Source organism: Tamandua tetradactyla, chromosome 16, assembly GCF_023851605.1.
Source record: "Tamandua tetradactyla isolate mTamTet1 chromosome 16, mTamTet1.pri, whole genome shotgun sequence".
In the NCBI taxonomy this organism is placed as follows: Eukaryota; Metazoa; Chordata; class Mammalia; order Pilosa; family Myrmecophagidae; genus Tamandua; species Tamandua tetradactyla.
In genome coordinates this window covers 8576665-8708529 of record NC_135342.1, presented here as the reverse complement: position 1 = coordinate 8708529, position 131865 = coordinate 8576665, and the positions used below count along the sequence as shown (strand labels likewise).

At 38.5% G+C, this 131865-nt stretch overlaps 1 protein-coding gene and 1 long non-coding RNA gene across 6 annotated transcripts; one reads left to right on the top strand and one right to left on the bottom strand.

Annotated features, from left to right (window-relative positions):
• Window positions 1-23338: 23338 nt before the first annotated feature.
• On the bottom strand, window positions 23339-62493 carry LOC143658688 (uncharacterized). The gene is made up of 3 exons (XR_013163292.1): window positions 62164-62493; window positions 26283-27355; window positions 23339-24064 (listed from the first exon to the last, which is right to left on the bottom strand). It is a non-coding gene; the product is annotated as an uncharacterized LOC143658688 (long non-coding RNA).
• Window positions 62494-77469: 14976 nt separating this feature from the next.
• LOC143658685 (uncharacterized) lies at window positions 77470-95091 on the top strand. 5 transcript variants are annotated; one of them, XM_077130862.1, is made up of 4 exons: window positions 77470-77580; window positions 79735-79821; window positions 81572-81698; window positions 89786-95088. In XM_077130862.1, the coding sequence occupies exons 2-4, from the start codon at window positions 79807-79809 to the stop codon at window positions 91843-91845; spliced, it is 2202 nt and encodes a 733-aa protein (XP_076986977.1). In that variant the 5' UTR covers window positions 77470-77580; window positions 79735-79806; the 3' UTR covers window positions 91846-95088. The 5 variants fall into 5 exon arrangements, with proteins under 5 accessions (XP_076986977.1, XP_076986978.1, XP_076986979.1 ...); XM_077130863.1 differs by lacking the exon at window positions 79735-79821 and having other exon boundaries at window positions 77486-77580; window positions 89786-95089; XM_077130864.1 differs by lacking the exons at window positions 79735-79821; window positions 81572-81698 and having other exon boundaries at window positions 77492-77580; window positions 89786-95091.
• The last annotated feature ends 36774 nt before the right edge of the window (window positions 95092-131865 follow it).

The following is a 131865-nucleotide window of genomic DNA, read 5'->3' as shown; positions in this document are numbered from 1 at the left end:
TAAGCTTCACAAGAGTAAGCCTCATTGTCAAGGGCGCGGCCTATGGTTTGGGTATCCCTAAAGTTTGACACAGTTTCAGGGGATTCCCTGATGGTAAGGTTTAATAGTTCCATAGTCTTTCTCCCCTCCCTTGGGGGACTTTGCCAATACTTTTTGATTATCTGCTTAATATACTCTAGGATACTTCCAGGCCTTACATTAATCAATACAGGATTAAAGCACCTCTTTCTTCTTCTGTGCTTCCAATGTTTCAGTTGTTCAAATGAGCTATACAAATAGATTGAATTAGATTATGCACTACAGAAAATTTCAGTTCCAGATCAAATAAACCTTTCTTCCATTGGTCTCCAAGATTATGTGTGGTTCTAAAATATAGACACTGTCTTCCTTACCCCTTTGTTTTGAATTATTTTAACCCCAACCTGTTTGGCTTCATTCTTATCTCTAAATATCAGGTTATGTATATAAAACAGCCTCACAAGATCCAGACATAATAACCACCACTCGGACTTAATGTGTCTGCTCTAAAAGCTTACAATCTAGGCCCTTGTTTTCTTATAAGCATTTTCTGAAGGTGGCCATACCATTGTTGTTTTTTATTCTGGCTTATTTTGTCTCAGCAAATGTCCCACATGTTCATTCACATCGTTGCATGCCTCACGACATTGTTCCTTTTTGTAGCAGCCTTTTTTTTCTCTTATGATGTCTTTAAAGTCTATTTTGTCTGATATTAGTTATGGGTACTTCTGTTTTCTTTTGGTTACAACTTACGTGGAAAATCTTTTTCCATACTTTCACCTTAAATCTATTTGTATCCTTATGTCTAAGATGAGTCTTTTGTAAGCAGCATATAGTTGGATTATGTTTCTTAATCCATTCTGCCAATCTGTATCTTTTAATTGTTAAGTTAATAACATTCAAAGTTAATTCTGAAAAGGTATTTCTTGATTCCACCATCTTGTCTTTTTAATTTTGTCAGATCTATATATTCTTTTCCCTCATTCTCTTTGTATTATTTAAATTACCCTTAGTGGTACTCTTCAGTTCTGTAGTTCTGTGCCCTCCTCCAGACCTCCCTCTATTTTTTTTCAGCTGGCAAAACTCCTTTCAGTATTTCTTGTGGGGCCAGTCTCCACAAGAGACAAATTCTTTCAGGACTTCTTTCTCTGTGAAACCTTTAATCTCTCCCTCAATTTTAAAGGACAGTTTGGCTGGGTACAGAATTATTGGCTGGAAGTCTTTCTCTTTCAGAATCTTGAATATATCATGCCACTGCCTTCTCACCTCCAGGATGTTGTTTGAGTGATCTGAACTCAGTTTTATTTGATTTCCCTTATATGTAGTAGATTGCTTTTCTCTTGCCACTTTCAGGATTTTCTGCTTCTCTTCAGTGTTTGACAAACTGATTAGTATGTGCCTTGGGAAGGCCTATTTGGATTTATTCTGTTTGGAGTACTTTGGGCTTCTTTGATTTGTATATTTATGTCCTTTATGAGGGTTGGGAAGTTTTTCCCCATTATGTCCTTAACTGCTGTTCATACTCCTCTTTTCTCCTTCTGGGACACCATTGATTCTTATATTTGTGTGCTTTGTTTTGTCTATCACTTCCCTGAGTTCCCATTCAGCTTTTTCCATCTTTTTTGCCATTTGCTGTTTTTGAGTCTTCAAAGTCAATTATCCTGTCCTCTTTATCACTTATTCTTTTGTCTGTCTCTTCCTCTAATATGTTTTTTATTAGGTCAACAGTAATCTCTGTGATTTACCCTATTTTTCTGTTTATTCTTTCAAATTCCTCTTTGTGCTTTCCTACTATCTTCTTGATCTCATTTATATCATTTGCTGTCCTACTTATTTTATTAAGTAGAGTTGTATGAACATCTTTGATTAGTTCCAACTTCTGTGTCTGCTCTGGTATTTTAATTTGGTCATTAGGCAGGACTATATCTGTCTTCATTGTGATATGCTTAGTGATCTGCTGTCTTCATCACACATAAATATCTTGATTGATTTACTTTGGGAGTTGATTTCTTTCAGTAGTCTAAGGCATTGTGTTTGTGAGATGGTTGTACAGCAGGGAGCAGGGCATGGAGTGGAGCACTCAGTAAGGTGATTTGTTTCAGAGCAGATATGGGCACAGGTTGGGGATGTTATGCTGATGCTTGTGAACGTGGGCACCCAGTGGCCAGGGAGGATGTAGCTCTGTGGCTGCACCAGTCTGGGGGGTTTGGCATAATAACCCTGGTGTGCGCTGGTGTAAGCTATGGGGACCTTTGTCTGCATAGACCTGTGGCAGCAGCTTGGCATTACACCTTTGTGGACTAGGGGCAGATGTTATCCAGCTGCATAGGTTGGCACTTTCTTATGGCTGGGAAGTGAGGCTGAGGGCTCTGCGCATTTGCGGTTCTAGGACTGCTGTAATGTGTGGTTCCCAGAGCTGAATGATATGATTGGGGGCCTGCGTGCACGCGTGGGCCTGGGAATGCCATAAACGGATGTGCTGAGCTCAGGGAGGGTTGGGTGAGTCTACACAACAAGATGGGTGGGGAGCAGGGGCAACCAAGGTATGGAAGTTAGTGCCTGCAACCTTTATGTGCTGGCAATAGCCTGCGGGGAACAAGGAGGGGGAGGTAGTGCTCAGGAGCGGTGCAGGAGAGGTGGGTTGGGCCACACTTGGGGTGGGGATGTGGGACAGATATGTGCACTAGGGGCTGGTGGGGAGGGGGCACTTGGAGCCTGGAGAATGGAAGTGGTGGGTGATGGGGTTCAGGTGTGTGGGGTCTGGGGTGAGTTACTGGTCATGGGGCCATGCTGGTGAGGGTGATGTGCCCGAGGAATGAAGCCTGGCTTACTTCCTAGTCCCATGTTCCCGTCCATGCACTCCCATGGGCTCCATGCCTCCATGCCAGGCTCCAGCTTTGTGTCTCTCAGTTCCTTAGCCTCTGCAACCAGGGCTGCCGCTTGTGGTGCAGAAGGCTCTCCTAGGTCAGCCGCACTCCTGAATTGCCACCCTCCTCTCCCCTCTCTAACTTTTCCGTCAAGTAGAGCAAACCTCGAGCTTCTCTACTTGGCCGTCTTCCTGGAAGTCCTCTTCCTTTGTGTTTTGTGCAGAGTGTTGACTCTTATTTCCCAATTGGCTGCCATTGGATAGAATTTTCTCCTGTTCATACGTCCCTAATAAAAATTCATGGCTGCATCTTATCCATTCATTGGTTGATAGACACTTGGGTTGTTTCTACCTTTCGGCAATTATGTATAATGCTGCTATAAACACTTGTGCAAATTTGTATCCCTGCTTTCAGTTCTTCTGATTATACACCTATTGGCAGGATTGCTGGGCCCTATGACAGCTTGGGTCCTATGCAATTCTGTACTTTGCTTCCTGACAAACTGCCAAAATGTCTTCCACAGCAGCTCTTCCATTTTACATTCCTAGTGTATAAATGTTACTATTTCTCTACATCCTCTTCAACACCTGTAGTTTTCTGTTTAATAGTGGCCATTCCAGTAAGTGTGAGATGATACCTCATTGTGGTTTTGATTTGTATCTCCCTGATAGGTAGTGCCTTCAGGATCTTTTTGTGTGCTGTTCAGTGATTTTTATTTCCTCTTCTAGTCAGATCTTTTGCCTATTTTTAAAATGAGTTGTTCTCTTTGTTGTTGAGTTGTAGGATTTCTTTATATATGCTGGATGTTAAACCCTTATCAAATATGTGGTTTCCAAATATTTTCTCCTATTGAGGAGGCTACATTTTTACCTGCTTGATAAAGTTCTTTAATGCCCCCAAATATTCAGTTTTGAGGTGGTCCCATCTACATATTTTTTTCTTTCCTTTCTTGTGCTTTGATTATCAAATCAAAGAATCCTCTGCCTACCAGGAGATGTTGAAGATGTTTCCCTACATTTTCTTCTAGGAGGTTTATGGTCCAGGCTTTTATATAGTTAGATCTTTGATCCATTTTGAGTTAACTTTTGTATAAGGTGTGAGATTCTATCAGAAGATAGAATGAGGGTAGAGAATAGGGAACTGATGCTTAAAGTGTGCAGAATGCTTAAATAGATTGAATTAGAATGTTTGGAAATGGACAGAGGTGATGGTAGCACAGTATGGTACGTGTAATTAATTAACAGCCCTGAATTATGCATATAATTGCAGTTGAAAGAGGAAGTTTAGAGTCATGTATGTCACTAGAAGGAAAGCTAGAGGATGAAGCATGGGAGACAGTACCACACAGTGAATCTTGTGTTGGACAATGATTGTGATTTAAGAGTAAAAATATAAAAACATTTTTATGAACTAGAACAAATGTAACTTGCTATTATAAGGAGCTAATAATAGAGGGGTATATGAGAAAAAATACACCTACTATAAACTGTGGACTACAGTTACAGTAATATTTCAATGTTCTTTTATTAACAGTGACAAACATACCACACCATTGCTAAGGGTCAGTAATGTGTTCAGTTTTTTTTTCAAGTAAAGAAAATTGATTTGTGGTGATGAATGTATGACTATGTGATGATACTGTGAACCGCTCATTGTATACTTTGGATGGATTGTATGGTGTGTGAATATATCTCCATAAAACTTTTTAAGAAATGGGCAAATACCTTTCCATTAGAGAAATGCAAATCAAAACCACAATGAGATATCATCTCACACCCACTGGATTGGCCATTATCAATAAAACAGAAAATGACAAGTGCTGGAGAGGATGTGGAGAAAGAAGCACACTTATCCACTGTTGGTGGGAATGTCAAATGGTACAACCACTGTGGAAGGCAGTTTGGCAGTTCCTCAAAAAGCTAAATATAGAATTGCCATATGACCCAGCAATACCATTGCTAGGTATCTACACAAAGGACGTGAGGGCAAGGACACAAATGGACATTTGCACACCAATGTTTATAGCAGCATTATTTACAATTGCAAAGAGATGGAAACAGCCAAAATGTCCATCAACAGACGAGTGGCTAAACAAACTGTGGTATATACATACGATGATATATTATGCAGCTATAAGACAGAATAAAGTTATGAAGTATGTAACAACATGGATGGACCTTAAGGACATTATGCTGCATGAGATTAGCCAAAAACAAAAGGCCAAATACTATATGGTCTCACTGATATGAACTGCCATTAGTGAATAAAATTGAAATATTTCATTGGTAACAGAGATCATCAGGAGATAGAAGTAGGGTAAGATATTGGATAATTGGAGCTGAAGGGATACAGTTTGTGCAACAGGACTGAATGTAAAAACTCAGAAATGGACAGCACAATACTGCCTAACTGTAATACAATTATGTTAAAACAATGAATGAAGCTGCATGTGAGAATGATAGAGGGAGGAGGGCTGGGGGCATGAATGAAATCAGAAAGAAAGATAGATGATAAAGATTGAGGTGGTATAATCTAGGAATGCCTAGAGTGTATAATAATAGTGCCTGTTCTAGTTTGCTAGCTGCCAGAATGCAATATACCAGAAACGGAATGGCTTTTAAAAGGGGTGATTTAATGAGTTGCTAGTTTACAGTTCTGAGGCCGAGAAAATGTCCCCATTACAACAAGTCTATAGTAATGTCCAGTCAAAGGCATCCAGGGAAAGATACCTTGGTTCAAGAAGGCCGATGAAGTTCAGGGTTTCTCTCTCATCTGGAAAGGCACATGGTGAACACAGTCAGGGCTCCTCTCTCAGCTGGAAGGGCACATGGCAAATACAGCATCATCTGCTAGCTTTCTCTCCTGGCTTCCTATTTCATGAAGCTCCCCGGGAGGCACTTTCCTTCTTCAACTCCAAAGGTTGCTGGCTCGTGGACTCTGCATCGTGGTGCTGCAGCATTCTCTGCTGTCTCTGAGTCTCTCATTCTCCAAAATGTTTCCTCTTTTATAGGACTCCAGTAAACCAATCAATACCCACCCAAATGGGTGGAGACATGTCGTCCCTTAATCCAGTTTAACAACCATTCTTGACTAAACCACATCAACCAGGGAGATGATCTCATTACAGTTTCAAATATACAGTATTGAATAGGGATGATTCTACCTTTATGAAATGGGATTTGTATTAAAACATGGCTTTCTTAGGGGGCAAATATCCTTTCAAACCAGCACATTCCACCCTCTGACCCCTCAAAAAGACATGATTTTCCCATATACAAAATACATTAATTTCATAAAAATATCAGAAATCCTTAAACCGTCCAGTAGCAATACAGCGAAGTACAAAATTAGAGACGGTACAAAATCTCATCAAGTCAGTTACAGGCATGGTCTGTCCTAAGGCAAAATTCTCTCCATTTTCTCTGGACCTTTGAAAACTCATAACAAGTTATTTGCTGTCAACATACAAAGGAGGAACATTCGTAGGATACATATACACATTTCCATAGGGAGGAAGGAACACAGGGGTCACCGGACCCATACAGTTTCGAAAACCTGCAGGGCAAAGTCCATTAGATTTCAAAGTCTGAGAGTCATTTATCCTCAGGGCTTTAGAAAGCAGCAGTCCCACCCTATCCAAATGCCTACGCCTGCCTCTCTCTGAATGCAACCTTGGGGGATATTGGGGAGACCACCTTTTTCTCGGCTCCACCCTCTCCAAGCATTGGGGCTGCACCCGGGCTTTCTGCCATCTCCAGGGCATACGCTCAACCCCTCCATGTGGTGGCAGCCAGGCTCTCCCCAAACCCCAAGGAATGTGCTTCACCTTTTCCAAGACCTGAGGTGGCATGACTCTTCCACTGCAACGAGGTGGAAGGCCCATTCTCTGCCTTTGGGGCAAACTCACCCTCTCCACGTGCTTGGGTGGGTTCACTCTCCTGGCTCAAGGCTTCTTGACTTCAGACCTCAGCCTCCATGGTTTTTCCTCTGAAGTTATTTTTCCTCCAATGTGTCCCTTCTCTGGACTGGGAGAGTGCCTAAATGTACAAATTTTTAAAATGTGCATGAGGAAGAACAAAGGAATGTCATTACTGTAGGGTGCTGAAAATAGATGCTAATTAATATTTTAAAATCTCACCTTATGTGTGAGACTAAAGCAAAAAATGTTTATTTGGTACAAAATTTATATTTTGACTAGTGCATTTCCTAACACAACTTATGTGGATAGCTTGATTGAACACCATAAGTACTTGGAATCTCGAGGTAGGACATGAGATTTTGTTGGTTTGTCCAGAGTGGTGCCCCGATGAATCCCAGAGTGATTCGATCAGTGAGTGGAAAAGTATTTGCAAAGTCCCCTTCGGGGAATGGGGAGAATAGGGAGAAATTCAACTTTCTCAAGTTGAATTCTTGATATTCTTTCTCACAAGCAGTGTGGACAACCAAAGCTATAGGCTGAGCCCCCAGTCTTGGGGTTTGTTCATATGAAACTTAACCCCACAAAGGATAGGTCAAGTCTACTTAAAATTTAGGCCTAAGAGTCACCCCCAAGAGAGTCTCTTTTTGTTGCTCAGGTGTGGCCTCTCTCTCCAGCCAACACAACAAGCAAACTCACCACCCTCCCCATGTCTACATGGGACATGACTCCCAGGGGTGTGGACCTTCCTGGCAACATGGGCCAGAAATCATAGAATGAGCTGAGACTCAGCATCAAGGAATTGAGAAAACCTTCTTGACCAAAAGGGGGAAGAGGGAAATGAGACAAAGTGTCAATGGCTGAGAGATTCCAAACAGAGTTGAGAGGTTATCCTGGAGATTATTCTTACGCATTAAGTAGATATCACCTTGTTATTCAAGATGTAGTGGAGATTCTGGAGGGAACTGCTTGAAAATGTAGATTTTTTCCTTGTTACCTTGATTTTAAATTGGTTTATGAAACTTACTGTGCAAACACAGGCTTTACAATGATTGTATGGATACTTCATTTAAATACACCTATGGTTAAGCTAACTAAAGATATCTATTGTTGTTGGTTTTAAGTATATTGTTTGTTTTCTTAAATGAAAAATATGTAAAAATAAATAAAAGTGCACCTAGGTCAATGGCAGGTACAACATAGCTCTTCTATAAATATGAAGGAAGAATAACCCTTTAAATGTTTGGTTTAACAAAATAAAGCACAAGCTAATACAAGTTGGTGACTTGAAATGTCACGATGTTGAAGCAGGAGATATGTTGCTACCTTGTAAGTCTCATACTGGTATTTTGGGAAGATGATATGAGCAATATGTAAATTTTGTCTTACAATTGTTTCTCCAGTTCCTCCCCTTCTAATCAATGACATTGCCATTATCATCATCTCTTTCCTCTATTAATGTAATGGATACTGGGGCCCATATCTCTAAGGCCTTGTAGGCCAGTGTCAATAGATTAGAACTGTTCTGAGTTCAGTTTGAAGCTATTAAATGTTTTATTGAGATACACTCTGATACCATAAATTCACCCTTTCAAAGTGTACAGTTCAATGGTTTTTAGTGTATTTATCAAGTCATACCACATCAGCACCACCTATTCTAGTTTGCTAGGTTGGCAGAAGCAGGTACCATAAAATGAGTTAGCTTTTAACAGGGGAATCTATTAGCTTGCAAACATGAGTTTTGAGGCATTGAAAATGTCCAAATCAAGACATCCTCAAGATGCTACCTTCTTCCTGAGAACTGACTGCCAGCGATCCTAGACTCCTCTGTCTAATGGCATCTACTGGTCTCTTCCAGGTTTAATTGCATCCAGCTTCTTTCTCTATTGGCTTTCTCTCTGTCTGAATTCCATTTTCTTATAAAGGACTCCAGTAAGAGGACTAAGACCCACCTTGAATGAGGTGAATCACATCTTATGATCATAGACACCAAAAATTCCTACTTATGGGTTCATGCCCACAGTAATGGATTAACTTTAAGGATATGCTTCTGGGATACATAAAATTCCAAACCACCACAGTCAGCAATAGTTAAATTAAAAATAGCATGATGGGGTGCAAGGGTAATTCAGTGGTAGAATTTTCACCTGCCATGTGGGAGACCCAGGTTCGATTCCTGGCCCATGCACTTCCCCAAACAAAAAAGCAAACAAACAAACAAATTCAACAAATGGTGCTGCAGTAAGGTTATAATCACATGGAAAAAAATAAAATGTAACTCCTGCCATACAGCATACAAAGAAAAAATATGATAATAATACAATGAAATTGTTGGGGCAGTGACTTTGATTACCATCCAGGGGAGGAGTCCTATGGAATGGAGGGATAGCAAAAAGATGTCGACCACTCCAGTGCAGGTGTTAGGGTTGCCAAGAAAGACAGGACTCACAAGACACTGTAACATTTTTTATTCACATAGAGATAAGACAAAGCAAGGTTAGCTTCACTAGTGAGCATCAGTCCCCCATGGCCAGCAGTTCTTGCTCCACATCTGATGCGGAGAGATGGTTTACATACAACCCTCTCGTGTGCTATAGCTGAAGAACCCCTGCCGAGAACCTGTACAGCAGTGGGGATGTACTAGGTGCCATAGAGCACATGTACTCAGCCAACTGATTGAGTTATCTCATTTGTGGGAGATGTGCTCCTATTTGAATTTAGATGTAATCATCCACAGCTGCAATCAGTCGACTGCTGATTTATTAAAGCATACTTCTGATTTATCAATCAACCAAGAAATATCCTTGCTGAAATGGTTAGGCCAGTGAATGCCTGACCAGACAACTGGGCACCGTCACCTGACCAAGTTGACACCAGAACTGATCCATCACAGCCCATGCCTTGTCAACTTAGCAACTATACACATCACCTTAAAATATGCTTAATTTCTAAATAGACTAGAATAACAGATATATGTCTTGTGTAACAATACTCAACTGTTCTGTATACACACAGAGACACACTAAATCTGTTCAGAACACGTGCAAGTCCTTAGGTAACATTCACTCTTAAACTTGATATCCCTAACTTAAATACTATAATATGAACAAAACAACTTATATGATAAAAAGAAAACAAGATATTTGCTTTACATACAAATACAAACATAAAACAAGGAGGAAATATTCATACCATCACAGCCCTCATTTCTGTAACTGGTTACATGGCTGTAGCTCATATTTATAACTACCTTCTTCCACTACCCATTCCAAGTTCCATTTACCCTCAGCAAGCACCTAAACTGGCCATGGTTCTTTGCCTGGTGGGGTGACCTAAACCTTTATTCCTGATGTTTCTGAGCCATTGGTAGTCCTGCCTGGATTGGGTTTTTGCAGTTTTCCGTCGACTTTAATCACAGGGCATGGTAATACTAAAAGACACCCCAGGGGATCTCCTGCATTCGAAGAAAACTATTATGTACCTCCATTATGTATTTGCAGTCATATTTCCCCTTGATAGTCAGGAACAATCACCCTAGTCAGTACATAAATCCCCTTCCTTGCCTGTTGGTTCAAAGGCATGAGAAGCCCAAGCTGGCCATTAACTTCCTGTTAAACACGATCATTGTCACTCCTCCTTTTGGAACTAAGACCTGTAGACCAGCAGAGCTTAAGGTTGCAGGGATAGGAAGCAAAAATTTATCTAGTGGTGGGCCGGCCACGGTGGCTCAGCAGGCAAGGATGCTTGCCTGTCATGCCAGAGGACCTGGGTTCGATTCCCGGTGCCTGCCCATGTTAAAAAAAAAGAAAAAAAAAAAGTTGAAAAAAAGAAAAAAAAATTTATCTGGTGGATCAATAGGGGTGATAGTGAGTAGTGCCACTCCCATTTCTGTTCCTTGATTCTGGAGCTGTTAATCCTGGCCATAGGAGAAACAGCATCATAGATCAGGCATTGATTCAGAGCACACACTGCCTCCTGTAAAACAGTACCCCAGCCCTACAAGGTTTTGGCACATAGTTGGCACCATAATTGGGTCTTCAAAAGGCCAATCCACCGTTATTTCAACCCAGCTGCCTCTGGATATTGGGGAATATGGTAAGACCAGAAAATTCCTTAAGCATGTTCGCATTCCCACACTTCATTTGCTGTGAAGTATGCTCCTTCATCAGAAGCAATGCTGTGTGGAATACCATGATGGTGGATAAGGCATTCCATAATTCCATGTGTGGTAGTTTTGGCCAAAGCATTCCATGCAGGGAAGGCAAACTCAAATCTGGAGTATATATCTATACCAGTTAGAAAAAATTGCTGTGCCTTCCATGATAGAAGTGCTCCAATGTAATCAACCTGCCACCAGGTAGCGGGCTGATCACCTCGAGGAATGGTGCCATATAAGGACTGAGTATGGTTTTGTGCTCCTGGCAGATTGGGCACTTAGCAGTGGCTGTAGCTAGCTTGGCCTTGGTGACTGGAAGTTCATGTAGGTGACCCATAACATCCATCCCTACCACCATACTCACTTTGTTTATGAGCCCATTGGGGAATGGTAGAAGTGGCTGGGGAAGGAGGATGACTTGCATCCACAGAAGAGGTAATCTTATCCACTTTGTTATTAAAACCATCTCTACTGAAGTTACCCTCTGGTGAGCATTCACATGTGACACAAATATCTTCATGTTTTTTGCCCACTCAGAAAAGTCTATTCACGTACCTCATCCTCGGATCTCTTTGTCACAAATTTTCCAATCATGCTTCTTTTAAGTCCCTGAACATCTAGCCAAGCCATTAGCAACAGCCCATGAGTCACTATACAACCACACCTCTGGCCAGTTCTCCTTGCAAGCAAAATGAACAACCAGGTATGCTGCTTGAAGTTCAACCCACTGGGATGATTTGCCTTCACCACTGTCCTTCAAGGACATACCAGAAAGGGGCTGTATTGCTGCAGCTGTCCACTTTTGGGTCATACCTACATATCATGCAGAACCCCATGTAAGACCCAAGTCTTCTCTTTATCAGTCAACTGACTGTAAGGAATTCCCCCAGAGACCATAGATCTGGGTGGTGAAAGAGAAGGTAATGTAGCAGGAGTGGGGGCCATTGTCATTTGAGCCACATCGTCATGTAACTTACTGGTGCCTTCAGGATGTGCTCAACCCCTATTGACTATATGACATTTCCAATTTAAGATGGAGTTCTCCTGTGCATGCTCAAATTAACTGTTTGGTGGGTCAGACAGCATCTAGCTCATGATAGGCAACTCAGGTCTCATGGTAACTTGGTAGCCCATCAATAAGTGACCAATCTCTACTAAGGCCCAGTGACAGGCAAAAAGATATATCTCAAACTGAGAGAACTGCATTGGGTTGTAAGCTTTACTCCAAAGTCCTAAGGGTTTGCATTGTGATTCTCCTATTGGGGCCTGCCAAGGGCTCCAAACAACATCACTATTTGCCATTGGCACTTCCATCAACATTGGATCTGCTGGATCTTATGACTGAAGTGGCAGAGCATCTGGCACAACAGCCTGGACCATTTTCAGAGCCTCCTATTACTCTTGTCCCCACTCAAAACTAGCAGCTTTTCTGGTCACTTGATTAATGTGATATGAGTGGCACACCTAAATGAGAATTATGTTGTATTCAAAATCCAAAGAGGCCAACTAGGCATTGTGCCTCTTTTTTGGTAATAGGAGAGGCCAGATACAAGAGCTTGTCCTTCACTTTAGAAGGTATGTCTTAACAAGCCCAACACCACTTGCCACCTAGAAATTTCATGGATGTAGAAGGTCCTGTATTTTGTCAGATTTATCTCCCATCCCTTGACACCTTACTTAATAAGTCTAGAGTAGTTGCAACTTCTTGCTCGCTAGGTCTAATCAACATGATATCATCAATATAATGGAACAGTATGATGTCTTGTGGTAGGGAGAAATGATCAAGTTCGCTGTGGACAAGATTATGACATAGGGCTGGAGTGGTAATATACCCCTGGACTAGGTCAGTGAAGGTATACATCAGGCCTTGCCAGCTGAAAGCAAACTGTTTCTGGTGGTCCTCACTGATTTATATTGAGAAGAAAGCATTTGCCAGATCAGTAGCTTCATACCAAAACAGGGGAAGGTGCTGATTTGCTCAAGCAATAATACTACATCTGGAATAACAGCTGCAATTGGAGTCACCACCCACTTGAGTTTATGATAATACACTGTTATCCACTAATACCCATCTGTTTTCTGCACAGGCCAAATAGGATGAATGGGGTTGTGGTAGGAATCACCATCCCTGCATCCTTAAGAGTTATTAAGAGTTGCACTAATCTCTGCAATACTCCCAGGAATCTGTTACAGCTTCAGATGTACTATTTGCCTGGGTAGAGGCAGTTCTAGTGGCTTCTATTTGGTCTTTCCTACAATAATAGCCCTCATTGCATGAGTGAAGGAACCAGTGTGGGGATTCTGCCAGTTGTTGAGTATGTTGATTCCAATTATGCATTGTAGAACTGAGGAAATAACTAAAGAATGGGTTGGGGAACCAACTGGACCCACTATAAGATGGGCCTGAGCCAAAACTCCATCAATCACGTGACCTTCATAAGGCGCTACTCGTACTCGTGGACCTGAGTGATGTTTTTGATCTCCCTGAGCCCATATCTAATTATTCCCAAAATATCTGATCATTTCCTTCTCCCCACCTTGGTAAAAGGCTGTATGTCTCTTTGGGGAAGACTGTGAGGAAGATTAACTGTAAATTTTGCACAGTGTAAAAGGGTCCTTCCTCGGGTACTGGGCTCTCCCCTTGTTCAAAGTACTCTCAGAATGTAAACTATCTCGAGTCTAGGAATGGATTAAGAGGACATAACTCTGTTTTTGTAATTCAAGTTATGCTGTTGTTCACTTTAACTCGAACTCTTCTGCTTTTTCAGCTCAAGCAAGAATTTAGTAGACTGCTCATCTATTATACTTCTAGGTACCACATGATCTATTAGCCAATGCCTAAGTCTCTGCGTGTCAGATTATTTTGACTGCTGCTTTGAGTATGCTGTTCTTTATATTGGCCACATCTACCTTGTCTATGGTGATTAGCTGTTGCCACGTAGCTTCTGCCAACACAGGATCTGATCAATCCCATTGTGTTTAAGGGTTCCAGCTCAGTGACAGCAGTTTCCACAGTAATATCTGACCTACCAAGAAGGGTGAATACAGAGCTCTTCAGGGATGATGTAGCTAGTCTTACAAATATATTCCTCAAAGTTCTGGTAAAATTTGTGTCCCTGGACATTCCTGGGGTGTGTGAGGTCTTCCATGATAAATCCACCCTAACATTCCAATCTCTGTAAGCCTTTGGATCCCCTCATTTACATCACATCAGGGCACCACTGGCATTTTGACCTCAGGTAATGTCAGCCATCTTTTTATCCATGTGTCAGCCAACCATCCAAACAAGATGTTAATACCCTTTCTAACCAATCGCGCTAAAACGTTGAATATAGAATCTCTATTTAGTGGGACCATATCAATAAAGTCAGCTTGATCCAACTTTATATTCCTTCCACCTTTATCCCACACCTTTCCTATCCATTCCTTTACACATTCCTCTGATTTGTATCTATTTAAATTGGAGAACTCATGCAGTTCTTTTGGAGTAGAGCATACCTCCTCACAAGTCACACTTTGTATCTCATCTCTAAGAGCCTGTTGGAAATTTAATCTAGTTAAATGTCTTGAAGAAAAATAAGTGGTTGGGCAGTCCATTGCAGCTTCACCTGGTGAGACAGTATTAATCTCTGCAAACAGAGAAGTAAGGACTCTTTCCACAAGGGAGATTGTTTCAGGTTTAGCATACACTGGAGGGTTAATATTTTTAGGTGAATGTTGGATAACAGACTCCTCAGGGTGGACTGGAGGCTGAGAAGCTGTTTACTAAAGGCACACCGGAAGTCTGGAAGCTCTCTCTCAGGGCAGACCATAACAGGTCTATCTAGCAAAGTCTCAGCAGAATCCAGGGTTTCCATGTTCCCACTGCCATTATTATCAACCCAAATGTCCCCACCCCAAGTTTCCGGATCTCATTATTTTCCAATTTAAGCCCTTACTTTAACAGCAGACACCCTGAAAGGTTGAGAATTTAGTTTACATTGTAAATCTGCTATTCACACAATAAGACTCTAAATTTGGTTTTCAGAGATTCCAAGTCTGTGACCACAAGAAATAAGATTTTGTTTCAGGGTACACATGGAAACATTTACATATTTTATTTGGTGTTTAAGTTGAAAATTTGGGGCCTTCAACTCATCCCTTCTCCTCATAACTGTATTCAGCAAATCTAAGAACAACCATCCAACATCATTATGCCTCTTAACTCCACAAAATTCCATTAAGGTATCAAAACACCATCACCCAGAATCTTGCCTCATATAAGCAGAATGAAATGGTGATATTTTTCATATCTGTTTTGCCAACTCATGCTATGGACAGTCAGTGCCATGTTGATTATTGGAAACAGTCTTTAGTATCTTTGAGTCTAATCAGAGTAGAAAACCAGTTGAAAATGTCAATTTTTAAAGATTCTGTTTCCCATCCTAGTACCAAAATCTTTATTTGTTGGTTAAAGCTGCCAGAATATAATTTACCAGAAATGAAATGGCTTTTAAATAGTTTATTATGTTACAACTTTACAGTTCTAAGGCCATGAAAATGTTCCAAGTCAAGGCATCGACATGACGTACCTTCACTCAAGAAAGGCTGATGCCATCCACAAGACCTCTGCCAGCTGGAAGGCACCTGGCTGGCATCTACTGGTTTCTTGCTCCAAGGCTCCATTGGTTTCAGCCTCTGTTTTCTGTGGTGGTTCCTTTATTGGCTACTTCTCATGGGAAGGCACGTGGCAAAGTCTGATGGGCCCTGCATCTCCAAGCATCTGGTTCTCATGTTGGCTCTGTCAGCTCTGTTGCTTCTGTTTGCCAGTTGTCTGCATCTGAGGTTCCTCAAAATTTTTTCCCCTTTTAAAGGACTCCAGTACACAAACCAAGACCCACCTTGAATGGGTGAATTCACATCTCTATCTAACCAAAAGGACACACCCACACTGCGCATGCCACATCTCTGTGGACATAATATAACCAAGAGAGTTTACACCCTGCAATATTGAAATATCATTAAAGAACATGGTTTTTCCAGGGTACACAACAGTTTCAAACCACACAACCCCCATAACAAAAAAAACACAAAACAGTCTTTGCAAAAATACTTGAGAAATATCAATAAACAAATAAGAAATTTTCAGAATTTATCCCTGTGGAAGCTCATACTTTAAATCAGCTCTCTTAAATATACTCAAAATGCTAAGGAAAACCATGATCATACATCTCTCCATTTATCAACAGAACTAGAGATCATATCAGAAAGGATGAACTCCAGAAAGGCAAAAATCAGTTCCAAGGATATCTGATATAATATGACATTTAGGATCTTACTTTTTAGTACCAAAGGGAACATGTTGGCAAGCAGGTCACTCTTCCAGTGAGTGGGAAGGGGGCAAGGTGCTTAGTGGCTGAGAAGGGTTTGGAGATCCCAAGGTCCAAGGAGATTTAGAGACTGAGGTTGGGGCATATTTTCTCCTCCTTCCAGAGACTAGGGTGCAAAGGATGTGATGGAATGTGTTTATGAGAAGACTTGGAGGGATCTTGGTATGTGGGATTCTTGGGCCCCAGTAAGACTGGTCTCTCAACTACATGTTTTCTCTCAGTGGGCTCTCTTGGTGCTGAGCCCAGAGTAAAGTTGGGAAAGAAGTAAGGAAAGGGACTGGATTCTGGCAGAAGCAATGAGATGAAGACACCAAGGATTTCATAAGAGGGGACACAGAGGTTTGTGCATTGAGAGGCATCAATCCCTGTCACCAAGAGACAAGCATCACCACTCCAGCAAAGCCCTACATTCATTCTGTCCACTATATGTGAAGCCATTTCATGAAAAAATATTCCTAATGCAAGGCCCCCGCTTAAGGAGCAGTCACTCTGGTCTGGTAGCAAATTGAAAGAAACCACGAGTTGCCGATGGCAGACTGGTCATCTTTATTCATTCCCCTCCACTCTGATGCTTACAGAGCAATAGTCCCTTATATATTAAATTACACAGAAGTGGCATTTTACCAACAGGTGACATTAGTCATGGGATCCATGATTAGATACATGCATATTACATCATTGGTTCCAAGCTATACTGTATCATGTTCCCCCAGAACTTATGAAGGCCATCTTAGCAGGCTGCTTTTAATGAGCAATATTTCTGGGCCCCACACTCTGCCCCTTAAATGGCCTGCATTCTAGGGCATGCCTTATCCCACAGGACTGCTCCTTGGGCCCATAGGCCACAACAACAATAAAGTGAGCAACAAATTATTACTAGAAATCTGGATAGGCATGCTAAGGTTACTATTACTCAGGGCCAAGTCTCTGTCATGGAGTTCCACCAAGACCATAAAGGATCCTGTGAGAGGGAGTGAATGGCTTGTACTTGTAGGAGATAGGATTAACATAAGACCTGCGGAACTACTTGGGAGCAGATGGCATTAGGGTGGTGGCGGCAGCAAGCTGCTTTATGTTATCTGATTTATGTAAGACAGTCTAGGAGGAAGAGAATGCTGGTTTACCCCAAATGGTGATTTTAAGTATGAAGGAAGAACACTGAAAGATAAAAACTTTTTTCCTTCAGGAAATGCATGTACACCTATTGTCATCCTGCAGTATATAACCAGGATCTGGTTAAGAATAAAATTGTCTGATATCTGTTGTTTGTTAAAGTTAAGCTTCAGACCCCCTGAACCCATCTGTCTCCTTTCTTTCTTTCTTTTCTTTTCTTTTCCTCTTTCTCTCTCTCTCTCTCTCTCTCTCTCTCTCTCTCTCTCTCTCTCTCTCTCTCTCTCTCTCTCTCTCTCCCTCCCTCCCTCCCTCCCTCCCTCCCTCCCTCCCTCCCTCCCTCCTTCCTTTCTTTCTTTCCTTTCTTTTCTCTCTCTCTCTCTTTCTTTATTTCTCATCATTCCTTAATATCCTTTGAGCGCCATTTCATAGGAAGCAACAGGCTTGTACTTCCTCATCCATTTCATGCAAGTCACCTTCAACAGATTCCTGATTGTCAAGAACATACACACAACATTCTACATGTAACATTGCACAAGTTCCCCTTGAGCAGCCGTGAAAATATCTAAAACCATTCTGTTTTGCAAAACAACCCTTCTCACCTGGATAGTTTCATCCATTCCTACATATGGGTGGCCATCCCACCACGTTTTGGAAAGTGTAGACATTATGTTCTTACTACAAAAAGACTCAGAATTCCACCCTGCTACCCACTGGGGGAATCCCTGATGTTGGTCAGGGCACCATGGTGCTTTTCTTTTAAATCCACATGTTCAGCCATAAGCCATCCCCAACCATTTTGGATGGCATATCCACAAAAGGGGGTGGGAGGATTGTCCATGTACTGGATGAGCAAAGCATCAATTACTTGCTGTACTTCTTCCCAAGCTGGAGAACTGCAATTATCTTTTTCTAACCATGACCAGTTCTGTTCAGTGGCTGGTGCTATCTGCCATGGGAGCCCTTCAGCTGCATCTGCTGGAAGTTCAGTACACACCCAGCAATTGTGGACCTTAGCATAGGTATGTGCCCATTCCACCAGACTGTTAGCTGCAATCAGCCTGATCAGAAAGATAATAATGCTTTAGAAACCATTAGAGACAAATTTCATCCTTCAGTCCTAATGCAGACTATCTGCTTATCCTATGAAAGAATAGTGGCAGCCAGGGTTTTCTGCCTCAGGTGGGAGTACCAAACCAGGTCACCTCAGGCCATGCTAGCATGATCAGGATGCAAGGCACAAGTTCCACAAAGCAAATAACCTTCCCCATTATTAGGAAGGGACACATATACAAGAGCTGGTTACCCTTCAACCCAAGTTTGCATCTGCAAACCTCAGGTTATCATGTCATCCCAGGGCAAAAGACATACCACTCAAGAAGGGGCTTCTGCAAATATTTTCCATGGCCAGGTCCATTCATTCATTGTTCTTGATTGCAAAACATGGGGAGCTGATAATAGTAGACTTCCTTCCCACACACTGGTCTTTCCAACACATCACTTCCACTTGTATGTGCAAGAGCAAGACTCATTCCCTTATTTACCAAGCTTAAAGGGGAGTAGTCTGTATGCTGAGGCTATTCATTTAATAAGCCCTTCAATGTCCTTTCCTTTGGAGCTAAAGCCCGAAGCTCCTCTTTCAGGAGGCCATTGTACCTTTCAATTATTCCCACAGCAGGCACGGAACATGCTGTGTCCACTGTATATCCAGACCTTTGGCTCAATCCTGGCCAGATCTTTGGCCCAATCTTGGACCAGAAACCCACTGCCATCCAATGGGGGGTGTGGGTTGCCTTTATTATTTGCAATTTCTGCTGATCTTCCATTACAGGCCTGTAATAGACTCACTTGCATGCAGTGCAGCTAATTCTGCTCAATGTGGGAGCATCTCACCTCTGTTACCTTCCATAACTGGGGCCAAAATCCTATGGGGAGGGTGGGCCATGGTGGCTCAGCAGGCACAGTTCTCACCTGCCATGCCAGAGACCTGGGTTTGTTTCCTGGTGCCTGACAATGAAATAAAATCCTATGGGGAGGGTGGTGCAATGGTGGCTCAGTGGCAGAGTTCTTCCCTGCCATGCTGGAGACCCAGGCAGTCTCCAGTGGCACTCAATTCCCAGTGGCTGCCCATTCAAAAAAAAAAAGTCCTATGGGGATGTTGCATCTGCCCTGTACTACTAGAGTACCTAATCAAAGCCTGCTTCATGGGCTGTCATGTCCAGGTGAAAAGAAACTGCTTTATCTACCACCTGTAGTGCTTGAGCCTGTACTACTGCCTTTTTTGCTACCACAAAAGTGTGTTCTTGATCTCCTCTCCTACCCCATGGGGTACCTTTTTAAATTAAGGCATACAAAGGATACAAGATCCGAGCCAAATGGGAGACAAACACTCTCTAGTACTCTGAGAGGCCTATAAAAGCTTGTAACCTGTTTTACTGTGGTCTGTCTCTTTATGCTTGGTCCTTATGTATCATGGCTTCTGGGATCACCTTGGTCTTACCCAACCAGAGAACTCACAAAAACTTAACAGACAATCTAGGCCCTTGGACCTTGACCTCATTGATTGCCTATTTCCAGATATCTAATGCATGACACAGGCAGTCTGCAGCTTCTTATAGATCTGTAAGAGAATGAGAGGTTAGTGTAATATAATTTATATAATGATATAAAAGACACTGTATCCTTATATTGCAAAGTATCCAAGTTCTGAGCCACCAACCCATGGTACATAGTAGGACTATGTATATAACTGTTATTGCCTCACCTTAACAATTCTTTGGGGCACCAGGGAATGGTGAAGATGATCTCTAAGCACAGGTTTTACACTCACACCCATAACAGAAATTCTTCTTGGGTAGTTTTGAAAGTCAATCCTTGTAAAATATCCATGCCTTCTCCTAATATAACTTATATGGGCAGTTTAATTGAACATCATAAGTACAAGGAACCTTGAGTAGGGCATGAGATTTTGTAGGTTTGTCCAGAGTAATGCCCTGATAAATCCCAGAGTGATTTGAACAGTGAATAAATAAGTATTTGCAAAGTCCCCTTGGGGGAATGGTGAGAAAGAGGGAAAATTCAACTTCCCCATATGGAGAAGGCCTGATATTCTTGCAAGCAGTGAGGACAAAAAATCAATAGGCTGAACCCTCAATCTTGGGGGTTGTCCATGTGAAACATATCCCTGCAAAGGATAGGCTAAGCCTACTTAAAATTAGGCTTAAGAGTCACCCCCAGGGAATTCTTTTTTTGCTCAGATGTGGCCTCTCTCTCTCAGCCAATACTGGCAAGCAAATTTATTGCCCTCCCCTTCTCTGCATGGGACATTGCCTTCCCACTCTCTCCCAGAAGTGTAAACCTCCCTGGCAGCATGGGACAGAAATCCTATAATGAGCTGGGACTCAGCATCAAGGGATTGAGAAAACCTTCTTGACTGAAAAAGGGAAGAGAGAAATGAGACAAAGTGTCAGTGGCTGAGAGTTTCAAACAGAATTGAGAGGTTATCCTGGAGGTTATTCTTATGCATTATATAGATAACCCCTTTTTAGTTTAAGGTGTATTAGAGAGGCTAGAGGGAAGTGCCTGAAACTGTAGAGCTGTGTTCCAGTAGCCATGTTTCTTTAAGGTGATTGTATAATGATATAGCTTTCACAATGTGACTGTGTGATTGTGAAAACCTTGTTCAGATGCTCCTTTTATCTACAGTATGGACATATTAGGAAAAAATATGGATTAAAAATAAATAAATAATAGGGGGAGAAAATGTTAGAATAAATTGGGTAGAGGGAAATACTAGTGGTCAATGAGAGGGAGGGGTAAGGGGTATGGTACATATGATTTTTTCTTTTTTCTTTTTATTTCTCTTTCTGGAGTGATGTAAATGTTCTGAGAAATGGTCATGGTTATGAATTGTGCTGGTTTGAAAGGATTTATGTCCCCTAGAAAAGCCATGTTTTAATCTAAATCCCATTTCAAAAAGGTAGAATATATCCTATTCGATACTGTATGTTTGAAACTATAATCAGATCATCTTCCTGGAGATCTGATTCAATCAAGTGTGGTGGTGAGGTGATGACATGTCTCCACCCATTTGGGTGGGTCTTGATTAGTTTCTCAAGTCTTATATAAGAGGAAACATTTTGGGAGATTCAGAGAGAGCCAGAAAAGAACAACATAGCCATAAGAGCCCACAAGCCAGTGACTTTTGGAGCTGAAGAAGGAAAATGCCTCCCAGGGAGCTTCATAAAGCAGGAAGCCAGGAGAGAAACCTAGCAGATGATGCCTTGCTCACCATGTGCCCTTCCAGCTGAGAGAGAAACCATGACTGTGTTCATCATGTGCCTTCTCAGATGAGAGAGAGACCCTGAACTTCATCGGCCTTCTTGAACCAAGGTAGCTTTCCCCGAATATCTTTGATTGGACATTTCTATAGACTTGTTGTAATTGGGTCATTATCTTGGTCTTAGAACTGAAAACTAGCAACTTATTAAATTCTCCTTTTAAAAAGATTCCGTTTCTGGTATATTGCATTCCGGCAGCTAGCAAACTAGAACATGAATATACAATACATGTGATGATATTGTGAGTCACTGATTGCACACCAAGTATGGAATGTTCATAAATTGAGAATGTTCACATTGTATGTTGATGGATTATATTAATAAAAAATTAAAAAGAAAAAAAAACATGCCTAATATATATTCAGGAATAGCAGATATATGTACTATGTAGGCTAGGGGCAGCAAGCAACCAATGCCAGGCACTACCATGGCTTGTCTCACATGGACCCTGCGTCCTCCATATCCATCAGTGTGAGTCAGAGGGCCATCAAACTGGTCTGGGTTTCCATAGAACAATGTGCATTCTGCTCCCATATCCACTAGGGACAAGACACACTGTATATTGAAAGTTCTACATGTGGCCTTCAGTCCCCTGGCCCCCCAGCCACCTGGGATACGCAGCCAGCATGTCAGTTAATGAAGTCCATGTCACTCCCAATGCTCGAATGTAAAACATCATTTAAGCACAGGGAGCGGGGCTCAGCTTGCCTTTTCCCCTTTAGCTTAGTGAATCACTCTTCCTGGGCCAACTCCTTCCACAAAGCCAGTGCGCTGGGGAACCTGGATGTGAACTTTAAAGTCCTTTAAGGCCTTGGCACTCCCCTGTGGGGTGGGATTCATATGATCCCAAGCCTCTGGAGCAGAACACTGCAGCAAAAATAGCTGCTATGGAATGCCACAAGCTTGTGGATGCCCACATCCCATCCAGTCCAGCTTCCTTTGGGGCGGAGGGGCCACTCACCACTCATCCTGCTAACTCGCCCATTGTCAGGTCCCTGCTTAAGGAGCGGTCACTCCGGTTTCATAGCAAATTGAAAGAAAGCTCGAGGAGCCGCTGGTAGAGTGGTCATCTTTAATCATTTCCCTCAGCTCTGATTCTTACAAAGCAGTAGTCCTTTATCTATTAAATTACACAAAAGTGGCATTTTACCAATGGGTGTCATCATTCATGGGATACATGATTAGAGATATGTATATTAATTACATCATTGGTTACACAAGCTATGCTGTATCATGTTCTGCTGGAACTTATGAAGGCCATCTTAGCAGGCTGTTTATAATGAGTAGTTTTTTCCGGGCCCCACACTTAAATATTTAATGAAATTTAAATAAGAAAAGTTGTATATATTGACATATAGTTTTATATATTTCTTCCAACTTCTTATTTGCATTTTCACCTACTCATGGAATCTCTTTATCAACATATACACACAATATTTAAATATATAATACTGTATGAAATAAAATGAAAGTACTTGGTTCTTGACTTCAGTCATTTGACCTTTGCTTAATTTAACAAGTAATAATTATAATGAAACAAATTTTAATGTTTTTTAGTATTTTGTATCTTAAATACATATTTCATCTATATGAAATTGTTTTTATTGTACGTTTGAGGTAGAGGGCAGCTTTCTCCTCAATCCTGTTTCATCTCTACGCTGCCCTCCGTGGACCCCCACAACTCTTCCTATAGGTAGAGGATAATGATTTAATATTCCAGTGAATGGATTACTATGGTGAATTATATTGATTTTCAAATGTTAACCTAATCTTATATTCCTAAATTACTCTCAGTTTTATTTCCCTTACAAATAAAATATTACATTTCATTTGGAAATTTTTTTGTAATGCTTTGCCGAGTTTTATCACGTAATTCCGGCCTCAGTTAAGATGTCGGGAAATTTCCTCTGTATTTTCTGAAAGGGCTTTGTAAGATTGGTATCTTTGCTAGAATTCTCTAGTGAAGGAATTTGAGTCTTCAGTTTTCTTGTGGGCAGGTTTAAGTATGGCTAGCACAGGTGCTACAAGTTGAGCTTGGTCCAGACAGAACTGGAAACGGTAAATCCACAAGCCCAGGTTTGGTCGAAAGCCCAGATTCCAGGGATGCTCCTGCAGCGCAGGCGCCGTGGGGAGCGAGTTCGCTGGAAGAAGCCAGTTGCCGAGGTGCGCAGCCGCGCTGGTGTTCAGCGGGCATGCGCGGCTGTGGTGGCAGGGTCGTTGTCTCTGGTTTCCTTTCGCTGAGTCTCCCGGGCTTGACAGCCCCGATGTGACACTGGAAGGTTTGGAATCTACGAACCAAAGGAGACCCATCTGGATGTCAGAGCGCTGTGGGGTAAAACCTCCCTTCCTCTAGGGGACCCGTCCTGGCCACGAGGGACCCACCTGGGTCACCCTCGCTGAGGACAGTTGGCCTCGCGGTAAGAGGGCTTACAGAATGGCAGTTCCACCGGCGGCTCCCTGAGGAACTGAGGGAATTTTAAGCAAGTTTGCCTTTAGTAAGAAATTAAAACAGGCAGTTTGTTTAAAAATATTAAAAATAAATTATTTACAGTAGCGCTTTGGCTCTTTGCATTGGCTTATAAAAATATTTACATATGAAACAATTGCTGTTGCGGGTAGGAACGCAGACAGTATCTTTAAAACACCAGATGACTCAGATGTGCAGACAAATGAAGAAAAATCGATTTTTCATAATTATCACACGTTCGTATGCATATGAAACACCTAGAATTAAAGGATAGTTACCGATTCAGTGGGGCTGGCTTATACCTAAGAGTCTGTATTTCTTACAAACTCCAGGTTCATGCAGCACACACTGTATATACCAAAGTCCTCTTTACTGTCAGGTAAATAAATTTTCGTGAATTAAAATTTTTTTTGGAAGTTTTAAAATTGCGTGAAGTGAGAGGAAAGTACCCAAACTACTATAAAACATGTCATACATATTGCAGATAATTTCATTAATATAGAAAAATTAAGCCAATGCAATTTTACAATGATTTTTAATAACAGAATATATAAGAACTAGAGAATATTCCCCATTAAGATATCCTCTAAATTATCCTCTGAATAAAAAATTCTAGCCTCAGGAGACCGAACTGTTTAAAACATGCAGGCCCTTTACACACCCATAGTTGGGTCCCTTTTATGGAGTTAAGCAAATTTCAGTCATTTGCACACAAATATTGATAAGCTTCATAGCTTTCTATTGACATTATAGTCTAATATTTCTTTTTTTAAAAGTTTATTTATTATTTAAAAAATAAAGAAACAAAACATCAACGTACATAATCAGTAATTCACAATATCATCACTTAGTTGCATATTCATCATTTCTTAGAACATTTGCATTAATTCAGAAAAAGAAATAAAAAGACAATAGAAAAAGAAATAAACACAGGAAAGAGAAAAAAAAAGATTATACCTACCATACCCCTTACCCCTCACTTTCATTGATCACTAGCATTTCAAACTAAATTTATTTTAGTATTTGTTCCCCCTATTATTTATTTTTATTCCATATGCTCTACTCCTTTGTTGACATGGTAGATAAAAGAAGCATCAGACACAAGGTTTTCACAATCACACAGTCACATTGTGACAGCTGTATCATTATTCAATCATCCTCAAGAAACATGCCTACTGGAACACAGCTCTACATTTTCAGGCAGTTCCCTCCAGCCTCTCCATTACATCTTGAATAACAAGATGATATCTACTTGATGCATAAAAATAACCTCCAGGATAACCTCTCAACTCTGTTTGGAATCTCTCAGCCATTGACACTTTGTCTCATTTCCCTCTTTTGAGAAAAGAAGGTTTTCTCAATCCCTTGATGCTAAGTCTCAGCTCATTCTAGGGTTTTTCTCAATCCCTTGATGCTGAGTCTCAGCTCATTCCAAGATCTCTGTCCCACATTGCCAGGAAGGTCCACACCCCTGGGAGTCATGTCCCACATAGAGAGGGGGAGGGTGGTGAGACTGCTCATTGTGCTGGCTGGAGGGAGAGGCCACATCTGAGCAACAAAAGAGGCTCTCTTGGGGGTGACTCTTAGGCTTAAATTTTAAGTAGACTTGACTTATCCTTTGTGGGGTTAAGTTTCATATGAACAAACCCCAAGACTGGGGGTTCAGCCCATAGCTTTGATTGTCCACACTGCTTGTGAGAATATCAAGAATTCAACTTGGGGAAGTGGAATTTCTCCCCATTCTCAACCATTCCCTGAAGGGGGCTTTGCAGATACTTTTCCACTCACTGATTGAATCACTCTGGGATTCATTGGGGCATCACTCTGGACAAGCCAGCAAAATCTCATGTCCTACCTGAGATTCCAAGTATATAGTCTAATATTTCTAACTCTTATTGACTCAGTTCCTTATACAATTGTCTAATTTACAAAATGACATATGACTGTTTTATCAGCTCCATATAAAATATGACTTATATTTATGAAGTTTAATAAGCAGTGTCTATCCATTCATCCATCAATATTGTTTGGCATCTCACCATTTGAACACACACCACAGCGTTGGTTGATCAGATGCTCTCTGCTCCTTTCATCTTTTCATGTTACAGTCCTTAAGTTGTCTCCAAGTCATGTGAAGCTGGTGGCTCAGTCTTCTTTGTCCTGAGGAAATGTCACTCCCAGTCACTTTCCTCAATAGAGGAATCCAGAATTATAGTCCAAGAGAAGAAGAGATCATAGACAGCATGTACTGGGACATGGGTAGAGTGTCCCTCAGATACCGCTAAGATATTAAGGCTCTGAGCAGGAGATGTAGGCTTCTCAGGAAGGAGAGCAGTAGCAGCTCTTTTGAATCCAGAGATCCTCAATCTTTTTTTCCAGCTCATGAAGGCCATTTTGTGTGGCTGGCCCAGAACATGGCTGAATGGTGAGTGATTGGGTGTGCTGGAGGCCTGGTAATGAGTGTTGAATGGAGGCTGAAAATTAATACCTGGCACCAGGACAAATGTCTTCATTGTCACTTGGTGTACCTCATTGGCTCCATGTATAGTTGTACTGGTGGAGGCTGGAGAGTCTGGAAAAACCCCAGATGATGTATATGAATACTATGCTGGGATGTCAGGAAGGGGATGATTCTTGATTTAAATAGAGGATTCTGGCATGTCTGGATGGAGACTTCAAAAGAATGCTGACCTGGTTCTTTTATATTGAACTCATAGTTCAGGAATATTTGAGTGACAGGCTGTAACCTAGGCTTTGAATCCACATCAAAAAACTTGACTCATACTGGGAGATTGATGACATGTCCTGGGCATGTGATTTCTTGGAAGACTGGGGAACATCCTCAGATAAAACATCAAGCCAATTGAATGTCTGCTTGGTTCTTGGCAAAAGTTCTTGAGAACAGGATGAGAAGAGCTAGCCAAGTCCATCACATCTTTTAGCTGGTCAATGATGTGAGGGTAAGGTGCTCAGGTTAGGTTCTTTTGATGACCAATTGTACTAGGCTGAATGCTCTTATGTCAGGTGTCTTAACAGGTGGTCAGTCTGTGAGAACAGCAGCCACTGAAGATCTCTTCTTAGTTGTTTGGAATGATATAGGCCTGGAAGGATTCTGTGAGGGAAGAAACCTCACATTAGACACTTCAGGGTTCAGGATCATCAAATTGTCTAAAGTGAAAATTGACCATAATAAATGGTAAAAACATGTAAAAACAATAAGAACATTAGGACAAAAGGAAACTGGCAGACTAATGTCAATAATAGGGGGGAAATAAAAAATACATTAGGATTTCCTCTAACACAGAAGGAAAAAGGACAAACCTTGGAAAAAATGTTAAAATAAATTTAGTAGATTGAAATGCTAGTGATCAATGAAAGAGAGTGATAAGGGGTAAAGAAAAAATAGGGGAAACAAAGGCTAAAATATATTAGGTAGATGGAAATACTAGCAGTCAATGAGAGGGAGAGGTGAAGGGTATGGTATGTGTGAGTTTTTTTTTCTTTATATTTCTTTTTCTGAATTGATGCAAATATTCTAGAAATGATCATGGTACTGAATATACAACTGTGTGATGATATTTGTGAGTTATTGATTATTTACCAAGAATGGAATGATCATGTGGTAAGAATGTTTGTGTTTGTATGTTGTTATGTTTAAAAAAATTAAAACTTTTTTAAAAATGGAGACATTATTCAACTTCAAAGGTTCCCTTTGAGTTTATGTGTAAAAGTCCTATTTATTGAATGAAGAGTGGCACACACTTGGATGACCGATGTAGCAGGAACAAATTTGATCAACAGTCTCTTGGATATATAAGGTTGTGAACTTGGGCAATGTTCTCCCTAGGACAAATTCCTCCACTATGATTGCTGGCTCAAAGAGGATGACCATAGTATATTTGATCAACACGGAAATACTTCCCTTGAGATATATTGTGACACTCCACAAATACCAGAAGTACAACTAGACCCACTGATCTGCAGAATTTCCTGATATTTTCAATCTTAACATCCTGGGATATGCTGACCACTCTATTCAGTGGATTCAAGGGGGGGAGGATTCTGTATTTGGCAGTGTGTTAATTAGATTCAGTTGTCAACTTGGCCAGGTGAGCATACCTAGTTCTGTTGCTGCGGACACAAGCCAATGGTACCTGAACCTCATCTGTTGCTAATTACATCTGCAGTCGGCTAGGAGGTGTGTCTGCTGCAATGAGTGACGTTAGACATAATTGGCTGGTGCTTAAATAAGAGAACACAATGTAGCACAACCTAGCAGCTCGACATTCCTCATCTCAGCACTCGCAGCTCAGCCCAGGCCTTTGGAGATGCAGAAAGAAGTCACCCTGGGAAAGTTGTTGGAACCCAGGGGCCTGGAGAGAAGACCAGCAGAGACCATCTTGTGCCTTCCACGTAAGAAAGAACCTCAGTGGAAAGTTAGCTGCCTTTCCTCTGAAGAACTAACAAAATAAATCCTCTTTTATTAAAAGCCAGTCCGTCTCTGGTGTGTTGCATTCTGGCAGCTAGCAAACTAGAACAGGCAGGATGGTATTATAATATAGTAATCAAAAAGTTTTCCACTGAGAATTTTTGGTAAGTAGGAAGTTACCAAGGGAGTCCATCAGAGGTTGTCCCATTCCCTAAAACATGGGCAATCACAGCAGAAAAAGAGAATAAAATTTTAGACTGTAGAAATGTGTATATCAAAAGCAAGTTTCAGGGATAGAAGTCATATAATCTCAGGAGAATGTGAAATCACAGAGAGTCAAGGTGTTTCCACATCCTCAGACAAGGTAGAGAGAAAAATACAAATTAGGAGAGTAAAGTAAGGGGGTCAGATTTTTGTAGGGGTTATAAGAGGGTCCAGTGGGCTCTGCCCACAAAACCCAGACTGAGTTCCTGAGAGACTGACATAGGGTCCTGTGCAGGACTGAAGTTCAAAGGACGGCTCTGTCCACCATCTTTACGGCACCGCTGAGTAACAATTCCAGAAGATCCAACCCACTCCCATGTTGCACACATTTCTGAAGTGTAGCAGAAGCAGAACTGAAGAAATGACTGAGGAATCTGAATAGGGAGAGAACTAGAGACAGCCTCATTCAGTTCCCTGAGGCCCCAGAAGCAAAAGAAGAGAAGCCAGTGTCTTCTCATCTCCAGAGTCATCTCCCAAATATGTGAAATGGAAAAGTAACCTTCACGGGTACTGGGGTCAGGACAACAGAGGCCTCAGTTCTGATGTGGTGTGTAGATCAAGAACTGAGCAGATGATAGAATTTTGTCAGAGAAAGATCAAAGGGGAATAGGATACCTGTGAAACAGTCCTATCTGAGCCCCTCAGCCAAAGCTCCAAATGAAACTAGGGACCAGGTAAAGAGTGTTGTAGGGATTAAGAAAGACTTTGCCTTTCTCTGCTTGAGCTGGAGCACCAGTGGAGAGTGGGAGTATAAATTCATATGGAAGGTGGGTGTTCTAGTTTGCTAGCTGCTGGAATGTAACAGACCAGAAACAGAACAGTTTTTAAAAAGGGGAATTTAATAAGTTGCTAGTTTATGGTTCTAAGGTTGAGATAATGTCCCAATTAAAGCAAGTCTATAGAAGTGTCCAATCAAAGGCATCCATGGAAAGATACCTTGGTTCAAGAAGTCTGATGAAGTTCAGGTGTTCTCTTTCAAGTGAGAAGGTACATGGCAAACATAGTCAGGGCTTCTCTTTCTCTCAGCTGGAAGGGCACATGGAAAACACAGCATCATCTGTTAGCTTTCTCTCCTGGCTTCCTGTTTCATGAAGCTCCTTGGGGGGCATTTTCCTTCTTCATATCCAAAGGTCACTGGTTAATGGACTCTCTGCTTCTCATGGCTATGTTGTTCTTCTCTGCTCTCTCCGAATCTCTCACCTTCTCCAAAATGTCTCTTCTTTTATAGGATTCCAGTAAACTAATCAAGACCTACCCAAATGGGTGGAGACACACCTCCACTTAATCCAGCTTAACAACCACTCTTGATTAAGTTACATCTCCAGGGAGAAACATACAATGTTTAATAAGTTTCAAACATACAATGTTTAATAAGAATTAGAAGAAACAGCTGCCTTTACAAAATGGGATTAGGATTAAAACATGGCTTTTCTAGGGTATATATATCCTTTCAAACCAGCACAGTGGGTGAATTGAAAAATATCTTTTGTGAATGCATGAGAAAAGAAACTTTTGTTTTCACATAGACCTCTATCACTGGGGGACTTCCCAAACAGTCCTTAATAGCACAGCTTGCTCTCTCCTCATCTGAGCTCTTACCTATTTTTGCATCTTGTGACTTTTCTGACTACCTAGATTTTTCACTATCTTCATCTGGCTCTACACATTCCATGGCTCTTTGCTTTGCTTCAAAAGGAGATAATATTCAGTTCAGAAATAGATTCCTGCTTATTTAAAACATTTTTAAAAGGAATATATTGTGGTTTTTCCAGAATAACTCCAGCTCTTTGCTCAACTGAAAAGAGAAGATATTACAAATGGGTCTAGGAAAATATTTCACAATTTTGCCTGCTGTTGTAGCAAGCAGGCTTTAAAGAAGGCAGTCCTCTCCCCCACTTCTTCTGGTTCAGCTGCCTTCTCTGTGGAAAATCCCCAAACCCCCTCTCCTGACCTTCAGGAATGGGTAAAACTGCAGGAAAGCAAGATAAGACACATTCCTGGGATAGAAACCCCCTCTCCTAGCCTTCAGGACAGGGTAAAACTGCAGGCAAGTGAGATAAGACACCTGGAATGGAGACCCTCCCCTAACAGTTCATCTGCTTCTGTTACCTGCTTTGCTCCTTAAACTGACCAATTGTTTGTCCTCTAACACTGCCAGTCACCATATTAAATTTACCTTATCTCTATCAAGTAATACAGTCTATAAAAGCTAAGGTTGCCTTTTGTTCAGGGCTCAGACTTTCAGAGGCTACTTGGCTGAACCCTATGGCCATAGAAAATAAAACCTACTTCCTGAAACTTCAGAGCCTCAGCCTGGTTTATTCTATTTCTATATAATGTTCCAGGAGGCTTAAAGCCTTGTCCCTCTTTTCACATAACACTGTCAACTCCCTTCTGAATGCTTAGGGAAAAATTTAAATATACAGAAATCTAGCTCTCTTACAATACACAATGAATCAAAAGCACAGTTGTTAACCAAGAAAGTCTGTCATAAAGTTTTGTGCATACTCAATTTCCACAAGCTGCACTGATCCAGCATGAAGTGGGCCAATCATTTCACGACAGAGAATGTTAAGTCTGGATGTTGCTTTATGAAGCTTTTTGTTTCTGAACCAACTTCAACCTCTCCAATAAGAGCAATGATTTGGAACTCCATCAAGTAAGGTAGGGGCTCCCAAGGGACTTTCAAAGGAAAATGTGAAGAGCCACAAGAGCAGATGCTGATACCCAGGGAGACCAGGTTCTTGTAGTTCTCCAACCTCATGCTCCTGTTGAACATGAGAGTCTAGACATTCCCACTCCTTTCCAGACATTCCCACTCCTTTCCAGAGAGTTCTATGTCCACATACTGGAATGTCACAGTCTCTGTAATCAAAAAACACATCTCAACAAGTAAGGTTGGATTTGGTTGAAGTGACTATTCTGACAAATTTACCTAAGAATTTTTGAGAAAGTTCTTTTTCCTTAATTTTGTTTTATTATATTTTCCATCAGATAAACTCCACTAACTTGCTATGTATGTCACATGTTTGTGTAGAACAAAAGAAAATCAAGGTTGTTTATATAGTAACTTGACATATTGTGTGCTATATTACATGGGACATTCAAATTCTAAATGAGGTAGAGCAGACATGGTGTCTTCAGGGATTACAAAGTCCATAGTGTGGGGAGGATATGGTTAAAGCATTTGTAAGCCTGCTCTGTGTTAATATGCCCTCAAGTAGTGGAAAACTATTGAGCTTGTCTTCCTGTTTATTTGTTAAGCTGAAAACAGCTTAAGGTGTTTGTCTACTTTGCCTATCTGTGTCATTTGCATATCTGCCTGCTTTGCATACTTATCTGGAACATATCCTCCTACTCATGGGGAAATTCCTGCTTTGTTCTTAAAATTAAAGATACCTCCTATAGGCAAACAGGAACCCCCCCCTGGTGTTCAATGGATAGTTTAACTACAAATGGCCCCTTTACCTGCAAAATAGCTAGCAAAAAATAAACTCAGGGCTCTGGTTCTCTCTTGGGTCAGATACTTCCTTGCTTTCTGACTTTGTGTCATAGGTTTTCTCTTCCTGTGCTGATTCTTTGCTGAACAAAGAATAACTGCCATAGGTGGTGTCATCCACAAATGGTGCACGTGAGGAAAACATGGAGTAAGGCTTCAGCTATGGATGTAGCATCAGGTGTGGAAGGTCAGTACATGAAGTGGAGGAGAATCACAGCTGCAGAATAGAAACTGAGGCCATTCATCCTAAGGTAAGGGACAGCATTGCTCACTTGAGCTGCCCACCTACTTAGTTCAAGTGAGGAATTACCTTTTCACATCCCTTTCTTAGCAAGATGGAGATGGGGCTTCCCAAGGAACAAACTATATAAATTAAAAGACTTCAAAAGTTATTAAAAGCCGCAGAATGCTCAGCAAAGGAGAGATAGCTTTTATCATTGTTACAAATTAGTTTAAATTCACTGGCATGGTTCCCTGATATGGGGACCTTTGACTTGAAGCTCTGGGAACAAGTAGGCAGAGTATTATTTTTTGTTTAACTTATTTTGTATTATCAAACCAAACAACATACAAACATGAACATTCTTAATATACAAACATTTCATGCATAGTATACAATCAATGGCTCACAATATCATCACATAGTAGTATATTCATCACTGTGATCATTTTTTAGAATATCTGAATCACTCCAGAAAAAGAAATAAAAAGAGAAAAGAAAAAACTCATGCATACCATACCCCTTACCCCTCCCTCTCATTGACCATTAGTATTTCCATCTATTCAATAGATTTTAACCTTTGTTTCCCCTATTTTTTTCTATACTCCTTACCACTCCCTTTCATTGTTCACTAGTATTTCAATCTATTCAATTTATCTTAACATTTGCCCCCCCATTATTTATTTATTTTAATCCATATTTTTTACTTATCTGTCAATATTTTAGATAAAAGAATACCAGACACAAGGTTTTCACAATCACATAGTCACATTGCAAAAGCTATACCATTATACATTCATCTACAAGAACCATGTTTACTGGAACACAGTTCTACAGTTTCAGGCACTTCCCTCTATCCTCTCTAATCCACCTAAATCTAAAAAGGGGATATCTATAAAATGTGTAAGAATAACCTCTAGGAAAATCTCTCAACTCTGTTCCAAACTCTCAGCCAGTGACACTTTATTTTGTCTCATTTCACTCTTCCCCCTTTCAGTTGAGAAGGTTTTCTCAATCCCTTGATGCTGAGTCCTAGCTCATTCTAGGATTTCTGTCCCATGTTGCCATGGAGATTTACACCCCTGGAAGTCATGTCCCACATAGAGAGGGGGAAATTGGTGAGTTTGCTTGCCATGTTAGCTGAGAGAGATAGGCCACATCTGAGCAACAAAAAAGGTTTTCTGGGGGTGACTCTTAAGCCTAATTTTAAGTTGGCTTACTCTATCCTTTGTGGGTATAAATTTTATATGAATAAACCCCAAGATTGAGGGCTCACCTGTTGATTTGGTTGTCCCCACTAATTGTGAGAATACCAGGAATTCTCCAAATGGGGAAGTTAAATTTTTCCACTTTCTCACCATTCCTCCAAGGGGACTCTGCAAATACTGTTTTATTCACTGTTCAAATCACTCTGGGATTTATTGGGGCATCACTCTGGACAAACCTACAAAATCTCATGCCCTATTCAAGTTTCCATGTACTTATTGTGTTCAATTAAACTGTCCATATAAGTTTTATTATGAAATGCACTAGTCAAAATATAAATTTTGTACCATCTAAACATTTTTTGCTTTAATCTCACACAAAAGTTAAAATTTTAAAATATTAATCGCCATCTATTTTCAACACCTTGCAGTATTGACATTCCTTTGTTCTTCCTCAGGCAAAAACATTTTTAAATTTGTAACTTTAGTCACTATCATTGTACACTCTAGACATTCCTAGATTATATAATCTCAGTCTTTATTGTCTATCTTTCCTACTGGTTTCATTTGTGCCCCCCAGCCCTCCTCCCTCTATCATCCTCATATTCAGCTTCATTCAGTGTACTAACATTATTGTGCTACAACTAGGTAGTATTGTGCTACCCATTTCTGAATTTTTACAATCAGTCCTGTTGCACAATTTGTATACTTTTGGCTCCAATTACCCCAAATCTACCCTATTTCTATCTCTTGATGGCCTCTGTCCTTAATTGAAATTTTTCAAGTTCATTCATTAATGTTAGTTCATATTAGTGAGACCATACAGTATTTTTGTCCTTTTGTTTCTGGCTAATCCCACTTAGCATAATATCCTCAAGGTCCATCCATGTTGTCACATACTTCATGACTTTATTCTGTCTTACAGCTGCATAATAGTCCATCGTATATGTATACCACAGCTTGTTTAGCCACTCATCTGTTGATGGATATTTGAGCTGTTTCAATCTCTTGACAATTGTCAATAGTGCTGCTGTAAACATTGGTTTGTGTTCTTGCCCCCATGTCCTCTGAATAGATACCTAGCAATGGCATTGCTGGATCATATGGCAATTCTATACTTAGCTTCCTAAGGAACCACCAAACTGCCTTCCACAGCAGTTGTGCCATTTTACATACCCACCAACAGTGAATAAGTGTGCCTGTTTCTCCACATCTTCTCCAGCACTTGTTGTTTTCTGTTTTATTGATGATGGTCATTCTGGTGGTTATGAGATGATATCTCATTGTGGTTTTGATTTGCATTTCCCTAATAACCAGGGAAGTTGAACATCTTTTCATGTGTCTTTTAGCCATTTGTATTTCCTCTTCTGAGAATTGTCTGTTCATGTCTTTTGTCCATTTTATAACTGGGTTGTTTGTCTTTTTGTTGTGGAGTTGAACAATTGCTTTATATATTCTAGATTCTAGGCCCTCATCTGACTTATCATTTCCAAATATTGTCTCCTATAGTATAGGCTGTCTTCCTACTTTCTTGACAAAGTTCTTTGATGCACAAAAGTGTTTAATTCTGAGGAGGCCTCATTTATTTATTTCTTTCTTCAATGCTCATGCTTTGGGAGTAAGATCTAGGTAACCACCTCCTATTATAAGATTTATAAGATATTTCCTACATTTTCTTCTAAAAGTTTTATGGTCTTAGATCTAATGTTTAGGTCCTTGATCATTTTGAATTAATTTTTGTGTAGGGTGTGAGATATGGATTCTCTTTCATTCTTTTTTTCTTTTTTGCATGGGCAGGCACTGGGAAATTGAACCTGGGTCTCCAGCATGGCAGGTGAGAACTCTGCCAGCTGAACCAACATGGCCTGCCCCTACCATGGCCCACCCTCCTTCATTCTTTTGCATGTGGATATACAGTTCTCCAGGCACCATTTATTGAAGAGACTATTTTGTTCCAAGCGAGTTGGCTTTCCTGGCTGTGCTGGTTTGAAAGGATGTATGTACCTTAGAAAAGCCATGTTTTAATCCTAACCCCATTTTGTAAAGGCAGCTATTTCTTCTAATCCCTATATGTTTGAAACTTAAATTAGATTATCTCCCTGGAGATGTGACTCAATCAATAGTTGGTATTAAACTTGATTAGATAGAGATGTGGCTCCACCCATTTGGATGATTTTTTGATTAGTTTACTGGAATCCTATAAAAGAGGAAACATTTGGAGAATGCAGAAGATTCAGAGACTGAAGAGAAGAATGACACAAGAGAAAGCCACAACAGAGAACACTGCAGAACCAAGAAGCACAGAGTCCACCAGCCAGTGACTTTTGAAGATGAAGAAGGAAAATGCCTCCAGGGAGCTGGAAAGAAAACTAGAAGATGACCCTTGATTACCATGTGCACTTCCAACCAAGAGAGAAGCCCTGACTGTGTTCGCCATATGCCTTTCCACTTGAGAGAGAAACCTTGAACTTCACTGACCTTCTTGAATCAAGGTATCCTTCCCTGGATACCTTAGATTGGACATTTCTATAGACTTGCTTTAATTGGGACATTTTGTCAGCCTTAGAACAGTAAACTAGCAACTTTTTAGATTTCCCTTTTTAAAAGCCATTCCATATGCTGCTGGTATATTGTATTCCAGCAGCTAGCAAACTAGAACACTGCCTTATCAAAGATCAATTGTCCATAGATGAGAGAGTCTATATCTGAACACTCTATTCTATTCCATTGGTCAGTATATCTATTTTTATGCCAGTACCAGGCTGTTTTGACCACTGTAGCTTCATAATATGCCTTAAAGTCAAGTAGTGTGAGACTTCTGACTTCATTTTTCTTTCTCAAGATATTTGTAGCTCTTTAGGGCATATTGCCCTTCCAGATAAATTTGGTTATTGGTTTTTCTATTTCTGAAAAGTAAGTGTTTGGGATTTTATTTGGTATTGCATTGAATCTGTAAATCAATTTAAGTAGAATTGACATCTTAACTATATTCAGTCTTCCAATCCATGAACACGGTATGTCCTTCCATTTATTTAGGTCTTCTGTGATTTCTTTTGACAATTTCTTGTAGTTTTCTTTGTATAGGTCTTTCATATCGTTAGTTAAATTTATTCCTAAATATTTTATTCTTTTGGTTGCAATTAGAAACAGAATTTTTTTCTTCACTTCCCCCCAGATTGTTCATTACTAGTGTATAGGAACACTACAGATTTTTGAGTGTTGATCTTGTAACCTGCCACTTTGCTGTACTTGTTTATTACCTCTAGTAGTTTTGCTGTAAATTTTTCAGGGCTTTCAACATTTCATCTGCAAACAGTGAGAGTTTTACTTCTTCCTTTCCAATTTTGATGCCTTTATTCTTTTTCTTGTCTAATTGCTCTGGCTAGAACTTCCAACACAATGTTGAATAACAATGGTGACAGTGGGCATCCTTGTCCTGTTCCTGATATTAGGGGGAAAGCCTTCAGTCTTTCCCCGTTGAGGATGATATTAGCTGTGGGTTTTTCATATATACCCTTTATCATGTTGAGGAAGTTCCTTTCTATTCCTATACTTTGAAGTGTTTTCAACAAGAAAGGACATTGAATTTTGTCAGATGCCTTTTCTGCATCGATCAAGATGACTATGTGGCTTTTCTGCTTTGATTTGTTGATATGGCATATTACATTAATTGATTTTCTTATGTTGAACCATCCTTGTATACCTTAGATGAATTCTACTTGGTATGGTGTATAATACTTTTAATGTGCTGCTGGATTCAATTTGTAAGAATTTTGTTGAGGATTTTTGCATATATATTCATTAGAGAGATTGGTCTGAAATTTTCTTTTCTTATAGCATTTTTGTCTGGTTTTGGTATGAGGGTGATGTTGCCTTCATAGAAGGCGTTAAGTAGCCTTCTCTCCTCTTCAATGTTTTTGAAGAGTTTGAGCAAGATCTGTACTAATTCTTTCTTGAATGTTTAGTAGAATTCACATGTGAGGCCATCTGGTCTTGGACTTTTCTCTTCTGGGAGCTTCTTAGTGACTAATTCAATTTCTTTGCTTGTGATTGGTTTGTTGAGGTCATCTATTTCTTCTTGAGTCAATGTTGATTGTTTATGCCTTCCTAGGAAGTTGTCAATTTCATCTACATTGTCTAGTTTATTAACATAAAGTTGTTCATATTATCCTCTCATTACCTCCTTTATTTCTGCAGGGCTAGTGGTTATATCTCCTCTTCCATATTTTTTTACTTTATTTATTTGTATCCTCTCCTTCTTTTTGTCAGCCCTGTTAAGGGTCTCTCAATCTTATTGATTTTCTCTTAGAACCATCTTCTGGTTTTGTTGATTTTCTCAATTGTTTTCATGTTCTCAATTTCATTTATCTTTGCTCTAATGTTCATTAGTTCTTTCCTTTTGCTTGCTTTGGGTTAGTTTGCTGTTCTTTCTCTAGTTCTCAAGTGAACAGTTAATTCCTTGATTTTTGCTCTTTCTTCTTTTTTGATATAGGCATTTATGGTGATAAATTTCTCTCTTAGCACTGCCTTTGCTTCATCCAATAAATTTTGATATGTCGTATTTTCATTTTCATTTGCCACTAGATATTTACTGATTTCTCTTGTAATTTCTTCCTTGACCCACTGGTTGTTTAGGAGTGTGTTGTTGAGTCTCCATACTTATGTAAATTTCCTGGCTGTCTGCCTATTATTGATTTCCAACTTCATTCATTTATGATCTAAGAAAGTGTTTTGTATGATTCCAACCTTTTTAAATTTATTGAGTCTTTGTGAACAAACATATGGTCTATCCTTGAGATTGGTTCATGTACATTTGAGAAAAAGCTGTATCCTGCTGTTGTGGGGTGTAATGTTCTATAAATGTCTATTAAGTCTAGTTCATTTATCATATTTTTCAAATTTTCTGTTTCTTTATTGATCCTCTGTCTAGATGTTCTGTTCATTGATGAGAGCAGGGAATTGAAGTCTCCCAGCTATTATGGTGATGTGTCTATTTCTCTTTTTGGTGTTTTCAGTGTTTGCCTCATGTATTTTGGAGCACTCTGGCTTGGTGCATAAATATTTATGATTGTTATGTCTTCTTGTTGAATTGCTCCTTTTGTCAATATATAGTGTCCTTCTTTGTCTCTTCTAATTGTTTTACATTTGAAGTCTAATTTGTTGGATATTTGTATAGTTAGCCCTGCTCTTTTCTGATTGCTGCTTGCATGCAATATCTTTTCCCAAACTTTCACTTTCTACCTATGTTTATCCTTGGGTTTAAAATATGTCTCCTGTAGACAGCATATATATGAGTCCTGTTTTTTTACTCTATTCTGCCATTCTATGTCTTTCGATTGGGAAGTTTAATCCATTAACATTTAGCATTACTACTATAAGGGCAGTACTTTCTTCTAACATTTTGCCTTTTGGATTTTATATGTCATATATAATTTTCTTTCTTTTTATCTTTACTAATAGTCTTCATTTCTACACTCTTCTGTCTCTAGTCTCCCTTTAGTATTTCTTGCAGAGCCAATCTCTTGGTCACAAATTCCTTCAGTGACTTTTTTGCTGAAAATGTTCTAATTTCCCCCTCATTTTTGAAGGACAATTTTGATGGATATAGAATTCTTGGTTGGTAGTTCCTCTCTTTTAGTATCTTAAATATATCCTACCACTGTCTTCTTGCCTCCATGGTTTCTGCTGAGAAATCTATACATAGTCTTATTGGGCTTCCCTTGATTGTGATGGATTGCTTTTCTCTTACTGCTTTCTTTTCACTTTCTCTTTGCCATCTGACATTCTGATTAGTAAGTGTCTTGAAGTATGTCTATTTGAATCTATTCTGTTCGGGGTATGCTGTACTTCTCAGATCTGTAATTTTAAGTCTTTCATAAGAGTTGGGAAATTTTCAATGATAATTTCCTCCATTCATTTTTCTCCTCCTTTTCCCTTCTCTTCTCCTTCTGGGACACCCACAACATGTATAGTCACATGCTTAATATTTTCATTCAATTTCCTGTGTCCCTGCTCATATTTTTCCATTTTTCCCCTATATTTTCTTTTGCTTGTCAGATTTCACACATCCCATCCTCCAGTTCACTAATCCCATCTTCTGCCTCTTGAAATCTAACATTGTAGGTTTCTATTGTATTTTTGATCTCTTCTATTGTGCTTTTTATTTCTGTAAGTTCTGTGATTTGATTTTTCAGAATTTTGATTTCTTCTTTTTGTTCATCCCTTGACATCTTTATATCCTCTCTCAATTCATTGATTTGATTTTTTATGAAGTTTTCCATGTTTGTTCAAACATCCTGAATTAATTATTTCAATTCCTGTATCTCATATGAATTGTTGGTTTGTTCCTTTGACTGGGCCATTTCTTCAATTTTTCTAGTATGATTTTCTATTTTTTGCTGGTGTCTAGACATTTAATTTCCTTACTTAGCTTATTCTGGAGATTGTTTTCACTTTTTTTACCTAGGATTTTCTTTCTGGATGAGTTTGTTGTCCTTCTGTTCTTTGACATCCAGTTCAGCTTATTCTAGACCTCTAACTTAGGTTTTGTTTAACAGATCAGAATGGTTCACTTCTTATTTTCTTATTTCCTGCCCTGCCTATATATGGTGCCCTTTTTTCCCCTTAGGAGGGTCTACTTAGGTATTATAGACCCCAGTCAGATTTTCCCAGACCAGACTGGCCTCCTCTCAGGAGGAAAGAGTCACCTGCATCAGTTTTCCCTAGGTTATGAGACCCAGCTGGTTGACAGACTTTCCTATGAAGCCTCTTGACTCTGTGTTTTTTCTATCCTGACCAGTATTTGGTGCTTGTCTGCCTGTGAGTCCCACCAGCATAAATTTTTGTGGTACCTTTAACTTCAGCAGACTCTTCTTGCTGGGCCATGGTCAAGATGGAGGAAAGATTGTAGCCTGGCTTTAATTGCTTCAGTTTTCCAGACCCTGGGGTCTGAAATACTTGAGGGAGGGATTTGAGCTGGGCCCCACTCCTCTCCTGGGGAAGGCATAGCCTCCAGGGAATTAATTCCTTTCACCTGACCATCCTCTTTTTCCCTCTCAGATAAACTTAATTCCCCCCTTTCCTGGGGCAGCTGGAGCCTGAGAAACCTTGAAGTTGTATGCAGAGAACAGTTTTAAAAGAAAAATATGAGCAGGGTGAGAAAATCACAGTATTGGTTCTTGTGACATGGAAACTTGTAAAAACTACTTTATCTACATATTCCATCCCATCCCATAGCTCCTTCTGAGGATCCAGAGTCAAAGCCACCCCCTGTTCCACCTCCTATTGGGAAAAATTCAATATTCCCTTACCTTTCCTGGCTTTCCTATAAAATCTAGAACAGGCATGACCAGCCATGGAAAAATGTCTAAAGGAATCCATGGCTTCAGGGAATAATCAAACTTTCCTTATAATTATTCAATATGGGCAACTTCAGAATGAATCCTTTCCTTATATGATATTTTAAAAGACCTAAGAAGGAGTGTTACTAACCATGGGCTCCAAAACTCCTCTACAAAAAGAATCATAGAATCTATGCTTGCAATTATGAAATGTGCCCTGAAATTGAAAACTCTTGTTAAAACAAGTGTAACTCCTGCTTAATGTAGTATTTAATGATTAGAATTTTAAGAAGGCTGTACCCAACAAACCACTCAAAATTTTCAAAAATTTTCAAACCATTGACAAATTCCCATTGAAGCAAATGTGCTCCTGGATACTCCACTGTGTGAACTTGGTAAAAAAGGTTGACATGTGCACTCCAGCTGAGAGGACTGGATATCCTCCCAGAAGGAGCATACTTTAATAAAGTTATCTAGGTCCCAGGAAGCAACTCTTGGTCCCTAGCCAGTTCCCAGAGGACCACCTTAGGCCAGGTCATTTAAGCTAATTGAAATTCAGCCACTACTGTGTAAAAATAATGTAGCCCTAATCTGTGTCTTGTCTGCTGTAGTATTTTCTTGAATCCCTCAGCTCCAAGCCTAGCAACTGCCTGGGGATTTCTCTGGAGGACTGGGGCTGGAGGTTCTTGGCAAGGCTTCTGCTGTGGGCAGGCACTAGGCACATTTATGTGATGATGATTTTAAAATTCAAACTTTTCTTGAGCTAAATAAATATATAATATCATCTCTTCTAATTTGCTTTCACCTTGTCAGTCCATTTGTGCTATGTTCACAATCTGCTTGAAAAAAAAAGGAAAAAGAAAAAAACTATTAAATTGGCCTCAGCTCATTAATGTGAACTTGAAGAGTTTAAATCCCATTATCTGTGACTCCAAATTTGTGGCTCTCCTTTGGTTTTGTATTTTCTATTTTTGAAGTAGGAAAGGAATTTAAAAGTAAAAAAAAAATTAACTTTCCCTTATAACACTGCCTGACCATTGTATAAATTGGACATCAATAAAAAAAAAAAGCCCAAAAATGAAGCTTTAAATTTCTATAGCATCTTATAATTAAATTCATTTTGTAAAAAGTCACAAATGAAATGAAGTGCCTTATATTCCAGCTTTTTAAAATATATATATAGTAATCATAAAACTTTAAAGAAATATAAATTAAAAAAACAAATATAATATCTATATGTGCCATCAATTCTTATTTAAAAACATATATTCATGTTTCAAATGTGCATTGACTAAAGCATTTTAAGTATTTAAAATTATTCTGACAAGTTTAATTTTAATGGTAACTGTATGTGGTGAAATGTTTGTAAATCATTTTGGTATGAAGGATATAAAGGATATGTTTTTATTAAAAGGAAAAGGAAGGGAGGGTCACAATGGATCAGCAGGTAGAGTTCTCTGCTGCCAAGTCAGAGACCTGGGTTTTATTCCCGGAGCCTGCCCATGCCAAAAAAAAGAAAAAAAGTATAAAAAAAAAAAAAGAAAAAGGAAAGTAGAAAGTAGTTTTGTTCTAAAATAAAATGAATGACTGTTACAGAGTGAGGACTGTGTAGGGCAAAGCATGAATAGATATAATATAGTAAGTTGCTGAAGTTTTGTGGAAAGGAAATTATGGTCAAAGTCAGCAAATATTTAATAAGTCTATTTACAAAATTTTTAAAAGCTTTAATATCAAATAATATACTGATGCAAGACTAAAATTTAGTTTTCTCTCTGTTAAAATGACAAAGTTTTCTTGGATTGTTAGTCTATTCTAATGAAAAGTTACAAAAATCTTTTATAAATAATCAGCAGAGAAAGCAGAAAATCTGTTTTATCAAAATAACTTCTTGTGCTTTATGATAACTTTATCATGTCCTTGGCTATATATAAATATATAAATATAAATAAGTCATCTCACTGTTTAAAAAGCTAAGTTGCAAAGATCCCCAAATTCCCATTTAATCATTTTTATTTCGCATACTTCAACCCATACAGGATTATTGGGCCAATTGCTCTATCATTTGGGTTATTTAAAATAAGTCTTTTTACCACAAACTCCCATGCAAAGCTTAAAAATATTACAGTGCCAAGGATCTGATAGGCAAATTGGATGTATTCAACCGTATATTTTGCCAACACCCCTAAACCTATGCAGAAGAAATTTATTAACTCTGGAATTTAACCATCCAGATGACACTTTTTGTCTAGTGGTCACTGCTCATATTCCTCCTCTACCCTTAAAGTGGTTAACAAGTCTCATTTGGTAGAGCAGTGGCTGTTAAAAGAGGAGTTAATTCAAGATCAACTGCTTGTTAAACAGCAACTCAAAGCAGGGCATATAGAACCATCTCCAACCCCTGGAATACTCCTATTTTTGTAATTCCAAAGAAATCTGGAAAACAGAGATTATTACATAATTTATGACAAATCAGTGTTTTATTACACTATGGGTTCCCTTCAATGGGGACTCCCTAATCCAACTATGATAACAAAAGAGTGGCCTTTAATCATCAAGTTTAAAAGATTGCTTTTTTTTTTTTTTATACCTCAGATGCAGCTTCATTCAGTGTTTTAACAGGATTACATTAGAGTGAGGTGTTATTGTGCTGTCCATTTCTGAGTTTTTGCACCCAGTCCTGTTGCACGGTCTGCATTCCTTCAGCTCCAATGACTGAGTTCACCTGCTGGGTCGGCCCAGAGAGGGGAGGCCCCTGGGCGCCACCAAAGACAAAGACGATGACTGGCAGAGCTCACTGGAGAGGCTGGAGGGAAATGCCTGAGAATGTAGAGCTGTGTTCCAGTGGCCACACTTCAGGAAGATGATTGTATGATGATAGAGTTTTCACCATGTGACTGTGTGATTGTGACCACCTTGTGTCTGATGCTCCTTTTTTTTTTTACTAATTAAAAAAGAATTAACAAAACAATTAGAAATCATTCCAATCTACATGTACAATCAGTAATTCTTAATAACATCACATAGTTGCATATTCATCATTTCTTAGTACATTTGCATCGATTTAGAAAAAGAAATAAAAAGACAACAGAATAAGAATTAAAACAATAATAGAAAGAAAAAAAACAAAAAAACAAAAAACCTATACCTCACATGCAGCTTCATTCAGTGTTTTAACATAATTGCATTACAATTGGGTAGTATTGTGCTGTCCATTTCTGAGTTTTTATATCCAGTCCCGTTGTACAGTCTGTATCCCTTCAGCTCCAATTATCCCTTCTCTCTTTTTTTTTAATTAACGGAAAAAAAGAAATTAACCCAACATTTAGAGATCATACCATTCTACATATGCAATCAGTAATTCTTAACATCATCACATAGATGCATGATCATCATTTCTTAGTACATATGCATTGGTTTAGAAGAACTAGCAACATAACCGAAAAAGATATAGAATGTTACTATAGAGAAAAAAATAAAAGTAATAATAGTAAAATCAAAACCAAACCAAACCAAACCAAACAAAAACCTATAGCTCAGATGCAGCTTCATTCAGTGTTTTAACATGATTACTTTACAATTAGGTATTATTGTGCTGTCCATTTTTGAGTTTTTGTATCTAGTCCTGTTACACCGTCTGTATCCCTTCAACTCCAATTGGCCATTATCTTACCCTGTTTCTACCTCCTGCTGGACTCTGTTATCAAGGACATATTCCAAATTTATTCTCGAATGTCTGTTCACATCAGTGGGACCATACAGTATTTGTCCTTTAGTTTTTGGCTAGACTCACTCAGCATAATGTTCTCTAGGTCCATCCATGTTATTACATGCTTCATAAGTTTATCCTGTCTTAAAGCTGCATAGTATTCCATTGTATGTATATACCACAGTTTGTTTAGCCACTCTTCTGTTGATGGAGATTTCGGCTGTTTCCATCTCTTTGCAATTGTAAATAACGCTGCTATAAACATTGGTGTGCAAATGTCCGTTTGTGTCTTTGCCCTTAAGTCCTTTGAGTAGATACCTAGCAATGGTATTGCTGGGTCGTATGGCAATTCTATATTCAGCTTTTTGAGGAACCGCCAAACTGCCTTCCACAGTGGTTGCACCATTTGACATTCCCACCAACAGTGGATAAGTGTGCCTCTTTCTCTGCATCCTCTCCAGCACTTGTCATTTTCTGTTTTGTTGATAATGGCCATTCTGGTGGGTGTGAGATGATATCTCATTGTGGTTTTGATTTGCATTTCTCTAATGGCCAGGGACATTGAGCATCTCTTCATGTGCCTTTTGGCCATTTGTATTTCCTCCTCTGAGAGGTGTCTGTTCAAGTCTTTTTCCCATTTTGTAATTGGGTTGGCTGTCTTTTTGTTGTTGAGATGAACAATCTCTTTATAAATTCTGGATACTAGACCTTTATCTGATATATCATTTCCAAATATTGTCTCCCATTGTGAAGGCTGTCTTTCTACTTTCTTGATGAAGTTCTTTGATGCACAAAAGTGTTTAATTTTGAGGAGTTCCCATTTATTTATTTCCTTCTTCAGTGCTCTTGCTTTAGGTGTAAGGTCCATAAAACCGCCTCCAGTTGTAAGATCCATAAGATATCTCCCAACATTTTCCTCTAACTGTTTTATGGTCTTAGACCTAATGTTTAGATCTTTGATCCATTTTGAGTTAACTTTTGTATAGGATGTGAGATATGGGTCTTCTTTCATTCTTTTGCATATGGATATCCAGTTCTCTAGGCACCATTTATTGAAGAGACTGCTCTGTCCCAGGTGAGTTGGCTTGACTGCCTTATCAAAGATCAAATGTCCATAGATGAGAGGGTCTATATCTGAGCACTCTATTCAATTCCATTGGTCGATATATCTATCTTTATGCCAATACCATGCTGTTTTGACCACTGTGGCTTCATAATATGCCTTAAAGTCAGGCAGCGTGAGACCTCCAGCTTCGTTTTTTTTCCTCAAGATGTTTTTAGCAATTCGGGGCACCCTGCCCTTCCAGATAAATTTGCTTATTGGTTTTTCTATTTCTGAAAAATAAGTTGTTGGGATTTTGATTGGTATTGCATTGAATCTGTAAATCAATTTAGGTAGGATTGACATCTTAACTATCTTTAGTCTTCCAATCCATGAACACGGTATGCCCTTCCATCTATTTAGGTCTTCTGTGATTTCTTTAAGCAGTTTTTTGTAGTTTTCTTTATATAGGTTTTTTGTCTCTTTAGTTAAATTTATTCCTAGGTATTTTATTCTTTTAGTTGCAATTGTAAATGGGATTCGTTTCTTGATTTCCCCCTCAGCTTGTTCATTACTAGTGTATAGAAATGCTACAGATTTTTGAATGTTGATCTTGTAACCTGCTACTTTGCTGTACTCATTTATTAGCTCTAGTAGTTTTGTTGTGGATTTTTCCGGGTTTTTGACGTATAGTATCATATCGTCTGCAAACAGTGATAGTTTTACTTCTTCCTTTCCAATTTTGATGCCTTGTATTTCTTTTTCTTGTCTAATTGCTCTGGCTAGAACCTCCAACACAATGTTGAATAATAGTGGTGATAGTGGACATCCTTGTCTTGTTCCTGATCTTAGGGGGAAAGTTTTCAATTTTTCCCCATTGAGGATGATATTAGCTGTGGGTTTTTCATATATTCCCTCTATCATTTTAAGGAAGTTCCCTTGTATTCCTATCTTTTGAAGTGTTTTCAACAGGAAAGGATGTTGAATCTTGTCGAATGCCTTCTCTGCATCAATTGAGATGATCATGTGATTTTTCTGCTTTGATTTGTTGATATGGTGTATTACATTAATTGATTTTCTTATGTTGAACCATCCTTGCATACCTGGGATGAATCCTACTTGGTCATGATGTATAATTCTTTTAATGTGTTGTTGGATACGATTTGCTAGAATTTTATTGAGGATTTTTGCATCTGTATTCATTAGAGAGATTGGTCTGTAGTTTTCTTTTTTTGTAATATCTTTGCCTGGTTTTGGTATGAGGGTGATGTTGGCTTCATAGAATGAATTAGGCAGTTTTCCCTCCACTTCGATTTTTTTGAAGAGTTTGAGGAGAATTGGTACTAATTCTTTCTGGAACGTTTGGTAGAATTCACATGTGAAGCCATCTGGTCCTGGACTTTTCTTTTTAGGAAGCTTTTGAATGACTAATTCAGTTTCTTTACTTGTGATTGGTTTGTTGAGGTCATCTATGTCTTCTTGAGTCAAAGTTGGTTGTTCATGTCTTTCCAGGAACCCGTCCATTTCATCTAAATTGTTGTATTTATTAGCGTAAAGTTGTTCATAGTATCCTGTTATTACCTCCTTTATTTCTGTGAGGTCAGTAGTTATGTCTCCTCTTCCATTTCTGATCTTATTTATTTGCATCCTCTCTCTTCTTCTTTTTGTCAGTCTTGCTAAGGGCCCATCAATCTTATTGATTTTCTCATAGAACCAACTTCTGGTCTTATTGATTTTCTCTATTGTTTTCATATTTTCAATTTCATTTATTTGTGCTCTAATCTTTGTTATTTCTTTCCTTTTGCTTGCTTTGGGATTAGTTTGCTGTTCTTTCTCCAGTTCTTCCAAGTGAACAGTTAATTCCTGCATTTTTGCCTTTTCTTCTTTTCTGATATAGGCATTTAGGGCAATAAATTTCCCTCTTAGCACTGCCTTTGCTGCATCCCATAAGTTTTGATATGTTGTGTTTTCATTTTCATTTGCCTCGAGGTATTTACTAATTCCTCTTGCAATTTCTTCTTTGACCCACTCGTTGTTTAAGAGTGTGTTGTTGAGCCTCCAGGTATTTGTGAATTTTCTGGCATTCCGCCTATTATTGATTTCCAACTTCATTCCTTTATGATCCGAGAAAGTGTTGTGTATGATTTCAATCTTTTTAAATTTGTTAAGACTTGCTTTGTGACCCAGCATATGGTCTATCTTTGAGAATGATCCATGAGCACTTGAGAAAAAGGTGTATCCTGCTGTTGTGGGATGTAATGTCCTATAAATGTCTGTTAAGTCTAGCTCCTTTATAGTAATATTCAGATTCTCTATTTCTTTATTGATCCTCTGTCTAGATGTTCTGTCCATTGATGAGAGTGGGGAATTGAAGTCTCCAACTATTATGGTATTTGTGTCTATTTCCCTTTTCAGTGTTTGCAGTGTATTCCTCACATATTTTTGGGCATTCTGGTTCGGTGCATAAATATTTATGATTGTTATGTCTTCTTGTTTAATTGTTCCTTTTATTAGTAGATAGTGTCCTTCTTTGTCTCTTTTAACTGTTTTACATTTGAAGTCTAACTTGTTGGATATTAGTATAGCCACTCCTGCTATTTTCTGGTTGTTATTTGCATGAAATATCTTTTCCCAACCTTTCACTTTCAGCCTATGTTTATCTTTGGGTCTAAGATGTGTTTCCTGTAGACAGCATATAGAAGGATCCTGTTTTTTAATCCATTCTGCCAATCTATGTCTTTGATTGGGGAATTCAGTCCATTAATATTTAGTGTTATTACTGTTTGGATAATATTTTCCTCTGCCATTTTGCCTTTTGTATTATATATATCATATCTGACTTTCCTTCTTTCTACACTCTTCTCCATACCTCTCTCTTCTGTCTTTTCGGTTCTGACTCTAGTGCTCCCTTTAGTATTTCTTGCAGAGCTGGTCTCTTGGTCACAAATTCTCTCAGTGACTTTTTGTCTGAGAATGTTTTAATTTCTCCCTCATTTTTGAAGGACAATTTTGCTGGATATAGGAGTCTTGGCTGGCAGTTTTTCTCTCTTAGTAATTTAAATATATCATCCCACTGTCTTCTAGCCTCCATGGTTTCTGCTGAGAAATCTACACATAGTCTTATTGGGTTTCCCTTGTATGTGATGGATTGTTTTTCTCTTGCTGCTTTCAAGATCATCTCTTTCTCTTTGACCTCTGACATTCTAACTAGTAAGTGTCTTGGAGAACGCCTATTTGGGTCTAATATCTTTGGGGTGCGCTGCACTTCTTGGATCTGTAATTTTAGGTCTTTCATAAGAGTTGGGAAATTTTCAGTGAAAATTTCTCCCATTAGTTTTTCTCCTCCTTTTCCCTTCTCTTCTCCTTCTGGGACACCCACAACACATATATTTGAGTGATATATATTGTCCTTGAGTTCCCTGATACCCTGTTCAAATTTTTCCATTCTTTTCCCGATAGTTTCTGTTTGTTTTTGGAATTCAGATGTTCCATCCTCCAAATCACTTATTCTATCTTCTTTCTCTTTGAATCTATCATTGTAGGTATCCATTGTTTTTTCTATCTTTTCTACTTTGTCCTTCACTTCCATAAGTTCTGTGATTTGTTTTTTCAGTTTTTCTATTTCTTCTTTATGTTCAGCCCATGTCTTCTTCATGTCCTCCCTCAATTTATCAATTTCGTTTTTGAAGAGGTTTTCCATTTCTGTTCGTATATTTAGCATTAGTTGTCTCAGCTCCTGTATCTCATTTAAACTATTGGTTTGTTCCTTTGACTGGGCCATATTTTCAATTATTTGAGCGTGATCCGTTATCTTCTGTTGGCGTCTGCGCATTTAGACAGATTTCCCTGGGTATTGAATCCAAAAGTTTGGAAGATTTTTCTGTGAAATCTCTGGGTTCTGTTTTTCTTATCCTGCCCAGCAGGTGGCGCTCGTGGCACACGTTGTCTGCGGGTCCCACCAGTAGAAGGTGCTGTGGGACCTTAAACTTTGGAAAACTCTCGCCGTCTGGGGGGTTCGCTAGCCGAAGCGGCTTGAGCCAGCCCGGGGCCCGAACGCAGGGAGGGTTGCTGGTCGCCACAGCCCGGGAAAGAGCCCGTCCGAATTTCCTAGTCGGCCCTGGGTGACAAGCGTGGCAGGAGGGCACCAGCGGCAGCGGCCCGCCCGAGAGAGTGCATGTTCCCCGGGAGTCACGGGTTTGGAAGGGGCCTCCCCCACCCATCACCGTTCTCCGCAGCCTGGGGATTTCCGATCCAATTCTCTCAGTTGGTCCGGGGGGGCTGCGCATGGTGTGGGCGCCAGCCGCCTTGGTTTCAGGGGACCGCCTCTCCAATTCTCCCAGCCAGCCCGGGTAGGGGGAAGGGAGTTACTCCGGCCCGGGAAGGGGGAAGGGAGCGCCACCCGCGCGCCTTGGCGATCTCACCCGAGCTGCTTCTCTCAGCCAGCCAGCCGTTCCAGGATGGGGTACGCTGTCTTTTTTATCTCTGTTGTGGCTTTGGGCGCTTTCTGTATCGTTTCTACTCCCCTAGTAGCTGTCCTGGAGAAGAAACTAAGATCCGCGCGTCTTACTAAGTCGCCATCTTCCAGGAAGTCAAAAGATTGCTTTTTTACTATTCTCTTGAATCCATCTGACAAAGAATGATTTGCTTTCTCTGCTCCAGTACTAAATAACCATAAGTCTGTAAAAAAAAAAGGAAAATATTACGACTGGGAATGTTAAAAAGTCCCACAATATGCCAATATTTTGTACATCAGACTTTATAGCCTAGTTAAAATAAGTTTCCAAGTTATCTTTATCATTATATAAATAATATCTTGATATCACAAACTGAAAATGAATTATCTGTTTTATTTTATGATCATGTTATTTTATGATCTCTAACTACTGCAGGGCTACAAGTAGCTCAGAAAGAAAAATTCAGTGATCTCAGCCATGGAAATATTTGGGTCATATCATATCTAATTGTACAGTGAGGCCTTAAACAATAACTATAATGCTTCCATTAAAACCAACTTTAAATAATATGTGAAAACTATTAGTTACAACCCAATCTAAGCATTCCCACCTACCAACTAATCAGTTTATTCAATATCTTAAAAGGGAATGTTAGTTCATTTAAACAACTATTAAAAAAACAAAAACAGCAAAAAAGGGGGAGTATGACATCCTGTCCTAAAGAATATTTCATTAGCCTTATATATCTTAACTTTTCTAAATTGTGACAAAAACAGCTTAACACCAGCAGAAACACTTTTTTTTTTGACAATTTTTAAAAATTTATTTATTAATTTAAAAAATAAGAAACAAAATAAAACATACATAATCAGTAATTCACAATATCATCACCTAGTTGCATATTCATCATTTCTTAGAACATTTGCATTAATTCAGAAAAAGAAACAGAAAGACAATAGAAAAAGAAATGAAACGAATTCAGGAAAGAAAAAAACATTATACCTATCATACCCCTTACCCCTTGCCTTCATTGATCACTAGCATTTCAAACTAAATTTATTTTAACATTTCTTCCCCCTATTATTTATTTTTATTCCATATGTTCTACTCGTCTGTTGACAAGGTAGATAAAAGGAGCATCAGACACAAGGTTTTCACAATCACACAAAATGACATAATTTGGGGGGGGAAGTTGAGGTTGAAACCATTTAAGAAAATTCCTTAACAGATAAAGGAAACAAATCTTCAACAGTGATCTCAGTGCAAAGAACCTCCAATTCCTCTTCTCAAGGGTACTCCTTCATTGTAAAACCTTAAGCATCTGTCCTAGTTCTCCTTCTCTCCAAAGCCTTCTCTTAGTATTTCAAACCACAGATCATCATCCTGACTGCTGGCGCTCCCAACCTAGATCACTTACTCGCCTCTAAACCATTGTCTTGCATTCCTTCTGGCTGGACAAGCAGCCCTCGTGCCCGTCCATCAAATTGCTGTCAAAGGACTTCAAATGTCTGTCCTTTCCTAAGGTCTATGGCCAGTAACTACATTCCAACATGACATCCCTCTCTGCTAAGGTATATGAAATCCCCTTAACTGATACTTCAGGTTCCTTGTGTAATGAGTTATGGAGATGAGTCCTACCCATTCCCAGTTCCCTTTTGCCTCTAGCTAGCTATGTCTATATCTCTTTTCAAACTATGGAGCCTTGTGTTTTTTTTTTTTTACTTTATATATTTTATTCTTTTTTTTTATTAATTAAAAAAAATTAACTAACACAATATTAGAAATCAATCCATTCTACATATGCAATCAGTAATTCTTAATATCATCACATAGGTGTATGGTCATCATTTCTCAGTACATATGCATCGATTTAGAGAAAGAAATAGCACGACAACAGAAAAAGAAATAAAGTGATAACACAGAGAAAACACAAATAAAAATAAAAAGTACAAAAATATATGAGAGAAAGAAAAAAAAAACAAAAAAAAACTATAGATCAGATGCAGCTTCATTCAGCATTCCAACATAATTACATTACAATTAGGTAGTATTGTGCTGACCATTTTTTTTTTTTTTAGACATCATACCATTCTACATATGCAATCAGTAATTCTTAACATCATCATATAGATGCATGATCATCGTTTCTTAGTACATTTGCATCGGTTTAGAAGAACTAGCAGTATAACAGAAAAAAATATAGAATGTTAATATAGAGAAAAAAAAATAAAAGTAATAATAATAAGAACAAAACAAACAAAACAAAACAAAACAAGAACCTATCGCTCGGATGCAGCTTCGTTCAGTATTTTAACATGATTACTTTACAATTAGGTATTATTGTGCTGTCCATTTTTGAGTTTTTGTATCTAGTCCTATTGCACAGTCTGTATTCCATCAGCTCCAATTACCCATTATCTTACCCTGTTTCTAACTCCTGCTGAACTCTGTTACCAATGACATATTCCAAGTTTATTCTCGAGTGTCGATTCACATCATTGGGACCATACAGTATTTGTCTTTTAGTTTTTGGCTAGACTCACTCAGCATAATGTTCTCTAGGTCCATCCATGTTATTACATGCTTCATAAGTTTATCCTGCCTTAAAGCTGCATAATATTCCATCGTATGTATATACCACAGTTTGTTTAGCCACTCGTCTGTTGATGGACATTTTGGCTGTTTCCATCTCTTTGCAATTGTAAATAACGCTGCTATAAACATTGGTGTGCAAATGTCTGTTTGAGTTTTTGCCCTTAATTCCTTTGAGTAGATTCCCAGCAATGGTATTGCTGGGTCGTATGGCAATTCTATATTCAGCTTTTTGAGGAACCGCCAAACTGCCTTCCACAGTGGTTGCACCATTTGACATTCCCACCAACAGTGGATAAGTGTGCCTCTTTCACCGCATCCTCTCCAGCACTTGTCATTTTCTGTTTTGTTGATAATGGCCATTCTGGTGGGTGTGAGATGATATCTCATTGTGGTTTTGAGTTGCATTTCTCTAATGGCCAGGGACATTGAGCATCTCTTCATGTGTCTTTTGGCCATTTGTATTTCCTCCTCTGAGAGGTGTCTATTCAAATCTTTTTCCCATGTTGTAATTGGGTTGGCTATCTTTTTGTTGTTGAGTTGAACAATCTCATTATAAATTCTGGATACTAGACCTTTATCTGATATGTCGTTTCCAAATATTGATTCCCATTGTGTAGGCTGTCTTTCTACTTTCTTGATGAAGTTCTTTGATGCACAAAAGTGTTTAATTTTGAGGAGTTCCCATTTATTTATTTCCTTCTTCAGTGCTCTTGCTTTAGGTGTAAGGTCCATAAAACCGCCTCCAATTGTAAGATTCATAAGATATCTCCCGACATTTTCCTCTAACTGTTCTATGGTCTTAGACCTAATGTTTAGATCTTTGATCCATTTTGAGTTAACTTTTGTGTAGGGTGTGAGATATGGGTCTTCTTTCATTCTTTTGCATATGGATATCCATTTCTCTAGGCACCATTTATTGAAGAGACTGCTCTGTCCCAGGTGAGTTGGCTTGACTGCCTTATCAAAGATCAAATGTCCATAGATGAGAGGGTCTATATCTGAGCACTCTATTCGATTCCATTGGTCGATATATCTATCTTTATGCCAATACCATGCTGTTTTGACCACTGTGGCTTCATAATATGCCTTAAAGTCAGGCAGTGCAAGACCTCCAGCTTCGTTTTTTTTCCTCAAGATGTTTTTAGCAATTCGGGGCACCCTGCCCTTCCAGATAAATTTGCTTATTGGTTTTTCTATTTCTGAAAAATAAGTTGTTGGGATTTTGATTGGTATTGCATTGAATCTGTAAATCAATTTAGGTAGGATTGACATCTTAACTATCTTTAGTCTTCCAATCCATGAACACGGTATGCCCTTCCATCTGTTTAGGTCTTCTGTGATTTCTTTTAGCAGTTTTTTGTAGTTTTCTTTATATAGGTTTTTTGTCTCTTTAGTTAAATTTATTCCTAGGTATTTTATTCTTTTAGTTGCAATTGTAAATGGGATTCATTTCTTGATTTCCCCCTCCGCTTGTTCATTGCTAGTGTATAGAAATGCTACAGATTTTTGAATGTTGATCTTGTAACCTGCTACTTTGCTGTACTCATTTATTAGCTCTAGTAGTTTTGTTGTGGATTTTCCGGGTTTTTGACGTATAGTATCATATCATCTGCAAACAGTGATAGTTTTACTTCTTCCTTTCCAATTTTGATGCCTTGTATTTCTTTTTCTTGTCTAATTGCTCTGGCTAGAACCTCCAACACAATGTTGAATAATAGTGGTGATAGTGGACATCCTTGTCTTGTTCCTGATCTTAGGGGGAAAGTTTTCAATTTTCCCCATTGAGGATGATATTAGCTGTGGGTTTTTCATATATTCCCTCTATCATTTTAAGGAAGTTCCCTTGTATTCCTATCCTTTGAAGTGTTTTCAACAGGAAAGGATGTTGAATCTTGTCAAATGCCTTCTCTGCATCAATTGAGATGATCATGTGATTTTTCTGCTTTGATTTGTTGATATGGTGTATTACATTAATTGATTTTCTTATGTTGAACCATCCTTGCATACCTGGGATGAATCCTACTTGGTCATGATGAATAATTCTTTTAATGTGTTGTTGGATACGATTTGCTAGAATTTTATTGAGGATTTTTGCATCTATATTCATTAGAGAGATCGGCCTGTAGTTTTCTTTTCTTGTAATATCTTTGCCTGGTTTTGGTATGAGGGTAATGTTGGCGTCATAGAATGAATTAGGTAGTTTTCCCTCCACTTCGATTTTTTTGAAGAGTTTGAGGAGAGTTGGTACTAATTCTTTCTGGAATGTTTGATAGAATTCAGATGTGAAGCCGTCTGGTCCTGGACTTTTCTTTTTAGGAAGCTTTTGAATGACTGCTTCAATTTCTTTACTTGTGATTGGTTTGTTGAGGTCATCTATGTCTTCTTGAGTCAAAGTTGGTTGTTCACGTCTTTCCAGGAACCCGTCCATTTCATCTAAATTGTTGTATTTATTAGCGTAAAGTTGTTCATAGTATCCTGTTATTACCTCCTTTATTTCTGTGAGGTCAGTAGTTATGTCTCCTCTTCCATTTCTGATCTTATTTATTTGCATCCTCTCTCTTCTTCTTTTTGTCAATCTTGCTAAGGGCCGATCAATCTTATTGATTTTCTCATAGAACCAACTTCTGGCCTTATTGATTTTCTCTATTGTTTTCATGTTTTCAATTTCATTTATTTGTGCTCTAATCTTTGTTATTTCTTTCCTTTTGCTTGCTTTGGGGTTAGCTTGCTGTTCTTTCTCCAGTTCTTCAAATGGATAGTTAATTCCTGAATTTTTGCCTTTTCTTCTTTTCTGATATAGGCATTTAGAGCAATAAATTTCCCTCTTAGCACTGCCTTTGCTGTGTCCCATAAGTTTTGATATGTTGTGTTTTCATTTTCATTCGCCTCGAGGTATTTGCTAATTTCTCTAGCAATTTCTTCTTTGACCCAGTCGTTGTTTAGGAGTGTGTTGTTGAGCCTCCACGTATTTGTGAATTTTCTGGCACTCTGCCTATTATTGATTTCCAACATCATTCCTTTATGGTCCGAGAAAGTGTTGTGTAAGATTTCAATCTTTTCAAATTTGTTAAGACTTGCTTTGTGACCCAGCATATGGTCTATCTTTGAGAATGATCCATGAGCACTTGAGAAAAAGGTGTATCCTGCTGTTGTGGGATGTAATGTCCTATAAATGTCTATTAAGTCTAGTTTATTTATAGTAATATTCAGATTCTCTATTTCTTTGTTTATCCTCTGTCTAGATGTTCTGTCCATTGATGAGAGTGGTGAGTTGAAGTCTCCAACTATTATGGTATATGAGTCTATTTCCCTTTTCAGTGTTTGCAGTGTATTCCTCACGTATTTTGGGGCATTCTGGTTCGGTGCGTAAATATTTATGATTGTTATGTCTTCTTGTTTAATTGTTCCTTTTATTAGTATATAGTGTCCTTCTTTGTCTCTTTTAACTGTTTTACATTTGAAGTCTAATTTGTTGGATATTAGTATAGCCACTCCTGCTCTTTTCTGGTTGTTATTTGCATGAAATATCTTTTCCCAACCTTTCACTTTCAACCTATGTTTATCTTTGGGTCTAAGATGTGTTTCCTGTAGACAGCATATAGAAGGATCCTGTTTTTTAATCCATTCTGCCAATCTATGTCTTTTGATTGGGGAATTCAGTCCATTAACATTTAGTATTATTACTCTTTGGACAATATTTTCCTCTAACATTTTGCCTTTTGTATTATATATATCATATCTGATTTTCCTTTTTTCTACACTCTTTTCCATATCTCTCTCTTCTGTCTTTTTGTATCTGACTCTAGTGCTCCCTTTAGTATTTCTTGCAGAGCTGGTCTCTTGGTCACAAATTCTCTCAGTGACTTTTTGTCTGAGAATGTTTTAATTTCTCCCTCATTTTTGAAGGATAATTTTTCTGGATATAGGAGTCTTGGTTGGCAGTTTTTCTCTTTTAGTATTTTAAATATATCATCCCACTGTCTTCTAGCTTCCATGGTTTCTGCTGAGAAATCTACACAAAGTCTTATTGGGTTTCCCTTGTATGTAATGGATTGTTTTTCTCTTGCTGCTTTCAAGATCATCTCTTTCTCTTTGACCTCTGACATTCTAACTAGTAAGTGTCTTGGAGAACGCCTATTTGGGTCTAATCTCTTTGGGGTGCGCTGCACTTCTTGGATCTGTAATTTTAGGTCTTTCATAAGAGTTGGGAAATTTTCAGTGATAATTTCTTCCATTAGTTTTTCTCCTCCTTTTCCCTTCTCTTCTCCTTCTGGGACACCCACAACACGTATATTTGTGCGGTTCATATTGTCCTTGAGTTCCCTGATACCCTGTTCAAATTTTTCCATTCTTTTCCCTATAGGTTCTGTTTCTTTTTGGAATTCAGATGTTCCATCCTCCAAATCACTAATTCTATCTTCTGTCTCTTTAAATCTATCATTGTAGCTATCCATTATTTTTTCTATGTTTGCTACTTTATCCTTCACTTCCATAAGTTCTGTGATTTGTTTTTTCAGTTTTTCTATTTCTTCTTTATGTTCAGCCCATGTCCTCTTTATGTCCTCCCTCAATTTATCGATTTCATTTTTGAAGAGGTTTTCCATTTCTGTTCGTATATTCAGCATTAGTTGTCTCAGCTCTTGTGTCTCATTTGAGCTATTGGTTTGTTCCTTTGACTGAGCCATATTCTCAATCTTTTGAGCGTGGACAGTTATCTTCTGCTGCTGGCGTCTGGGCATTTATTCAGATTTCTCTTGGTGTTGGACCCAGCAAGGTTGTAATATTTTTCTGTGAAATCTCTGGGATCTGTTTTTCTTATCTTGCCCAGTATGTGGCGCACGTGGCACACATTTGTCTCAAGTGTTTGGAATGGGTCTCCCCCAGTCACCGATCTCCGTGGCCTGGGGATTTCGGATCCAATTCTCTCCGTTGGTTCAGGGGCCGCGCAGGGTGGGGGCGTCAGCTGCCGCGGCTTGAGGGGACCCTGTGGCTGATTGCGGGCCGCAGCGGGCCTGGGGGATTCCCCACCGGACCAGGAAGCCTCCCGTGGGGGGGGGCTACCGCTGCTTGGATAGCCCTCCTATCCGAGACTCGTATCCGCGGACTCGAAGCAGAGACTCAAAGCCACCCGCAAAAGAGGGGTGCCCCCTGCCTCGGCTTGGGAAACTTGCTTCTCCAATACTCTCAGCCGGCCTGGAAAGGAGGGAGGGAGTAGCTCGGACCACCGCAGCTGCCGCTGATCGGGAAATCTCACGCCGCTCGGGGGTCTCACCGCAGCCGAGTCTTGCAGTCAGTCTAGCCAGCCCAGACTTTGGATAGCCCTCTGATCTGAGATTCGTAGCCACGGTCTCAAAGCCGAGACTCGAACCTGCCCGCAGAAGAAGGGCGCTGCCTGCCTTGGCTTGGGAAACTTACTTCTCCGATACTCTCAGCCCGCCCGGGAAGGGGGGAGGGATTAGCTCGGACCGCCGCAGCTGCGGCTGCTCGGCAAACCACGCGCTGCTCGGGGGTCTCGCCGCAGCCAAGAGTCGCAGTCAGTCTAGCCAGCCCAGACTTTGTATAGCCCTCTGATCCGAGACTCGTAGCTGCGGACTCGAAGCTGAGACTCGAAGCCGCCCGCAAAAGTGTGGTGCCGGCCGCCTTGGCTGGGAAGCTTGTCTCTCCGAGTCTCTCAGCCAGCCCGGGAAGGAGGGAGGGATTAGCTCGGACCGCCGCAGTTGCGGCTGCTCGCGAAATCGCCTGCCGCTCGGGGATCTCACTCACCGCAGCCGAGTTTCGCAGTCAGACTAATCAGCCCAGACTGGGTTACGCTGTGTGTCCATTCCCTGCTGTAGCCCCGGGAGCTGTTCTGTACTGTTTCTGTTCACCTATTAGTTGATTTGGAGTCGGAGGAACTAAGACGCATGTACCTTACTAAGACGCCATCTTGGATCTCCTCCAGCAGAAACACTTTTGCTCCTCAACATCAAAATCCCATCAAAGCTAAAGTTTTATATAAAAATCCTCTAAGTGATGGTTCATGGAAAGGACCTCAGGAATTACTAATTTGGGAGTGAGGGTATGCTTGTGTGCTTACCCCCACAGGTCTCCAGTGGCTGCCTGCAAAGAACATGAAACCCTATCTTGAGTTGGAAAAATCAACCCTTCAGTCTGATTCCCCAGATAAAGAAGATGTTGCTGAAGAAGCTGAAAACCATCAAACATGTACCTGTTGTAATACACTCAATGCACAGAGATTAATTTGGGAAATTTAAAACAATTAAATAAAAAAGCTAATGAAGACTTCTCTGTACTAGAGCTCCCTCCATGCCAGAAAATAAATTTCTATCCTACCTGGAAGTGGTTGCTTCTAATTTGGTACAAGTATTGGTATTTACTTCATTCTCATTTTAATTATAAATCTCCCATTTGGGCTAACAGAGCAACATGTCTATTGGACTTCCTTATTGCTTTTATCATTTCTGATATTGTGATAACTGCTACTGCCATGGCAGTACTAGCTGAATCTGTTCAAACTGCTCATACAGTCAATCAAATTATGACCAATGTCACTAATGAAATTACTGTTCAAACCCAAGTTAATAATGGGATATTGACCTCACTTGATGTTTTAAAAACATCAATCTTATAGTTAGATGAAAGACAGCAAACTCTTTTTACAAAGCAGAAGCTGCAATGTGATTGGGAATATAATAAAATATGTGTTACTCCATTGCCCTGGAATGAATCACTTCATTCTTGGGAACTAAAAAAAATTCCACCTTCAAGGAGATTTCTGCTCTCATCTTCAAGGAGAAGTGCTAACATTGCAATGTCATCTAGAAAAAAGTTACCCCAAATTCAGATACATACTCAATAAAAAGTCCTCAACACCTTAAATGATAACCTTAATTGGCTTAATCTGTCTCATTGGTTTCATGGATTAAATATTTAAATCTGGATCTCATTTGTGTATGGTATACTTATGGCTTTTCTGTTATTTTCAGTCCTCAGAGTGATTTGCTCTATGATTTCTCATCTTTGCCAGACATAACTACTAGTAGCCAATCACAGCTTCACCTTTGTTGCCATCAACATCAACAGCAATAATAAATAATAAAGGAGGAGATGTGGGGAGGATATGGTTAAAGCACTTACAAGTCTGCTCTGTGTTTGCATGTCCTCAAGCAGTGGAAAACCATTGAGCTTGTCTTCCTGTTTGTTTGTTAAACTGAAAACAGCTTAAGGTTCTTGTCTACTTTGCCTATCTGTGTCATTTGCATATCCACCTGCTTTGCATTTGCTTATCTGGAACATATCCTCCCACTCATGGGGAAATTCCTGCTTTTTTCTTAAAATTAAAGTTACCTCCTCTAGGCAAACAGGAACCCCCCCCTCATGTTCAATGGATAGCTTAACTCCAAATGGCCCCTTTATCTGTTAAATAGCTAGCAAAAAATAAACTCAGGGCTCTGGTTCACTCTTGGGTCAGAGACTTCCTGGCTTTCTGACTTTGTGTCAAAGATTTTTTTTCTTCCTGAACCAGTTCTTTGCTGGACAAAGAAAAACTGCCATAGGTGGTGTCACCCACACATAGTTGTTTTAAAGAAACGCCAGAATCTAAAAATTGTGGAAATATTATAATAGCAACAACTGAAAAATTTTGGACACTTCACATGTACCTCTAGATGCTTTACATGTACAAACTTGTATAAAGTTCTAACAGTCCATTAGAGAAAGATCTGTTTTCCCCTTCCTGAGGAGAGGAGACAACTATCACAGGTACTCCAAGAAATTTGCCTTAGGCCAAAGAACTGATAAATGGCACCATGGACACCTGTATTCTAAGAACTGAACTGAATCTAAAGACAAATAGCTAACTAACAGATACAGCATTAGAGTATGTTGGCAGTGGATTTCCTACCTGAAAAAACTAGAAACAAGTTCAAGGCTAACAATGTGGAGGATGAAAAACATTAAATATGTGCACACACAAATATTCAAATACATACTGAGTTACTAGCCTTGTACTAACATAATGTAGAAAAATTGAAGATCATGAAAAATATTTGATGTATTTTCAATTTCTACAAATATAAAAGCTATTTATGAAATGATGATTTGTCCTTTAAAAAATCCACAGGCTCATGCATACATGTACTCATGCACACACACCAATGCTCATAAATGCACTGATAGAAGAGTAGTCTTTCTATGACATATATTTTGGAATGAATTTCATTATCATTTTCCCCATGTGGATTTCAGCATTTTTGCCACAATGAAAATGTAGAAATTGTACTTAGGTTAGTTTATTAAATTTATTCTATACTAGGCTAATAAAAAACACAAAATATATACCTACAAAACTTTGATTCTAATCTCCATTAAATGCACATATACAAAAATATAAATACCATTTTATCCATTAAAGGTTTAGCCATTAACTCAAGCCAAATAGAATTTATTCCACTAATAACAAAATGATTCAAAATTAGAAATATATTAATGATACACATTAATTTAATATATTACAATAGAAAACAACTATAGCAATAGACACTTGAAGAAATTACTGAATCATTAAAAATCATGCTGATTAGGATATTTTAAAAAAGTAATTAAGCATGAAAATCTCACCAAACATCATTATCAGTAGTAAACACTGGAAGTATTTCCACTATAGGTGTATAAATAATTTTCAATTTGCAGAATAAAATATCCCGACAAAATATTAACTGAACAATTGTTTCAAAAATCACTTAACAATGTAAAAAAGCATTTGTATAAAACTTGCTCCACATCTTGTCACAGAGCTGACAACTAAGTGGTTCCCAATGAAGAGAGTGAGTGATGGTGGAGGATGTGGCAGGGAAGGGGATGTTTTATCTCCTACTCTCTAAGCTGCATCCATTTGGAAATTTACCACAAAAAAAATTATACATGTCATATGATGTTTAAAATAAAATTAATATAGTAGTTAACAATTGGAACCAGAATTTGGCTCTAGCCTCTCTGATGACAAAGTTCTGTGCTCTTCATTGAATTATAACCATTTTTACCTAAAACACCTGCTGCATGAGAATCCCTGTGTGAACCCCACTGTCTCTTTGAGATGGAAGTACTAACAATGATTTAAAGAATCTCCTAGTATGACACACTTAGATTGAACCAACATGTTCAATACCTCTATCATCAATGTCTGCTTCAGACCTTTTGATTCCATTCCACGTCAATAATTTGGAGTTAGAAACATGCTGGTTCACTTGGTGAACTTAGAAGGCATTATAAAATCAGACAGTAGGTTTTCCCTTAACAGTCTTTGTTTCCCAAACTTTCCAGGTATTTGTGCATATTTATATATCATTTCCAGGTGCAATTTCTTAAATTATGGTCTTCAGAAAGCTGACCATGCATCCCGAAGTAGTTCCTAATCAATCCCTGCTGCCAATCCTCACAGACCCTTGGTGTTCACTATCATCTTTAATCCATAGCGGGTGGGAAACAATTCCCATGACAACCCCCAAATAGAGCCTTTTCTTAAGTTCTATATGCCTAGGTCACAGTGAAATGGAATCTGCTGGAGAGGAGGGGGATTGAGGTAAAGACGTGGGTAAACATGAGCAAATGTGTTAGGCAAGATAGCTCAGAGTCAGAGAAGGTTAGCATGTCTTAAAAATGACACTTCAGGCAAGTGATATCAATGGAGAATATGACTTTTACCTGGGAAAGAGGCATTTCTGACTCTTTCCTCCTTTCTTTCCTCCTTCTCCTCCTCTCAGCTTCTCAGGCCAGAACACTCTGCATGCAGAAAATATACTAGTTAATGCTAGTATTCAACACACCTCCTTGTACCACAAATGCATACATATGATGGACCTCAGGATGGGGAGAAGATGGCCATCTGCTGTCTACCATGACAGGATGGGTTCAGACAGAATAAATTGCTACATGGAGACCAACAATGAGTTTCTGACACCTTCTTTAGAACATCTCCCATTCTGATCATAGATGTGGCCTTGATACTTAACCCCATGAATAGCAGAGCCTTCTTTATCTCTCCCCGAATAAGAGGCTGGTCTCAGCCCTCAGAAATGGGTGAGCCAGTGCCTAGGTGTTCAATGCTGGATACAGATTAGAATAACTTGGGATGTTTTCAACATTAATGAGGTGTGGCCCCACCCTGAATGGGAATCCCTGGGGAGGGAGCACAAGAACTGCATTTGTCAAATACTTCAGTAATCCAATGTGAATTGAGGTGAGCATGACTCAGAAGGCAAGCCCAGCACATCTTCTACCTTGTGATGCTGCACTCCCCTGGGGCCTTGTGAACTGAATGTGGTAACCAGGTAGGGAAGAAGCAGAGAGAAACATGCAGAGTGGGCATTAAGGATCAGCAGTGGGAGTGAGCGTGTGGCTGGAATGTTAAATGGAAGGGTCAGAGAAGGCTCCCCTGAAAAAGTGAAATAAGAACAAAGACCTGAGGAAGGAAGGGTGTTTGTCAGGTGCACCTCAGGGCTAGTGATGTCCAGTCAGATGGACATCTACATGAAGGTGTTGAGGCACCTGTGTCCCTGTCCCCAGGCAATACAGAGAGGCCTGTGTGACTGGAGCAGAGTGAGTGAGGAGAAGTCAAGAAGGAGGCAAAGTCAAAGTGTATCAGGGCAAGCAGATCAGAAAGGGCCTTGGTCTTCAAACATTTTTCTTCCACACCAAATTTTCCCTCACCAACTTAAGTAAACATATAAGGCTTATTTTATCCTAAGTTAAAACACTCACAAATAATATAAGATCTTGTACATTTTTAAGACATACCAGGACATTCACCTAAGCCACAGGAAGTTGGGGGCCACCCTTAACTGAGATGTAGAAGACTACAGGGGGAACAATTTTAGGGGCAACCAGGTCATTTTGGACATTTGAAGGTAGAGATAGTTCAAGACACCTCAGCAAGGATATCAGGAAGCCAGCAGGACACATGAATCTGGATTAAAGGGGAGAGGTCAGGGCTGAAGACATCAAGGTATTCAAATCAATATAGTAATACAATACTTGTCCTTCTGTGTCTGGCTTATTTTACTCAGCATGATGTCCTGAAGATTCATCCATGTTGTCACATATATCAGAAGGCCATTCCTTTCTATGGTCAAGTACATTTTATTTATCCATTCAACAGTTTACTCATAGTTTTGAAGGATAAAATTCTGAAATAAAGGCATCAGCAAGGCTGTGCTTTCTCCTGGGGTCTATGCTGTTCTGGTGCTGGCTTGCAGCAATCCTTGGAGTCCATTGGCTTTCATCTCTGCCTCTATCATATGGTCTCTTCTTGAGGCTTTTTTCTGCCTTCTGGCTTCTATATTTTCTGGCTTCTCTTTTCTGTTCAATGACTGCATCCAAATTTCCCCTCCTTCTGAGGCTTCAAGCAATATGGATCAAGACTCAACTGATTCAATTTAACCACACCTTAACTAAAAATAACATCTTCAAAGAGTCTATTTACAAATTGGTTCACACCCAAAGGAACATGGATTACTACTGATAACATATCTTTTGTTGGGGTACATGATTCACTCTACCACAAGGACTCACATTGAACTTGCCTTGACAACTTCCTCACTGGCCAGAGGGATCCCCCATTTATTAATAGTAAGCATGTTCCTGGCACAGCTACACAGCTCCTCAGGACAGATGATGAACAAGAAGATGGTGATGGAAAGAATGGGGACAGATATACATGCACACGTACATATCTTGAGTATTTGAAGCATATCCAATGTTGCATACTTTTATTTATAAATGCCACCAGGAATAACATTTAAAATATAAACCACTAAACAGTTTCACACCCAAAATTTTAGACCCATATATCACATCTGGCTCACGTGTCTATTATGTCTCTTGTTGTTTCTTCAATCTTCATTATCACAACTATTTATTATAAAATGAATCTCAGTTGCCCATATCAATTTTCTAGCTAATTATTTGTTCATGTTTTAAAGAACATGTAGTTCAATTTCTGATGTTCATGTTATCTGTTAATTCTTTTTAGAGGCTTGTTTATATAATATTCTGTTTATAGTTTTTTTTGAAAGAATAATTCAAAGATGGTTCTCTGTACTTCTCTTTCCATCATGTTGTGATGTGCAGCTCTTGCTCTCCCACTTTGTGCTCAAGTTGATGAATGGGGTATGTGAGCATGCTCCATCCATCAACCATTACCTAGTGGTTTTAGAATTCTTTAATTAATGTCTTCTAAACATTTAATTCATTGGTAATTGAAAATGGCAAATTTTAATTGTGGCTTTCCTTTGGAAGTATTAGTGTGCATGAATTAGTTCTGAGCCTTCTATTAAGAAAAGCTTGCCTCTCTTCCATTATTTCTGTGTTTTTTTAAATCATAGTCTGTCAGGAAAGAAAAGATAAATGTTTGTTTCTTTTCTTTTATCAATTATCAGATATGCTGATTTGAAAAAATGCTGTGTATCCCAAAAAGCCACATTCTTTAAACTTAATTCAGTATGGTTGTGGGATCTTTTTGTCCATTTCCATGGAAATGTGACTCACCCAGTTATGGGTTGTACTTTTGATTAAGTGATTTCCAAGGAAATGTGTCTCCACCCATTCAAAGTGAGTTGCTTACTGAAGTACTTTAAGTGGGAACCATTTTGGGAAAAAAATGGCCCACACAGTCAGAGAACTTTGGAGATGCAGAAAGAAAACACCCCCAGGGGAAGCAGTAAGAAAAAGCTAGCCACTGTTGCCATATTCATTCCCAGCTGAGTGAGAAACTCTGAATGTCCTCGGGCCTTTCTTGAATCAAGGTATCCTTTCCTGGATGCCTAAGTTGGACATTTTCATGGCCTTCAAACTGTAAACTTGCAACTCAATAAATTCCTTTTATTAAAGCCGTTCCATTTCTGGTATATTGCATTCTGGCAACTTTACCAAACCAATACAGATTTTGGTACTGAGAGAGCACTGGTGTTGGAACTGCTTTTCAAATGGATAAGGGGAAGATTCTAGAAGAGTTGTGAGGAGCTGGATAGAGAAGGCCTAGAAAGCTCTGAAGAGACTGTTGGTAGAAATGCATACTCTAAAGATAGTTCTGATCAGGCTTTAGACAGAAATGATGAAATGTGTCATTACAAACTGGGAAGAAGGTGACCCTTGTTTTAAAATGGCAGGTACTTCTGCCAAATTGAGCACTGCTGTTGAATGGAAGTTAGAATTTAAAAGTGGTGATTCAGGGTACTTAGCTGAAAAGACTTCCAAACTAATGCAGGAAAATGAGGCCTGGTTTCTCCTTGCAGCTTATAGAAAAACATGAGAGGGAAGAGGTACATGGAGAACTGAACTCTTGGGTACAAAAGAAACCAGAAATTTATGGTCTGGAAAATTATGGACTTCCAGAAATCCAGGCCCTAGAGAACAGTGCACCACATGAACATTTAACCAAATGTGAAAGCAATCACCCAGTACAGGACAAGCAAGGATTTGAGATAGAGTTATCCAAGAAGGAATTTGTGGAAAGTCCTATTGTCTGATGGGTATGATCACAGTGAACTGCATATAAAACTACTAAGAATGTTGTGGGATCTGTATAAACAGAACCACTGTCAGTCTGGAATAAAAGGGGTAGAAAAGGAACAAGTTAAAGGAAAAATAACTTCAAAGGCAGGACCAGGGAAACTAATGTCTGAAGTTAAGAAACCTTGGGCCCAGAGAGTGGACCAACACATGCACTTGAATAGTATGAGTTTGCCCCAAAGGCAGAGGACAGTCCTTTTGCCTTGTTGTTCATAGAGAGTTTTGGTGCCTCTGGTCTCAGAGAGTGTGGAGCACATTCCTTGGGGGATTGGGGAGAGTCTGGTGATTGCCCCTTTGTTCTGAGGGGTTTGATCATTTACCCTGGAGATGGCAAAGAATGTGGGTGCTGCCCCAATTTTTAGAGAGAATGGAGTGAGAAAAAGGTGTTCTTCTCGATGTCCCCCAGGGTTGCAACCAACATCCCAGTGTTTGCAGAGAGCAGGCAGGGCCACTGCATAGGCCCTTGGAAAGCATGGGACTGCTCTTTCTAAATCCTCAACTACAAATGACTCTCAGACTTTAAAATCTAATGGAGTTAGCTCTGCATACTTTTAGAGTTGTTTGGGTCCAGTGCCCACTGTGTTCCTTCCAGTTTCTCCCTCTCAGAAAGGAGGTTTTCATCCTATGGCTGTCTCTCTTGTATACTGGTAGCACACAACTTGTTTTGAGTTACACTGTTTCTCAGCCAGAAGAGAATTTTTGTCTTAGAAAATACCATACCTGTAACTAACTTAGATGAGATTTAGTACTGTTTCTGACTTTATACTGCAGTTTTTGTTATTTAAGTGGTTTAAGGCTATTGTGATATTGTAATGGAATGAATGTATTTTGCATTTGGAAAGAAGATGTGTTTTGGAGGTCCAGAGGATGGAAGGTGCTGGTTAGAAATTGTGTACCCCAGAAAAACAGGTTTAATCCTAATTCGATATTGTGGGATGGGATCTTTTTGAACATTTCCATGGAGTTGTAACTCACCAAATTGTGGGTGGTAAATTTTGGTTAGGTGGTTTCCATGGAGATGTGTCTCCACCTATTCAAGGTGAGTCACTTATTGGAATCCTTTAAGAGGGAGACATTTTGGAAAGTGTTTTAAAGTTCACACAGCGAAAGACCTTTGGACATTCAGAAAGAAAACACTCTTGGGGAAGTTATTTGAAGAACCCAGGAGAGAAAGCCAGAAGATTTTACCATGTGCCTTCCCAGGTGAGAGAGAAACCCTGAAAATCTATCTCTCCTTGGATATCTTAGTTTGGACATTTTCATAGCCTTAGAACTGTAAACTTGCAACTTAATAAATTCCTCTTTTTTTGTATGCTGTATGGTGGGCATCACATTTCATTCTTTTTCCATTTGACTATCTCATTATTGCTGCACCATTTGTTGATTTTTTTTGGAACTGCAAAGGCTTGGAATTGAACCCAAATCTCTTGCATGGCAGGTGAGAATTCTATCACTGAACTACCCTTGTACCCCTAATAAATTCCTTTTATAAAACTGTTCCATTTCTCATATATTGCATTCTGGCAACTTTAACTGATACAACAGAAAAATGAGTTTGTACCCCACAGACCTTGAAAGGAATCGGAGAATTTTAAGATCATTATGAATTGTTGGGTTTTGCCTATATTTAATGTCACTAATTTCCTGCAGGTGTTTTTCTTTTTGAGCTAAAATTGTCCCATTTCACCAGGAGGAGTGTCTACTGAGTGACTCCTGTGTTCCATGACCTCAGGAATTTTGAAAGCTTCCTTGTTGTCAAACAAACATGCATAATGGGTTTCCTCTTTGTCTTTACATAAGTTTCAAATAGTTGACCTAGTTCTCATCTGCTTATTTTGCTTTGCTCTACTGTTTCTTCCCAAGAAGAATATTTTAAATTTTACATACTCTGATTTCTTGATCTTTGCTTTTATTAATATATTTTTGGTTTGAGCTCATAAGGCCAGTTTTCCCCATTCCTGCTCACAAAGGAATTCACTGTGTTTTTTTCAGTGTTTGAATAATCTTTTTATTTTTTATCACCTTTGTTTTATATTTGACCTTTTGTTTAGAATAGGTAGGAAATAATTTCACATTTTCTTTAAGTAACCCAAACATTAGAAATATTTAATGCTGACTTTAAATACTCTATCTTTGGCTGAATGTTCTGTTTCATTGTTCAGTTAGTCTATCTATTTGTCAATTAAATTCAAATGCTTTTCTTTAAAAATACATCAGGCCAGCTCTCCTCGCAGTGTTTCTTTTCTCAAGGTTTCCCCATGATTCTTATTTGTTTAAGGTTTTCAATGAAATTTTCACTAAAATATTTGCTTCCAGTAAGAAATCTTATGGTATCTATAATGAGATCACATCAAGTTTGTAAACTGTCTAAAGGAGCTGTTCACTTTATGATGGCTGATGCTTTTCTGTGTAAAAATGATGTTCAAGGCTCTTTGATATGTTTCAAGAATGTTAGAAAGTTTTATTCATATAAAGTTTGGACATTGCTTGTTAGGTTTGTGCCTAGGTATTTCCTCTTAGTTTTTAAAATATCATTTTATTTTTGTACAATATACACAACACAAATTTTACCATTGGTGACATTTAGTTCAGTCACAATGTTGTGCAAGCCTCACTGCTATCAAATTCTAAGACATTTTCATTACCCTCAAAAGGGAAAACCTGTATCCCTTGAGCAGTCACTTCCTATCCTCTGCCTCTTCCCAAACTCTGCAACCACTATTCTGTTTTCTCTCTCTACCAGTTTCCCTATTCAGCATTTTTCATATAAATTAAATTATACTGTATGTGTTATTTTGTCTTATATTGTTTTCAACTGAATTTTAGTAGATGCTTTTGTAATTTCAGTCTCACCTTCCATTATACCTTGTTCGATTAGATTTGGTAACCAAAGGCTACAACTGTCTCTTTTTTACTTTTCATCCTGTTTAATCTTGAATTATTAATGTTTTAAGATTTTTATGCTTTTTTATGAAAATAGGCTTCTAACCCTTAGCTTATGATTCATTTTGTCACTTCTTACTTTCCTTGCTAAATTGCCCTGGTGATTCCCTCCAAGTAAATGCTATATGTAGAGACTAGAAGCTCCTTAATGTTATTTCTGACTTTAATGTGTGTTTCTCTAGAGTTCTCCAGAAATATCAAGACACTCCACCTGTCAATTTTATGAATAGACAGCAAATCCTAACTCACTGTTTTATTTAACATTAATCTCTGCTGAATTCTGCCAACAGTATTTTTGCATTTATGAACATGAACACAATATTTTCTCTTTACCTTTAAAACTATGGGTAACTACAATAGTGGATTTCCCAATATTGAATCACTTCTGCATTCTTGTTATAAATTATATTTGTTCATCATGCAGGGGCAATTTAATGGGCAATTGCAAGCTAACAATATTTTATATAAGATTTTTCTATGTGTATGTATATAAGAACATTTTCTCCATGGCTTTACATGCAGAAAATTTTAGGAGCTCTAAGTATCTCTGTTCAATGCAAATATGAAAGATTGTTTTGAAGTTTTCTTACTTCTTCAATACTCTTTGAATATCTCAAGTTGCTTTAATTTTTATGATTAAAGATTGGTGGAATTTCTCTGTTAAATCATATGATCATGCTTTTGTATGTGAGGAATTTTTTTTATAAAGTGTTTCAGTTTGCTAAAACTGCTGAAATGCAATATACCAGAAATGGGTTGGTATTTACAATGGGGATTTATTATTAATTTATTATTAATGTACAGCTCTAAGGCCTTGAAAATGTCAAAATTAGGGCATCAACAGGACAGGAACCTGGGCCACCTTGTCACATGGGACGGCACATGGCCAGTGTCTACTGATCTTTCTCTCCCAAGTTTCATTATTTTCAGCCTCAGGCTTTAATGGTTTCCTCCCACAGATTTTATAGGTTTGCTCTTTTTTCACTTCTTCTCTAGGGGGCTTCTCTGAGCTCTGAGAACTTTTTCTGTTGTGTGTGTGTGTGTGTTTTTAATCCTCTCATAAAGTTTTCCAGTAAAAGGATTAAGACCCACCTTGAATGGAGTGGTTCACATCTCAATTGAAATAACCACAAAGGTCCCACATACAACTGGCATGCAACCACACAAATGGATTAAAAGAGTGTTCTAGTTTGCTAACTGCCAGAATGTGATATACTAGAAACAGGATGACTTTTAAAAAGAGGAATTTATTAAGTTGCAAATTTACAGTTCTAAATCTGTGAAAATGTCCAAATTAAAGTAAGTCTATAAAAATACCCAAATTAAAGCACCAACAAGAGGTTACCTTCACTCAGGAAAGGCTGATGAAGTTCAGGGTTTCTCTCTCAACTGGAAAGGCATATGGCAAACATGGTGACATCTGCTAGCTTTGTCTCCAGGTTTCTTGTTTTATGAAGCTCCCCTGAGGGCATATTCCTTCTTCATCTCCAAAGGTGTCTGGCTGCATGGGCTATTGTGGGTCTCTTGGCTCTCAAGCTTTTTGAAAAATGTTTCCTCTTTTAAAGGATTCCAGTAAGCTGATCAAGGCCCACCTGGAATGGATGGAATCACTTCTCCCTCAAATCCAAGGTTAATACCCACAATTGGGTGTGTCGCATGTTAATGGTGATAATCTAATCAAGCTTCTAACCTACTGTGCTGAATAAGGATTTAAAGAAATAGCTGGCTCCACAAGATAGATCAGGATTAAAACAAGGCTTTTCTAGGGAACATAATCCTTTCAAACCAGCATAAAGAGCACGGCCTTTTCTGGGGTGCATACAGCTTCAAACCACCATGTAAATCTAAATTTCTTCAATGGATATTGCTTTGCTTAGATTTCCTATCTCTATAACATCAAAATTGGTAGATTACATGTTCTGAGAAATTTTCCATTTCCTCTGGGTTTTCACATCAGTATTCATGAAGTTGTGGAAATTATCCAGTGTTTTATTTTAATTTTTAAGGGACTTTATTTTTAGAACAGTTTTAAATTAACTGAAAAAAGTAATACAGAGAGTTCCTATATATGCTGCTAGGTTATTCCTCTATCTTCATAATATTTGGTACATTTCTTACAGTTAATTAGCCACTGATTGACATAGTATCATTGACCAAAGTCCATACCTTATTCAGAATTCCTTGTCCTTTTTCTGTTCAAGGTTGCTGTGCAGAATACCTCATCACATTTATCATCAGTTATCCTTAGATTACTCTTGGCTGTGACAGTTTCTCATTTCTAAGATTTCCCATTAAAAAACTTAAAAAAAATTGTTTTTGTTTTGTTTTGTTTATTTTGTGGTAGTTAGATTCAGTTGTCAACTTGGCCAGGTGAAGGCACTTAGTTCTGTTGCTGTGGACATGAGCCAATGGTAGGTGCAACTCATCTGTTGCTAATTACATCTGCAGTCGGCTAGGAGGCGTGTCTGCTGCAATGAGTGATTTTGACTTAATTGGCTTGTGCTTAAATGAGAGAACACAATGTAGCACAGTTTAAGCAGCTCGGCATTCCTCATCTCAGCACTCACAGCTCAGCCCAGGCCCTTGGAGATGCAGAAAGAAGTCACCCTGGGGAAAGTTGTTGGAACCCAGGGGCCTGGAGAGAAGACCAGCAGAGACCATCCTGTGCCTTCCACATAAGAAAGAACCTCAGTGGAAAGTTAGCTGCCTTTCCTCTGAAGAACCAACAAAATAAATCCTCTTTTATTAAAAGCCAATCCGTCTCTGGTGTGTTGCGTTCCAGCAGCTAGCAAACTAGATCATTTCATTTTTTACATAGTTTCTTAAACTTCCTTTATCTTTGACAACCTTGACAGTTTTGAGGAGTAGTGGCAAGACACAGCACAGCAACCACTACCATTTCTGCTATTGACTCCATCAGTGATTACATATATATTATCAATAGCAGTGACTCTTATTTTGAACACCATGTAAGTATAATATGCAAACTTATGCGATCACTTTGTAATGAAAACTATTTACTTCTGTGTGGAAAATAGTGGATTTCTTTTGTCACAATGAAAGTAATACAAATCTTATGTTTCTCTTTAGGACTCCCTCACTCTCAATATGAATATCAGTATTTGGTAAGTGGAGGACTGCCACCAGAGATTCAGTAATAGGTATTCTTATCACAGATGATAGGTGGAATCTTGGGGGAATTTCTCTTTATCATTTTATCCTTATTTATCTCAGGGGATACAGGTTAAGGGTCATAGATTTGGTTCTCAGGCACCTGACTTTTGTCAATACCTTGGCATTGTGTGCTTATTTGAAATGATGTATGTACCCTAGAAAAGCCATGTTTTAATCCTAATCCCATTTTGTAAAGACAGCTGCTGCTTCTAATCCCTATTCAGCATTGTATGCTTGAAACAGTAATTAGATCATCTCCCTGGAGATGAGTGGTTGTTAAACTGGATTAGGTGGAGGTGGGTCTCCACACATTTGGGTGAGTCTTGATTAGTTTCTGGAGTCCTATAAAAGAGGAAACATTTTGTGGAGAAAGTAGAAGATTCTGAGAGAGCAGAATGACATAGTCATGAGAAACAGAGATTCCATCAACCTTTGGAAATGAAGAAACAAAATGCCTCCCAGGGAGCTTCACGAAAGGAAGGCAGGAGAGAAAGCTAGCAGATGATGCCATGTTCACCACATGATCCAGAAAGTCTAGCTAAGAATATTGATGAAGGTGACTAGACTGAACAATCTATTTTCAATGGAAATAAAAAGTCTTTTATTGGAAGAAAATGCATTCTAGGACTTTCATAGCTAGAGAGGAGAAGTCAATGCATGGTTTCAAAGCTTTAAAAGATAGGCTGAATCACTTGTAAGGGGCTAATGCAGCTATAATTTTAAGTTGAAGACAGGGCTTAATTTCCATTCTGAAAATCCTAGGGCCTTTAAGAAGTATGCTAAATCTGCTCTGCCTGTGGTCTAAACATAGAAGAATGAATCCCAGATGACAGCTTATTTGTTTACAACATGGTTTACCCAATATTTTAAGCTCACGTTGAGACTTAGTGCTCAGAAAAAAATATTCCTTTCAAAATATAACTACTCATGACAATGCACCTGTTCACCAAAGACATCTTATGTTTTGAGATGTGCAAGATGAATGTTGTTTTCATGCCTAACACAACATCCATTTCACAATTCATGGATAAATAAGTCATTTTGACTTTCAAGTCTTACGTATGAAATACATTTTATAAAGGTTCTATGTTCTAGCTCCCTTTGATATAGATTGTTCTGATGGATCTGGGAAAGGAAATGGAAAATCTTCTGGAAAAGTTTTACGATCCTAGATGCCATTAAGAATATTCATGCTTCATGGGAGGAGGTCAAAATATCAACATTAAATGTGAGTTTGGAAAGGGCAGATTGCAACACTTCATGGATGGCTTTGAGAGGTTCAACACTTCAGCGGAGAAAGTAACTTCAGATGTGGTAGAAATAGTAAGAGCACTAGAAGTGGTGACTGAAGTTGTAAATGATTGCTGTAGACTCATGATAAAACTTTAATGGAGAAGAGTTGCTTCTTACGGATGAGCAAATAAAGTGGTTTCTAGAGATGGAACTTACTCCTGCTGAAGAATATTGAAATGGCATCAAAAGATTTAGAATATTACATTAACTTGGTTGATAAAGTAGTAGCAAGGTTTGAGGGGATTGACTCCAGTTTTGAAAGAAGTTATCCTGTGGGTTAAATGCTCTCAAACAGCACTGCATGGAACAGAGAAATCTTTCATGAAATGAAGAGTCAAATGAAGCAGGAAACTTCATTTTTGTCTTATTTTCAGAAATCGCCAGTCACCCCAATTTTCAGCAGGCACCACTCTGATGAGCCAGCAGCCATCAACATCAAGACAGGACCCTCCAGGAGCAAAAAGTTTATGACTCACTGAAGGCTAAGATGATGGTTAGCATTTTTTAGCAATGTTTCAAATTAAAGTATTTGAACTGGTTTTTTAGACATAATGCTGTTGTACACTTAATAGACTATAGAGTAAAATAAATAAAACCTCTATATGTACTCAGAAAACAAAAAAATCATGTGACTCATTTTATTGTGATATTTGCTTTATTGCAGTGGTCTGGAACTGAACCTGCAATATCTCTAAGGTATACCTGTATGCAACTCACTGGTGTTAATTACATTCACAATGTTGTGCCGCCACCACCACCACCATCCATTTCTAAAATTTTTCCAAGCGGAAATTGTGTACCAACTAAGCATTAACTGCCCATTCTCCACATCCACCCCTGCCACTGGTAAGCAGTATTCAAATTTCTTTATGAATGTGCATGTTCTAATTATTTCACCTGAGATAATATAACATTTATCTTTTTGCTGGCTTATTTCACGCAACATGATGTCTTCAAAGTATAGCCATGATGTCACATTTATCTGAATTCTTTTTATGGCTGAATAATATTCCATTGTATGTATGTGTAACATTTTGTTTATCCATTCATTCATTGTTGGACATTAGGGTTGCTTTGACCTTTTCACAACTGTGAGTAATGCTGCTATGAACATCAGTGTGCCAGAATACTTTTATAATTTCCATTTTATTAAATGTTGCAATGGAGAAGTATGGAATCTGAGAAGACATTAATAATTAGGGTCTTTAGTAAGTTGGTGATAATGGAACCGACTTATATGAGTATGTTAATTTTAGACCCAATAAATTAAAATTTACCTGGAATTACCTAGGTAGAGAAATGTGAGAACAATTTATGAAATTATTATCAATTTTGTGATTATCAATTAAGATCATAAAAGGGAAAAATAATGGCTCTGTAGCTAGTGGCCCTGGATGGAGCAGGATATATATCAGACACTATAGGACACTGAAGACCAGTTTTGTGATTTTACCTTAAATCATGAGAGGAATGATGTCTGTTGAAATACACAACTTTCTGGGGTGTGGAGTGGCATGTTTCAAATATTTCCAGGTAAAAATGGGCAGCATGACCTGGTTGGGGTGAAGCGCAGGAAGCAGTACAGGAGGTTTTAATAACAATTTATTAATTAAATAAAATTTTTTTAAAAATTTTTTACATGGGCAGGCACCGGGAATCAAGCCCCGGTCCTCTGGCAAGGAAGGCCAGCATTCTTGCCTGCTGAGCCACCGTGGCCCGCCCGATTTTAATAACAATTTAAGTCAGAGCTGATGCATTTGAGAATTGGGGATAACAGGGACCCAAAGAGGTGGTGACAGACTGCGACTTATTCAGAAATTCTGACGTAGAACCAAGAGGAAATCACTTTAGTTGATTTGGAGAATGACCAAGCACATGATACATGGGGTAGAATAGTTGGTGAAGAAGGTGCACTGGGGTCCCCCATGTCAGGCAAGATAGGGCTAAAGAAAAATTAAATGTTGAGTTTGGATATCAGGAACCTACTGACCTAGGCTCTTTAATCTGAGTCTGAGTCAACTTCAAAGTAGGCTGGAGTGGAGTGAGCAGAGCTCAGGGGGCCTGAACTCAGACCCGGGAACCCAGGGGTGGGTGTGGGAGTGGGACGGGACTGGTCCTCTCCTTACCTTTCCTATATGTGCCTCAGGGTTGTTTCTGTTCTCTTGCCCAAGAGAAATTTATCTTCCAAAGTTTAAATCAATTGAAGTTCAAGCATGTAATTACTTTAAAGAATAAAATAAAATTACAGTAAAATATTACAGGAAAAATTCCCAAACTTTTAAAGGCCAGGGTTACTGGTATTATTTCTGGAAAAAACAGAATGGTGCCTCTACTGGAAATCATCTTCCTGAAATTTCTGCAGTGTGATCCGGTAGGACCAAAGTCCACCCAGCACAACCTTCAAAATTTCTACAGGAAATAGAAAAAATATTCATTCACATTTTTTCAAATTAAAAATTAAAGGTGTAAAACGATGCTTTTGAAGATTTGAAAAGTCTAGCTTTATTACGTAATTTTATTGTTCACGTAAAAGATCAGAAAATCCTCTCAAATGCCACTGGGAATATTGCAAAATTAATTTTTCATTAGTCCAAAGCAAATTAAAATATCTCTGAAAGAGTACACCTTCTACAAGCTTCGTTTTTTTGCACTTGACACAAAACATTCCGAAACAAAAAACATATCTAACCTTCTTAGTTTTCACATTAAAAATACTCTTCCAAATAACTGAGAAAAAAGATAAATTTGAAATTACTAGTATATGAAAGCAGAATATGGGATGCCAATCAGTATGTCTCCAAGGTATTTGAATTCACCTCAAAATGTGTGGACTAGAAAACAGGTTAAATACAAAGAAATAAAAATGAACTTGCATCTACACAAGCGTTAGTTTTTCGTGTTTAAAAGTAACTTCTCAATCCTACAGCCCAGACTTGTCCCCACGAAGTTCCAGGAACTGAGGGGTGGGTTGCACCGCGTCCCAAAAAATGGAATTTTCATTCTGGTGGGAGGCAAGATTACACTGCACAGGCAGAGGTTCGCGTTTCACATCCTTGTTTCCTTCACCTACGCAGGCCAGTCATTCTGGCTCAATCAGACAACAAGTTCCAAAGGTCTGGGAGCTTCGCGCGCCTCCGGGTCCGAGCCAGCCGCGGTCCCAGCGCCCCGGCCTCCTCTCAGGACTTTTCACTCTTGCGTCGACAACATCTCGGCTTCCAAGGCCTTGTACAGTGTCTGAACCAGTCACTGACAATAGGGACGACGCAGCTTTGGCCCACCCACAGGTAGAAGATATTCAAACACTGACCACAAGGTTCCCACGGCCGGAGGGCCAACAGACGGAACCATCTGTGTGGGACGCAACAGCTAGTCTGCCCGGGTTCCGCCCCTCACCGGCCCCACCCATTGAGCCCCGCACGTTCAGCAACCGCCAGCGTGCGCAGGCGCAGATGCCCGCAGACCCGGAAGCGGATAGAACGGTGCGAGGCGCACGTTTCAGTGAGTTTCCGACTTTCTGATTCAAACCTGCCTGTCGCGTCCCGTCAGATACCAGTCCTGCACACCGGGAGTCTGGCATTTGTCCCGGACGTTAGGATCCCCACACCCGGTGAGTCCCGGCGCGGCTGTGAGTCGGGCGGGGCCCTCCCTAGTCTTCTTTGTTTCAGTCTCCGCCTTGGGGAGGCCCCTTAGCCCGTTCTGGGGGAAGTGACCCGCGCCTGTTCGGGGAGACTCTGTGTTTCTTCTGCACAAGTCACCTCCCACTGGCTGTGATCGTCATGGTGTGTTTACTGTCCCAAATCCCGAGTGGATAGCTCTCTTCCTGGGCTGGGGACATCTGTATTCCTTAACCGTGAATGTGCAGCGCCCCGCTGGGCGTAGGGGAGGTTGCGGAGGTTGGCGAATGTGAAAGACCTACGGCGGGAGGACGAGAAATGTAAGTCTGGGACATAAATGAAAAATGAGTGTGAATCAGAACAATTTCGAGGATAAGGGAGCGAGAAAAGGAAATAAGAAAAATCTGGAGAAATAGCAGTCCCTGAAGTGATTTTTAAAATTCAGTGTGTGTCTCTGTGGAATTTTTCTGGGAGAGGATGCCCGTTTGTAATTAGAATCTTAATGGGTCCCAGTCCTCGAAAATGTTGAAAATCACTGCGATAGAGGTCGTCTAATTCAGAGATAGCTCTTTCTTCCTCCCCACCCCAACCCCTCTTAGGAAATTCTGGGTAGCCAGGAAGCTTCTCTTTCTGCTGAGTTTGCCTCTTTTGCTGAGGAAGTGGGTCTGTTCAGCTTCAGGCTGCTACCCCTGGTGATTCCCACACGGATTTCTGGTTGAATTTTACGCTTGAAATAGGAATCGTGCAAACATCAGACCCCAAAGTGAAGGCTGAGCCAGGTGGTGAGCTATTGTCATTCTGACCATCTCAGTCATTCATCTATTCAATACCTATGCAGCCCTTACTGTGTGTGGCAATATTTTTGTTATTACCTTGGGTTAGAAAAAAAAAGATTAAAACGGTGGAATATTCTGGACCTCTCGGATTATTGTTGAATGCTATATGGAGGAAAGCTCTTTCAGTTACTAATAACCTTATGATCCAAGAATACTCCATATGCCCCCAAATCAAAGGACCTATGCAATCATTCTCTCACACCTGACTCTGCTTCTCCCTCACATCATCATCACATTCAACTCTGCCTCCTCTGTTTTGTTTCCCCTTGTGGCTGATCCCCGCTGGAGGAAAAATTAACCCTACACTGAGTGGTCACATTTCAGATACCTGGCCTAGTTCCTCTCATATTCCGTAATGCATCTATTCCATACCTTTTCCTCCCGAGCCCCTCAGAAGTCCAAGTTCTCATTCTCCATCTTTTCTCTCAGCCTGCTGTTACTTCCTATTCTGTGGAAGCATTGAGAGTGATCTTTCCCAAAGGGGTTGCCCATGTGACTCAGATCTGTGTTCTCTGTTTCGCTATTGACTGGGAATCATCTGTCCCTGCTCCCTGCTGTTACCAATCCTGTGACTGTGCACCAGTCCCAAGACCCCTCATAGAACACCACTACACTTTTGTCACTGCATCATCTACTTTTACCTTTAGGGAGTTGGTAAGCATACACAGATGGTGGTGGTGTTCCATCATAATACAAAAAAAAAACCAAAGCCTCTTTTTTTCAGTACCTTCTCTTTTATTATTAAGCACAACTTTCCATTCAGTAAGTGCCCCTCTCTATTTTCCATTTTGCAGTAAAATATACCAACAATTTGTTCATATTCTCTGACTTCAGTTCTTGCCTTCTGTTGTTCTTGAACCCAATCCAATCATACTTTCACATTCACCATTCTACTGATACTTTCCTTGTCAGGGTCACTAATGACCTCCCCTTTTCTAACTCCAGTCAAATAATTCTTCCTCTTCATCTTATTTTTCCTAAGACCAGCATGTTGCACAGTTGATTTACAACTCTCTTCCTGGTTTTCAGGATATCAGGTTATTTATTTTTAAATCTATCTCTTTGTCTAGCCCAAAACCTCACTCTTGCAGAAAAATTTGTGGTTTCACTAGAAGGGGAGGGCATGCTGAAGAAAGTATGAGAAACTCTCTGCTGGTCTCCATGAAGGAATTTGTTGTTCTGAATGCCACCTGTTGCAGTGGACAGTGAACTGCCTTTTCCCCATGTTGAGGTCCTTCTTGTTTGTGTGGTTGTGGCACAGGTATGCAGTATGTTGAATCTAAGCATTAAACAGCATATTTTCAACCTTAGGATTAACATCTCAAGACAAATCTTGCCTGAGAAAGAAGTCTGGAGAGTTTACCTGAGAAAGAAGGGTCAGGAATGGCTCTTTCCCAGGTAAAAGTCATATTCTTTGTTGTTTATTTTATCTCTGTTTCCTGAAATACTATTTTTTTGACTTGTTCCTTCTCTGACTCTGAAGTATTTTATACCTAACACATCTGTTCACACTCACCCAGGTCCTTCTCTTAGTCTCCCTCCTCCTATGCAAATTCCATCCCACTCTGACTCAAACATGGAACTTGAGAAGAGGCTCCATTCCAAGGTTGTCATGGGAAGGATTGACGTGGGTTGGAGACAGGAGTGGGTCCCATGTGAAGATGGGCAGCAGAGATTCCTTAGGATTGCACATGTGGATTAGGATACAGACCAGAATTGATGAAACTACATTAATGTGCTGAATGAATGCACATGGACACAGGAAAATTCTGGAAAAGAAACGTGATAAAGAGAAATCTGCTCTGCCTGATTTTATAATGTATTTAAGCTAAACAAGTGAATCATTGTTTCTGGCTCCAAAATTCTAATGGTTTGGGATAGAGTGGAATGTTCAGAAACATACAGCAGTGATAGAGGATGTTTTATTCCATATTTGGCTTAAAATGTGTCATCCACATAATGTCTAAGTACATCCATCCCAAGGAGACCGTGGTATTCACATAGGAAGTGTCATATAGCAGGTGCTCTAGGTGATGAAGCAGAGGATTTTATTTTTGTCATCAAAGAGAGTGAGACCAAATTCTAGTTCCACCATTGTTTTTTTAATAGGTTACATAGAACAATGTTGACAACCTAGTTTCATTTAAGTACAATTTATACATGTTCCCTGTACCAAAAATACTGAAATGGGTATGCATGTAAAATGATGGATCATGAAATTTCATCCAAGAAAATCTGTCACTTAGAGACTGCTGTTTTTATTGTAGTTAATTTAAGTGTGTCTATATGTATATGTCCATGCCGAGGAACCCCTGGTGTCTACAACAGACTGTCATCTCATAAATGCATTTTATATTCATATTAACATTAGAAAATATGTCTGGAATGTTTTCCATGGACTTAAAGGTTTTTTTTTTTTTTTACACAATCCATTAGCAAGTTAATACTTATAAGGAAACCTTCTGCCAATATACTTTTAATGCTATATATGTTACTTAGCTGTTTGATTTTTTAGTTTTGATTCTAAAGCCCAACTTCTTGGGTTCAGGTGCTAGCTCTGCCATTTATTAGCTGGTGACCTGAAACAAGTGCCCTACATGCTTTGTGACATGGTTGTTTCCAAGTTAGAATTTAATCTTTCTCTATTAAACTTTTATGTCATTATTGGAGTTAACTCAAGTAAGGCATTTAGAGTAATGCTTAGTACATGAGAAGTGCTCAAAAACTGTTAGTCATTTCTCTTGCTGTCTCTGCAATGAGTTTCGGATCCTGACCTTTATAGACCACTGTGGACGTTGACATCCCTGAAGACATTCTTGCTCTAGCTCATCGAGAAATGAATTATCATTAAGTGTGTAGAGCATCATATCTAGCACTTCTTTATAGAAGACCCTGTGTTGATGATTTTTCAATTGTATATTTCTTTTATCATCCACAAAAACTTGAAATACATAGTGATTTATGTATTTCATATCCTTTGATGGAAACGTATGATGAAACAAAATTAGGGATATATAACTTACTCAAAATTATCTTACATGGATTTGTCTCTTCAATCTAATTGCTCTTAAGACCGCTGTTCTTTCATTTTGTGGGAGGATGAGAACTCTCACTATGGCCTCTTGGTGTAATTTGTTTTTTGTTTCAGGGACTGTTGACATTTCAGGATGTGGCCATAGAATTCTCTCAGGAGGAGTGGGACTGCCTGAATGCTGAGCAGAGGACTTTGTACAGGGACGTGATGTTGGAGAACTACAGGAGCCTGGTCTCCCTGGGTGAGAATCTTCCTTCTAGAAGTCAGGTTGTGCCTTTGGGTATCTTTGCCTTTTCTCTTGTGAGTTGCTTGGGATCCTCAGCACTGCTTAACTGAGATTAAGTTGTGTTTATTTCAGAAATGAAAAGCATCCTCGTGTAGCATCTGGACTTTAACCACACACTTCATACACAGCTAATGGTGGGTTAAGGACTTGTGCAAGTGCAGAATCTTATGTCACTTTTTTCTTTTTTTGAAAGTATTTTTATTGAGAAGTATACACATATATAACGTCCAATTATATTACACAAAGGCTCACAATATAATCACATAGTTGTGTATTCTTCACCAGGATCATTTGTAGAACATTTGCGTGACACTAGACAAAAAAATGAAAGGAAAAAAAAAAGAACTCATATATCCCATACCCCTTATATCTCTCTCTCATTGACCCACAGTATTTCAATGTACCCAATTTTTACCCTTTATCTCTCCCTATTATTTATTTATTTATTATCCTTTTTGTTTTTTCTTTATGCCTCTGTCCATACCCTGGATAAAAGGAGCATCAGGCACAAGGTTTTCACAATTACACAGTCATATTGTTAAAGTTATTTAGTTATACAGCCCTCTTCAAGAATCAAGACTATTGGGACGCAGTTAATCAATTTCAGGTACTTCCCTCTAGCTCTTCAATCTACACCATAAGCTAAAAAGGGATATCTGTATAATGCATAAGAATAATCTCTAGGATAACCTCTTGGTCCTGAAGTCGCTTAGCCACTGAAACATGTTGTCTCATTTCTCTCTTGCCCCTTTTGGTAATGAAGGCTTTCTCATTCCCATGATCCCTGGTCCCAGCTCATCTGTGGGAGTCAGGTCCCACATTGCCAAGGAGATTTACACCCCTGGGGTCATGTCCCACAAAGGAGGTAAGGCAGTGAGTTCATCTACCAAGTTGGCTTAGAGAGGCTACATCTGAGCAACAAAAGAAGTTCTCTGCGGGTGATTTTTAGGCATAATTATCAATAGGCTTAGCCTGTCATTTTTAGGAATAAGCTTCATAGGGGTGAGCCCCACGATTCAGGGTTCAGCCTATCGAATTGGTTGTTCCCAATGATTGCAAGAATGTCAGGAATTCCCCAGGTAAGAAAGGTTGAATAGTGAGAAAGTTGAATATTTCCTCCTTTCTTCTCAGTCCCCTAAGGAGGGAGTTTTTCATTCTCTGCCCAAATTTCTCTGGGGTATATTGAGGCATCACGCTAACTGGGACAAACCAACAAGATCTCACACCCTATTCAAGATTCACATAATTTTGGTGTTCAAGTAAACTGACCATGCAAGTGAAATTAGGTAATGCACTACCCAAATTATAAATTTTGCACCAAATAAACAACTCTTCCTTTGGTCTCATACCAAAGGTTGAAACTTTAAAACATGGGCCATATTTTCCTTTCCTCAGTATTGCAATTCACCTTAGTCCTGTCCAGATCAACTTCATTCATTTCTCTAGGGGAGTGTGATCACTTTTACAGCTTTTTAAATAGTTGCTGAATGGGGTAAGGATTACTTTCATGGCTTCAGTGATCTAACTGTGAATTTTAGATGTCACATAAATACCTGAAATTTCAAGGAAAGTCCAGGTTATATTCAAATAGTATCTCAGAATTTAGAAATATCTGTTACAACTCCTAAATATATGTGACTGCTGTAAGAGCTTACAGTCTAGGAACCTTTACAATAGGTCCCAACCTGATAATCCATGCTCTCAACTTCAGTTTTCTAACTTTGTATATAATGTCCGTATGAATGAGGCATGATAATATTTGTCTTTTAGTTTCTGGGATTTCATTCAACATACTATCCTTAAGTTTCATTCACCTTGTTGCATGCCTTGCTACTTCATTCCTTCTATTGCTACTTAGGTGTCCTTTGGGTATAAACACCACATTTTCGCTTTCCATTCCTCAGTCATTGTAATGGCCACCCATTTTGCAAACACTGCCACCATAAACATCAGTGTGCAAATGTCCATTCGTGTCCCCAATCTCAGTTCCTCCAGTTATATATGTAGCAGTGGGGCTTGCAAAATCATATGGCAACCCCACCCTAACCTCCTGTGAAACCACCTGAGGGAAGTTGAATATTTCCTTTCTCCCAGTCCCCTAAGGGGACTTTACAAAACTTATCCTCTGCCCAGATTACTCTGGGATATATCGGGGCATCACATTAACCTGTCCTACAAACTGACAAGATGTCATGCCCTTTTCAAGATTCCATGTACTTATGGTGTAGGTAATGTGTTACCCAAAATATAAATTTTACACCAAATAAACATCTCCCTTTGGTTTTATGCTAGAAGTTGAAGTTTTGAAATATGGACCATATCATCCTCCCACTTTTTTCTTCACAGCTTTATTGATATATAAATCACATACTATACAATTAACTCATTTAAAATGTACAATTCAGTGGTTTTTACTATGTTTACAGATATGTACATCACCTCAAAAAGAAATCCATTACTCCTGAGCTATCACTCTCATATCACCCCATCCCTTGAGCCCTAAGCAACCACTAATCTATTTTTGGTCTCTGTACATTTACCTATGAGTGAAATCAAGTGAAATATACTCTTCTGACTGGCTTCTTTCTCTTAGCATTTTTCAATATTCACTCATGTTGTAGCATGTATCAGTACATCATTCCTTTTTATGGCCAAATAGTATTCCATTTTATACCATATTTTGTTATGCATTTTTCACTTTGTGGATATTTGAGTGGTTTCCAATTATTTGGTTATAATGAATAATGCTACTATAAACATTCATATTCAGTTTTTTGCATGAACACATGTTTTCATTTCTCTTGGGTATATACATAAGCGTGGAGTAGCTGGGTATGGTAATTCTGTGTTTAATTGCTTGAGGGAATGCCAGACTGTTTTCCAGAGTGGCTATGCCTTATTACATTCCTATCAGGAGTATGTAAGTGTACCTTTTTTGGTTTCTCACCTGCTAAAACAAATACCGTACAGTGGGTTGGCTTACGAACAAATATATTGGCTTATGGTTTCAGACACTACAAGGCTTGCTTCCTCCTAGGGATGGTATCTTCTGGCTGGCTGGTATTCTTTGGGATTCCTTGGCTCTTCTGTCACATGGCAATGTCTTCTTTCTCCTCTAGGTTCTCTTGATTTCTGTCTTCTCCCTGGGCCTTTTCTGTTTATAAAGGACTCCAGTAATCTTGATTAAAGTCCAGCCTAGTTCAGTTGGGCTGAGCACCTTAACTGAAATAACATCTTCAAGACATCCTATTTGTAATAATTCTATCTTATGATGAATAATATTCCATTGTGTGTATGTACTACATTTGTTTAACCATTTTTCTGTTCATGGGCTTAAGTTTTTTCTACCTTTTTTCTATGGTGAATAATGCTGATGTAACCATTGGTCTGCATGTATCTATCTGAGACCTCATTTTCACATTCATTTAGTATATGTCTAGAAGAGGAATTGCCAGTTCATATGGTATTTCTATCTTTAAATTTTTGAGGACCTACCATATTACTTTCCACATTAGCTGGACCACTTTACATTCCCAAAAAGAATGTACTAGAGTTCTAGTTGTCTTATCCTCTCCAACACTTATTTTCTGTTTTTTTTAAACAACATCCATCTTTGTAGGCCTCAAGTGGTATCTCACTGAGTTTGGTTTGTGAGAAATAGTTTTAAATTTTGAAGAAATCATATTTATGTATATTTTCTTCTCTTATTTATGCAGTTGGTGCCATATCTAAGAATCCATTGCTAAACACAGGGACATGAAGATTTACTTCGGCTTTCTTCTAAGAAGTTGGCCCTTATATTTAGGTCCTTTTTCTATTTTGATAATTAAATTTTCTATGTGGTGTGAGGATAGTGTCCAGCTTCATTCTTTTGCATATGGATATTTAGGTGTTTCCATGCCACTTAAAGAAACTATTCTTTCTCCCATTGAGTGACTTGGCACCTTATCAAAATGAATTGACCATAGATGTATGGGTTTATTTTTGGACTGTCAGTTCTATTCCATTGATTTATGTATCTGTCCTTGTGCCAGTACCAACCACACTGCTTTGATTACTTTTACTTTGTCATAACTTTTGAAATCAGGAAATTTAAGTCCTCCAACTTTGTGTTTCCTTTTTTTTTTTTTTTTTTGAGATTATTTTAGCAGTAGAGGTGCCTTGTAATTCCACATGAATTTTAGGACCAACTTTTTCCATTTCCTGAAAAAGATCTACTGAGATTTTGATACAGATTGCATTGAATCTGAGATCAGTTTGGGGACTCTTGCCATCTTTACAATATTACGTCATTCAACCTATGAATATATGATGTCTTTACATTTCTTTAGGTTTTTTTTTTTTTTTTTCAAATATATGTTGTAGTTCTCAATGTGCAAGTCTTTTACCTCCTTGGTTAAATGAATTCCTCAGTATTATACTCTTTGGCTGTTAATATAAAGGAAATTGTTTTCTTCATTTCCTTTTCAGTTTGCTCATTATCCCTATATAACATCACAACTTGTTTTTGCATGTTGTTTTGCTGAATTCATTAATTATGGATATGTTAGTATGCTTGATAGTGTCCCACTTGTTTCCTAGATTCTGTTCTATTTTCTTCACTTTTTTCTTTCATATCAAAATCATCTATCATGAAGTTCACTGCATATGTTTTCTGCCTTTTCAAATTTTGTGTTGAACCCCTGTACCATATCTTTCATTTCAGCTATTGTATTTTTCTGCTGACAAATTTCAATTGATGTCATTTTATAATTCTGATCTGTTTATATTCTCTATTTGGAAAGGCATTATTGTCTTTAACTCTTTGTATGTGGTTTCTTTTAGCTCTTTGTACTTATTTAAGTAGTTGATTTAAAGTCTTGGTCATGTAAAGCCCATATTTTGACTTTCTGAGGGACAATTTCTATTAATTTCTTTTTTATTTTTCTTGTATATGGGCCATGCATCCTAGTTGCTTTGCATGCCTTGTAATTTTTTTTAAGGTGGATATTTTTAGTATTATAATGTGGCGCCTCTGGAAATCATAACTCCCCCCTTACAAGGTTTCTTGTTGCTTCTTGTTGTGGTTTTTGTTCTTTGTTTAGTAACTTTTCTGAACTAATTTTGTAATGTCTGTTTTTTTTTGTCACAAAGAATTTTGTATTTGGTTAGCTTACTTGTCAGCTGATAATTTTAGAGAAATTTTCTTATACAAATGGAACAATGACAAAAAAGTCTCCCATTCCTTGCAAATGGGTACTTTGTGTTGGAGAACACCTTTAACATTCAGTTGTGAAATTTAAAATTATGCCTTAGTCTTGGCCTTCTGCTTACACAGAGCCTGAACATCAGCAAGAGGTAAGAACTTGGGCCTTTCCTGATGTTTTCTCTGTATGTACCCAGCCATGGACACACACATGACCTTCTACATTCCCAAGAATATGGGGGAGCCTTTCAGAGCCCTTACTCCCTAAAGTGTCTAACTCCCCAGCTTTTCTTCAGTATGTCTGTTGTTCTGCATGTCTGTAATCCCTTGCTCCAGACATCATCAGCTAATACATTTGCCTTTAAATTTAAGTATTGGACAGTCTCCCTTGCTAACCCTTCTCTTCCCCCCAGAAGTACCTTTCCTGTGTGAGAGTTGAGTTAAGCAAAATAAAGGCATGCTTTTTGAGCTATGCTTTCAGGTAGTCAATACCCATCAGACAGGTAAAAAAAAAATTAACAGCTAATTCTTTGAGATTGAGATCTGTCTGTTTCTTCTGGTACTAGACATTTTTTTTTTACCAGGAACTTGGGCTGCTGTTTTCAAGGCTGGTGCTGATTAGGGGAGGATGGTATGGGTCCAGGGTAAATTAAAACACTATAAAGCTCTTCTAATTAGATTTAGCTGCCTTTTTCTTGATTAGGTGTTCATTTGATTGCTGTCTACTTCTGATTAGTTTCCAGAGTTGTGATAAATTTGATTCTGCTATTTTTGCCAGTTTATTTGCTATTTTTGTTATTTGGATGCCCCTTTTTTTTGGTAACTCCTTTATTGAGATGCAATTCACATACCATAAAATTCATCTATTTAACAGTCTACCAGTCATTTTGTTTTTTATTTTTTTACTTTCAAACTCTATAGATTTGCCTAGTGTGAATATTCCATACAAATGAAATCATATAACTTGTAGTCTTTTGTGACTGCTCTTTCCCTTAGCATAATATCTTCTAGGTTCATCCATGCCATATCATGTAACAATACTTCATTTCTCTTTATTGGCAATATATTTCTGTCAGTTGATATACCATATTTATTTATCCAGTCATCCATTGTTGGACATTTTGGTTGTTTTCATTTTTTGGCTATTATTAACAGTGATGCTATGAATAATCATGTACACTTTTGTGGACATATATTTTCATTTCTCTTAGGTATACACCTAGGAGTACAGTTACTCAGCATTTAGTACCTCTATGGTTAAGTTTTTTTTTTTGTACCTTTTTTTTTTTACCATGAAATATAACATATATACAAAAAAGCAATAAATTTCCAAGTACATTTTGACAAGTAGTAATAGAATAGATTTTAAAGTTTGATATGGATTACAGTAAAAAATTACAGATTTTTTGTTTTTTCTTCTAGTTGTTCCAAGACATTAGAGACTAACAGAAATATCAATATAATGATTCAGCAGTCATGCTCATTTGTTAAATTCTATCTTTGTTATATTCCTACTTCTCTTTAAATAACATATACATAAAAGCATTAAATCAAGTATCCAACCTATAGTGCTGAATAGGGATTAAAAGAACTGATTGGATCAGAGTCAAAACATGGGTTTTTTAGGGTCCTTTCAAACCAGCATACTGTATGACTCCACCATCACCTTTGATCTTTCTCCCACTCTTTATGGGTATTTGGGCTATGCCCATTCTAACTTTTTCATATTGGAAGAGGCTGCCAATAATATGGGATTGGGGGATGGAACTAGTTGGTGTCCTCAAAAGGCTGGCCTCTCTGCATTTCAGGACTTTTTTGGTCCAGGGACCCATCTGAGGTTGTAGGTTTCTGAAAAGTTACCCTAGTGTATGGAACCTTTGTAGAATATAATACTGATATACAGGGAAGGTTGGAATGCACTTTTAAAGAGCTTCCTACTCCTCCATTTTCTTTGGCACCATACTTTCCCAGTTCTTAATCTTTATACTTTGTTTTTTTTTCAAGATTATATTTCAGAAGTCACATTTCATATTTTGTGCTCCTTCTGGAATGTAAGTCCTTTCCTTTGTTCCTAAGGAAGAATGCCTTAGAGTTCCTCACATTTTAATTTAGTATAATTGTGGTTATTTATTCTTCATCTGTTGTATTTAGCTTGGATTATTAAAATGTTTTATTAGTTTTCATTATGACTTACAGGTATGATTTTCAGTATCTGTTGTAGACTATAAATGTAAGGCACTAACTGTTAATGTTGCAAAATGCTTATAATGCATGGATAAAGCTAGTTTTATAATAGCTATTCAGAAGAAAATTTGGTATTCCTCCAGTGATTCTTATTAAGTTCTTCCTGATTTCCCTGTTACTATTTTTGTTTTGCAGTTCTGAATTACCATGTATTCATGTTACTCATTAGATAAGTTTTTCTATACTGTTTACCATTATATTACATACTACTGTACTTTTAGCATTTATTTATGCACAGTATTTATACAGAAGATATGCAGTAATATAATATCTGTTTCTCTCCAAATAGCAAATACTCATATGCGTGTTGCCAGTTGGTATGTGCTTTGAGATGGCAGTGGAAACATACTTCTTTTTTTAGGTCATATGTAAATGTATCAGTGGCTTGGTCATAAGCTATATAAACCTAGGCTTCCCTTAAAAGAATTTGAACTACATGTCGTTAACTTCTGTTGAAGAGTCCTGGTCTCTCTGTGTACTTAAATATTTGAAGACCATGATTGAAAAATTTCATAATTCTGTTCATTTTGGTTTAATATTATGTTTTCCAGTATAAATTATTCATCTACCAACTCTAGTTAATAAGAACCTTATTGCTTTCTATATCTTTCAGATATTTCTCCAAAATGTGCACTCATGGAACTATTACCAAAAGAGGATATTAATAAGGAAGAATTATGCCAGCCACTCACATTGCAAAGACATGAAAGTCATGGCATTGAAGATTTTTACTTCAGGGAATTCCAGGAAGATATACATGAATTTGAGATTCACTGGGGTTATGACAGAAGAAATTGCAAAGGACCACCAATAGCCCATAACAAAAATCTCACTTGTAGAAAAGTTCAACAGTATATCAAATACTGTAATAATTTCGCTCTGAAGCAGAATGTTTTTGTTAGAAAAAGTGCATATCAATATATCAAATATGAGAAGCCATTTTTAAGGAATTCTTTGAAGCTAAGAAATGACATTGGCCATGCAGGAAACAAGTATGTTAAATGTTTTGAAAGTAAACTTGGATTTCATTCACATTCAGCTGAACTGCTGAGATTTCAAACTGAAGAGAAAATATATGAATGTAATCAAGTTGAGAAGGCTATCAAAAATTGCTCCTCGGTCTCACTACTTCAAAGATTTCCTGCTAGTGTCAAAACCAACATTTGCAATAAAAATGGGAAGGATTTCATGAATTGTTCGTTGTTTCAACAAGAGCAAAAAACGCACATTAGAGAAAAACCTTACAAATGCAATGACTGTGGGAAGGTTTTTAGCCATCACTCAGTCCTCACTAATCATCAGAGAATTCATTCTGAGCAGAGATCTTACAAATGTAATGAGTGTGGCAAAACCTTTAACCATTTCTCAGTCCTCACAAGACATCAAAGAATCCATACTGGAGAGAAACCATATAAATGTAATGTATGTGGCAAGACCTTTAGTCAAAGTTCAAATCTTGCAAGTCATTGGAAAATTCATACTGGAGAGAAACCATACAAATGTAATGAATGTGGTAAGACTTTTTCCAAATGTTCAAATCTTTGGTGTCATGAGAGAATTCATACTGGAGAGAAACCATACAAATGTAATGAATGTGGTAAAGCTTTTACCAAACGTTCATCCCTTTGGGATCATGAGAGAATTCATACTGGAGAGAAACCATACAAATGTAATGGATGTGGCAAGGCCTTTAGGCAATGGTCTGCCCTCAGGATACACCAAAGAGTTCACACTGGAGAGAAACCTTACAAATGTAATCATTGTGACAGAGCCTTTAAGCAGTACTCACACCTCTCTAGGCATCAGAATATACATCCAGGAGAGAAGCCACACAAATGTAATGTATGTGACAAGACTTTCATCCATAGTTCAAGCCTTGTAAACCATGAGAGAATTCATAGTACAGAAAAACCACACACATGTAATCAATGTGGTATGGCTTTTATCCAAAGTTCAAGCCTTGTGAAACATCAGATAATTCATACTGGGCAGAAAACTTACAAATGTAATGAGTGTGGGAAAGTTTTTACTGTGTATTCGAGCTTTAATAAACATAAGAGAAACCATACTGGAGAGAAACCTTACAAATGTAATGAATGTGGTAAAGCCTACACCCACTTTGCACACCTGAGTAGACATCACAGAATACATACTGAAAATAAACATGGTGAATCTAATATGTGTAATGGTGTTTTGATCCAAAATACTAACCTTGGGGAACAACAAAGAATTCATCATAGAAAAAAACTGTACACATGCAATGAATGTGGCAAATCCTTTAACTGGAGTTCACGCCTTACTCGACATCAGAGAATCCATACTGGAGAGAAACCATATAAATGTAATGTATGTGACAAGGCCTTTAACCAAAATTCAACCCTTACAATTCATCTGAGAATTCACACTGGAGAGAAACCTTACAAATGTAATGAATGTGGCAAAGCATTTAAGCAGTCCTCAAGCCTCACTAGACATCAAAATATACATCCTGGAGAGAAGCCACACAAATGTAATGTGTGTAGTAAAGCTTTTGTCAAATGTTCACATCTTTGGGACCATGAAAGAAATCATATTGGAGAGAAATCATACAAATGTATTGATTGTAGCAAGACCTTTACGCAGTGGTCTGACTTCAAGATTCACCAAAGTATTCATACCAGAGAGAAACCTTAAAAATGTAGCTAGTGTGGTAAATCACATAACTATTTTCCACTGTGGACTAGACATCAGGAAATTCCAAGTAGAGAGCTAAGTCTTTGTCCTCGAGTATTCATCAACCTCAGATATTAAATTCTGTACTGTAATTTTGTTACTGCACAGTAATAAAAAGAGAAAACCATTTTAAACTCATGAGATGATAGATGTTGAACCAGGGAGATCTGTGGAAAGGTAGTTTCTTTGGTTTATGAAATATTTTTTTTCTATTTGAAGTTTCTTGAAAAGGCTATGTTACTATTGATAATTTTCAACCTGAGGTTTGAAATTTGTCATTATGCTTTCATCGCAGCCCTTTCAGTTGTCACCCTGAAGATCTGCAGGAGGGGATGAGTAGGATGAAAGGACCTACTTCATTAGTGGGGTTCATTTGTATCTGTGTTCCCTGGATGAACAAGAGCACTGCATATTATGATAAAATATTGTGTGAATGAGATCTTGTGGAATGGGTGAGAATGTATGTAAAACTGTGGTCTCAATCATCATTATTAATGTGTTCAGGGTCCTCTTCTACATACTTGGTGGTGCCATAGAGGACCGCTGGATTATCACACAGGATTCCTCTACCAGCTTACCATGAAACAAAAGGAGCAGGCCAGGACACTAAGAGACTTAGATTTTCATAGGAACAGAATAAGTTATTAGACACTGCTCATGTGGAGGAAATAACCAAAGGCAAATGATAGTCACCATCTCCTTTGGAAGGAAATATCTGTTATATCAAAAGTTTAATGAAAAGCTAATCTTAATCTTGGTAACTGAAGAGAGGAAAGTTTGATGAAAAGCAGTATAGTGTGCATGTAGGATTCACATTTAATCACTTCTCTGCATGCACGCAGTAGCATTTTGTTTCAAGTGGGTGATAGGTCTCATTTCATTTAATAAAACAAGTGTTCATAACTGCATGAATCCATTTCCTTTTTGTAGCTTAACACTTCCGCCACTTTGTTGCAGTTCTTCATAACAAACATCAACAATACACCAATAGGCTCCCAAGCTTGAATGGCATCCATAATGATACCTTTCCATTGTGGAATCAAACATAATTTGGGGAATATATTTTCATAGTTTACACTTGAGTTATTGTCTCTGTATTCTGCCACTTGGATATTCATGTGGCTGTAATCAAAATACCACAACACTGCCATTTCAGACTGCCTTTCTTAAACTTGCGGTAGTGTTCATGCATATACATCATATGATTGTATTTTCACATACCCATTTTGTGCCTAAATAAGATCCATGGCTTGCATTGGACTTGATTTCATGAGGGTCACTTTAGTGTTAGGTAATAAAAGAAAAGTTTAGGGATAAAGGTAAAGAAAAGTGTTTTTCTTGCTTGGGGCTGTCATTTAGTAATTTGAAAGAATCCTTGTTTATGGATTTCTCCTTATCATAAATGAGGATACAAAATAAAGGGGAAATGCTTTCCTTTTTAGATAACTTCACACGTTTATCCCTAAAACATTTTTAGTTAAGTTGTACTTTTAACCATTTCACGGCACAAGTTTGGTTCCAAAAATTGGATTTGGATCTTGAGACTGATAATTCCACACAAAAAAGGAGATTGAGAATATTACGTGAAGAAGCTTTCTAGAGAAAGCCATGCAGGCTTCACAATCCATTCCAAAAATGGATTCAGAGATTAGGGCAAGGAGACTGCCTGGGCTCTTTGTAGTGCTTAGGACATGGGCCTGGGATGAGAGTACCCAGGCATGGTTTGATATTCCTGCTTTGCTAAAGGAGGGAGGACTCGGTTATCAGCTTGCCCAAATGTGTGTCAGAAGTAGAGGAAAGAGGGAGGCATAAAAGCTATTCAGTAAGCTAGTAGAGCAATTTTTCAGACTAAATCTCAACTTGTGATTTTATAGCATCTTACATTAATTCTTTTACAAATTGAGTAGAATTCCTTGTATTCAGTGAAAAAATCAGTGGATACATGAGATCAGGATTGTTTTGAGACTTGTGTGACATGAAAATGCACCTACAGCAATGACATAAAGTAGGTGCTCTATAAATCTTTAGTTCATGAAAGAACCAGAAGATATAAGACGATGGATAGAAATATTGTAAAGTGGGAGCAGGTGACCTGTTGCTACCCTACGATTCTCATACTGGGACTTTTGGAACACAATATGTATATTTTACCTTAAAATCTTGTCTGTAATTCCTCTACCTGTTGTTGTCATTGTCATCAGCATTCATCTCTTGCCTCCATTATTGTGGTGGATATTGAATGATAGGTCTCTTAAGTCCTTACAGAACAGGGACGTAGATTGAAATTTGTTTTCTTGTTCAGTATGAAGCTATTAGATATTTTTTTGGCTTTATTGAGATATTTTACACATACAATAAAAATCACTTAACATGTACAGCTTAGTAGTTTTTAGTATAGTCACAAAGTTGTGCAGCTATCACCACTATCTAATTCTAGAACATTTTTGCTACCGCACCCCCGAAAATGCTTGTTTCCACTCTTGATCCCCTCATCTTCTAGAACTCCAGCTCTCGGCAACATCTAGTCTATACTGCCTTTATGGATTTACCTATTCTGGACGTGTCATATAAACACAATCATATAATATGTCTCTATTGCACATGCCTTCTTTCACTTAGGACATTTTTAAGGTTCATCTGTGTTGTGGCATGTATCAGTACTTGTGCTGGTTTGAAACTGTCTTGTACCCCCAGAAAAGCCAAGTTCTTTAATCCTCTTTCAATATTTCTGGGTGGAATCTATTTTATTGTGTCCCTGGGGTTGTGACCCACCCAATTGTGGGTGGAAACTTTTGATTAAATGGTTTCCATGGAAACCACTCCACTTTCATCTTCAAAATGGGGTTGCTTACCGGAGCCTTTTAAGAAGGAAGTATTTTGAAAAAGCTTCAGAACCAACAGAGCCCACATAGCCAGAGATCTTTGGAGATGCAGAAGTAATACATCCCTAGGGGAGCTTCATGAAACAAGAAGCCAGGAGAGAATGCTAGCAGATATCTCCTATGCCTTCCCAGCTGTGAGAGAAAGCCTGAACGTCTTTGGCCCTTTATTTTGAGTTATGATAACCTCTTGCAGATACCGTAATTTGGCCATCTTCATGGATTTAGAACTATAAACTTGCAACATCATAAATCCTTTTTAGAAGCCATTCCATTTCTGTTATATTGCATCCAAGCATCTTTAACAAAGTAAAACCGTACTTCATTCATTTTTGTGGTTAAATGATATTTCTTCGTATGCACATACCATATTTTGTTTATCCACTCACCCATTGAAAGTCATTTGAATTCACTTTTTAAAAAATTCTTTTTGCTTTAAAAAAATTCTTTTCACTTTTATGCTACTATGAATAATACTGCTATGAATATTCACTTGCAAGTCTTTGTTGGTATGTTTTCACTTCTCTTGGGTATATATTTGTAGGAGTCAAATCTAGATTATATGGTGACTCTTAAGTTTATTTGTTGAGGAACTGCTAGATTCATTACCCACCAGCAATGTGTGATGATCCCAATTTCTTCACATAGTTGTCAACACTATTGTTTTATTATTACTCGTTTTAATTTTTTTGTTATTATTGAAGTATTGGTAGGTTTTTTCATTATGGTTTGCATTTGTATTCCCCAGTGAGTAATGATATTGAGAATCTTTTCATGTGCTTACTGGCCATTTTTGTATCTTCTTTGGGGAAATGTCTACTCAAATCCTTTACCCATTTTTTAAGTTAGATTAATTTTTATGTTAAATGGTAAGAGCTCTTTTATATCCTGGATATTAGAACTTAAGATAAATGATTTGCAAATATTTGCTCTCATTCTTTGGATTGCGCTTTCACTGTCTTCGTAGTCTCCTTAAAAGCACAAAGGTTTCTAATTTTTCTGATACCCAATTAATCCACTTTTTTCTTTGATTTCTTGTAGTTTAGTGCCATATTAAGCAACTATCACCTAACCCAATGTATTGAAGATTTACACCTAGGTTTTATTCTAAGACTTTTTTTAATGTTAGGTCCTACAGTTAGGTCTTTGATCCATTTTCAGTAAATTGGAGAGGGTGGACCCAAGCAAAAGGTAGTGTCCACAATGGTTTTACAGGTTGCAATCCCCATTCCACTATTTGGAGAGAGCCAGGCCCTTGGAAAGGGTGGGACTGCTGCTTTCTCAAGCCTTGAGGATAAATGACTCTCAGACTTTGAAATCTAATGGAGTTTGTCTTGCAGGTTTTTGGAACTCTTTGGATTCAGTGACTCCTGTGTTTCTTCTAGTTTCTCCCTTTGGGAATGGGATTATGCACCCTATGAATGTCCTTTCTTTGTATATGGGCAACAGATAACTTGTTCTGAGTTTTACAGGTCCACAGCCAGAGGGTAATTTTGCTTTAGGACAGACCATGTCTGTGCCAGTTTGGTGAGATTATATACCCTAGTAAAGCCATGTTTTAATCCTGATCCATCTGATGGAGGCAGCAGTTTCCTTTAATCCCTACTCAGTACTGTAGGTTGGAAACTTGATTAGATTCTCTCCAAGGAGATCTGACTCACCCAACTGTGGGTATAGATGAAAATGTGACTCCACCCATTCCAGGTGGGTCTTGATTTGTTTCCTGGGATACTTTAAAACTTTTTGGAGAAAGCTTGCGAGCCATTAGAATCAGGAGAGCACATGCAGCCAGAGACCTTTGGAGATGAAGAAGGAAAATGCCCTTCAGGGAGCTTCATGAAACAAGAAGCCTGAAGAGAAAGCTAGCAGATGTCACCATGTTTGCTATGTGCCTTTCCAATTGTGAGACAAACCCTGAATGTCATCAGCCTTCTTTAACCAAGGTGTCTTTCCATGGAGGCCTTAGATTGGACATTTCTATATCCTTGCTTTAATTTGAACATTTTTCACAGCTTTAGAACTGTAAATTTACAACTTAATAAATTCCCCCTTTTAAAAGCCATTCTGTTGGGCAGGCCATGGTGGCTTAGCAGGCACAGTTCTTGCCTGCCATGCCAGAGACTCAGGTTCAATTCCCAGTGCCTGCCCATGCAAAAAAAAAAAAAAAAAAAAAAAGGTAAAATCCGTTCTGTTTCTGATTCTGGCAGCTAGCAAACTAGAACAATGCCTTTAACTGCTCTTAATGCGCTTTTGTACTGTTTCTCAATTGTACTGTATTTGTCTTGTTACTGAAATGGCTTAAGGATTTTTGATACTGTGATGGAATGAATATATTTTGCATTTGGAAGAACATGTCTTTTGGGGGTCCAAAAGGGTGGAATGTGCTGGTTTGAAATTTGTACCCCAGAGAAGCCATGTTCATTAATCCTCAATCATTATTGCTAGGTGAGATCTTTCTGATTAGTTCCATGGAGATGTGACTGACCCAATTGCGGGTGGTAAGATTTTTTTTAAGTTTTATTGATAAAACCAAATATGGGTGGCAACTTTTCATTGGATGGTTTCCATGGAGGTATATCTCTACCCATTCAAGGTGTGTTGCTTACTAGTTCCAAGGAGGGAACCTTTTTGAAAAAACTTGAGTGCCCAGAAACCCTGTCCAGCCAGACAACTTTGGAGATGCAGAAGGAAAATGCCCCCTGGCGAAGCCCACTGAAGAAGAAGCTGGCAGAGGAAAGTAGCAGAGTCACCATGTGCCTTTGCAGCTGAGAAACCCCAAACTTAATTGTCCCTTTCTTTGGAGTCAAGATACTTTCTCTTGATGCCTTAGTTTGGACATTTCTATGGCTTTAGAATCTAAACCTACAACTTAGTAAATTCCCTTTTTAAAAGCTATTCCATTTCTGGTATATTGCATTCCAGCAGCTTTAGCAAACTAAAAACCTTGCAAATCCTTTCACCAGTTTTCACAATAGACCATGCATTTGAAAATTCCTATTAGGAAGAACTAAGTCACTAAATCTTTCTCAAAGGTTAGTCAACCTCAGATGTTAAATTCTCCAGTATTTAAAAGTCACAGTCATTAACAGTCATGAAGTGATGGTTGTCAAAGAAGAAGGAAATTACTGGAATGGTCTAATTATCTTCAGCTATACCCTTATTCTGTAATTGAGGTTTCTTGGAAGGCTACATGAGTATTTATTGCTTTCACCTAAACTTTGACATATGTTGATAGTATGTTTTTGTCACAGATTTACATGTACTATGATGATTCCAGGAAGGAGTCAGTAAGCTGGAAGTGCCTAGTTCACTTATACCTGCATTCCTTGGAAAACCAATGATACTGAATTTTAAGGTGCAGTATTGAGTTAATTTGAACGAGCATGGGGAAGGGCAGAAAGTAGATGTAAATTGATGATCTTAATTATCACAATATATTCAGCATCCAGTTGTACAGGTTTTGTTATGATAGAGGCCACTATGAATTACTGGAGTACATTGCTCCATCAGGTGTCTATGAAACAGTAGGCCACATCATTGAATGACTGAGATTATCCTGGGAGCAGAATATTGGTTATTGTTGGTTGGTTATGTGGTAGAAATAATGGAGGGGAAATGATGGGTCTTCCTCCTTTCAAAGGAAATAGATATTGCATATCAAAGATTTACAGGGAAAATATTTTCTTGGAAAATGAAGAAAGAAATATTCCAAAATATTTTCTTGGAAACTGAAGAGAGAAATGTATAATAAAAAAATAATACAGTGGATGTGCAGGATTCACATTTAATTCCTGACATATATTCATTTTGGTAGTTTTATTTGTAATTCCTTTTAATAGTCAATAAATTTTCTTTTCCTAACTCTAAATCATGTTCCCTTTTTCAGTCCAAATCTATCTCACTTCGTTGGAGTGTTTCATAAAAAATACTAATGATATACCTTTGGGCTCTCAAGGTTGAGTTGTGTATTCAACAATTTCTATTCATACCATTTTGAAATGTATACCCATAACCTACACTTGAGTTATTCTCCCTACCCTTGCCCCTTGGATTTTTTTGTTGCAATAATGGAAATATCATAGCAGTGCAATTTCAGACCCTGCCCTCCTAACACCTGCATCACTGTTTATGAATATGAACCATGTGACTATATTTTCCACACACCCTTATTATACCCAAATAAGATCATGACCTGATTGCTTTGGCCTTAATTTACATAATGTGAAAAATGAATATATTATGTGTCTCCAAAATGTTACAATAGTGGGTTAAAGATTAAAAACAGTTTTTCTGCTTGGAGCCTGTTTTAGTTTCCTTGTCTGCTCAAGAAAATGTCATGTAACAGGTTTACGTGAACAATGGGAATTTATTGGTTCACAGTTTTTAGGCCAGGAAAAGTCCAAACTAAGGCATTACCAAGACAATGCTTTCTTCCTGATGACTGGCATTCTGGGGCTGACTGCCAGTTATCCTTAGTTCTGACTACTATGAACATGGCAATGTACACTGGCCTCTCCTTGCCCACCTGAATTCTATTGACCTGCCACACCTTGGTTCTGTAGATTTCTCTCTGTCTGCATTTCATTCTGTTTATAGAGGACTGCAAGAACAGCATCAAGACCCATCCTTACTGGGTTAATGAAGCTACCTTATCAAAAGTTCCTACTTACAGTGGGGTCACACACATAGGAATCGATGACATTTAAGAATGTGTTTTTTCTAGAGTACATAGATCCTAGTCACCAAATGGCCCTAAATGGAATCTGTATGTGATTCCGATTATGAATGAAAATGCATATTTAAGAGGGATCATTCTTGGTTTTGTAGATATACTAGGACTTTCATATAATCAACCCCCATAATCATTTTTAATTTGTGCTTGAGTGCAGCCCACAGAGTCATGTATTGAAACACAAAATTTGTTTCAGATGTAAGGTTCAAAACTGAAAGTATACGTGCAATAATTTATTACATCATGAGACTGGGGTGAGCATGACAGGCTTCAAATCTGTTTCAAAAATGCTGAAGGGAAGGATGTAGCAGCCCACATCAACAGAGCACAGACATTCATTAAAACTTCCCTCCTCTAATCCCTGTTGGTAGCCAACTCTCACAAGACTCTGTGAGACTCCATTGCAACCAAATCTCTTGATATTTTGCCTAACCTCATAAGCCCTCCCCCACCCCCTTGACACTCACTCTCCCTTGTGTTTTGTGCAAAATGCTGACTCCATTTCCAAACCAGTGCCATTGGATAGAATTTTCTCCTATTCATAAGTCCAAAATTAAAACTTGTATCTAATTTTCTGCCTGGTGTGTTCTTTGGTTTTGGGTTGTGCTGGGAAGGAACTCTGAGAGAGGAGGGAAAGGAATCTGGCATGCGACTTTCATGGTGTTTAGGTGACACTTGTGTGAGTGTATCCATATATGGGTTGATCTTGTCAGTGGTGCTAAAGGATGAAGCACCTGAGCTTTCCAGTTTGCCCAGATATGAGAAGAACAGGGAAGAGTCAGAATGTTGAACTTAAAAGGTATCAGTGAAACATCAGAAGTTGGACTCTGACTTTAATACAACACAATGTTTACTCTTGAAGTTTCTGACTACATTGCTGGCAAGGCCACTATTTTCCTTATGCCAGTAATTTCCTACACATTTTCCTTCCACATGCATACTACCCTTTGCCCAATATTATTATTGAAAGTGTGAAGCATTGACATAAATTGCCAATGGCATTTCTATGATGGTTTATGACAATGAGTGGAAGTGTTCATCAAATGATAAGTATTTAATACTTTTACCAGAAGAGCTGTGTTCCAAAGGACATAAAATATCAGTATGTGATTATGGTATGTGGCATTATGTTGCTCGATTCTTTTTCAGTCAGTAAAGTTTATTTTTGGAATCTTTTTACCATTATGTTTTTCTTTTGCATATTTTAATTCAGCTTATGTAATTAATTTATATTTCTTTTCCCTATTACTCTGGTGAAATATTTAGAAGATACACAAATTAAGTTGTTGTTTGAGATTTGTGTGAAATAAAAGTACACTTAGGTCCCCAGTTCCTGCCCATGAAGAAAAAAGTACACCTAGATCAAGGATAGGTACAACATAGGTGTTCTATAAACATTAAGGGAAAATAAGCCCTTAACTCTTAAGTTTAATGAAAGAAAGCACTGGGATGATACAAGTTGATGAATTGAAATCTCACAGTGTTGAAACAGGAGATGTATGGCTACCTTATAAGTCTTAAACTGGGCTTTTGGGAAGATGAAATGAGCAGTATGTAAATTTTATCTTAAAACTGTCTATCCAGTTCCTTCCCTTCTTATCATTGTCATTGCCATCATCATCATCTCTTCCATCCATTAATGCAATGGATACTGACATCCATATCTCTAACGCTTTGTAGGACAGTGTCAGTAGATCAAAACTTTTTTGAATTCAGTTTGAAGATATTAAATTTTTATTGAGATACATTCACATACCATAAAATTCACCATTTCAAAGTATACAATTCAATGGTTTCTAATGTATTCATCAAGTCATACCACTATCAGCACCTGTTCTAAAAAGCAAAAATTTTTAACCTTTTTTATTGTGAAATATACCACATATACAAAAAAGCAATAAATTTCCAAGTACACTTTAACAAGTAGCTATTGAACAAAAATTTTAAAGTTTGGTATGGGTTACATTCCACAATTTTTCATTTTTTCTTCTAGCTGTTCCAAGACACTGGAAACCAACAGAAATATCAATAAAATGATTCAGCAGTCACATTTACTTGTTAAATCCTATCTTCTCTGTTATACTTCTCTTTAAATATATACTTAAAAGCAGTAAATTTCACAGCCTAGCACAATAATTAGTTGTAAAACAGATTTTAGAGTTTGGTATGGGTTATACAGTTCCAAAATTTTAGGTTTTTATTTCTAGATGCTCTAAGGTACTGGAGGCAAAAAGAAATATCAGTGTAATGATTTAACACCCATACTCATTTTTAAACCTAACTTTCTCTGTATAACTCCACCATTACCTTTGATCTTTCTCCTACTCTTTATGGGTATTTGGGCTATGCCCATTCTAATTTTTTCATATCGGAAGGGGTTGTCAATAATATGGGGTAGAGGGATGGAACTAGTTGATCTTCTGTAAGGGCTGGCCCATCTGCATTTCTGGATTTATCTGGCCCAGGGACCCATCTTGAGGTAGGAAGTTTTTGAAAGTTATCCTAGAACATGGAAACCTTGTAAAATCTTATATAATGCCTTAAGTATTCTTTAAGATTGGCAAGAATGGTTCTGGTTGGGGTTTGGCAAGTTATGATAGGGAGCAATGTCTAATTGAAGTATGTGTAAAAGTGACCCCAGTGTAGCCTCTTGAGTCTATTTGGACTCTAACAGCCACTGATATCTTATTCGTTACACTTCTTTTCCCCCTTTTGGTCAGGATGACTTGGCTGATCCCAAGGTGCCAGTGTGAGGCTCATCCCTGGGAGTCATTTCCCATGCCACCAGGGAGACTTTCATCTTTGGATATCATGTCCCATGTAGAGGGGTAAGGCAATGGTTTCACTTTCAGAGTTGGGCTTAGAGAGAGAAAGGCCACATCTGAGCAACAAAAGAGGTCCTCTGGAGGTTACTCTTGAGCATACCTATAGGTAGGCTAAGCTTCTCCACTACCTATATAAGTTCCACAAAAGTAAGCCTCAAGATCAAGGGCTTGGCTTGTTGTTTGGTTGTCCCTATTGTTAAGCACAGTCCAGTGCAGGTGTCAGGGTCACCAAGAAAGACATGGCCCACAAAAGCACTATTTATAACAATTTTTAGTCACACAGAGATGAGAAAAAGCAAGGTTAGCTTCACTAGTGGGCATCAGTCCCCCTTGGCCAGTGGTTCTTGCTCCACAGCTAATTCAGAAGGTTGATCTTCATATATCATCCTTGTGCACTTTAGCTGAAGAACCTCTTCTGGGAACCTATACAGCAGTGGGGATGAGCCATATGCCACAAAACACACACACTTAATCAAGCAGTCTCCAAGGAAGGTTTATATATGCTTGAAGTAAAGAAGGGGAAATATGCTAGCAGGCTAGTATCTCCTAAGGGATGTGTTTCTCTCCAGGCCTGCCCAAGAAGGAAGTCAACTCCCAATGATCATTCCATTCTATGAGTCAGGATAACTTATCTAACCCAAGCACAGGGTTTATTTGTGGGTCTCAGGGAAAAGTTACAGGCCATGCTCAAATTGTCCACTTCTACAGAAATTTTATGTATAATCGGCAGTGTATGCTAATTTCAAATAGTGTGTTAAGGGAATACCTATATAGTAAATTGATATTTAGTAGAATCCTGAAGATAATTGAAGGAATAGGTCATGCAAATGAAAAGCAATTAGGTAGAGGAGGAAATTCCCAGGGTGGGAATATATAATGTTCAGAAATGTCTAGGATTAGTATGTAGTTTGGTGAGGTGTGTGATAATTAGTTTCCGTGATAGACATTTAAGCCTTGGGACTTCTTTTAATTACTACTTTTTGATTTTTCAGCAATTAAAAGTCAAGACCTATATTACATGGTTGTGTATATTTTTGATAGTTGAAGCATCTGCTTTAAAACAACAAAACCCTCTAGAGATTTTAAAGAGATGAGTAGTGAATTCATACACATGATGAACAATTCAGGGAATGCACAGACAAATTCCTTTAGGACAGTTTCAGTAATATCTGGTGGACATGAGGTTTAGAGTGGAATAATGAGTTTAAGGAAAGAGTAAATGTCATTTGCCAAAACTATCTGTCAGAAGTGATTCCAGTACTGAAGGGAATTTTGAGGGTGCACTCTTTTCAAGTAGCCTACCACTGTAGCCTACCAAGCTAGGGGTATAATGTGCACTCATTTGTGAGTGCACATCAAATAAATTTAGTTTTTTAAGCCTCAGGAAACCTTCAAAGTCATTATCATCAAACATATCCAAATATATATAAAATACTGTAGTTTAAGCAAAATTGCAGCACAATCCCATATCTCTTATGTTCTCCTTGTTTAATTACAAAATTGCAAAACCTGCTAACTCCTAAAAAATGCTCATTTTACTCTTTTAGTTGAGACCATTCTTGAATAATCCTTGCTGAATATCGATTCTAAAATTGACATTTCAGTATGCTTTTATTTCACAAATTTTACACTAATTCAATAGAAGATATAAAATATAGCAATATAAATCTTAAATCAGCAAACTTTTTTTGTAAAAGGCTGAATGTTAAATATTTTAGTGTTTGTGAGCCACACTGTTTCAATTGCAACTACCCTACTCTGCTGTTGTTATATTGACAGTAGGTAAACAAATGGATGAAACTGCCTTCCAATTAAACTTCATTAAAAATATAGTTAGTGGCATGACATCACTGAAAATGGCAGGGTAGGAAACTTTCTGGAGCTCTATCCCTCCAGAAAACCAACAAATGAACTAGCAAAAACTCAGAACCAATGTTTTCAGAACTTTGATATCTAGTCAAAAACAACAATGAATGGAAGAATTGATGAAGAAAGAAGATGCAGCTTTGTACTGAGTACTGTTGTGTATTAAACTGCCTGACATCTATCCCCAACACCTCATATCCAGGGCAGCAATGAATATATTCACCCACACTACTGATGTAGGCTACTTATGTCAAAGGAAGCAATATGGATCTTACTCCCAAAGAATTGCATGCTTCAAATTATCTGGCAGCTATCTGAAAAGCAATGAAAGAGCTCTCCTTTGTTTGGCCTCATTGTGAGCATTCCCAGAACTGGGTAGCCTCCTGGGAAGGATTTAAAGACACAAGAACTGACTACAGTCAACTAGGGCAAGGGATGACTGTAAGTATAACCAATAAACAGAACAAAAGACCTGGAAAGGAATTAGTTTTGAAGTCAGGTACAAGGAAGAATAAGGGCTTTTAAAATGTCCATAATATACCAGGTGTCTTGGTTTGAAAGTATTATGAACCCTAGAAAAACCATGTGTTAATCCTGATTCAATCTTGTGGAAGCAGACATTTCTTTTAATCCTGCTTCAATATGGTAGATTGGAGCTTTCTGATTAGATTATTTCCATGGACGTTTAACATGCCCAATTGTGGGTGTGACTTTTGATTAGATGGAGATGCTACTCTACTCATTCCAGGTGGATCTTGATAGGATTACTAGGATCTTTTAAAAGAAGAAACATTTTGGAGAGAGTCAGAAATGACAGAGGTGACAGAAATGACAGATGCCTCAGAGCCTACAGAAACTTGACAGCAGAACTGACACAGATGTAGACATATGGAGGACAAAGATACAGTTATTTGGATATGCTTGGAGCATCTCATGTTTCCATGTGATGTTAAACAAGGCAAAACCTGGAGAGAGCCAAGGGAAGTCAAGAGATGAAAGTCAGCCCTGGAGAAATAAAGTGAGGAAGCCCACAGGAACAGAAGCTGAAAGCAATGGAGCCCAGGAGCAAGGGACAAGCAAATGCCAGCCACCTGACTAATCAGATGACAAAGCTGTTCCAGATGCATCAGACTTTCTTGAATTGAGGTGTCTTTCCTTGGATGCCTTAGTTTTGACAATTTTATAGGTTTATAACTGCAAACTTGTAATTTATTTAATTCCCCTTTTCAAAAGCCACTCAAGTTCTGGCATATATTGCATTCTGGCAGCTTGCAAACCAAAACACCAGGTTATTGAAGGGTCAAATGCTCAGAAAAAGGTATAAGAACACAATAATCCTTATTCTCAGAGTAGCCTTCAGAATCTTTATAGGCAAGGAGTACACTTTGCTAAAGCAAAGTTGCTAATGGACTATTTAAGTATTGAAGGAATGCACCAACACAGTTAATCTGCCAAAATTGGGGCATTATTATTTTAATTCTTTGTTTCTTTTTCATCTCCTTTTTAAAATGTTATAATTTATTTTTTCCTTTTTGACTCCAGGCATTCAAGAAAATTCTGTCAAAACACTTAAGACCATGAAACTGATGGAACACAGACTTCAGTGGCTCCTCTATTAGTCAGGGTTCACTAGAGAAACAGAACCAACAGGACATATCAGTGAACATAAGATTTCTAAAAGTATCTTATGCAACTGTGGGAATGCAAGAGTCCCAAATCCATAAGGATGCTACAAGGCTGTCAACTCTGATGAAGAGTCTCCATGAACTCCATAGGAAAGACTCTCTGGCTGAAGAAACAGCGAAAATTCTCTCTTCTCCCTTAAAATCCTTCAACTGATTGAATTATCTTGCTTGTGGGAGATTTACCCTTAGTAGATCTTAGATATAATCAGCCAAAGCTGCAATTCAACTGACTGATGATTAAATAAATCAGACTTCTGGTTTATCAACCACCCAAAAAATACCCTTGCTCTAATGGTTGGGACAGTAACTGCCTGACCAGACAGCTGGACATCATCATTTTCTCAAGTTGACACCTGAACTGAACTGTCACAGTCCAACCCTTGTCAAGTTGGTAGCTATACATATCACATTGAAACATGCTTAATTTCTAAATAAAACACAATAACAGATATATGTTTCACCTAACAATATTCAACTGCCCTGTGCACATTCAGAAACACACTAAATCTCTCCAGAAAAGGGTGTAAATCATTAGGTAATATTCACTCTTAAACTTGACATCCTATAACTTAAATACTATACCATGAACAAAACCACTTACACCATTTGATAAGATGAAAATAACACATTTCCTTTATGTGCAAATACAAGCATACTCATAAGTAAACAAGGAGTAACTATGCATACCTTCACAGTCCTCATGTCTGTAACTGGTCAGGTGGTCATAGCTCAACAACCTAGAAAGGAGTTGTAGTGCCCCAGCTATACATTTTTGGGTGGTACCAGCATATAATGGATAGCCATCTGTAAAACAGGCTTGACTTTTCTTTTCCCTAGTCAACTGACTATAAGGAACTCTCCAAGAGACCATAGCTCTGGTCTGGGAAAGAGAAGATAATGTGGCAGGGGTGGCCATGGGCATTTGGGTCATTTCCTCATGTAACTTATTTGTGCCTTAAAGACATGATTGAGGCCTATCTATTGTAATACCATTTCCATTTTATGATGGAGTGCTGCTGTGCATGCCCAACTTTATGGCTTGGTGGGTCAACACAACACCCAGCTCATGATAGGCAGCTCAGAGCTCATGGTAACTTGGGGGCCCATGTCTAGGTGTTCAGTCTCTACTAATGCCCAGTATCAGACTAAAAGTTGCTTCTCAAAAGCATAGCAGTTATCTGCAGTGAATGACAAGACTTTGCTCCAAAATCTTAAGGGTCTGTGTTGTGATTCTACTATAGAGGTCTGTCAAAGGCTCCAGACAGCATCACTACTTGCCAGAGTCAAATCCATTAGATCTATTGGATCATATGGCACAAGTGGCAAAGCAACTTGTACAACAGCGTGGACATATCACAGAGCCTCCTCTTGTTCTGGACCCCATTCAAAACTGCCAGCTTTTCTGATCACTGAGTAAGTGGGCTGGAGTAGCACACCCAAATGAGGTATATGTTGGCTCCAAAGTCCAAAGAGGCTAACTAAGCATTGTGCTTCTGTTTTAGTCATAGGAGAGGCCAGATATAACAGCTTATCCTTTACCTTAGAAGGGATATCTCAATACAATTCACACCATTGGACACCTAAAAAATTCACTAAGGTAGAAGGCCCCTCTATTTTTGATGGATTTATCTACCATCCCCTGACATGTAAATGCCTTACCAATAATTCTAGATTAGTTGCTACTTCTTGGTTACTAGGTCCAATCAGCATGATATCACCAATATAGTGGACAAGTGTGATGTCTTGTGGAAGGGAGAAATGATCAAGTTCCTTGTGGACAAGATTGTGACATAGGGCTGGAGAGTTAATATACCCCTGAGGCAGGCTAGTGAAGGTATACTGCTGGCCTTGCCAGCTGAATGCAAACTGTTTCTGGTGGTCCTTACTGACAGCTGTTAAGAAAGAAAGTATTTTCCAGATTAATAGCTGCATACCAGGTATCAGGGAATGTGTTGATTTGCTCAAGCAATGATACTACATCTGTAACAGCAGCTGCAATTAGAGTCACCACCTACTTAAGTTTATGATAATCCACTGTTAACCTCTAGGACCCATCTGTTTTCTGTACAGGCCAAATAGGAGAGTTGAATGGGGTTGTGGTGGGAATCACCACCCCTGCATCCTTCAAGTCCTTAAGAGTGGCACTAATCTCTGCAATCCTTCCAGGAGTCCAGTATTGCTTCTGATTCACTATTTTGCAAGGTAGGGGAAGCTTTGAGGGTAAAGCATACCTCCTCATGGGTCCCACTTTGTACCCAATCTTTTGGGGCTGTTGGGACTTTAGTTTAGCTATGTGTCTTGAGGAAAAGAGGGGTGGTGGGGTGGTTCCTGAAAAGAAATCCAAGGGTTTTTCAATCCAATTACCTCAGGGCATTCCATTGCAGTTTCATCTGGTAAAACAAGATTAGTTGCTCTAGACAGAAGGGTGAGGGCTGTTTCCCTAGGGGAGGTAGATTCAGGATTAGCAAGCACCGAAGGCTTAATCTCATTAGGTTGAGGTTGGATTGCAGACTCTTGTGGGCAGAATGGAGCTTGGGAAGTTGTTTCCTCAAGGCAGGATGGAGATCAGCGTTTCTTTTCTTAGGGCATTGCATTACAGGTATATCTAGCAAAGGCTTAGCGTATTACAGAGATTCCATCTCCCCATCACTATGATTATCAAGTCATATGTCTCCATTCCACATTTCTGAATCCCCATTTCTCCATCAAAACCCTTACTTTACAAGCAGACACCATGCAAGGTTGAGATTTTAGTTTACATTGTAAATCTGCTCCCTTCACATTGAGGCTCTGTGTCTGGTTCTCATCTGCAACCACAGGAAATAAGATTTTCTCTAAGGGCACACATATAAACTTTTAAATCATTCATATCGTGCTAAAGTTGCAAATTTGAAGTCTTCAGCTCATCCCTTTCCCTCATCACTGAATTCAGCATATCTAATAACCTCTAGCCATCATTGTTATGCCTCTTAGTTCCACAAAACTCTGGAAAGACATTGCTTTAGTCTAACAAAGCTGCAAGAATGCAACACACCAGAGATGGGCTGGCTTTTAATAAAAAGGGATTCATTTAGCTAAAAACTTATAGTCCTTCAGAGGAAAGGCTGTTCTTACCATGTTCCCCATCATCCAGAGGCAGCTGGTTTGATGGAACAGTGGAATGGCCTTTTGAAGACTCAATTTTAGTGCCAACTAGGTGGCAATACAATGCAGGGCAGAGGCAATGTTCTCCAAGAGGCTGTTTAGCTCTGAATCAGTATCCACTCTATTGTGCTGTTTTCCAATAACCAGGATTCATGGGTCCAAGAATCAAGTGGACTGTGATGGCTAGGTTGTGACATTAACTTGGCCAGGTGATCATACCCAGTTGTCAGATCAGGCAAGAATTGGCCTGAAAGTGGGTGCAAAGATATTTTATGGCTGGTTGATTAAATCATCAGTCAACTGATTGCATCTGTGGCTGATTATGTCTGAGATCAACTAAGGCATCTCCTGCAGTGGGATAATCCAATCAGTTGAAAGCTGTTAAGGGAGAAGAGAGTCTCTTTCACTGTTTCTTCAGCCAGAGATCCTCTTCTAGTGGAGTTCATCTAGACCTTTCATTAGAGCCACCAGTCTCACAGCCTGCACTATAGGTTTTGGACTCTTCCTTTTCCACAGTTGTGTGAGACACCTTTATAAATCTCATAATTGCAGATATCTCCTGTTGGTTCTGTTTCTCTACAAAACCCTTCATTAACACAAATGTCAAAAACACTCTTCCCCAGAGCCTTGCCTCATATAGGCATACACTTACCAGAAACTAATCGTGATTTTTGAGTATCTCTCTTGCCAACTCACTCCATGGACTCTCAATGCCATCTTGATTATTTGAAACAGGTTCATTAGTACCTTACATCTAATCCAAGTAGAAAACCAATTATAGAAACCCATTTTAAAGGTTTTTATGTCTCAAGAGTCACTCTGGGTTCTCTAGAGAAACAGAATCAACAGGAGATATCTGTAAATATGAGATTTGTAAAGGTGTCTCACACAACAGTGGGAAAGGAAGAGTAAAAAAACATAGGGCAAGCTGTGAAATGGACAGCTCTGATTTCGACTGGACGAAATCCATAGGAGAGGCTTGCTGGCTGAAGTGTAGTGAAAAAATGTCTCTTTTTCTTTAAAAGCCTTCAATTAATTGGATTATTTAATTGGTGGGAGATGTGCCTTAGTTGATCATAGATGTAATCAGCCACAGATGCAATCAACAGACTAATGAATTAATACAATAGCCTTCCAGGTTATCAACCATCCATGAAATATCCTTTGGGCAACAGTCAGACAAGTTTTTGCCTAACCAGACAACTGGGCATAATCACTTGGCCAAATTGACACCAGAGCATAACTTCACAGAAGCCAGCTTGGCATTGTCTTCTTTTTCAGTCATAGGAGGGGTCAGATTCAACAGTTTATCCTTAACCATAGAAAGTATATCTCAACAGGCCCTGCATGACTGGTCACCTAGGAAATTCACTGAGGTGGAAGGCCTCTTTATTTTTGTTGGATTTCTCTCCCATCTCTTGACATTTTAACAATAAGTCTAGAATAGTTGCTATTGCTTCCTCACTAGGTTTAATCAGCATGATATCATCAATATAATGGAACAACATGATGTCCTGTGGGAGAGAGAAAGGATCAAAGTCACTGCTGACATGATTATGACATAGGTCTGGATAGCTAATATACTGCTGAAGTAAGACAGTGAAGATATACTGCAGAACTTGCCAGCTGAGAGCAAACCATACTGACAGTTATTGAGAAAAAAGCATTTTCCAGATCAATAACTGCACACCAGGTACGGGGGTTGTGTTGATTTGCTCAAGCATTGATACTCCATCCAGAACAGCAGCTTCAATTGTAGTTACCATCTGCTTAAGTTTATGATAATTCACTGTCATCCTCTAATACCCATCTGTTTTCTGCACAGGCCAAATAAGAGAGTTGAATGGGGATGTGGTGGGAATCACCACCCTGGCATCCTTCAAGTTCTTAAGGGTGGCACCAATCTCTGCAATCTTTCCAGAAATCTAGTATTGGTCCTGATATACTATTTTGCTGGGTAGGGGCAGTTCTTGTGGCTTCTACTTGGTCTTTTCTACCATAATAGCCCTCACTCCATGACTCAGAGAACCAATGTGGGGATTCTTCCAGTTGCTGAGTATGCCAATTCCAATTAGGCATTCCAGGATTGGGGAAATAACCACAGGATGGGTTCAGGGATCCAGTGGACCCACTGCAAAATGATCCTGAGCTAAAACTCCATTGATCACCTGACATCCAACTCTGACTAGCGGGCCAGAGTGTCATTTTGGATCTCCTGGAATCAATGTCACTTCTGAGTGTTGTGGGGTGCACCAAAAGAGAGACCATATAATTCAAAACCACAAGCCAATTTGGAGTCCTTATTAGCTGGCCAGCAACAGCCTCAGAAACCTCCAAGAAGGAAGATTCAGAGAGCAGCCCCCAGAGGTTTTCAAAGTGTGCTTATAAAGGCTAAAATCATGCTGTGGTTTTGAAGTTGCTAGCAAGCAAGTGTATCATAGAAGCAGAAAAATGCCATTAGCTGTTGCCAAAACACATCCCATTCCCTCAGTTTCCTAACATTGATTATTGTTTAACTCTTGGGGACATTCCGCCCCAATGTTGTGGAGAATTTCCCTGCTTGGGTCTGATTGATTGCTCCTGCTTGGGCCTGATTGATTGCTCCTGGCCCTCCATACTGAGCCAATGTCTAATAATCCCTGAAATAATCAGATCATTTCCTTTTCCCTATTGCAGTTACCCTGGTAAAATAAAGGCTGTAAATCTCTTTGGGGAAGGCTGCAGGAAGGGTAACGGTGTAAATTTTGGGCAGCGAAAAAGGGCCCTTCTGCAAGGGTAGCTGGCCCTCCCATCATTACAGACCTTTGGGTCTGTAAACCATCTTAAGTCTGGGAATTGATTAAGGGGCCATGACTCTCTGCCTTTGTAATTCAAGTTAGACTTCTATTCTCTTGATCTTGAACCCTTCTGCTTCTACATCTCATACAAGAAGAATTTAGTGGACTGCTTACCTATTTCACTTCTAGGAATCCCATGATCTCCTTTCCAATGCCATAAGTCTCTGCAAATTGGTTAATTTTGACTGCTGCCTTGAATCTGCTGTTCATTATGGTGGCTACATCCACCACTTCTGTCACATGGCTTCTGCCAACTCAATATTGATCATCTCCATTGTTTTTAAGGATTCTGGCTCAGTGATAGCAGTTTCCACAATAATATATGACCTACAGAGAAGGGTGAATACAGAGCTCTTCAGGGATGATGTAGCTAGTCTCACAAATGTACTCCTCAAAGTTCTGGTAAAATTTGTGTCCTCTGGGCATTTCTGGGGTGTGGAAGTCTTCCACGATAAATCTACTCTAATATTCCAATCTCTCTAAGCTTTGGGATCCATTACATCAGGGCAGCCCTGTCATATTGACCTCAGATAATGTCAGCCACCTTTTCATCCATGTTTCAGCTAACCACCCAAACAAGCTGTTAATGCCATTTCTAACCCATCAATCTACAATGTACAGACTCTCTGCTTAGTGAGCCCATGACAATACCTTCAGCTTGATCCATCTTTATATTCCTTCCATCATTATCCAGCACCCACACATATTCTCCTGATTTCTGTCTATATAAATTGGAAATCTCATGCACTTCTTTTGGAGTATAGTGTACCTCCTCATGAGTCACACTTTGTACCTCACCTTTAGGAGCCTGTTGGAACTTTAGTTTAGTTAAATGTATTGAAGAAAAATTGGTGTTTGGGCTAGGTCATGAGAAGAATTAGAAGTGTCTTTCAAGCCAATTACCTCAGGGCATTGTGTTGCAGTTTCACCTGGGGAAACGGGGTTAATCTCTACAGAAAAAGAAATGAGGACTCTTTCCCCAGGGAACGTGGTTGCAGGTTTAGCATGCACTAAAGCATTAATCTCTTTAGGTGGAGGTTGGATGGCAGACTACTCAGGACAGACTGGAGGATGGGAATCTCTTTCCTCAGGTCAGGCTGGAGGTTGGATAGCTGTCTCCTCAGGGAAAACCATTACAGGTCAATATATTAAATATTGAGTCTCCCTATCCCCACTGCCATTATTATCAACCCAAATGTCACCATCTCAAGTTTCAGGATTTCATTCTTTTCTAATCAAAGTCCTTACATAAAACCTGCAAGATTGAGAATTTGGTTTACATTGTAAATCTGCTATTTGCACAATAAGACTCTTTCTGAGATATGAAGCCTGTGACCACATGAAATAAGATTTTTTTCAAGGCAAACATGGAAATTTTCACATCTTTCATTTGCCATTTAAGTTGCAAACTTGAGGCATTCAGCTCGTCCCTTTCCCTCATGACTGTATCCAGCTTATCTAAGAACAGCCAACATCATTATACCTCTTAATTCCACAAAACTCTGTTAAGATGCCAAGAATACCCTCACCCAGAGCCTTGCCTAAGATAAGCAAGCTATTAGCAAATCAGTTGGTGATATTTTGCATATCCCCATTGCCAACTCATACCACTGACTCTCAGTGCCATGTTGATTATTGGAAACACTCATTAGTGCATTTGTGTCTAATCAGAGTAGAAAACCAATTGTAAAAGCCCATTTTCAAGATTCTGTTTTTCACTCCTGGCACCAAAATCTATATTAGATTGTTAAAGCTGCCAGAATGCAATATAACTGAAATGGAACAGCTTTTAAAAAGGGAGTTCATTATGTTACAATTTTGCAGTTCTAAGGTGATGAAAATGTTCAAATTAAGGCACCAACAAGAGGTTATCTTCACTTAAGAAAGGCTCATGCTGTCTGGAACAATCTGTCAGCTAGAAAGTCATCTGGTTGACTTTTGTTGTTTACTTGCTCCTGGGCTCCATTGGTTTCAGTCTTTGTTTCCTGTGGGGGTTCCTCAGTTGGCTTCTCCAGGGTTGGGTTTCATCTCTTGGCTTCCCTTGGCTGTCTACAGGTACTGGTTTACTCATACTCTCATGAGAAGTCACATGGTCATGTCTGCTGGCCCTTGCATCTCCAGAAGTGTGAGTCTCATGTTGGCTCTGTCAGCTCTCTTGCTTCTATTCTCCAAGCTTCTTTATCTGAGGTTTCTCCAAACTGTTTCCTCTTTTAATGGACTCCAGTACACTAATCAAGACCCACAATAAATACATAGTCACATCTCCATGTAATCAAAAGGTCACACCCTCAAATGGGTGTGCCAAATCTCTATGGAGATTATCAAATCAATAATCTAATAGTGAATGAGCATTAAAGAACATGGTTTTTCTAGAGTAGACAACAATTTCAAACTACACAGCCCCAACAACAAAAAATAGAGACTTTGCAAAAAGTAGTTTATAAAAATCACTAAACAAATAATAAATTGTCAGAAATTATCTCTGTGGAAGCTCATACTTTCAATTAACTGTCTTATGTATACTCTAAGAGCTAAAGGAAACCATGATCATCTAACTCACCATTTATCAACAGAACCACAGCCCAGATCAGACGGGCTGAACTCCAGGAATACAAAATCAGTTCCAGGAACATGTGCTGTTATGTAACAGTTAGGATCTTGCTTTTTAGTGCCAAAGGGAACATGTTAGCAAGGAGGTCCACATCCAGTGAGTAGATAGGGAGCAAGGTGCTCAGTAGCTGAGAATGGTTTGTAGATCCCAAGATCCAGGGAGATTTGCAGATTGAGGATGGAGTATATTCTCTCCTCCTTCTAGAGACTAGAGTGCAAAGGATATGATAGATTGTGTTCATGAGAACACTCTGGAGAGATCCTTGTGTGCAGGATTCATGGGCCCCAATCAGGCTGGTCTCTCAATTACATGTTTTCCTCCCAGTGGACTCTCCTGTTGCTGAGTCCAGAATGAAGTTGGAATAGAAATGAAAGGCACCAGATTCTGGAAAAAGCAGTGAGTCAAAGGATACCAAGAATTTCAGCAAGTGGGGACACAGGAGTTCTGGCACTGAGAAATGTCAATTCTTGTCCCCAGGAGACCAGCATTATCACTCCAGAAAAACCCATGGCCTCTCTGGCTACCATATAAGAAATATTTCTTGAAAAATTATTCATTTATTATTTAATAAAATATAAATGAATAATAAAAGTTGTATATATTGATATATATTGTTTATATATTTCTTCCAATTTCCTATTTGCATTTACACCTATTAATGGAATGTCTCTAAAAACCTATGCACTATATATAATGTATATATATTCAATATTTCAATATATAATACATTATGGATTAAAAATAAAATTAAAGTACCTGGCTCTTGATTCCAGTTATTTGCCCTTTGCTTAATTTAGCAAGTAATAATTATAATGAAATAAATTTTAATGTTTTCTAGTATTTTACATTTTAAATAACTAGTGTTCCACTTTTATAAGATTGCTTTCTTTGGCGTGTTTGAGGTAGAGGGCAACACTCTCTTCAATCCTGTTTGACCTCCAACTGCACTCTCTGGACCCCACAACTCTTTTTTTTCTGATAATCACAAATTGACTTTTCCTCCCCCTTTTTTTGAAAAATAATGTATATACAAAAAAGCAATAAATTTCAGACCACATTGGAGCAATTAGTTGTAGAACAGATTTCAGAGTTTGGTTTGGGTTACAGTTCCACAATTTTATGCTTTTATTTCTAGCTGCTCTAAGATACTGAGACCAAAAGAAATGTCAATATAATGATTTAGCAATCATGCTTGTTTCTTAAACCCTATCTTCTCTGTATGACTCCACCATCACCTTTGATCTTTCTCCCACTCTTTAAGGGTATTTTGAGCTATACTCAATCCAACTTTTTCATATTTGAAGAGGCTGTCAATAATATGGGGTAGGGAGATGGATTAAGTTGATGTTTTGGAGAGGCTGGGCCTTCTAGTTTTCAGGACTTATCCTGTCCAGGGACCGATCTGGAAGTTGCAGGTTTCTGGAAAGTACAACTCTTACTATAGGCAGAGGATAGTGATTTAATATTCTAGTGAATGGTTAGTATGATGAATTATATTGATTTTCATATTTTAACTAATCTTATATTCCTAAATTACTCTCACTTTTTTTGAAAATTCCATTCATAAAAATTTTAGTCTGCTTACATCAACGTAATACATCTGTTCTTGAAAATTATGCTTGGATTGTCCATTTAAAATTTCATAAGACATTAAACAAAGTTAGCCATTGATTTTTAACTATTTTTACAGCATGTGCATGTTAGGCAATATCAAAAAAATCACAAATGCAAAAAGCTAACAAAAGTTAAACACTTGAATTGAGTTTTCATTTTACTGCTGTGCTTGATATTTGTAAAATAATGGATATAGAGCAACTCATTTTTTTTTTTTAACATGGGCAGGCACCGGGAATTGAACCCTGATCTCTGGCATGGCAGACGAGAATTCTGCCACTGAGCCACCATTGCACCACCTTTGAACAGCTTATTTTGATTGTATTATTACTTGTACATTTGTTCTTAAGTTGCCTAAAACATTTAAATACAAATAAAATAGGTGTTACAAAAATATTAAAACAGGGCAGGCCACCATGGCTCAGCAGGCAGAGTTCTTGCCTGCCATGCCGGAGACCCAGGTTCATTTTCTCCTGCCTGCTCATGCAAAATAATAGTAATAATAATAAAATAAAATAAAACAAACAGCAGGTAGCTTTACAAATAGTGGAAAGCCAATAGTGCCTGCCATTCTCCAGAAAAAGTGAGTTACAACTTTGTCTAAACAAAGAACACTTCAGAAGCTATCTCCAAGTTATGCACATTGAGCTTGTATATTGCACAGATACATAGGGTTCGACACGTAAGATCCATGGGATATCTACCACAGCCTTGAAAGTGCTCTAAAACTTAAAGGACCTATAATAATTACACTTGTGACTGAAGCAAGTTATCCTTTTTATCCCTCACCAGGAAAAGCCAATATGCAAGCAGTTTTCTTTGCTTAGACATGGAAGCAGTTTTTTAAAAAATATTTTTGACAAATCTTCATACACATATAGTCCGTACATGGTGTACAAGCAATGGCTCACAATATCATCACATAACTGTGTCTTCCATGATCCTTTTTAGGACATTTGCATCACTCCAAGAAAAAAAATAAAAAGAAAAAAGAAAAAAACTCATACATCGCATATCCTTTGTTCCTCCCTTTCATAGACCACTAGTATTTCAACCTACCCAATGTATTTTACCTCTTATCCCCCTTATAAATTTATTTATTATAAATAATAAGTAGTTATTTATTTATTTATTCATCCATATTTTTTACTCATCTGTCCATATTCTGGATAAAAGAAGCATCAGACACAAGGTTTTCACAATCACGCAGTCACATTGTAAAAGCAATATCATTATACAAATGTCTTCAAAAATCAAGGCTACTGAAACACAGCTCAACTGTTTTAGGTCCTTTCCTCCAGCCACTCCAATACACCATAAACCAAAAAAGGGTATCTATGTAATGCACAGGAACAACCTCCAAGATAACCTCTTGACTCTGTTTAAATCTCTCAGTCACTGAAATTTTGTGGCGTCTCATTTCTGTCTTCCCTATTTTGGTCAAGAAGGCTTTCTCAATCCCATGGTGCTGTGCCCCAGCTCATCCAATGAATTCTGCCCCACATTGCCAGGGACATGTCCGGGGAGTCATGTCCTATGTATGGGGAGGCTAGTGAATTCACCTGCAAAACTGGCTTCTAAACCACATCTGAGCAACAAAATAGATTTTCTGGGGGGTGATTCAGGCATAATTATAAATAAGCTTAGTTTATCCTTTTCAGGAACATGTTGCATAGGGGCAAATCCCAAGATTAAGGGCTCTGCCTATTGATTTGTTTGTTCCCACTGTTTGGGAGAATATCAGGAATTCTCCAAATGGGGAAGTTGAATATTTTTTCCTTTCTCCCCAGTCCCCAAGGGGACTTTGCAAATCCTTCTTTATTCACTGCCCAAATTACTCTGGGATATATCAAGGCATCACACTAACCTCGACAAACTGACAAGCTCTCACACTCTATCCAATGTTCCACGTATTTGTGGTTTTCAACTAAATTGATTATACAAGTTAAATTAGGTAATGCACTACCCAAAGTATAAATTTTGTACCCAATAAACATGTTTCCCTTTGGTCTCACACAGAAGTTGAAGTTTTAAAATATGAGCCATATCATCCTTTACCCTATATTCTGATTTATCAGACTCCTATCCAGATCAACTTCATTTATATCTCTAGTCTAAGTCTGATCTCTTTCTTAACTTTTTAAACAGTTCCTGTATGGGGTACTGCTGACTTTCATAGCTTCAGAGTTCTGCAGTTTCAGGTGTCACATAATTACCTGGAGTTTTTGTGAATGACTAGGTTATATGCAAACAGCTGAGCATCTCAGAATTTCGAAGTAACATTTACAACTCCTGAATATATGTGACTGCTGTAAGAGCTTACAATCTAGGACCCTTTGCAATAGGCCCCAACCTGATAAACCATATTTTCAACTTCAGTTCACTGACTTTTTATATTATAGTTAATCCATATGAATGAGGCTTGATAATATTTGTCTTTTTGTTTCTGACATTTCATTCACCCTTAAGGTTTATGCAACATAGTTGCATGCCTCATAACTTTATCCCTTCTTGTGGCTGCTCAGTAGTCCATTTTATGTATACAGCCCAGTTCCCCCTTCCATTCCTCAGTTGTTGTACCCTTAGGCCACCTGCATCCATTGTGAATCACAAACACTGCCACCATAAACCTCAGTGTGCAAATGTCCATTCATGTTCCACACTAACTCCCTCCAGGTATGTACTGAGCAACAGGGTTGTAGGATCATATGGCAACCTCATCCATAGCCTCCTGTGGAATTACCACACTACCCACCAAGGAACTGCCCCTCTCAGTTTCCATACCAACCACGAATGGTACATCTCTTTCTCCACATTTTTTCTAGCACTTCTTTCTCCCTGTTCCCATTTTTAGATTACTTTTTTTTTTGGGGGGGTGGATCATCTGGGAATCGAACTCAGGTTTTCCACATGGAAGGTGAGCATTCTACCCCTGCACTATCTCTGCTCACTTTTAAACAGTTTTATTTGCACATCATACAATCTAACCTAAGTAAACAGACATGCCTTTACCACCATAATCTATATTAAGACATTTCCTTTTCTTCCACAAAGAATACAAACCCTTTCCTCACAGCTTCCGCCTATTGACATTTAGTTTTTTTTCTTATTCTTTCTTTTTTTTTTCCACATGGGCAGGCCTTAGGAATCGAACTGGGTCTCTGGCATGGCAGGAAAGAACTCTGCCTGCTGATCTACCAACATTTAATTTTGACATAATACCTTTGTTATATTCAGTGGAGGCATATTACACTATCACTATTGACTATACCCCCAGCTTGCATTGATTGTACTTTTTCCTGCATACCATCCATTTTCAACACCTCACAATGTTGACATTCATTGTTCTCCCTCATGCAAGAACTTTTTTTTGTACATTTGAGCACCATCATTGACCATTCTAGATATTCCTAAGTTAGACCATCCTCAGTCTTTATCCTCTATCTTTCCTTCTAGTATCATATGTGCCACCAGCCCTTCTCCCTCAATCATGCATCATGTCCTCAAGATTCATCCACATTGTTACATGCTTCATGACTTTATTCTGTCTTACACTTACATAATATTCCATTGTATGTATATTCCACAGCTTGTTTAGCCACTCATCTGTTGATGGATATTTGGACTGTTTTCATCTCTTGGCACTCATAACTAATGCTACTATAAACACTGCTGCGGAAATGTCCATTTGTGTCCTTGCCTTCAATTCCTCTGAATATAAACTTAGCAATGGTGATTGCTGGATCATATGGCAATCCTAAGGAACTGCCAAACTGCCTTCCAGAGTGATTGTATCATTTTACATTCCCACCAACAGTGAATAAGTGTTCCTCTTTCTCCACATCCTCTCCAGAACTTGTCATTTTCTGTTTTTTTTTTTATAATGGTCATTCTAGTGAGTATAAGATGATATTTTTGTGGTTTTGATTTGCATTTCCCTAATAACCAGTGAAGTTGAGCATCTTTTCATGTGCCTTTTACCCACTTATATTTCCTCTTCTAAGATGTGTCTGTTCATGTCTTTTGCCCATTTTTTATTTATTTAATTTTATTTTGGCTTTTATAAAGGGAATTTATTATGTTACAAGTTTATAGTTCTAAGGCCAGAAAAATGTCCAAATTAAGGCATCCAGAGAAAAATAACCTTGACTCAAGAAAGGCCAATGGGTCTGGAATGCTTATGTCAGCTGGAAAGGTACATAACAACATCTGCTATCTTTTTCCTGGCTTCTCATTTCAAAGGATTTTCCCAGGGGCATTTTCCTGCTTCATCTCCAAAGTTCTCTGGCTGTGTGGGCTCTATCAATTCTTTCCAAAATTATTCCTTCTTAAAGGACTCCATTAGGCAAATTAAGACCCACCTTGAATGGGTGAAGATAAAGCTCCATGGAAACCACCTCATAAAAAGTCCCAACCACAATTGAGTGGGTCACAATTCCATAGAAATAAGTTAATCAAAAAGATCCCACTCTACCATATTGAATCAGGATTAAAGAACATAGCTTTTCTGGGGTACACAACTAGTTTTAAACTGGCTCATCTGTACATGTCATAATTTCTTCTTCATTTCTGATTTTCCAATTTTGCCAGACATAGAATGCTTGGTTGTTAGGTTTTTTATGTAAGGACTTTAAATGTCACCTACTGTCTTCTGGCCACTCTGGTTTCTGATGAGAAATCCAATGTGAAATTTCTGGGGATCCCTTGTTCATGACAAGTCACTTCAGTAATGCTAATTTCAAAACTCATAAATATAGATATCCAGGAAGCTCAAAAAACTCCAAGCAAGATAAACTCTAATAGATATATACCGAGACACATTACAGAAAACTTGTCAAAATACAAATACAAAGAAAGGATTTTGAAATCAGCATTGCCCATTTTTAGAATTGGGTTGTTTGTCTTTTTGTTGTTGAGTTGAAAAACTCTCTATATATTCTGGATAATAAGCCCATATGTGATATATGGTTTCCAAACATTGTCTCCCATTGCATAAGCCACCTTTTTACTTTCCTGACAAAGTTCTTTGATGCACAAAAGTGTTTACTTTTGAGGTGATCCCATTTATCTATTTCTTTTTTTCAATACTTGTACTTAGGAGGTAAGGTCTAGGAAACTGCCTCCTATTACAATATTTATAAAATATTTCACTATATTTTCTTTGAAAAGTTTTATGATCTTAGCTTTAATGTCTAGGTCTCTGATCCATTTTGAGTTAATTTTTGTATGGGGTATGAGATATGGATCTTCTCTTATTCTTTTGCATATGGATATCCAGTTTTCCAAGCACCATTTATTGAAGAGGATGCTCTGTCCCAGATGGATTGGTTTGACTACCTTATCAAAGATCAATTGTCCATAGATGAGAGGGTGTCTTTACACTCAATTCTATTCCATTGGTCAGTATATCTAGCTTCATGCCTGTACCATGCTCTTTTGACTATTGTAGCTTCATATTATGCTTTAAAGTCAGGTAGTGTGAGACCTCACACTTCATTTTCATTTCTGAAGATATTTTTAGATATCTGCATTGCTCTGCCCTTCCAAATAAATTTGGCTGCTATTTTTTCTATTTCTGCAAAGTAAGTATTGGGGATTTTAATTGGTATTGCATTGAATCTATAAATCAATTTGGGTAAAACTGACATCTTAATTTAGTGTTCTAATCCATGAACACAGTATGACCTTCCATTTATTTAGGTCTTCCATGATTTCTTTTAGCAATTTCTTATAGTTTTCTGTATATAGGTCTTTTGTATTCTTAGGTAAATTTATTCCTAAATATTTGATTCTTTTGGTTGCTATTGCAAATGGAATTTGTTTTCTTGATTTCCTCCTCAGATTGCTCATCACTAGTGTATGGAAACACTACTGATTTTGGGGCATTGATCTTGAATTCTGTGCTTCTTTTTTCTGTTTTCATTTATTGGCTCTAGTAGCTTTGTTGGAGATTTGCTGGAGATTTTGACATATAGTATCATGTAATTTGCAAACAGTGAGAGTTTTACTTCTTCCTTTTCAACTTGGATGCCTTTCATTTCTTTTTCTTGTCTAATTGCTCTTGCTAGAACTTCCAGTACAATGTCAAATCTCACTTTTATATTCATTTTAAATAAAATGTTGCATTTCATTTGGTAAAAATTTTTTTGGAAGTTTGCATTCAAGTTTACAAGGTATAATATCCCTTTTCTGTTCTTGTAATGTTTTTGCATAATTTTATCAGGGTAATTCTGGCCTTAGTTAAGATGCTCTTTAGTTTCCTCTCTTTTTCTGAAGGAGCTTGGTAAGATTGTCATTATTGCTAGAATTCTCTACTGAAGGAATCTGAGTCTCCAGTTCCTCTGTAAGAAGGTTTAATTATGACTAGCACAGATGCTATTTGGAGCAAGTTTGGGGCAGAAAGGATTGTAAATGGGTGATCTGAAGGCCTAAATTGACCAAAAGACCAGATTGCAAGGAGGCTCTTGTAGCCCACACACTGGTGTGGAGTGAGTTCTCTGAAAAACTCTGGTTCTGGAAGTGCCTGGCCATGTTGGTGTACTGCGGGCATGCATAGCTGTGGTGGGTCCTGCCACCCCAGCCTTGGTCAAGATAAACCTACAAATAGGGGAAGTAGAAGCATAGAATCCTTAGGTTATAATGCTCAAGGACAGTTCTGATCTTGATGATTCCTCACCTTTGCCTTTTTCCTTCCTTCTGTGAGTCCTGTTAAAAGGCTCTGATGTTAGGAATTCTTGGGGCTTCCTTGGTTCCAAGTTTTCCTTCTTCTTACTTGTGGCCAAGGGTAGAGGTGTGATGGCCCCACACCAGCACTTCATGGGACACCTGCTGCTGCTTGCCATGTGCCCAAAGACTCCACTATTTTTTGCACTTCACCTGAGGGTAGAGAAGGAGGACAGTCTGTGAACAACTACCAACCACAGGCAGGTTCCAAAGGTGCATGAGTACAGATTTTTAGAGTTGGATAACAGCTTTGAGGAAGAGACATAATTCATGTTCCATTAGTTGCCAGGAAATTCAGGATATTATGGTCCTTGCCAAAGCCAATTTTACTTAGGAATATGAGAATAAAGGTCTTGTATGTGTCTAAGGGTGATTATGATGAACAAGAATTTAAGAATTGGGGAAACAAAGTCTGAATATGACACGAAGTTGGGAATGAAGTTACTCCTTAGAATCTTGGAATGGGACAATCAGCCAGATATGAGAGCAGAAGCCAGGTCAGTCTTGGTCAGCGAGGGCAAATGAGTTATGGGAAAAGAATTTTCCACATTCAATGATCTCACTCTCTGGGGTCTATGTACTCCTGCTGATTGCTTAGAAGGCCAAGCTTCTACTTACCCTTATATTCTCTTCTGGTGGTGACACTCTCTGACCCACTGATTTCCTCCTTTACTTCTGCAGATTCTGGATTTTAGTGGGTCTGTGGGGTTGATAGTGTACGTAGTGATCAGCCATCTGCCTCATGTCTTTGGGCCTCAGGTCATGCTCCCTCAGGAACTGATTCTTTGATTTTCTAAGTCACAGAAATAAAAATCTCACATGGTCCCAGAAACTAAAGTCCCTCATACTATACTAAAATCCTCCTTACTTCCCCAAGTAGAATTGGAAGCATTGTCCACTGGCCACTAAGCCATACCCCAATTATTTGGTATTCTCTTGAATTGATGGTCCATTCTATGTCACTGGCCATGCACTACCATCATGAATTCCTCCCAAAATAAGATATGCTTTCAGAAAGAGCACTGGATTTATAAATGGTGGATTTGGATTTTTACCATTGAGTGCTTGATTCTTCAGATTTTGTGATGGTCAAGAATGTTTGTGCATTTCCTCACAGAGAATTTCAATGCAAGTGAGGTCTTTGCTCTGCATTTATGTCCAGCCATGCCCCCTGAATGTAAACTTCTACTAGTGTTCATTAAAGTCGATACACAGGCACCCAGCAACTATTGATATTTTTCAGAGTTCCAGAAACTCACTTGTTTCACCAACTAATTTATTACTGAGTAAACCTACCAAATCCTCTGATAAGGCTTAGCAAATCTGAAAGTTATGCTAATGAGCATTTTTGAAATTTCTTACATGACCCACATAACCCATGCAAAGTTTCACATGGACGCATGCAGAGCAGCACACTGTGAGTCTGAGGATGCCTCTGCAAACAAACACTTATGTGCTAGCTCACATCTAGGAACTCATAAATAAAATCCTATATTATGTAAGGGACATATAAGACAAAAGACTCCAGATGTGTATGAGGAGAAATCTGAGGTCCTACATCTATGCCCCATAGTAGGTCCATCCAGATATTACTTGCCTTCCTCCCTGATGTTTGTGTTACTCCTGCTCTCAATCTGCAAGATTTTATTAGGTAGAGTGAGGGAAATCCAATGAAGCCTGAGATTTTGCATCTGAAACACAATGGGCTGTTAGACACTCTTCTGGTAAGAGGAAATCATAGCAGAACCTCCACAGAGGCAATAAATATCCATTTCTCTGTCATCAAATCAATCTGATAGAAAAGAGAATCAAGGTACAATCAGAGTTCTCCATGCAGGTGGAAGTCTAATGATAATAGAAGATAAATTTAATTTCTTGCACTCTTTGTGTAATACTAATCAGACTGTAAAGTTTTTCACTCTTCTACAACCCACATGAGTTTGCTGATTACCTCAGAGTGGTACCAAAGGTTGAACACCAATACTATTGGTCTGCAGTTTGGAATTGAAGGGTCACAGCAGTTGTATATGGCTGTCTATCCTAATTGGTGCAAGTTGATTTTGAATGCTCAGAGCCCATTTTCTCAGGTTCTCATACTGGTCACACTTGGTCATGGGAGGAGTACTGCCTCAACCCTGACCCTAGACTTTGACTCTACCTCATTCTATGTATGTCTCACTTAATCCAATATCTCCCATACTTACATCTCTTTGTGGGATCCAAACCAGCTTTAAAAACTGTTTCCCCTCTTCCATTGGCATCTGTTCTGGTCAGGTTCAAGTGTCAACTTGGCCAGGTCGTGTTGCCAATTTGTCTGGTTGGGCAAGTAGTGGTCCTTCTTTTGCTATGAGGACATTTCATGGACTTACATCATGATTACATCAGCTGCATCCACAGTTGACTGAATTTGTAATCAGTCAAGGGGGTGTCTTCTTCAATGAGTGATACTTAGTCTAATCACTAGAAGGCTTTTAAGGAGGATTCAGCCAGTAAGCCTCCCCTTGGAGTTCATCCAGACCCTTCATTGGAGTTGCCAACTTCACAGCCAGCCCTATGGATTTGTACTCTTCCATCCCCACAGTTGCCAAGCTAACCTCTCCTGAGAGTTCATTGCAGACTTTATTTGAGTTGCCAGCTTGTAGTGCATCCTACAGACCTTGGACTTTACATTCCCACAATTACATGAGACACTTTTAAAAATTTTGTATCTACAGGAATCACCTGCTGATTCTGTTTCTCTAGAGAATCCTAGCTAATACAACATCCATCAGGGATTTTACTCTCCCAGGTGTTCTATGGCCCTGTGAAGGGCAGATAAGAGACCACTAAGCTCACTATATCCTTGGACTCTCCCAATTGCAGAATTAAGTCTGCCATGATCTCTCTTTTGTACCCACCATCTCATTTATCACCCTTTAGTTCCTCTTACATGTACACATCCTTCTACCAGTAGCATAGTATTTATTTGAAATGAGGTTTAAGGTGATGAAACAAAAAAAATTGGGTCACTAAACTTAACATAATTTATATATATAATGCAGATCCCTTATCTAGTGATATATATAATATACCACAAAGTACTTAGAAAAATCATGTACTTTATCTTAAAACTCTGTATTAGAAAACTGGATATTTTCTAAACTATATTCCCCCCTTTGCCGTAATTTAACAAAATTTATATAACTAAAATATTCAGCTCCTTTGTAAAATTAATTATTTTTAAAACAATGAAACACTTTCATGACACATCTGGGTGAAAAATGAGACTCAAATGGTAATTATAGTTTGTTGAATAAGCAAAAGATGAAACAGTTTATGTCAAACTTTGAGTAAGGAGCAAAATTTGGCTTATGACTAAAAACTTAATTTAAATACCCACAAAGCCCATACAAACTAGTGTAGCTATGTGGCTGCCTCAAGAGAAACAAATATCATATTAATACACAATTATTCCATAATTACTGTGCACAAATAAATGTTAAACGACAGCATGTTAAGCATTCTGTAACATTAAAAATTTGTTTATGGCAGTTATGTCTAAAACAGATACTGAAAACCATCACCCATAAATCATAATAAAAATAAATAAAATATATAGTAATTTTTTTATATATCTAAGTGGAAAATAATGTCACCATGGTTATATGAGATAACATAGACAGTGGAATACTAAAGAACTCTCCCTTAAGAACAAAAGAAAGGACTTCTATATCAGAAGTAGCACAAAATAGGAGAATTGGAAAATATGTTCAGAATCCCTGACTTTTTTTTACATGAGCAGGTTCCAGGAACCGAACCTGGGTCTCCAGTATGGCAGGGGAGAACTCTGCCACTGAGCCATGAATGCCCACCTGAGAATCCCTGAATTTTAAATTTCAGATTCAAGTGAATATAAAATATTATAAAGATTAAAAATTGGGGAGAGCAGGCTGAAATCACAATTATGATTCCATGCCAGCCACTATGTAATAGGCATTAAATAAAGCGAATCCCTTGCTATGGAACATTCTCTACTATTTCAGCTCTGCAATTACAAAATATATACAATATAGAATGTGTGCTTAGGAAATTTATATTCTAAGGTTTGAGATAATACTAATATGGAACACGTAATAAAATAACAACATGCATGATATAATGCAGGCAAAGGTCAATTTCATAAGAAACATAAAAGTTAACATATCTTACCAAACAATGGTAACTCTTCAAACCATACTACAGGGCCAGGTAATATTCTAAGTCCTCTACATTGTTAACTTATTTAAACATTCTTGAGGTCAATTATCATAAAATTTCACACAAAAACTATGGGTCTGTGAGTTTTTTTAAAATTGATCCTTAATACATAAAACAAATGCAGTGGTGATGAAAAAAATACCCCTTCTGCTTACGTGGATTTCCATGGTGTGAGTGGTTTGCTGACAGAATGCTTAAAACTAGGCTTCCCTTAAAGTAAAATAATTTAAATTACATGCAATCACCCTTTCTTTATAGTTGATTATTATTCTCTTTGTGTTCCTACATATTTGAAGACAATGGTTAAGAAGTTTCACAGCTCTGTTCAGTATAATTATTTTGGAATGATATTATGTATTGCAGTACAAAATATTCATCTTCCATTTAGTTAATAGGAAGCTTCTGGTTCTTTGTGTCTCTCAGCTATTTCTGCTAGATGTATGATCAAGCAGTAGCACCAAAATGTATTACCAAAAAATAATGTTAATGAAAGAGAATTATTCCAAACAGTGATGTTAGGAAGCCATGAAAGCCATGGCATTGAAAATTTTGACTCTAGGGAAGCTCAGGAAAATATATGTGAGTTTGAGCATCAATGGGCATATAAAGAAAGACTGAAAAAATGACTACAAGCCACACTAAAAATCACACTAGTCAAAAAGAAGAGATGCATAACTGATCCTGGAATAATATTCCTCTAAATCAGAATGTTTCCATAAGAAAATGTACCTATCCATACAACAAATATGAGAAGCCAAAAGTTGCACAGGCTGTGTAGTAAACAAGTATGTGAAATGCTATAAAAATAAGACTGTCTTAAGCTTTCAGTCACATCTGGTTGAACTGCAGAGATTTCAAACTGAGGGGAATATTTATGAATTGCAATCAAGTTGAGAAGCTGGTCAATAATGGTTGCTCAGTTTCACAGCTTCAAAGAATTATTCCTCATAGTGGCAAACCAACACATAATAAATATGGGAATATTGGTACATACCCTTCAGTATATACACAAAACAGAAGAACAAGAACACATTAGAGAAAAAAAACATAATGTAATGACTATGGGAAGGCAGTTAGCAAAAAATCAAACCTAACTAATTATCAAGTAATTCATTCTGGACAGAGACCTTTCAAATATAACAAAGCCTTCAAGTAGTGCTCAAACCTCACTAGATAGCAATCCATACTGGACTAGAGAGTCCATACTGGAGAGAAATCATATAAATGCAATGTGTGTGGCAAGGTCTGTAGTCAAAATGCAAACCTTGAAAATCATCAGAGAATGCATACTTGTGAGAAACCTTACAAATGTAATGAGTTTGATAAGGCTTTCAGCAAATGTTCACACCTTAGGGCTTGTGAGAGAATTCATACTGAATAAAAACCTTACAAATGTAATGCATGGCAAAGCATTTACTGAGTGGTCAAGGCTTACTCAGTACAAGAGAATCCATACTGGAGAGAAACCTTAACAGTGTAATGAATGTGGCAAAGCTTTTAATCAGTCATCATATCTCACTAAATATCAGAATATATATCCTGGAGAGAAAGCATACAAATGTAATGTATTTTAATCAATTCCTGTATGCATAGACAAATTATGGGTGAGATCTTTGATTAATTAGTGTTAATTGACATATGATCCACCTCATTCAGGGAGTGTCTTTATCCTCTTACTGGAGTCTTTTTAAAGAGGATTAAATACAGAAAAAGACCACAGAAGCTAAGAGAGACAGAAACTAGGAAAGAGAAACACACAAAGAAGTTGAGAACCTGAAGGCAATGAAACCCAGGAGGAAAGACCACATGTGCTTTCCCACTTGACAGTGGTGTGTTGGATCTCCAGCAGTCTTTCTTTGGGGAGGAGTTATTGTTATGTTGGTACTCTGAGTTGGGCATTTTCATGACCTAAGAACTATAAATTGTAAGGTAATAAATCCCCATTTTGAAAGCCAACTCATTTCTGCTATATTGCATTTTGTCAGCTTGAGCAGATCAAAACAAATTTCATCCAGATGACAGATAAAACATACCCAACACCTTCAGAAACTCTTAATACTACCTGTTGATTTGAATTGAAGTTGTACCAATGTGTGATCTCAGCCTCCTCATCCCTGGCTGCGGCAATACAGAGGATGTATTGCCTCTTGATAGCAGAAGATGAAGTACGTTATCATAGGCCTATGAAAGAATGGACTGCTTTAGACAAGGGAGAAAAGAAACCAATGTAATGATCTACTTGGGATGACAGAAACTTTCACCTGAAAAAATTATCTTAATACATATACTTATAAATGAAACCAAACAAAATAAAGCAAAAAGAACTGCTCTTTTTGCTTTTGTACTTTCCTTTTCCAGTTTTCCTGTTAGGGATTGAATCATGTACCCTACAAAAGACATGTTCAAGTCTTAATCCCCAGCCTGTGGGTGTGAACCCATTTGGAAATAGAACCTATGAAGATGTTATCAGGTAAGGTAGGGACTCTTTTATTAAAAAATATTTTTATTGATAAAACAACATGTATATTCTTAATATACAAACATTCCATATATGCTGTACAATCAATGGCTCACAATATCATCACATAGTTGTGTATACATCATAATAATCATTTTTTAGAACATTTGCATCACTCCTGAAAAAGGAATAAAAAAGAAAAAAGAAAAAATTCATACGTACCATATCCCTCACCCCTCCCTCTCTTTGACCATTAGTATTTCCATCCACCTCATTTGTTTGAACCTTTGTCCTTCCCCATTATTTGTTTATTTTTTCATCCATGTTTTTTACTCATCTGTCCTTACCCTAGAAAAAAGGAGCATCAGACAAAAGGTTTTCACGATCACACAGTCACATTGTAAAAGCTGTATTAATTATGCAATCATCTTCAAGCAACAAGGTCCCTGAAACACAACTCCACAGTTTCAGGTACTTCCCTCTAGCCACTCTGATACACCACAAACTTCAAAGAGATATCTATATAATGTGTAAGAATAACTCCAGGATAACCTCTCAACTCTGAAATATTCTCAATGACTGACACTATTTTTTTCTCATTTCTCTCTTTCCCCTTTTGGTCAAGAAGGTTTTTCTCAATCCCTTGATACTGGGTTCTGTCTCATCCTGGGATATATGTCCCATGTTGCCAGGGATATATACACCCCTGGGAGTCATGTCCCACGTGGGGGTGGGTAGGGCAGGGAGTTCACTTGCTGTGTTGGCTTAGAGAGAGAGGGCACATCTGAGCAGCAAAAGAGATTCTCTGGGGGTGACTCTTAGGCCTAATTTTAAATAAATTTAGCCTATCATTGGCAGGAATAAGTTTCATAGGGTTGAACCCCAAGATTGAGGGTACGCACTATTGATTTGGTTGTTCCCATGGCTTGCAAAAATGTCAGAAATTCTCCAGGTGGGGATGTTGAATATTTCCCTCTCTTTCCCTGAGCTGGTTTGAAAGAATGTATATTCCCTAAAAAAGCCATGTTTGAATCATAATCCCATTTTGTAAAGGCAGCCATTTCTTCGAATCCCTACTTAGCATTGTATGTTTGAAACTGTAATTAGATCATCTCCCTGGAGATGTGGTGTAATTGAGAGTGGTTGTTAAACTGAATTAGGTGATGACATGTCTCTACCCATTTGGGTGAATCTTGATAAGGTTCTGGGGTCCTATGAAAGAGGAAGCATTTTGGAGAATGAAAGAGATTTGGAGAGAGCAGACAATGCTGCAGCACCATGAAGCAGAGAGTCCATGAGCCAGTGACCTTTGGAGATGAAGAAGGAAAACGCCTCCCAGGGAGCTTCATGAAGCCAGAAGCCAGGAGAGAAAGTTAGCAGATGACACCATCTTTGCTATGTGCCCTTCCAGCTGAGAGAGAAGTCCTGACTGTGTTTGCCATGTGCCTTCTCACTTGAGAGAGAAACCCTGAACTTCATCGACCTTCCTGAATGAAGATATCTTTCTCTGGATGGATGCCTTTGATTGGACATTTCTATAGACTTGTTTTAATTGGGACATTTTCTTGGCCTTAGAACTGTAAACTAGCAACTTATTAAATCCCCCTTTTTAAAAGCCATTCCATTTCTGGCATATTGCATTCCAGCAGTTAGCAAACTAGAACATTCCCCATTCCCCAAAGGGGAGATTGAAAATATTTCTTTATTCACTGTCCAAATCACTCTGGGATTTATCGGTGCATCACACTAACCTGGACAAACCAATAAAATCTCACACCCTATTAAAGATTCAATGTACATATGGTGTTCAACTAAACTGACCATACAAGTGAAACTAGGAAAGGCACTACTGTTGCATGAAAGGCAATGTGATATTTGTGGCCATTTAATTTAGATGCTCAGATTTGCAGACAGCACAGACTCCAGTGATATAAAAATAGAATTTATTAGGGAAGTGTTCTAGTTTGTTAGCTGCCAGAATGCAATATACCAGAAACAGAATGGCTTTTAAAAAGAGGAATTTGATGAGTTGCTATTTTACAGTTCTAAGGCTGAGAAAATGTCCCAATTAAAGCAAGTCTATAGAAATGTCCAATCTTAGGCATCCAGGGAAAGATATCTTAGTTCAAGAAGGCCGATGAAGTTTAAGGTTTCTCTCTCAAGTGGAAAGGCATACGGCAAACACAGTCAGAGTTTCTCTCTCAGCTGGAAAGGCACATGGTGAACATAGTGTCATCTACTAGCTTTTTCTCCTGGCTTCCTGTTTCATGAAGCTCCCTAGGAGGCATTTTCCTTCTTCATCTCCAAAGGTCACTGGCTGGTGGACTCTGCTTCTCATGGCTATGTCATTCTGCTCTGCTCTCTCTGAGTC

What these genes read in the sequence shown, in the direction of transcription:
- LOC143658685 (XM_077130862.1), top strand. An exon ending in CAGGAGCCTGGTCTCCCTGG is followed by an intron (nt 81,699 to 89,785) that starts GTGAGAATCTTC and finishes TATATCTTTCAG; the next exon opens with ATATTTCTCCAAAATGTGCA.